The 117,549-nt window shown below is 44.7% G+C and overlaps 12 protein-coding genes and 7 long non-coding RNA genes across 26 annotated transcripts; 5 read left to right on the forward strand and 14 right to left on the reverse strand.

The window, feature by feature from the left end:
* Nucleotides 1-5,229: 5,229 nt before the first annotated feature.
* Nucleotides 5,230-6,519, reverse strand: LOC119125931. Its single transcript, XR_005098538.1, has 3 exons — nt 5,892-6,519; nt 5,740-5,806; nt 5,230-5,647 (listed from the first exon to the last, which is right to left on the reverse strand). It is a non-coding gene; the product is annotated as an uncharacterized LOC119125931 (long non-coding RNA).
* A 10,242-nt stretch (nt 6,520-16,761) lies between these two features.
* ppap2d (phosphatidic acid phosphatase type 2D) lies at nt 16,762-29,970 on the reverse strand. Its single transcript, XM_037256878.1, has 6 exons — nt 29,440-29,970; nt 20,415-20,572; nt 20,061-20,347; nt 19,930-19,987; nt 18,841-19,017; nt 16,762-18,187 (listed from the first exon to the last, which is right to left on the reverse strand). The coding sequence occupies exons 1-6, from the start codon at nt 29,627-29,629 to the stop codon at nt 18,083-18,085; spliced, it is 975 nt and encodes a 324-aa protein (XP_037112773.1). The 5' UTR covers nt 29,630-29,970; the 3' UTR covers nt 16,762-18,082.
* A 984-nt stretch (nt 29,971-30,954) lies between these two features.
* On the reverse strand, nt 30,955-33,141 carry tnfsf14 (TNF superfamily member 14). Its single transcript, XM_037256885.1, has 5 exons — nt 32,911-33,141; nt 32,437-32,470; nt 32,085-32,153; nt 31,792-31,860; nt 30,955-31,714 (listed from the first exon to the last, which is right to left on the reverse strand). The coding sequence occupies exons 1-5, from the start codon at nt 33,103-33,105 to the stop codon at nt 31,332-31,334; spliced, it is 750 nt and encodes a 249-aa protein (XP_037112780.1). The 5' UTR covers nt 33,106-33,141; the 3' UTR covers nt 30,955-31,331.
* An 891-nt stretch (nt 33,142-34,032) lies between these two features.
* Nucleotides 34,033-35,962, forward strand: LOC119125911 (transmembrane emp24 domain-containing protein 5-like). The gene is made up of 4 exons (XM_037256887.1): nt 34,033-34,352; nt 35,052-35,149; nt 35,246-35,432; nt 35,609-35,962. The coding sequence occupies exons 1-4, from the start codon at nt 34,185-34,187 to the stop codon at nt 35,807-35,809; spliced, it is 654 nt and encodes a 217-aa protein (XP_037112782.1). The 5' UTR covers nt 34,033-34,184; the 3' UTR covers nt 35,810-35,962.
* A 4,399-nt stretch (nt 35,963-40,361) lies between these two features.
* LOC119125833 (dynamin-2-like) lies at nt 40,362-57,388 on the reverse strand. Of its 6 annotated transcripts, XM_037256732.1 has the most exons (22): nt 56,897-57,388; nt 52,560-52,633; nt 52,221-52,370; nt 51,920-52,123; nt 51,744-51,842; nt 51,515-51,675; nt 51,286-51,428; nt 51,076-51,211; nt 50,740-50,807; nt 50,142-50,280; nt 48,650-48,736; nt 48,421-48,491; nt 47,732-47,783; nt 46,994-47,005; nt 46,805-46,837; nt 45,098-45,208; nt 43,425-43,534; nt 43,249-43,360; nt 43,012-43,176; nt 42,695-42,918; nt 42,316-42,582; nt 40,362-42,191 (listed from the first exon to the last, which is right to left on the reverse strand). In XM_037256732.1, the coding sequence occupies exons 1-22, from the start codon at nt 57,055-57,057 to the stop codon at nt 42,119-42,121; spliced, it is 2,652 nt and encodes an 883-aa protein (XP_037112627.1). In that variant the 5' UTR covers nt 57,058-57,388; the 3' UTR covers nt 40,362-42,118. The 6 variants fall into 6 exon arrangements, with proteins under 6 accessions (XP_037112627.1, XP_037112628.1, XP_037112629.1 ...); XM_037256733.1 differs by lacking the exon at nt 46,994-47,005; XM_037256734.1 differs by lacking the exon at nt 46,805-46,837.
* On the forward strand, nt 44,396-45,317 carry LOC119125930. The gene is made up of 2 exons (XR_005098537.1): nt 44,396-44,584; nt 44,898-45,317. It is a non-coding gene; the product is annotated as an uncharacterized LOC119125930 (long non-coding RNA).
* Nucleotides 53,515-56,359, forward strand: LOC119125935. The gene is made up of 2 exons (XR_005098541.1): nt 53,515-53,848; nt 56,165-56,359. It is a non-coding gene; the product is annotated as an uncharacterized LOC119125935 (long non-coding RNA).
* A 179-nt stretch (nt 57,389-57,567) lies between the features above and the next one.
* qtrt1 (queuine tRNA-ribosyltransferase 1) lies at nt 57,568-61,633 on the forward strand. The gene is made up of 9 exons (XM_037256832.1): nt 57,568-57,866; nt 58,101-58,169; nt 58,245-58,383; nt 58,513-58,707; nt 58,842-58,980; nt 59,057-59,132; nt 59,203-59,312; nt 59,686-59,770; nt 60,826-61,633. The coding sequence occupies exons 1-9, from the start codon at nt 57,585-57,587 to the stop codon at nt 60,976-60,978; spliced, it is 1,248 nt and encodes a 415-aa protein (XP_037112727.1). The 5' UTR covers nt 57,568-57,584; the 3' UTR covers nt 60,979-61,633.
* Nucleotides 61,634-62,520: 887 nt separating this feature from the next.
* LOC119125940 lies at nt 62,521-70,308 on the reverse strand. 2 transcript variants are annotated; one of them, XR_005098548.1, is made up of 4 exons: nt 70,182-70,308; nt 64,779-65,019; nt 64,517-64,627; nt 62,521-62,597 (listed from the first exon to the last, which is right to left on the reverse strand). It is a non-coding gene; the product is annotated as an uncharacterized LOC119125940 (long non-coding RNA). The 2 variants fall into 2 exon arrangements; XR_005098547.1 differs by having other exon boundaries at nt 64,517-65,019.
* Nucleotides 62,595-85,272, forward strand: LOC119125824 (potassium channel subfamily T member 2). 2 transcript variants are annotated; one of them, XM_037256711.1, is made up of 30 exons: nt 62,595-63,404; nt 72,311-72,390; nt 72,590-72,692; nt 72,783-72,845; nt 74,118-74,166; nt 74,520-74,579; nt 75,094-75,168; nt 75,383-75,466; nt 75,747-75,841; nt 76,434-76,614; nt 77,932-78,096; nt 78,371-78,507; nt 78,808-78,871; nt 79,002-79,110; nt 80,070-80,178; nt 80,512-80,568; nt 81,106-81,258; nt 81,325-81,578; nt 81,705-82,029; nt 82,100-82,205; nt 82,271-82,443; nt 82,827-82,898; nt 83,033-83,167; nt 83,247-83,358; nt 83,535-83,636; nt 83,724-83,807; nt 83,873-84,001; nt 84,085-84,430; nt 84,572-84,656; nt 85,129-85,272. In XM_037256711.1, exons 1-30 carry the CDS (start codon nt 63,316-63,318, stop codon nt 85,244-85,246), a joined length of 3,714 nt encoding a protein of 1,237 aa, XP_037112606.1. In that variant the 5' UTR covers nt 62,595-63,315; the 3' UTR covers nt 85,247-85,272. The 2 variants fall into 2 exon arrangements, with proteins under 2 accessions (XP_037112606.1, XP_037112607.1); XM_037256712.1 differs by having other exon boundaries at nt 83,538-83,636.
* Nucleotides 70,450-77,041, reverse strand: LOC119125933. Its single transcript, XR_005098539.1, has 10 exons — nt 76,936-77,041; nt 76,418-76,602; nt 76,146-76,259; nt 75,692-75,859; nt 75,249-75,326; nt 75,068-75,166; nt 74,080-74,160; nt 71,174-71,208; nt 70,559-70,686; nt 70,450-70,492 (listed from the first exon to the last, which is right to left on the reverse strand). It is a non-coding gene; the product is annotated as an uncharacterized LOC119125933 (long non-coding RNA).
* Nucleotides 78,412-83,141, reverse strand: LOC119125939. Its single transcript, XR_005098546.1, has 5 exons — nt 83,006-83,141; nt 82,380-82,888; nt 81,613-82,311; nt 80,041-80,238; nt 78,412-78,515 (listed from the first exon to the last, which is right to left on the reverse strand). It is a non-coding gene; the product is annotated as an uncharacterized LOC119125939 (long non-coding RNA).
* Nucleotides 83,529-86,900, reverse strand: LOC119125937. Its single transcript, XR_005098544.1, has 5 exons — nt 86,665-86,900; nt 85,305-85,434; nt 85,108-85,240; nt 83,710-83,805; nt 83,529-83,629 (listed from the first exon to the last, which is right to left on the reverse strand). It is a non-coding gene; the product is annotated as an uncharacterized LOC119125937 (long non-coding RNA).
* Nucleotides 86,901-89,089: 2,189 nt separating this feature from the next.
* Nucleotides 89,090-89,986, reverse strand: LOC119125922 (zinc-binding protein A33-like). Its single transcript, XM_037256902.1, has 2 exons — nt 89,968-89,986; nt 89,090-89,767 (listed from the first exon to the last, which is right to left on the reverse strand). The coding sequence occupies exons 1-2, from the start codon at nt 89,978-89,980 to the stop codon at nt 89,208-89,210; spliced, it is 573 nt and encodes a 190-aa protein (XP_037112797.1). The 5' UTR covers nt 89,981-89,986; the 3' UTR covers nt 89,090-89,207.
* Nucleotides 89,987-97,109: 7,123 nt separating this feature from the next.
* Nucleotides 97,110-99,992, reverse strand: trim35-12 (tripartite motif containing 35-12). The gene is made up of 6 exons (XM_037256787.1): nt 99,392-99,992; nt 99,036-99,131; nt 98,431-98,661; nt 98,290-98,312; nt 98,071-98,189; nt 97,110-97,870 (listed from the first exon to the last, which is right to left on the reverse strand). Exons 1-6 carry the CDS (start codon nt 99,935-99,937, stop codon nt 97,311-97,313), a joined length of 1,575 nt encoding a protein of 524 aa, XP_037112682.1. The 5' UTR covers nt 99,938-99,992; the 3' UTR covers nt 97,110-97,310.
* A 193-nt stretch (nt 99,993-100,185) lies between these two features.
* Nucleotides 100,186-103,717, reverse strand: gipc1 (GIPC PDZ domain containing family, member 1). The gene is made up of 7 exons (XM_037256869.1): nt 103,471-103,717; nt 102,694-103,187; nt 102,440-102,625; nt 102,155-102,335; nt 101,970-102,082; nt 101,799-101,880; nt 100,186-101,678 (listed from the first exon to the last, which is right to left on the reverse strand). The coding sequence occupies exons 2-7, from the start codon at nt 102,985-102,987 to the stop codon at nt 101,527-101,529; spliced, it is 1,008 nt and encodes a 335-aa protein (XP_037112764.1). The 5' UTR covers nt 102,988-103,187; nt 103,471-103,717; the 3' UTR covers nt 100,186-101,526.
* A 329-nt stretch (nt 103,718-104,046) lies between these two features.
* LOC119126214 (serine/threonine-protein kinase pim-1-like) lies at nt 104,047-106,587 on the reverse strand. The gene is made up of 8 exons (XM_037257349.1): nt 106,476-106,587; nt 105,483-106,220; nt 105,272-105,366; nt 105,157-105,204; nt 104,839-105,063; nt 104,602-104,779; nt 104,344-104,493; nt 104,047-104,138 (listed from the first exon to the last, which is right to left on the reverse strand). Exons 1-8 carry the CDS (start codon nt 106,528-106,530, stop codon nt 104,047-104,049), a joined length of 1,581 nt encoding a protein of 526 aa, XP_037113244.1. The 5' UTR covers nt 106,531-106,587.
* Nucleotides 106,588-107,587: 1,000 nt separating this feature from the next.
* LOC119125855 (aurora kinase B-like) lies at nt 107,588-110,454 on the reverse strand. Its single transcript, XM_037256776.1, has 7 exons — nt 109,329-110,454; nt 109,146-109,240; nt 108,941-108,988; nt 108,619-108,843; nt 108,369-108,546; nt 108,132-108,305; nt 107,588-108,053 (listed from the first exon to the last, which is right to left on the reverse strand). The coding sequence occupies exons 1-7, from the start codon at nt 110,281-110,283 to the stop codon at nt 107,962-107,964; spliced, it is 1,767 nt and encodes a 588-aa protein (XP_037112671.1). The 5' UTR covers nt 110,284-110,454; the 3' UTR covers nt 107,588-107,961.
* A 699-nt stretch (nt 110,455-111,153) lies between these two features.
* dnajb1a (DnaJ heat shock protein family (Hsp40) member B1a) lies at nt 111,154-114,734 on the reverse strand. Its single transcript, XM_037256868.1, has 3 exons — nt 114,171-114,734; nt 113,076-113,653; nt 111,154-112,970 (listed from the first exon to the last, which is right to left on the reverse strand). Exons 1-3 carry the CDS (start codon nt 114,379-114,381, stop codon nt 112,740-112,742), a joined length of 1,020 nt encoding a protein of 339 aa, XP_037112763.1. The 5' UTR covers nt 114,382-114,734; the 3' UTR covers nt 111,154-112,739.
* Between the last annotated feature and the right edge of the window lie 2,815 nt (nt 114,735-117,549).

Raw genomic sequence — 117,549 nt, forward strand, 5'->3', positions numbered from 1 at the left:
GGATTAATATCGCAATAAACATAGACTGCGCATACTGTGCTAAATGATGATGATTATACACGAGGAAGGCTGCGGCCCACGGTGTCGGCTGGGGGACTTTCTTCTGCTTTCCAAAGCTCTAATTGCACTCTGGGTATACTCATTTGCAGTAGTGAACTGGGCCTCGCTCCGTTATTTTAAAATGTACACGTGTGTTTGTTAAAGCCTGCAGCTTATTGTGAGCAGGGAGCAAAGTGTGTTGATGAGTCAGTTCACTTGCATTTGACCCCTTTTTTTTGCAACGGAAGAAGGGGGGGGTCGTTATGTTTCAAGAACCTCTCGAAACGAGATCCGTGAAAGGATTGCCGTCACTCCGTGAAGCTCTCGGTCTACCGATGCTCACAAGGAGAAGACTGAGACTGAGTCCAGATAGTTCAGACGGATGGTTATCATGTATCAAAAAGTACCTTTGACATCAGCAAGTACCGTACAAAAAAAGAAAGCATGTTTTAAAAGCCATGGATATGGAATAGTTAGACACAACACTCCTTTTGAGCTCCATGGTTACAATGCTAATGCTACGCTAATGTCCTTGCTTTCCATTATTTTTGATAGGACACTCGCCCCTGCTAACATGGCCGCCACATGCGTTGATGCATTGCCATCAATGGGAACTTTGCCACTGACAGCCACTTTGTAGTCTGCTCTAGTCTACTCTAAGTCTGATGAATAGTACGCACTTTGGTCGGTCGGCATGAATGAATTTCCGCATGGCGGCCATGTCGGAAAAAGATTCAAGATTCAAGATTCAAGAGTTTTTATTCGCCATGTTTGAGCGTGCCAAACAAGGAATTTGACTTCGGTAAAACACACCCTCTGTTCAACATATAGGTGACTAACAACACTCAGGACATGTGAATAATGGCAAAAACAGTGTAGACAAATTCAAAAGGTGTGAAGAGCAGGATGTTATTGCACAGTAATGCCTCTGAGACTCTATGAGTGGTGTGAGTTCATCAGAGCAACAGCCTGGGGGAAGAAGCTGTCTCGGTGTCTGCTGGTTTTGGCGTACCGAGCTCTATAACGCCGTCCGGAGGGGAGTAGTTCAAACAGACTGCAACCTGGGTGAGAAGGGTCTGTAGAGATGTTCCTTGCACGTTTCCTGGTCCTGGACAGGTACAAGTCTTGGATAGAAGGGAGGTTGATTCCAATGATCTTTTCTGCAGTCCTGATCGTCCGTTGCAGTCTGTGCTTGTCTTGTTTGGAGGCTGATCCAAACCAGACAGTGATGGAGGTGCAGAGGACAGACTGGATGATGGCAGTGTAGAAGGTCTTCAGAAGCTCTCGCGGCAGGTTGAACTTCTTGAGCTGTCTCAGGAAGTACAGCCTCTGCTGGGCCTTCTTCCGGACAGAGTCTATGTGGCCGGTCCATTTCAGGTCCCGAGAGATTGTGGTTCCCAGGAACTTGAAGGTGTCTGTGGAGAGAATAGTATTACTGCGGATAGTGAGGGGTAAAAGTGGTGAAGGGTCTCGCCTGAAATCCACTGTCATCTCCACGGTCTTGAGCGGGTTCAGCTCCAGATGGTTTTGGTTGCACCAGTGGACCAGCCGCTCCACCTCCTGTCTGTACGCAGTCTCATCACCGTCCTGGATCAGTCCGATGAGAGTGGTGTCGTCTGCATACTTCAGGAGCTTCACAGGAGAGTCATCTGAGGAGAAATCATTGGTGTAGAGAGAGAAGAGCAGTGGGGAGAGGACGCACCCCTGAGGGGCTCCAGTATTGGTGGTCCGGGTGTCAGATGTGATGCCCCCCAGCCTCACACGCTGTCTCCTGTTGGTCAGGAAGCTGGTGATCCACTGACAGGTGGGGGCAGGCACCGCAAGCTGGATGAGCTTCTGTTGGAGGATGTCAGGAGCGATGGTGTTGAACGCCGAGCTGAAGTCCACGAACAGGATCCTGGCGTACGTTCCTGGAGTGTCCAGGTGGTGCAGGATGTAGTGCAGTCCCATGTTGACCGCATCATCCACTGACCTGTTTGCCCGGTAGGCAAACTGGAGGGGGTCAAGCAGGGGGCCCGTGACCTCCTTCAGGTGGTTCAGCACTAACCTCTCGAAAGATTTCATGACCACAGATGTCAGTGCGACGGGTCTATAGTCATTCAAACCTGTGATGGCGGGCTTCTTGGCCACTGGAACGATGGTGGAGCTCTTGAAGCACGAGGGCACCTCAAGGTCGCAAAGTCATGCTTTGGCCTGGAATAATAGCAACCGAGATGGTAAGCCCATTGAAGGTGTCAAAATGCCCTCGAAATATGTGGAGTTACCTAACCTGAAGAAGTCCCAAGAGAGGACAATGGCGCTAGCAGCGCGGGTGGCGCAGCGATAGCCTGGATTGGGGCCGGAGGGGTAGGTGGCTGGATGCTTGCATTTGTGGCGAGGCTGCATGTGGAGATAAGGAGAGGGATGCGGCGCTTTGTCTCAAATGACTCTCGGTTGGTGGTTTGCAGTGCAGAGGTTATCACGTCGCGCTTCCAATGGAGAGTACTAAAATAAATGGGCTTTGTTAAAGACAGAAAAATGTGATTGTCCTTCTCTTTGAAGCTAAAGACACTGGCGCTTTTAGATTTCTGGAGCGCTCGCTTGTAGTCGCCAGCCATTGTGTTTAATGGAGGGTAGGATGAAGGAGTCTGCATATCCAAAATTTAAATTAATACATCTTTTTCAAGACAGGTGTACGTGTATGTCGGTACTAAGTCAATGATAGTGTCATAATTTGAAAACCGCTCATGTTGCTGCCATGTCAAAATCATATATGAAGTGCGAATCTAAATATATACAGCTCATATTTCTCTGGCAGCATCTTAAAGAAACTGCCTTTGACTTGTGTGTTTGAGTGCCCTGACTGTGTGCACGTGATGGAATTAATTTTTTACAGCATCCACAATATGCATGTAAGCTTGCAACTCGCCTGCCTCACGATTCATATAAATGAAGAGAGTGACTAATGTAAGGCTCATGTTTTATGCATGCGCCCCGTCTGCAGGTTACAGCCGCATTGTGCTGAGCATCTGTGGGCCCAGCAACGTTAAAAACAAGACGGCTACTTCTTTGAAGTACATCCGATATGAAGATTTATTTGTTTGTTTGTTTGTTCGTTCGTTCGTTCGTTTGTTTGTTGCCTTTTGCAACCAGAGTAATGATAACACGTGCTTTGTAAACTCACCGGATGCTTCATTAGCTACAGTGCACAGTCAACCATTTCAAAATGTCAATCAAAAGTAGTTTTTTTTTTTTTTTTTTTTTTTTTTATAAGGACAACAATGAAATAGCTTTTCAGTGGTTCTTCACGGTTTAAAGAATATTTGAATGGAGAGAGAAATGTTTCTTTGGTTGTGTTTTTTTTTTTTGGACGTGATAGTGTGTGTCTACCTTATGTGCCCAATAGTGTAATGTACTAACAGCAATGACGTCATGCTTCAGTTTCAGCCTAAGTGATTAGCATAACGATTATAAGAATAATGGTTGTCTTTAAATCATTTTTACATCCTTGCAAATACCACTGTTGCCACTCGTTTATTTTTTTTTTAATTTAGCTCGTGAATGCATCTTTATTTTGATGATTAACAAAATGCCCAGGACGCACTGCAGGTGATTGTGAGTGGTCACGTGATGTACATCGCCATTCCTCCTCCGTTGATGCAAGGTAACTTGTTAGCACCTCGGTTAGCTTGTTTGTGTCCTTTCTAGGCGGTACATTTTGCGCACGTAATTTTTTGTAAATATTTTAATTAAAACGCACATTACCATGTTCATTTGCTATGTAAATAATGCCGAAAACTCAAGCTTAATAGCTTAGCCACCGGGTTTGTTTCTAGAGTCGCTCAACCAGAAAGGATGGTGGTTTTTGAGAGACAAATTCAATTAAAGTGGGACTGTGAGTACATTTTGTTATATTGTCAGAAAAAAATATAAATGTTTTAGCACTAGTGTGGTCCAAAGAGCCACTACTAGTTGCTCTCATTTGTATTATAAAGATTTCTTGTTTTATGGAAGCACTAATTGCAAAGCACCTGGTGACACAGAAAATGTACTTTTTAATGGTTTCTATGCTAAATGTTTTTTTTTTTTGGAGTGCAGGCCCAGCAACCAAGTGAATTTAAACAACCACTAAGTCTCTTTTTTTATCTGCCTGTTTCAGAAATTATCTATGCAAGTTAGCCGGACTTTAATTAATTGTGGCATCAATATTCTGTCCAGACGTAAGACTACACAGCTAAAAGGTAAGTTATTTGCACAAATTAGTGTTATTTCAATGTTTTGGAAATCAAAATGGGTGCCCGGTTTATGTGGAAGCTTGTTGTAAAATGAATCATTTAAGAATGAAATCTTTTATTAAGACACCTGTGATGAGAGTTGCTTAAGAAAAGAACGTGACCTTTAGGTGACTTTTGTTTTATGTCTATTTTACGGGAGGGAATAAAACAGGGTGGATTGCTTTCAATGTGCCATGAACACTTTGGGGGAAGCTGCTCCCGCTGACTGTTCCGAAATGCGGCTGCATCATTACAAGCTGCTTGGTGGCTAATTAGCTCATGTGGAGCTATTATATGCACTCGAGCGTAGAAGTGACAGCTTTTGTTGCTGAACCCCACCAAACTCGTCCAAGAGTTACCCGCGTGGCAAAACGCCAAAGCTGTGGCCACGCGCTCAACCCTGTTTTTATTTTTATTTGTATTTCTACACAAACGTCTACCAAACTAAGCCTCCGACCTGGAAACACTCTCCAGGTCAAAGAGTCGGTTTCCCTCAAGGTCTTTGTACATGAAAGGAAATCTTAAAATAGAGAGCCATTGACAAATCAAGGCCCTGCAGATCCCAGGAGATATTGAACTAAAATTGAACTCGGTCTTTCTCCCTCGTGTGGTTGTGTAAAGTTAATGGCCGCCATACATCAGGCCATGTCAAGGTTGACACTTGTTTTAAACGTATTTATTAATTACTAAATGGTGGAAAGCCTGGAAATAATAGTGGCAATAATATCTATTAATTTGAAAAAAAAAATCTCCAAGGGCAGTTTTTGATTTGCCGTTTTCCCACAAGATTGCTTTTTATTTATACAGTTTTATTGCACTGCGTCATAAATTTGGACTCCATTCTCACATATGCAGCACAGTCTTTTTTAATATAGTTCTATATACTGTACTATTATTATATTTAGATATCGACCCCCACGCAAAAAAGGACACTGGATTTTGTGTGATTAACCTTTATTTCAACCTTCCCAAGCAGCAGAGATTACAATTGGTGGAAAAAAGTTATAGTATAAGTCGTAGTATTTATTTGAAGCGCTCATTTCCAATACATGTGAAAACCCTCAGCTCAGGGTCATAACAATGAAAGAATATATTTATTATTATTATTATTATAATTATTATTATTATTGTTATTATTATTAGTTTTCTTTTCTTGTTGTTACAATAAAGTACAGTATAATACTAGCAGTTTATGTGTCCATCACATCTTGCTGCTAAATCAGAACTATAAGGAGGCATAATAATAAAGTATTATTAATTACTAATATGTATTACTAATATATTCCTTTTGCTATTCTTATGTTCAACCAGCACAGCGTTTTCCTCTTGTCAGCCTTTGATTGCACACCAATGCTCTAAACAAACAAGCAAACAAAATGAAATGATGAATGTATAAAATGAAGATAGAATGGTTAGCATTTAAAGACCTGCAGAAAAATTGACTTACTGTCAGAGAAGAAACAAGTCCAACCTAACCCTAAGCTTAGGCAGCTTGATCAGGCTCAACGACAACCCTGCAGACACAAGCGGCAACAATAAACACCAATTTCATTCTGGGGTTTTTTGTTGTTGTTTTTTAACAAAACAAAAAGGCCTTACTGGGAGGGCTGCATTTTTCTATTGTTTCCCTCATGCTTGTCTGGTTCCCTCCTCCTGGAGGGGAATAAATTATGTCATGTGGAGGTGTCTAAATGAATCGATTAATCAACAAACATCGATTACCAAATGAATCTCATATTTTGATAATCGAGTAATCCATAATTTTCCTCGGTCAGTGAAAGTAATTTTCCTTTAAAATAAGTATTGCATTTGGCTTGTTGGGTGGCGCCCGCCTGTCAACTTGCTCTATGCTGTTTCCGCTGTCATCGCCAATAACTTTACTGAACAAATGTAGAAAAGTTTCATATTACCACTTCCTGACGCACAGGACCACGACCACGACTGCAACCACAGCCATGACCACCGCAACCGCAAAGATTATGCCTGCCACACATACAGTCGTTGTTATCAGGGGGTGGGACTCGTTTTCAACTGTGGCATTTCATGACTCAGACCAGTCCCAAACTCACCAATCTTTGAAGTATGTTTGGCGATAGGATGAGTTACATTGGGCTTGCTACTGGCTCCGGGCGCTCCTAACATACAGATCACAGTTTTGAATTGTTAGATAGGCGTAATTTTAGGCATTTCATGACTCAGACCAGTTCCAAACTCACCATTCGTCGAAGTATCACAGTAGAAATCTCTCCTAAAATGATCTTCAGTGGTCCCCTGACATACAAAAGACGGTACAATTGACCATGATAGAATCCACGGTTCAAAAAAATCACGAACATTTACAGACAAGTTTAAAACAATATGGAAATAACATAACTTACATTGCAATTGTGGTACTCTGTTGAAATGTTACTGCCGTAGTTGATGAAAATACCACTCTCATTTATACATCTTGCGAATGTTTCATAGATGTCAAAGCTGGGCGGATTCTTGCTGAAGTCGGCATGGCCAATAGTAGTCTGATAGCAAACAGATCTTCAATGGATCAGTTTCTGATTGGTAAAAAACAATAACATAAGAGATAAGTTTGAAATCCAAATACCTTGCCTTGCTTAGCGACAATTTGACCCTTTGGGCAACCTTCAAATTTGTGGAAACAGCCTTCGTTGTCTTGAATATTACGGCAAGAATCTACGAGAAGAATATTTCTGCTTAGTCATTCCCCTTAAAGCATGAACAATTGAGCCTACCTTGGTTTGCGCTGACCAAGTAAAAAAGAAACAAAAACAATGCAATCATCTTTGGCTTCATTTTTAAAGCCGTTAATGTTTTGCGGACGCGCTAGCTCTTAGTGGAAAAGTCCGTACTACTGAAGTGTCACCCCGCCTTTTTTTTTTCGTCACCTGCCCTGATCCTCTCCATACGTCATACAAGAAGTTGCATCATCCTCACGTCCGCTTCTAGCCGCGCCTATAATCACGTGCGCATAAACCTATCAAAATGAATAATTTAAAATAATTATTAGCCTCCGACCTGGAAACACTCTCCAGGTCAAAGAGTCGGTTTCCCTCAAGGTCTTTGTACATGAAAGGAAATCTTAAAATAGAGAGCCATTGACAAATCAAGGCCCTGCAGATCCCAGGAGATATTGAACTAAAATTGAACTCGGTCTTTCTCCCTCGTGTGGTTGTGTAAAGTTAATGGCCGCCATACATCAGGCCATATCAAGGTTGACACTTGTTTTAAACGTATTTATTAATTACTAAATGGTGGAAAGCCTGAAAATTATAGTGGCAATAATATCTATTAATTTGAAAAAAAAATCTCCAAGGGCAGTTTTTGATTTGCCGTTTTCCCACAAGATTGCTTTTTATTTATACAGTTTTATTGCACTGCGTCATAAATTTGGACTCCATTCTCACATATGCAGCACAGTCTTTTTTAATATAGTTCTATATACTGTACTATTATCATATTTAGATATCCATCCCCTTAGCTACACACCAAGCACATGAAAAAGCAAAATGTTTGAGCTTACCTTGGTTTGCGCTGACAGAGTAAAAAGTCAACAAAAACAATACAATCATCTTTGTTTTCATTTTTAAATCAGTAAATGATTATCTGTTATCTGTCTTTGCGCTAACTTGCTCTTAGAACGGCCCGTCCGACTGCTGGAAGTGGTGCAATAGGTTCCTGAGATTATCACGTCCGCTTCTAGCCAAGCCTATAATCACGTGATCATAAACCTATTAAAATAAATTATTTTAAATAATTATTATTTAAAATAATTATTTTAAATAATTGTTCTAAAATAAAGTTTACAAAAATCTTTGGTTTCATTTTTAAATAAATGAATGAATGTCAGATGTCTTCACGCTAGCGAGCTCTTCGAAGGGCCGACTGCAGGAAGTGGCGCAACCAGTTAATCGTCACGTACGCTTCTAGCCAAGCCTATAATGATGTGAGCATGAACCTATCAAAATAAATTATTTTAAATAATTATTATTTCCATCCATCCATTTTCTGCACCGCTTTGTCCACACGAGGGTCGCGGGCATGCTGGAGCCTATCCCAGTCGTCATTGGGCAGTAGGCAGAGGTCACCCTGAACCGGTTGCGAGCCAATCGCAGGATAATTATTATTTTAAGTAATTATTTTAAATAATTGTTCCGAACTAAAATTTCAATTATTTTAAATAATTGTTCAGAACTAAAATGTCACTAACTTTGAGATCAAGATCAACCAAACAGCATGGAGTAGCTTGTTCATCTATCCAGGCGCCCTAAGAATGCTGCAAAAGAGACTGTTTTTACTTAAGATGTTGTTTAAAAATATATTAGCCTACTTTCACTGAAGAAAAGAACTACAAGTTCACTTCAACTCAAAGTATGGGTAATTTTAGGCTTGACTGTATTTTTAATGGAACAAGAATAAACTTGGAAAACATGTAAGGATTCGGCCCCCGAGGAAAGGAGTTTGACACCCCTGTTTGTGCTGGCCACCAGGGGGTGCCCTTGCACTTGAGTCCAACTTTAAGTGTCAAGTACAGTATGTATGTTGGATGTATGTAAGCTCTATTGAACAACATGACAAATACGAGGACATGTATACAACTGTTACTAATTTGTCTTCATCTTTCCTTTTTATCATATAATGGAATTTAAGATACATTACTTCACTTAAAATATATTCCTTAAAATTCACAAAAGGCAACACAGTAGATGACTAGTAATCACAAGCAGATCAAAGCACGTTTGTATATTTTTGCAACCTAAAACAGAAGAAATCGCAAGAATTTAGCAAACTATTCCATGACAGCAGATAGTGAGGCCTCTGTTGGACACACACACACACACACACACACACACACACACTGTGTGCAACCATAATGCAGGATCCACCTTCATTGAGAGCGCATCTTCTCTGGTCCACCGACAAAACACAAACCATCGTCTGTGTCACTAGATGTGGGCCCCTCTCTATCACTCCATCCACTTGCCTCCCTCCATCACTCCATCTAGCCTCCCCCTCACCCTTCCCTCCACTTAACAACTTCACCATCCTTGAAACCCCCGTCTCTGTGAGTTTCTTAATTAAATAAAGCACATTCAGGGTAAGTAATTACAATGCGAGTGGCGATTCTTGTCCGCCCGTCACGTTGCTGCAGCACTTTGGTCGCAAGCCAAATTCAGGGCCTGGCATTTGGAAAGATTAGCCACAAAAGAAGGGAAAAAGCTTCAATGTTATGAGCCCGAGTTAAAAAAGAACAAGTGGTCGCTATTGAGAGCGTGTGAGTTGTGGAGTCAGTGGCGAGGCCAAGCCACACTGAGAATTCTGAGCAGTATTGGAACAAAAGTGCTGGCTGCACTCCGCTAAACTTCATTTGGACTCAGTCGGACTAAAACAGCAAATACAAAGAGAAAAAAATATTCACTTTTTTTTTTTTAAGAGGAAGTCAAGTCAAAACGTTTCTTTGCCATAAGTCTAAAATTGCATTTGTAGAATATGATTAAAGCAGCAAAACTCATCCATTTTTATCTATCTCAAGTGGCGGCCATTTTGCCACTTGCTGCCGACTGCAAATGACATCACAGTGCCCTAAGGATCAGCTTGTGAACGTCACATGACCAAACACAAAAAATGAGTGAGCTGTGTTTGGTCATTACCTGATTTTTGTAGTTGTTGTTGTTTTAAATTCCCTTTAAAATGTTTTTACCAATAGGAATGAAATGATTACTTTTCTATTCTAATGAGAACGTTTTCAAAACCCCTCTTCAGTCAAAGTTGAGAAGAAAAAAAAACTTCCTGACAACGAAAGCTTTTTGTAGATGCAAGCGCTGTCATCTGATTTCCTCATTTGTTTTCCTCATTTCTTTCATAAATCCTGGAAATATAATTTGGGAATTGAATTTTTATTTTTTCCGTGGCTATCCGGAGGTACATGTTGCTTGGCTCTATAAATCCACTTTCCGGCATAGCCTCATGAGAGGGATCTCTGTCAAAAAACACTCTCTGTTTGAAGTGTGGCCTCAAGTTCAACTTGTTCTGCCTATTGGCTCTTCTCCTCCTCAGGGCCTGTTTTCTCTCTCTCTCTCTTTCTCTCTCTTTTCTCATTCTTGCTTCCTCCTGAAACAACACTAGACAGTGAGAGCAAATTGAAATATTTGTCAAATTTGCTTTCTGACCCAAGTTTAGCGTCAATGAATGTTTCATGTATCAAATATCCCTACATCTATTTTCTGAACAGCGAATTGTTTAATTGATCATCGTAGAAATGAATTTATTGAACCACTTAGTGTCATCTTAAAATTAAGGTCTTAAAAAACAAGGTCATGGGTGCAAGGCAGTCACCAATTGCCCACAAAACAGCTATATTAACTTGCTTTGCATGCGCCAATGCCGTGCACAATCAATTTCAGCTTCGGCAATGTTAACGCGTGTTTGATTTTAAAGGGAATGAGGGGAGCCGCTTCAATTGGCCTTGACTCTATCGAAGCTAGCTACTTCACGACTGGCTCAAGTCTCACCACTGTATTTGGTGTAGGCTAAAGTTCGTGTGAGCGTGTCTTGTTACAGCCTCGCAGTCGTTAATAAAGGCCTGCATTGTGCAGGCAAATCCCTTCAGAAACAATTGAGATTTTTAAACTGAGACCTTCTGTTTCCTTGGCGTCTCGTGTAAATATGCTATAACACACATCGGCTCTGTACGCAGAGGAAGCCTATATTCTGGCACACGCGCACTTTTTCGCCTCTGCCGTTCATCGACTTACAATTAAAATTACGACTGACATGACGGAAGGTAGAGAGCGTCAGGGCCTCTGGAAATGGCAAGCCGATGCCGTGCTGTAAAAATGGCAGTCAGGTCGGAACGTCTATCACTGTTCTGTTTGGTTAGGGCAGCACCTTGCGTAGCTTTTCACACTCGGCTGAGTCCTGTGGTTAAATAAACAAAGCGTTATGTTTGGTTTTGCCACGGATCAGCGCAGCAATCGGGCACTCACCTGGAAAACTGGAGAGCGAAAACGGAAAACAGAACGAGAGGATCACACTACATTCAAATGCATTATGGGAGGAAAAAGTATCAGAAGCAACCGTTTTTTTTAACTGGGATACCAAAATGAGGTCATTTGTTATTCGATCCACCTGTTAAATCCCTGCTATGGCTTGCTTGGTCAGTAAGTCCGAGGCCAAGATCATGGAAGATATTGAAATTTGGCCCACTAGCATTGAAACAAAAATGGAAGCGATAAAGTCAATGATAAGCAATGATGGCCAGAATTCATTTTGAAATACAGGAATGAGCACTTTTTTAACATTAGCCCCACTATGCTTGTGAGGATAAGCGGTACAGAGAATGGATGCATAGATAGTGTTAGCGCTTGTCACTAACATCAGCTAGCTCATTTATTGTTTTTGTCTCCAGACCTCACACACACAAAACCAACAACAACCCACCAGAGCAGACATTTCCATTTTTTGTCGCTTGTGAAATTGATGATGAAAAAAATAAATTATTGCAGAAGTTTCTCTCCAGCTAATGTAGATTTAATTTAGCTAACTTGCTAGACACAGTACATAGGCAGAGTTACTTATAACCTAACCAGACAAGATTGCTATAAACCCGTTTAAGATACCCCAACACTTTTTTTGTTTTTGTTTTAAATAGTTGACTTTCAGATTGCCATCTTCCTAAACATTTCGCACACATGCCGGCTCTTGTCGAAGACAGCTGCTGGCCGTCTAGACAGACAAGAGGGTACTTCTGCACATCCACACTTGGGATTGTTTCCCTGTCACCGCCATCATTCCTCATCTTCCCCGAGTGGAGCTCGCCTTCACAGGCTTTTCCACTGCAGTCATCATCTCTCTCCACAAGCGAGAGGAAGGGAAAACATAATTACAGGACAGAGGCAACCATAACTCACCAGCACCTCAGGTTAACACTAATAACAACGGTCACCGGCAGCCGTGACATTGTTTCACAATTGCGCCAAAAGACTCTAAACAATCCGTCGTAAAAATCCACTGCGGTCCACCTGTTGCCCCTATGCCTCAGGAAAGCGACTGTTTGTTTTAAGAGAGGGATGACAAACAAATAAAAAATACTACTGCCATTCAACTTCTTCTTACTGAGTGGTATGTAGGTATGCTAAGCTAATAGGCTAGCATGAGCCTCATAGGAAGGCGATTTGTTTGTATTGATTATTTTTATGTAACATGGATGTGTGCAGGCTAGATGCATGGTGTTGTTGATTCTCTCCGTTCTATTTGAATTTCAGCCCGAGTTCAGGACCTACTTTTTGTTTCACTTCGGCTTTGCTGCATCATGTCAGCACACTTGACCTTTTGAGGGAATCGCATTACGGATAGTCAGCAGTCTTCCAAGCACGGCTGCACTGATAAGTTCAACCTGCATCACACTCCACATGTCCAAACATCGTCTTTGAAGCACTTGATTGTTGCGTCACTGTTGCCAAAGAGACACTTTGCTGTCCATGCAACCCCCTGTTGTTGTTGTTGTTTTTTTCCCCCTTTTTCCAACACTCTGTGCACTTCCGTGCCGCGTGCATTCTTCTCTCACACGCGATCGTCCTCTCATTCACAGGAAGTCCAAAACAAACATTAACGCTCCAACGCACGCTGTGTCCTCCCCTGCATAAAATACATCAGCGTCATTTTTCACACTATTAAGTTTCCGACTCTTGTGTATATAATATTGCGCTAAAAATGGCCTTTTTCATGAAACTTAATAAGTTACAAAAAATAAATAGAGGAACACAATCATTTCTGGGTTGTTCTTTTCATAAGATGTTCCAAAAGAAAATCATGTTAATTGAATTTGTTGTCGATATTGTGAACTTCCACTTATTTTCAAATTATTGAAGAAATTTGCCTTTATTTGCTGGAAAGTTATTAAATTAATAAAAAAATACCGTTTTTTTTTTCATGTATAATGCGCAAAATGTAACTCATTTATTGTCCTAAAATCTGGGGTGCGCATTATACATGGGTACATTTTTTTATTTTTTATTTTTTTTAATCCGGATCTCATACGGAGGCCGCCATTACAGATGGGCTTTCTTCTCTGCTGTTCACTTCAAACACGCTCCATACGAACACAATGCTCTCGTATCAGACGCTTGTTCGATCACCTGCTCGTTTGCTGTCACAATGTACCCTACACAAATCCGAAACATTTCTTCGCTATTGAGTTTGCTAGCGCATGCGCAGTGATACTGACCGGCAGAAGAACATCCGGTTGTTCCCAAAGATGATCTTTTTTCTGAAATAATTTTACGTTTACGGACTTAAGTAGGAGTCATAATTTGGGTGCGTATTATACATGGGTACAGGCTTTTTTCCAGCATCAACATGCCATTTTTAGTGTGCGTATTATACATGGGGGCGCATTATACATGGAAAAAAACGGTATATGTTTTCCTGACTAGTCAAAGTTTGTTCAAGTGCCTTTCTATGGGCGGCCAGTTTGTTTTAACATTAACGACGCACTATTAGAGACACGTGCGCACCGTTTTTGGCTACTCGGCTGGCTAACCTTGAAGACCCAAATCATGTGCCTCCATCTCCTCCACTGCCATTGTCGCTGACACCTCCCAGATCCTGCCTATTGTTTTTATTCACATGACGGTGTTTTTGCATTCCAGTCTACCCTCAGCAGCCTGAGGGTTACAGAACAAGCATAAACACACACACGCACACACTGCAGCAGACGTCACTCATTCTCGAGACGTGCAGTATAAATAAAATACTGGTGGATCTCCGCCAGCACGTCTTGTCTACGTTCTCCTAGATAAGCTTGTTTTATTAAAAGCTCGTCACATCAAAATGCAGCTGCGTTGCCACCATTCTGAAAGAAAAAAAAATCCAATTCATCCGTTTTCCCAGAGAGGTATTTTCAACATATTTTATCGCGGTTTGTTTTCAGAGCAACATGAAATGGATGGTCGGCGGGAAAGCACCTGAACCTTCCTCAAAGGGATGTTCCAGGTCAACCTGAACGTGTTTGGGCGCCTTTGTCTTTATCAGGTAACCTCTTGTGTAGACAATTTGATAGATAAATAAATAGTGACTTGTGCATACAATTTCTGCTCCATTTGACGTCTGGCGTACTTCATAACAAACTGAGATTATGTTGGCTGAAAAGAAACTCAAAGGCAAACATTTGCATCAAGGCTCGTGCGCGTGACAGCTTAGCACGTCAACCTCATAGTTCAGTGCAACTCAACATTCCAAATTAAATGGTCATTTGTCCGTACGTTGTTTGTTTGTGCAAGGCCTTACATTTCCTCCCAAATCGGCAACTGTTGTGGTTTTGCTAATATTAGCAGCATCAAAGAGACCGGCTCAAATGTGAGCCTTTCAAGTCTTTGAGTTGAAAAAAAGAAATGGAAAAACAAAAAGCCACAGGCCTGTGCAGCATGCATTCAGTGGAGCGATAGGATCCTGATCAGATAGCGCAATGACACTGTCCTAATCAGATAGTATTGTGTTGCAGCTATGCACACGCTGATTAACTAGCAGTATAGGGCATTTCCCGTCGCCTATGTGACGAACGTCTCACAGAAACATGAATACTTAGCTAGGATTCCACATTTGGCAGCGATCAAGGCCCAATAAAAATTAAGCATGTGCTGATTCGAGACTATCTGAAATCCATCGCAGAGACCAAGAAGACCACATTATGTCTGCCCCGGACCCCGGCTAGCTGATTCTTTTCACTGACTTGTGCCAAGCCGGGGTTCCCGCCTGCAATGCTAATGACAAGAACCAATACATTCACTGACACCGTCAGAATTATGCAAAGCAGCAAGTGAGGCAAGGGGAGCAGGCCTCGACTTGAGCATACTAAAGAGTCTCTTAATCCGGTTTAATTCTATTACGGTTTGCACTACTGCTGGATAAAAAGCTGGCGTAGCTCCCGGGTTCCTAATATTTGATTTGCCAGGAGGGTTGCTTGTGTTTTTTGTCTTGGCGTTTGACAGTGGCCACTAGACTTAAAGATTTGACTAGAAATTAGGTCAGTTAACTAGCTAGTTAGTCTGCAGTTAACTGCTATTCCATTTGTTATTTAGCTTGCTAGCTGGTTAGCAACTTCCCGGTGAATCTCAATATCAAGACATTGTGGGCAACTTTGCTTCAGAATTGTGAACAGTTTGAGGTCTTGAATTGAATCTTCATTCTTAAAGTGAGTCTGAAAAGATGTGCTTAGATGTGGAATAACCTTTATGACAAACTCCTGGAATGAACTAGCAGGAGTCCAATATCCTCCAAAACGTAGAAAGATCAACTCCATATTCTATTTTCACTTCAGCTCGCTGTTCTTTAAGTTCTCCCCATCCCCTTTTCCTTGTAGAAGGTAAACTTATTTACCTTTCATCACTTGAAAATGAGACAGACCTGAGCAAATGGAATTTGGCAGAGTTCCCAATCCTCAGTGATGCTATCATTTAAACAACTCCGACATAGGTGTCCCTCCCAGGTGAGCTACGTGCCTCCAGCAGTATCCTTATCTGCACATCAAAATGAATCAACACTTCCTGGCACAGCAGAGTCTATTTTTTGCAACCTGCTTGAGTTAATTCCAAATCTTATCAAGGAATTCCCAAAAGCAAACTATGAGGGAGCGTAGGCTGGTGTTTGTATTTTAGAAGAGCATGTGACAACGCATTCAGCCCATAAAGTGAAGTACCTTCATTTTTGCTCTTCCATCTTCACTCTTTTTTTTTTTTTTTTTTTTTTTATAAATGCCTCAAGTAGTCATATAAAATAGCCAGCCGCTCACGTGCTGCATCTCGCCACTTGTTTGAGCGTATGTTCACTCAAGCGGCCCGACACACATCACACACATACACAGGCAGATGACACACAAGCATGGGCATATTTAAATCGCTGTGGAATGAAACATGTCTCCCTAGTTACAGTATTATTAAAACAAAACAGGCCTCAAAACCATGATCACATTCCTTCCCACCCAGGAGCCCACCCCCACACATCGCCCTCACTCTTTCCCGATACCCCGCCCCATCTCGCTCTGCCAACGCTTCCCTTCCCTTCATTAGTGGACTGCGTTTCCATCTTGTATGTCTCCCAGCTTACTAAAGCTGCCCCCCCTCCCATCTGATCTGCCCTTTATTCTCCTTCCTCTGCCTGAAAGTGGATCAGAGCGAGGGATGGGGGTCGAGGGAAGTGAAAGAAAATGCCCTCAGAAGCCCCAATCTCTATCAGACTCGGCATCTCCATGGTAGCATGACCCCCTAAAAGGGTCCATCATGCTCCAGTGCACTCCAAAAGGACTGAAAGGAGAAAAGCAGGGAAGGGGAAAAAGAATGGAGGAAAAGTAGGAGCTTCCTAACACAACACAAAATTAAAACAATCAATTATACTCATTTCTTCTTGATCATATTTCCTCAAATTAACGAAGAGCGGGGAAAAGAAAAAGGCGATCGCACAGTAACATTCACCATTCATTTTATTGGTTTGGGGTTTTTTTTTCTTTTTTTCGAGTACAGTGGTTATTTGTGCCTTTCTGGCCTTCACAGACGACAATATGGGGGAACACAACAACAATAGCTTTCTATGGCTCAGTCTAGTTGTTATAACACAAATATGTCTGTACCTGATCAACATACATACATGTAAAGAAAACACCGACATGGTCACACAAATTAACACGCGTGAAATTGTGTGGTTTATAAAATGACGCAAACTATTTACATTCAATTGGAATAATTATCATTTCACGGGAGAACCAAAACACAAAACCACAAATGAGTCATCGGGCCACAATGAAAAGGAAAACTACGAGAATAAAATTTCATTCACTATGAAACTCAAGTGTACACTCGTACAAAGTTTATTCTTGTAATGTTACAAAACTTTATTCTTGTAATTATGACTGTTTTCAAATACAAGTAGTAGTAAATATTTCACTTTCAATGTGGTCTTAAACATCTGGGAAAAAAAAAAACTGATTATTCTTTTTCTTTTTTTAACTTGTCATAAAATATATAATATCGATTATAATCATTACAAGGTTCAGTTATGTACGTTCAAGTGCTCCTAAGAAAAGAGGAATTCACACAAATCAAGGTGCAGCTCAGAGGCCGAGTCTGGGGGCAAAAGTTGCAAAAATTCAGTCAACGCTCCGCCTCTGAGACGCAGTCAAAGTGGTTAGTACAGAAACAATATATATCATTTGGAGTTATTGTGATCATTAGTGGGAGGGGCAGCCTGACTCGAGCAGGTTATAGAAGTCTACGCCAGTGCTTGTTTCTCATCAGCAAGTGTTTGTCTCTTTACATGGGAGGCTTCGTGGCATCAATTCACAGCAGCCGAGTGCTATCTTGGAGAAAGACGGCTTTTTTTTTTTAGACACCAAAGTTCGGCTTGGACGGCTGACCAAGCACACTTGACCTCCGCCACAGACAAAAACAACTATCAATATTAGCAGCTTCTAATAATCCTCTGGAAAAATAGACTTTAAAAAAAAAAAAAAAAAAAAAAACTAAATCACTACGCAGTTCTCACTGGACGGGTTTGACTTTAAGTCATATGTGCTTCTTGTGTTTCACATGTGAGAGCAGGTTACATCGCTGCAGTGTGACTTTGTGTGTGTCAGTGTGTTAGATTGTTCTCCATCGACGTCAATCATCTCCTCGGAACGATTCCCTTTCTTGAACAAAAAAACCGTTCTTCTCGCAAATTCTTTGACATTCGTCGTGTCTCTCTCTCTCTCTCTCTTTCATTTGACGCTTCTCCAGAGCCATCTTATGTTAACACACAGTCTGTTGGCTGGAAAGAGGACTCTCCAAGGACGTGCTAGTGGGAGACAGGTCTGGACGGGTGCAAGGCTTAAACATGGAGGAGATGTAGAAGGCCTGCAGGCACAGATACAGCGCATGTCAGTGAACATATTAGGACCAAGTGCGCCTGTCAATCATCTGCCGTTTTTGAAACACCGCTAGAGAGATGGAGTGAGGAAGATTTAGGAAGTACACAAAATGGGTCCGAGTATTGGAACACCTCTCGTCACTTTCACTCTTTCTGAAAATACTTTCGACGAGACGTTGGAGTGAGTCTTAGGGAATGTTTATCAATTTTGTTCCCGCAAAGTTGGAAGCATGTATTTTTTCCAAAACGTCTTTAAGATTCAGAAGCAACTGAAGGGACTCGCCCAACCCCTGAACGATGAACCCGACATGCACGGGCTTGGAAGACCACAATTTATTTTCCCAAGGCAAATTCATCCAGAGCCAAGATTGGATAAAAACAAAAAGTTCATCCAAATGTGTTCACAACTATGCCTGAATTATGACTGGGAAAAAAAAAATTTGATTATGAATTAATCCTTGGTTCATGGCAAAGCGACACATCCAATTAAACCCAAATATGTTCCAAAACCTTGGCCAGACAAAAATGCTTAGAAGTGGAAAAAGTTGAGAAATGTGACGAAGTAAAAGAATGTCAAAGATCAGCGCGCACAAAACCTCAATGAATGTTGATAAACAAAACATCTATCACGTTGACATACCACCCAGTACGCAGTGAGCCCTCCTTGGATAAACCCCGTGAGGACGTCGGTCGGATGGTGGCGGTAGTCTGAGATGCGGCTCAGCCCGGTGTAGATGGCGATCATCACCAAGATGAACTGTATGAGAGGGCGCAACAGTCGAGCTCCTCGCCATGACAACCGAGCCTGCAGGTAAAACTAGGACAAGGAAGAGGACAAAATGTGACATGGGGTCACACAAAAAAACCTCAATGTTGGCTTGTTTTTCTTTTGCTACGCAAAGCGGGAAGAGAAGCTGGGCGTCAGTTCATTAATACGATCTCAACCCCGCTTCCTTCTTTTGTTCGTCTTCACCTTGTAGAAAAACTGGGTCACTTTGGAAGAACTTGAACCCATGTCTTTTCAGATTGAGCTTCTGATCTTCTTCATAACTTTCAAGGTTAACCACAGTCTTTGGAAAGACAAAGGGTAATACGCCCTAATGCTTTCTCCACTCATCTCTGAGTCATATTTTATCCCGTCACCCATCACTACTTGAAGAAGCAAGAGGAATATTTATATTTCAAGATTAATAATGATGTGCTTTTGTCTTGCTGTAACTGTCATCTCTCTCTCACAGTGCACCAATGACTGGTGGGCAGTGTAGTGAGAAAATGATGAAACGATAGAGGGAGGGGGGGGGCATGAGCGAGCGGGTGTCTTGCGCTGAAAGAAGCCTGTCGATCTCTCAGCAGGCGTATTCAGTCCTTCACTACCACCCCCTTTTTAAATGAGTCCCATAACAAGGCCGCCTCTGTCTCCATAGGCTCCTCATCTATTCATGTCCCCCGTGGAAAACAGTATTCCTCATTCTCTCCCTCCCTCCTTGTCTCTCGGCCTCACCGGCTGGAAGTGGGATGCCTTTGGAGACTCGCAGCCTTCAAACATCTTCTCCCTCATGACCAGGATCCTTGATCATATAAAACAGTCCATGTCTTGGAGTGTTTGCACATGTGTAATTAACTTGTCTGGATAAGAGATGCACACGGTGTTCCTGGCCTCGGAAGGTTTGCCTTCTAATGCCCGGGACGGAGAATGAGAGTTTGCGGAGGTAAACGAGAGGTCACTTACTGCTAGATAGAGCATGGTATACATCGCGAAGGACGCATGGCCGGAAAAAAAGGACTTCCTGAAAGACATCAAGGATTATCTCCATGAGCCAAGATGCTGCATACTGCATCCGCGATATAATGCGCACACACCTTGCCTCCTCGACCATCTTGTGGTTAGGTTGCTGGCAGGTCACCTGGGACACGTAGCTGCCCGGCGTGCAATTGATGGATGCGTAAGTGATATTGCAGACAGAGAGGAAGTTAGGTCGCAGGCGTCCCACGCTCAGCTTGGCCATATTAGTGAGCGATTGGCCCACGCAGCAACCAAACAGGAAGCTCCCCAGCTCTTTGTACAGGCACGACACATAGCCGTTGCCAACAAACGATCTTGAGCGTGCGCCTCGGAAACGGACCCGGAAACATTCGCCGAGTGCGATCTGGAAGGAGAATGAGCAAAGTGGTTAACGTGAGGCAACGAGGCTGATCGGATCGTCGGTGTCTTACCGTGAGGCCGGTGATGGCGATTCCGCCAGCGATGAGCAGGCCATCCGGGATGGCCTCCCGCGCCACGTAGGGATACGTTATGCTGGTGTCCCCGCAGAAGAAGCCTCGTCTGTACGTTTCCACCGCCTTCAGCTCGCACGCAAAGAATGGGATGGAGGCTGATGAGATGAGTCAAAAAGGCAAAGGAAAAATAAATAAATAAGCTTAATGGCTTTCTGTGGTCTCGGATCAGAGCGAGATTACGGAGCGCATGATACAGCGATAACAACGTAAAGATGGCCGCCATGAATGTGTAGCGACATGAGGAGTGTCAGTCAACCGGAGATTTACAGATTACAGGCGGATCGGGCATTCCGCGCATTTCTGCTTTCACAAAAGGAGCCGGAGAGATGAAAGATGGGTTGGAGATGGGCATGTTGAATGAGGAAAGGAAGGAAGAAGAATATATTAAAGGATGTGCTAACTGCTGAATGTCCTCACATATGGCTTCAGGTGTTTACATACCCGAGAAGCTCTTGAGCATTCACGTTTGCACTTGCTGTGATTTTCTTTTAAACTCAGTTATGATGGGTTGACCAAACAATAAGACTTTCAGCTACGAGTGTTACGATAGGGGACAGGAATGAAAGTAAGACTGCGGCGGCGTTTAAAACGTTCTGGGTTACGACAGAAGATTTTAAGACTATCTGAAACATATTTCCCGCTCCTGAGTGCGTCCTTTATTTTCATGTGCCACAATTTGAGGATGTGCGGTAGATCCTGTTGTACGTCCTGCTAAGTTGCTAATTATAGCACTTCTCGTTATCAAGTTAAAAGAGTTCAAGGTCTGGCTGAGCCACCCGACAAATAAAGCTCACAGACCGACGGTGAAAGTTCACTAGTGACCAAGTTGAGCAATGTTAGTACCTCAGATTGAAAGCCGGACTGTTCTATTGTTTTTCTTAGCTAGTATTTGGTAGAAAGTTTCAGCTTCTTGTCATTCCGCAGAGTGCAGTGAGACCACAGGACTAATCATTAACCTCTTTGCCTCTCCCTGAGTTCCTTGGCCCAAAACATTCTTCCTGCCAGGGAAGCACACAGCTCGTGACTGAACACTCACAGCCAGTTCATATCAGTCAAATGAACACCAGGTCTACAAATCCATTCTTGGTTCACTTTTTTATTCCCTAGTTAGACAAGCACACGCCTTCCTTGCTCATTCAGGACCATTGAACTGATAAGGCGAAGGTAATAATCTGCAGGTTTGAGGTTATCTCTGTGGGAAAAAAACAAGCTGGGGCCATATTTTACATCTGTGATGACGTGGCAAGTCAGATGGCTTTAAACAGTCCAACTGTCATCAAAGTCACGCTGCCCTAGCAGAAATACCAAACACAGATCGGACCAGGCTCGATGGTGTGTGTATATAAAAATGAGAGCGGCGGAAAAACTACAGGCCCTGTGACATGTCAGAGAAAGACAGGAAACATCTTGCCCTCCCCAAATAAGGAATCCCCTCATGTGCATCATGTAAATTCTGGTTTTACAACCTGCATGGACATCGTATCTGTAACACAAACAGGTTCAAGTTGCATGCAGGTGCCGGAGGTTGTGTTGACATTCCATTGACTGAAAAGACACTTCCAAAGTCCAGACCGCCTTATAAATTAAAGGGGGTATTCGGTTTACGACGTCGATCCGTTCCTATGTTTGCGATGTAAACAGAGTTTTGGTATTAGTCGGAACACTAATCAAACAATAATAAAATGAAACAGTACAGTAGGAACAGTAATAAAACCATCAAGCCATAATGAAAATGATAACAAAAATGATACAATACACGATACAGCGTAACTCAAGGACGTCGTAAACCAAGGACCGCCTGTCGTTTATTCAGAAAATCATCGAGCATCCACATGCGCTGACTTTATGTAAGCTTTCACCAAGCAACTCGGTTAAGGTTTTTTTTTAATGTGACTATTTTTAGGTTAAGCGTTGTCTCAAGGGATACATTTAAATAAAAAACACATTGTTGTATTTTTCCTGGAAAACAAACATCCTCTAAGAGGATTTCCTTGTTCCTGATCAGTGTTTATTACAGCTCGGTGGAAACCTGCAGTAGGCAACGGGCGTGCATCATAGTTGATAACAACGACTGATTGCATTTCAGAAGCTATTATTTTATAAAGAAGGTTCAAAGGTTGACAACAAGGAAGTAAAGTTGGTGGAGTTACCTCTGCCAATGAGGTGATGTTTTATTGTGTTTGTGACACAAAATGTACTTAACTGAGTTTTGGGACATGAAGGATGTGAGGTCATGCTAATCAATTTCTATACATTAACAGCCAGTCCCTTCATCCGAGCCATATTTGATAGGACAGATGGTCAATATTCTCCTGCATGGAATACACACTTTCTGTCACAGCCTAAACACTACAGTTACGGTTGGAGCATGGATCTCTTGAGGGATATTGATACATACATATGGGAAGTGCTGACCTGGGTAGCGGCTTGCCTTACAGCCCTCAGGCCTGCTATTACTGACGGTTTGTGTCCTAATGGCCCAGATGGCCAGGATCCAAACATCACTTGAGCAAAGTTTGGCCTGAAAGCTCGCACTACCCTGGTAGCTTACACAGCATTTGCACCGTCCCATACTGTTGTCACAGTCAACCTCTAGCCTTTTACAACGACTTTAAAATAGTTATCACAACAAGACCCCCAACCCTCCACAGGCCTTCACATCATGTGTCAGGCAGCTGTGAGAAAACTAAAACACCTGGCCAAATGGCGGAGGACATGGCAAAGAGGATCGGCTTACAGAGCCAGTTCAGCATCTGCTACTCGCTGGACATTCAAAGGCAGGAATGCTTTCTTTCACATAGTCAAAAGGGCCTGGACTGAAAGAAGAACAGAAGAGGGAGGGCGGGAAGAAAGTAGCGAGCGGAGGAATGAGAGCAGAAGGGATATGTGTGCCTCACCCTGAGAAAGTCTTCTGGTTCTCATTTACACATCTATGACCACAGCCCCGAATGAGCTCACTGTGAGAGAACAACAACCAATAGCAAGGGAGAAAAAAAATGGAGCCCCAGCTCAAAAACAAGTTAGTTCAACATTACAGTCAAAAGATTGACAAACGGGGGCGGGGCTAAAGTTGTATCGGAACCATGGGGCTGAACAAGAGTGATGCGGCAAAGGCAAAGAGAACACCAGACGGAGACGATTAGAGTGGTTCTGGAATGTGAGGGTCAGGGATCCGGGCTCTGCTGGGACCCGCTCTGTAAACACGACCCTACCTCAACTTGAAGAATACCCTAACCCCCCCCCCCCCCCCCAGCTTAGGACACTTAGATGCACGTCAAAGATGCAAACAAACCAAATCCACAACCATACAAACAAAGTGGCAACCAAACAAACCACAAAAACCAAAATGACAACCACAAAACCAACGTATTCAAACTACACTGGACTCCGAGAGAAAAAAAAAACACAAATTGAATATTGAAGTGTTTACTCATCATTACCACTGACCCAAATGATTTCCTATGAAGGCTTCTGCAAACATCCAGTGCATCATCCTAGATTAGCAGCACATTTAGCCTGAAGCGATGTCAAAGCTGTTTCATCACATCCAATAATATGTGATGCGCGGAGACTTTACTCTGCATTTGCCCCTTAGATAAGATAAGATAAAAAGCCTTTATTGTCATTGTATGGTGGGATACAACAAAATTGGGGAACAACTCCAAACAATAAAACAAGTCAAACAATATGTGCATATAACACAGGATACAGTACAGTAACTTGAAGTGCAGAGCAGATGAATAATTTATAATTTTTATGCATAACAGTGCAATTTCATAGGCATATGTGTTGTGTACAGTAGCAGCAATAGAATTTATGAGTTATTTGAAGTTCAGTGCAGTGATGGCCTGTGGAAAGAAACTGTTCCTGAGTCTGTTTGTTCTGGTTCTGATGGACCGGTAGCGCTTGCCTGAGGGCAGCGGGTCAAATAAGGACACACAATCAATGAATGACCTGTCAAGTCCATCGGACTTGCAGTTTGCGAATCCGCAGACCAGGCCAGTGCGGTATACCAGAACCCCTCTGGGGTGGTCCACTCTGGCCCGGCCCCCTCGCTAGCATGCCAACATTTCCCAAGTAAAATTTAAGATGTGTGCTTAGTGTCAAGTCGAGCTCTCGAATAAAAAACACAGGCGGGGTTCCTGACTTGTAAAGTGTCGTAATTTGTTATTTGCGAGTCCGATTATCCCCCGCTAACGTCATCACAAGAGGCAAAGTACGAGCTCATAAACAGCAGGCTACAGCTGGTCCCGGTGGCCTTGCACAATTATTTGCTCCTTGATGACTGCTCAAAGACGGTTCCCGTATCTAGCCCGGTCTGAGTCAGTTACTTCAAGGAAAAGAGTCTGGATTCAGAAGAGGTGGTCTTTTTTTGGCAAGTAGTGCAGGAAGAGATTAAGGGACATTCAGAGAATTGTGCAGCAGAGTAACACTTTTACAGGAAGTGAAATCATTCACACCAAGGCTGTGATTAAGACAAGCTCAATGAAAGAAGACTGCGAGAGTGTGCCCAAGACGGAGAAGGGTTTTTCTTCCTGGTCGCCCTTGGTGGGCTCAGGCAAGTTGTGGTGAGATAAGCAAGAGCCCAAAACTGCCCCTTTCTAGAATTGGCTGTTATTGGTCTGAGAGTCTAATCTGTTTTGTCTACCCTGATGGTCACACAAAGCCACAAAGTCAAACAGGAACAAAGAGTGACTGATGAGGCTAAACACTTAGCATCTGCTCCCGAACAAGATACACAAGCATCACCCAAGGTACACCTGCACAATCGAATGTTTCACTACAAGATACCAGCAACCATGGCTTCCACTTTTTATGCATATTCTCTTCCTAATTTCTCCAAAAGGAGGCCAGGCCTTAGTCACATGCACCAGGAGAGCTCTTTCCTCACCCCTTGACCCGTTACAGCTGTGCCTTTGCGGACATACTTCTTGCAGCTGCTTGTGTTCCCGCTACACTTGACCGACCCGCTTCCTGGAGGCCCGTTCGGGAGTTCAGGGCATGCGTGGTGATTTCCGAGGTATCCCCTTGTCTGATTCAGCAGGAACTGCCACTGTGGTATGTACCTTGGAAACTTTAAAGGAGCTCTGTGGTGGTTTCAGTATGGCGAAGGTAAAGTCTGACAGGCTGCAATATGAGAATGAGGCGGGGTTGTGGTTCAGACTGTAAGGGAGCTTGGTGCGGGCGGGGGGCGCTTGGCATGGAACAAATTGAGATTTATCTGCGTGTTTGGGCTTTGTGGGTTTTGGTTTTTTGGCACACCTCCAGAGGAAGTGGAAGGAACCTTCAGGTGAGATAGGACACACTGATAGAATGGTCTTGATAACACTGTTGTCTAAGGGTAAGCTTACACAACAGCAACCTTGGAAAAAGATATTTTCAAATCATATCTCCCACGTTTCCAAATGAACTGACTATGAAACCATGTCACATGTCATTAGCCAACCAGAAGTAACTTGCAGAAAAGGCACGATCGATGGAAACTCGGTGGGGGTGGTTAGGTAATCATACGTGACTCATAGTGAAACAATAGATAAAATCCTTAAGGGAAAGAACGAGTCATACTCAGGTGGACATGCCGATGCTCCTCAGCTTTTCCCTCATTACAGCTAATAGCTAACATTGGCCACTAATGGAACCTAGGAGAAGATTGCAGACGCCTCATTAAAAGTACATCTCAGGAGAACCCATTTTAGATGCCCAAGACTTTGGCCATCCCTTCATTCAAGCTAGCGTTTCCCCCGTCGACCTGATGGTAAGAGACATTTCCAAGCCAGCCTTAGTGGGCTTATGAGCGAGCTACTAAAAGGAAACGCAATGTGATTGCATTGAGGGAAGCTAATGGATGCAACAGCACGGCGCTACGTCCACTGAGGAGAGTCAGCAAAAGCTTTTCTTCCGTTGGCTAATAATTAGACTGCCACATATTTAATGGCACGCCTTTAGCCGCAGAAGTGACGCCAAGTTAAATTTGTCAACAAACAATGCTCAAATGGCAGCCGGTATGGCTGACACGCGTTCACACGTCTAGAAAATACACACACACACACACACGCAGGTGAGCGTTTAATATTCCAGGCCTCGTACGCCTTGACATGTTGTTGCGTGTTGGCCGCACACAGCCTGCCAAAACACTGGAATCCTACTTACATAAATCTAGCGGCCGTCCAACGCACGCTGACATTAAAAAAACACACACACCTCACAACTTGCATGAACTCACTTTTAAATTTGTGTTTTTATTATGGGAGGAGAAAAGTAGGAACTGGGAAAAGACGGAGCGCTTATTGACGGGACTTTTGCGCTTGTCACGTTTCATGTACAGGCAGTCATTTGAAAACGATCTGTGCGTACACCGGCCTTTTGTGACTTTAAAAACGTTGTACGAGGTCGTTCGTGGAAATGACACTTTGTCAGGAACGTCTTGTCCTGCTGGAGAAAACATCCTTTAGAAAAGTCCTTTTTGGTGAGTTATAGCGAGACAGACTGAGAAGGACTGTATGTACCTGTTAATGTTTTTTTTAAAGTTCCAAAAGGCTGCCTTTGCTAACATCTTGCTTCAAAACAATTCTAGAAGGACGAACACAGCGACTGCAGTGTTAAGGTCGGCTTTTAAAGGCTCACCTCCAACAAATCATTGCATAATTTCGGGAGTAGAGCTCCAAGTGGCTTTATTGCTCAGCCTTAAGACCACCTGCGCAAGAAGCCAAACAGCAGGGCCTGTCCTTGCACGCTCGCCTCACATGATAAACACTCGATTGTGACCTCTGGGTGGCTGGACATTTCAGGTTTAGCTGCAGGCCGCAGCGCCTTGTCAGGTCAAGAAGACCCCGCCCCCTTCCATAGTCCCACAACTACCAGGAATGCACGCACGCTAATAAACAGCCAAGGAAAAAGCATTCTGCTGAACCAGAAGCAGAATATCCATCACCAGTGTGTCAGAGAAGCGCAAAAAAACAGCCGAGCCTGCTTATTGACGCACAACCAAGAGCCAAAGAAGCGCTGCAGACAGATTAGAGTCAATTCCAAACGACACATCATCCTTTTTTTGTTAGCGCTTCATTGTGAGGTAAATACTATTTGAATTAGCCAGTTCTGCAAAAAAAAAAAAAAAAAAAGCTCGGAGCATTTCGGGATCCCTCTCAAGCTGATAACATAATGAGGACGGGATGCTCGAGGCTGAAATTCCACAGTTACAGTAGTCAATGAGCCCCTTCACGGGACGAAGAACGCCGCCAGGTCAAATCGTCTGCTGATGGCATTTTTTTTTTGTGGGCAAATTGTGTTAGTCAGAGATAAGAGGATTTGGCCAAAAGAAGGAGTCAATTCATTGCCAATAAGTCGCGCCATTCACTCCGGGATGCCCCCAGATGAGTCAAGGTCAGGCCTCTGCAGATAAGCAACGTGAGACCGGCAGGATGCGCACCAGACTGCATGCCATCCAGTTTAGGACTTGCTTTGTTGAATTCCAATCACAGGGCCAGTGCAAGTCTTCAGAATCTACATGTGTATTTAAAAAACAAAGAAAGTGGTCCCATCTTCCAATTCGTAAAGCCTTCCATCATCCTCCATGAACCAGGAAGTAGCCTGCTAGCTAACAGTTGTACAAACAATCCCAAGTAAGGCGGTCCACTCCACTTTTGTTTAGAGTTGGGCCTCGTTGAAAATCTATTGTTGTGACATTCTCCAAAAGCACCACTCCCTTAACAATACACTTTGTAATAGGCCCATAACTGTGTAACTCATCATTTGATTGTTTTTTCCACTCGTGTATCTGAAATCACAAAACCATCTGACATCCGCTTTGCTTATTTCCAGCTTGAGACGCAACATGGCTAAGGAGGATGTACAGCGAAGGCGGTAGGTGGCTTCCACTTTCATGGGATTTCCTCCATCATGTTGACTGATGCTCGCCGCTTCTTAAACACAAAAGCTTGGCTAAGCTAAGTTGCTGAGGTTAGCAACGACAAGAGCAAGGTTAAATAATAAACCCGACGTTCTTGCTAGTTTAACCGTCACACAAGACATCGGACCAGTTAGTCTGCCTGAGCAGGTTACACCTCTCCGTCACTTACTTTCTCCTCTCTTAATAAGTCATTTTAATAAACGCTCAAATTAAAATAGGTCATGTTATGGTAATAATTTTTTCTTTTACTGCTACACCACAAATCTCTGCTGCACACCTCAAAACATAACCCGCCTGTGGTTTGGTCACTATTAAATCTGTCGTGTTTTTAAAACTATATATATATAAAACCAAAATTACTCTCTGGCACAATGCTCGTCAAGCACTCATTAACACACAGGCATGAACATGTTTTGTTCGTTAACAATTGTAACTGAAAACGTGCCGCCCTTTTCTACGCTTCATTGTTGTTCACCATTGATGATGTGAATGACTGCCAATAAGCAATATAAACTTGAAAGTTTTCATTTGGAACAGCTTAATGCACTCAATATTGCAGTATTAAGTGCTATTCTAACAAACCCAACCATTGTTTTGCACCGAAAAACGAAATTACGCTGTAAAAAAAATAGTCATTACAGATATTACGCCTCGTGTTCACTTATTCCACTTTTATTGTCAGTGTGGGGCCGTGTTTGCTGTTATTCTAATGCGATCCAAGCTTCCAGCTGAGCACTGTAAATTATGTGGCTGACATTCAATGTACCCGAGCACAGCTCTGTTTTCATCCCAATTCCCACGTTCTTCTCCCGGGAACTTTAGGGTGAGGGGAGGTTACCATGGGAACTGATGAATTCCTGGGACAACTGCACTCAGCCCCATTCTTCCCACCCTCCTATCCCTCTACAGGGAACACTTTCATTTGGGCTATTTGGAAGGAGGGGAAAACAAATTCCTCGCAATTTCCCCCCCAAAGGCAACGACTGCACTTTGCATGCACTTTGCATGTGTGGCTCAAAGCAATTAATGGATGTGATTTGTTATTTGAAGCCTTACCGACACACAGGCATATTACATCCAAACCGACGAGCATCTTCCTCTTGGTGCAGATGGAGCTATCCTCCTCCTCCTTGTCGGGCTTGCTGAGAAAATGCTTCCCAGCACCGTTCTCCTTCCCCTCCCCGGCCCCGTCACTGTCAGCCAGCCGGGGCAGCGTGCTGCTCCCGTGGGCATTAAACTTTTGCATGTCCCGCTCACGCAACTCGCTCCAAAAAAAGTCGCTCAAATGCTAATGCTTACTGGTAGCAGATTAAAGTCTGGTGACAAGTGTCAGAGGTTTTTCAGTCCGTCCGCCGGTGCCAAAAATCCATGGTTTTTAAGGAAAAGTTGACCGTGAGACTCCGGGAAAGCAAGCCGCTCGTGGGTGCTTGCGCTGCGGGCATCCGGTACCCAACAGTGCCGATGGTCCCGGTGAAGAGTGCTGCAAGTGGGCGGGCAAGCACACTCCACAACTTCTCTAACCGTCCTCCCGAACCGCAATCACGTTTGTGTCAAACACACAAGAGGGAAAACTTTTTTTTCTGCGGACTAAAACTTCAAAGTAATCTTCCGGTGTGACGATTTTACTTTCATCGCTTTGATGTTGCACTTCCGGTACGGTTTTGCGTTAGCTTAACTGTAATCACTGCCCAACATTAAATCGATGTGCAATTCGGAGCTGACCCGTTCGATCGGCATCTGACCTACAACACAACATTGACTCATCCACTGTCACGATGCCAGGCCTAACAAACTGCAAGACACTTCATTAGGTACACGTACTTTCTCATGAAAAGAAATGTCAAACAGATCAAAGTCCATCGTGTACCGTGCCTCACGTCCAAAGGTCAGCTCGGATAGATTCCAGCACAATGGAAATATATGAATGTGCAAAACCTGAATGTTCCCCAATTTAATTCACCAAACAATAAGAGTATATTACATTCGGTAAATTACACCATAAAGATTTATAGGTTAGAATTAGTTCCACCACTAAAGTGGTCAGTCAACTGAGTTGTAAAATTTACAGGTCCTCTTCGTTGAGTTACTTTGTAACATTTGACAAGATGTAATCAGTTTATTTGATGTGGTGGTTTGGGGTTTGGTCCCACCACTTCGCTCATTCTCATGTTGAGGATATTTACGCGCCTCCAGCACCACCATGTGTTCACGGGTGGTAACTGCAGCAACTAACACTGGACTTGCCAATTACCTTGCCTTGCATTAAAATTCAGTAGTGTTGTAGATGTAAGTGTTAGTAGACTGTGAGAAAATAGATTTTTTTCCTGAGTAAAAAAAAATTGTTAACATGTAAACTCTACACAATTGCACTGACTAAGCAACTGGATCATTCGTCATTCCTGTCTACTTTCCATTGTCGCTGAATCTTGTCAAACTTCAACTTTCAAATGAAAAGCTTTTGCAACAATAATCCCTTAAATAATATGAAAAGCCTACTAACAATTACTCATGTCATTTTTACTAACATAAAATCAACAAATTCCCAATTTGCTTGGTATTTGTTTTTCTTTCCTGAAAACTTTCAAATATGACTGAGGCTTGCACAAACAAATGCACTCAAAACAAAACAAAAAATCTCGTCTAGTTTGAAGCATATTTATATTATACATTTCTTGCTTAGACACCCGTTTGGGATTAACAAGGGTAAACAGCACCCTCTGCTGGATATTACTGCCTACTGCACAATATCTACATTACCAATTCAAAATAAGGTAACTTGGTCATGTAGGTGTTGTTCAAAATCAAGAGTATTGATTTAATCTCTGATGGGCTGCGAATTAAAATTGCATTAAAATGCCACAAGGTGGCGTCAAATCAATATTAACAAGTCACAACATTTTGAGTGACAGCATCTGAAATGGCTATAAATAAGCTTAATTTGACATCAATTATATCATAAATGCACCAAAGATGCTCTCGTAGGCAATAACCTGCACTATTTTCGAGGTGTCGCTGACTTTGACAAACAGGGCGTCATCTTTGTGCAGATGGAAAACCCCGCCGAGGAAAGAATTGCTGATGTTGCCGTCTGAGGAGGAATGTTTCCTGGCCTGAAGGAGGACAACGGGGCCAGCGGAATGCCGGCGAGTGCGCATCTTGACGATGTGGTGGAAGACGCCGTGGCTGTGAAAGGACAATTTGCAGTAGACAAAGTAGAAACCTTCCCGACGGATCAGCAGACTCCCGTCCTTGTAGTCCATGCCGCGGAGGAGGTGGTCCGAAATGAGGCTCCAGCCTACGAAGCCTTTGCCGTGAACCACATCTTTGCCACCTGAGGGTAATTCACATCGACACTGTCCCAATATCCCACATTTAGCTAAATAAAAGAGTCGCACTTGTCAGACTCACCCATCAGGCGTGCCACTGGTTTGGAAAGAGGGAAACAAGGTTTGCAAGTATATCGAGATGCATTTTTTTCTGGTGGGGGAGGAAGAAAAAGAGGAATATTATTTACAGTGGTAAAAGAAAAAAAAGTCTACACACCCCTGTTTGAATGTAAGGTATTTGTGACTTTTAAAAAATGAAATCAAATCTCTTTTTTTAAAAAAAAAAAAAAAAAATCGAATGTAATTTGTACACTTATAATCCGTTGCACAATTGTGCACACCCTCCCATAATGTCGTAGCACTTGTTGGACTCACCGATCTGGCGTGCGAGTGGTTTGGGAGTAGGGGTATGACGAGTGGAAGTGTGAGGAAATGCACTTTTTTCTGTCGAGGGAGGAGGAAAACCAGTGACATCGTTTACAGATATAAAAAGTCTACACACCCCTGTTTAAAAAACCATATTTGTGATATGAAAACCAGACCAAGATAAATCTATAAGGAGGAAAAGAAGTCCACCATTAACGTATAACCTGTACTTCTCTATTGTTAAAATGTTGTTGCACAAGTGTGCACACCCTTTTGTAACTGTTCTGGAAGGCTTTTCCTGACATGGCTGTTATGCAGACGTTTTATATACAGCTTATGTGTTTGCTGACATTTTGCTTACCTTCAGTCAACTTGGAGAATGACATTGACGGTGCCTGCAATGCAAAGTCAAATAGATTTCCATGAGACATGTCAAACCCTTAAGAGATGCTTGTGTGAGAAAAGAAGAACGTGACCACTTCCTTTTGCCACATTCGCCTCTGTGTACAGTTTGTCTTTTGCCATTGACGAGCAACCTCAAGACCCTGACAGGAAATGCTCACTCTTTTTAATCTTTTATGTTCACTCGTTATAATATAACTGGCCATGACACCAAACCAACTGAACATTGTAACCTTTCAAGAGTTGGAATCAGGTGGAGTAACTCGAGTCAAAATGGCTGCCACTCCACAAGATATTATTTACAAATTTAATGTCAATCATTTGGAATAAAAATTAATGTCGTTAAAAAGAAATTTAATACATGGTCACAGTGAAAATAGAATGTAATTTTTCTTAAATTAAAATCTAAATCCTAACAAAAAAAAATACTTACCCCTACTAACTGATTTGAATGCAGGTAGAAGATGAGCAGCGCTTCCACGACGAGCCCGGTCAGAGCCACACTCACCAGCACAAAAAGGAGCGTCTGGGCCAGGCTGCTGCACCGCCGGTTCCGGCCCGCTCGGGGCGGTAGCGGAGGGGCGCCGGTTTGGCTGTCCACAAAGTACACAGACGGTCGGTGCCTCATGTCTATGCAGGAGCAAAACTGAGTCGAATAGTTCGATGGTTGAGAGGTGAGAAAATGAGTAGATGGGTGGGCTTCTTTGTGGTTACCCCAGTAACGCGTACAATGTAGCGGCAGTACTTTAGGTTTGATTACGTACAAGGTGACAACTTGATAGCTGCAGACAGTTACTGAATTGAATGTTCAAACTATTTTTAAGGTTATAGTGGTGACCCGTGTCAGTTATATTTGTAACTTTTAAATACTATGCGTTTGCATTTCATCTTTAAGAACTGTTTTCTTTCACACATTTGCTCGGCTACGTTAACAGGGGTGTCAAACTCACTTTTGTGGTAGGCCGCATTGAATTCATCGTTTCCTTTGGAGGACCATCATGACTGTCAATGCCTTGTATTACATACAGTAAACTAGTTTTGAAATCTGAGACGAGTAAAAATTATTCAAATATTTTAAAAAGATGAATGGTAATAAAAATTGCTAGTAATTGATCTATTTTTCAAAAGCGAACACAATTTGTAATTTTATTATTCACACATGAAGTCAATTTGTCCTCGCTGGCCTCATAAAATGATGTGGTGGGCCGTGTTTGACCCCAAGCCTTGAGTTTGACACCAATGTGCATATGTTTGAATTGAGAAAACCCTAATTTGAAACACTAATCATATGTTGAAACTCTGACCTTAGTTTGAAAAACAAACCCGTGATTTGAAACATCAATCATAGTTTGAAACCCAACTTTTCAACTGGAGAAAGATTTTGAAAATATTTATTTTCATCTTAATCTGGCATTTGAACAGGCTTGTGTCAACTTTTTCTAACCACCTTCTTTATCCGGTTAGCTTCCATTGTGTCATGTAGCGAGGTGTCATTGTTTGATTTAACGTTTCCAAGCTTATCAGTTTCCTCTAATACTCGTGCGGGCATCCAGACAATCTGGTGCTGCCGGCTGGCAGACGCTCATCAATTAGCCGCAGGCCAACAAACTCGAAAGACTGGAGCCGAGCCGAGCCGGCCGAGCAGGTTCTGACAGGAGCCGCTTTGCTGGCAACTCTCGTCCCTGCGCTCACACAGCGATTGGGACCATGGCGTGTTGGTTGGCTTTGGCGGCCTATCTGGCCGCATACGTGGCCCAGGTTTTGTCTTTCGAGTCCAGTCGAGACATGGAATTTACCTTCTTGTTACCGGCGGGCAGCAAGGAGTGCTTCTTTCAACCCGTAGGCAAGGACAACATGCTCGAGTTTGAATACCAAGTACAGTACCTCGTCTTACTTGTCGTAACTTTATGTGAGCTTTACTTCAATTAGTCAAAGAATACTTGAATAGATGCTGTGTGGACAAAAGTAATGGGACAGTGTGGTCTTGGTTGAGCCGCTGTGATTTCAGGGTGTGATTTTAGAGGGGGGCGGGACAAAGAAATTACAATAATAAAATGAAGTATTGCATTTTAATGATCATTATGATGCAGTAGTAACATTCAAATGAAACGTTTTCACATTTCATTAGTCGCTGAAAATAAACGTCACGTGAAGTCAAACTTTCTTGACCTTGCCACAGGAAAAGTGTTTGGGAAAGTTTGATTTCAAAAGTCAGTCGATTTGTTGCTCAACTTAAATGTTTTGTATTGTTGCTGTAGAAAGGCGTGGTTGTTTGGACTACACTTCCGTCAGCTTCCCTCACTTTTAATTACCATGTGTTTTTAGTATCTTTGTATGGGGCATTGTTGAAAGGAAGAGTAGGGGTTTTACAGGTGCTCTGGAAAGCGAGCCAAGCCACGTCATGCCCATCATCAGTGGTACTTGAGGATCGAAAAACAAGTTGAGCTACACTTGGAACAACATTGATGCCACTTAATGACTACGGAATGCATTTTCTGGATGAATGAATTCTTTCAGCAAGAATGTCCTACAAAAATCCATATTTTAATGTTCATGCATGCGTGCATCTTTCAGGTAATTGGCCAGCCAAATATGGATGTGATCTTCACTATGTTCTCACCCAGTGGCCGCCGATTGTTTGAGGACAACAGAAAAAGTCGCGGCCTCCACAAGTACCTTTGTCTGTTTGTCTGTCTGTACGTTTGTATGTATGTATGTATGTACGTATGTATGAATTGTCTGTCACAATGACACTTTTTTTTTTGTAGGCTGCAGGACACTGATGAAGGCGATTACCAGCTGTGCTTCGACAACGTTTTCAGCAAGATGAAGGAGAAGCTGTTGTTCTTCACGTTGCTCATCAGCGATCCCAATGACATGGACGAAGACGACGAAGAGCTTCTGAAGGAGATCGCTGACACTGAAACTATGGAATACAGGCTGCAAGACTTCAAGGTGACAAACACACTTGGAAAGAGAAAGCTTTGGCACACTGGAAAACTGCACAACAATGTACAAGTCGCAGTAGAACGTTATCAAATGTACTTCAAGTTATTTCATTTTTACATGCTAGAACTTGGTTGACCACTAGAGAGAGATGGCGTAAGTCATGACGTTGTGGTGTCCCACAGACCCGTATCGACGTCTTACACCAGAAAATCCAGAGGGGCCGCGTGATCCAGCTCATGCTCAGGACCTTCGACACCAGGGACCAGCGCCTGCAGGACAACAATCTGTGGAGAGTCAGCTTCTGGTCCTTCTTCTGTGTGGTGGTGATCATGGTTGTGGGCGTCTCTCAGGTGCGCGCGCTTGAGTCGCTCTTCCCTAGCTAGAACGCCCCCCGCGGCCAGTGGGCAGCTTCGGCACAGTCTAACGTTTGTACACTCGCGCCTTCACTTACAAGGTGAATTGGTTCTCCTCGCTGCTTGTATCTTAAATCCATCTTTGATTATTTCAAAAAGTAAACCAATTCAATGAATTCATCATCCACTTTTTTGTCTCAGATTCACCTTCCTACACCAATATACGAGCACAAAACTCAAGATAAGCAGAGCAGAAAATGGATGAATAGTAATCTTTTGAGAAAAGTCACAATTGTAGGAAAATGAGAAAAATTAAACCAAAGGACCATAAGAAGTTGTAATACTGTGTATTAAGTCTACACACCCCTGTTTAATTGCCACATTTTTGTGATTGATTTTTTTTTTTTGATTTAATTTTTGTTTATTTGACAGGGACAGTGTATACACAGGGGCTATTATTCATCTGTAATCCCTGAGGCAAGGTGTGCGAAGTGTCTTGCCCAAGGTTCGAGCTGCCGACCCTCCTGTTTCTGAACAACCCAGTATTAGTGAGCAGAAGGGAACAAATAAAGTTAACAGTGACACAAGATTTGAGTTTATCAAACATCACCTGACTCGGACAGGGTTGGGTTTGATCTGGCAACCCTCTGGATTGAGCCACTGCCACCACAAAATTAAAATGATCGCATTTTTCTTCAGTATTAGTGAAGAAAAGTTACTGTTAAAAGTAAGTTTGAAACTTGTGTCACTTGGAACGGGCCATACACATCAAACAATACAACTCCCCCCCCCCCCCCCCCCATTATATATAATAATAATTGGCTCGGGTAATTAACACATTTCTTTCTATAATACAACACCTACACCGGTCGTGAACGGGAAGTTGCGTCACTGACTCGTTCGTGAACGGGAAATTTGTGTTGGCTCGTGAGTGAACGATTCGTTCAAAGGAACAAATCCTTTCTGTGAACGAGAGTGAACGAATCACTTCCTAAAGTGATTCGTTCTTTTTCCAGTTCATATGACTTCAACCAGTAGGTGCCGGTAATGTCCATTGAAGCTGGTGCCACCTCGCCGTAAAACAAAACGAAGAAGAAAATGACGTAACTTCCTCTTCACGATCGAGTCGTGATTTGCATTTCCCGTTCACTGATCTGTGAGTGAACGAGTGAGTGATTTGCATTTCCAGTTCATCGCGAGAACGGATCAGTTAGGGAATGAGTCCTGACTTTCTTGTTCGCGGACGAGTCAACGAGTGAACTGCCTTCCCGTGCATCAACGGATCAGTCAGTGAAAGTAGTGTTGGCTCGTGAGTGAACGATTCGTTCAAAAGAAATCTTTTTAGTGAACGAGAGTGAATGAATTACTTCCAACTGAACGGATCTGTGAGTGAACGAGTCAGTGATTTCTATTTCCCGTTCATTGCGAGAACGGATCAGTGAGGGAACTAGTCAATGAGTGAACTGCCTTACCGTGCATCAACGGATTAGTCAGAGAACGTGTTGCGGCTCCTTGCGTGAACAATTCAGTGAATGACCGTGAGCCAGAATGTACATAAACGATTTGCCAAGGAAAGAAAGAACCACACACTGAAACACAATTTCTTTTGTGCTCGTTTTCTCCAAGCTAACGACTAACTTTATTGCATGAAAGGGTGCGCTGTTATGCAACAGCGGGGAGATTATGCGTCTCTTTGGGTAATCTTTATTTTATAACACTTATAGTAGTTTTTAAATAACGTGTATGCATATACACGCCTAAATAGTGTTATCCAATATATCTACTGCAATTTCACATTAGATTGCTGGTTTGAAATTTACTTTTATTTTCGGTTTTTTATTTATTATTTTAATAAACATGTTAAAACTTGTCTGGTGTTTTATTCCTTGTTTTTATTTTTTTGGGCATTAAAACAAAAATCTGACATTTGGTTAACTGCTTTATATGACAATATGTATGTGTTTTACGTTGTATAATATGTGTTGGTGTCACCCAAAATAAAGAGCAAGTAGTCAAATACACATTCTTGACACGTACAAAAAAAATGCATAGTTAAATGGTGGTGTACCTAATGGAGTGTCCGTGTGACGGCACAGCTCAACCAGCCAATCAGGAGGTGGGGGTGAGGGCGGGATGTGGCACTTTTCACTTTCAGTTAAGCTTTGGCCATGATTCTTCCCTAATGAAGTGGCCTGTTATTAGGTACACATGAAAATGGCGGTGTACCTAATGGAGTGTCTGTGTGACGTCACAGATCAAACAGCCAATCAGAAAGTGGGGGTGAGGGCGGGTGTGGCACTTTTCGCATTCAGTTAAGCTTTGGCCATGATTTTTCCCTAATGAAGTAGCCTGTTATTAGGTACACCTGAAAATGGCGGTGTCCCTAATGGAGTGTCTGTGTGACGTCACAGGTCAAACAGCCAATCAGAAAGTGGGGGTGAGGGCGGGTGTGGCACTTTTCACTTTCAGTTAAGCTTTGGCCATGATTTTTCCCTAATGAACTGGCCAGATATTAGGTACACCTGAAAATGGCGGTGTACCTAATGGAGTGTCTGTGACGTCACAGGTCAAACAGCCAATCAGAAAGTGGGGGTGAGGGCGGGTGTGGCACTTTTCACTTTCAGTTAAGCTTTGGCCATGATTTTTCCCTAATGAACTGGCCAGATATTAGGTACACCTGAAAATGGCTGTGTACCTAATGGAGTGTCCGAGTGATGTCCCAGATCAACCAGCCAATCAGAAAGTGGGGGTGAGGGCGGGTGTGGCACTTTTCACTTAAACCAGGGGTGTCGACCTCCAGTCCTCGAGGGGCCGCGTTCCAATATGTTTTCCAAATTACCCTCGTTAAGTGCACCTGCGTGAAAAGTTTTAGCCACTTTCACGTTCTGCAGGAGCTAAAACTTTTCACGCAGGTGCACTTAACGAGGGAATCTTGGAAAACATGTTGGAACGCGGCCCCGAGGACTAGAGCTTGACACCTGTGACCTTTGACCATGATATTTCCCTAATACAGTGGCCTGTTATTAGGTACACCTAAAAATGGCGGTGTACCTAATGGCGTGTCCGAGTGATGTCACAGATCAACCAGCCAATCAGAAAGTGGGGGTGAGGGCGGGTGTGGCACTTTTCACTTAAACCAGGGGTGTCGACCTCCAGTCCTCGAGGGGCCGCGTTCCAATATGTTTTCCAAATTACCCTCGTTAAGTGCACCTGCGTGAAAGGTTTTAGCCACCTTCACGTTCTGCAGGAGCTAAAACTTTTCACGCAGGTGCACTTAACGAGGGAATCTTGGAAAACATGTTGGAACGCGGCCCCGAGGACTAGAACTTGACACCTGTGACCTTTGACCATGATATTTCCCTAATAAAGTGGCCTGTTATTAGGTACACCTGAAAATGGCGGTGTACCTAATGGCGTGTCCGAGTGATGTCACAGATCAACCAGCCAATCAGAAAGTGGGGGTGAGGGCGGGTGTGGCACTTTTCACTTAAACCAGGGGTGTCGACCTCCAGTCCTCGAGGGGCCGCGTTCCAATATGTTTTCCAAATTACCCTCGTTAAGTGCACCTGCGTGAAAAGTTTTAGCCACCTTCACGTTCTGCAGGAGCTAAAACTTTTCACGCAGGTGCACTTAACGAGGGAATCTTGGAAAACATGTTGGAACGCGGCCCCGAGGACAAGAACTTGACACCTGTGACCTTTGACCATGATATTTCCCTAATAAAGTGGCCTGTTATTAGGTACACCTAATGGCGTGTCCGAGTGATGTCACAGATCAACCAGCCAATCAGAAAGTGGGGGTGAGGGCGGGTGTGGCACTTTTCACTTAAACCAGGGGTGTCGACCTCCAGTCCTCGAGGGGCCGCGTTCCAATATGTTTTCCAAATTACCCTCGTTAAGTGCACCTGCGTGAAAAGTTTTAGCCACCTTCACGTTCTGCAGGAGCTAAAACTTTTCACGCAGGTGCACTTAACGAGGAAATCTTGGAAAACATGTTGGAACGCGGCCCCGAGGACTAGAGCTTGACACCTGTGACCTTTGACCATGATATTTCCCTAATAAAGTGGCCTGTTATTAGATACACTTCAAAATGGCGGTGTACCTAATGGCGTGTCCGAGTGACGTCACAGAGCAAATAGCCAATCAGGAGGTGGGGGTGAGGGCGGGTGTGGCACTTTTCACTTTCAGTTCAGCTTTGGCCATGATTTTTCCCTAATGTAATGGCCTGTTATTAGGTACACCTGAAAATGGCAGTGTACCTTATGGAATGTCCATGTGACGTCACAGATCAACCAGCCAATCAGGAGGTGGGGGTGAGGGTGGGTGTGGCACTTTTCACTTTCAGTTCAGCTTTGACCATGATTTTTCCCTAATGAAGTGGCCTGTTATTAGGTACACCTGAAAACGGCGGTGTGTGGAGTGTCCGTGAACGTCCCAAGATGAGTGATTTCTGCAGTATTTATGTAAAGAAGGGAACTAAGTGAATAGTTAAAAAATCTGGTATTTGAACAGGGATGTACTTCCTTTTACATTCACTAGATTACTGCAGTCGATGTAGGCATTCACAAGACGAAAATAAAAAGTTCTGTTGTATTATTTATTGGCAATATATGTTTTATTGGCACCATTGGAACAGTTATTTATTTGTAGCATCCTTTTTCATTTTGGCCCAAGGACTGTCAAGGTCACCACTGATTCCGTCGTGGAGCGGGACGCCTGTTTTGACAACAATCAGCCAATGTTAATCTCTCACACATTACATCATCTTGATTAATAGATGGACAGACAGACAGCTAGACAAACAGGCGGACAGAGACAGAAAGTCAGACACAGACACACACAAACACACAAGCAGACACACAGACAGCTAGATGGACAGACACATACACAGACAGTCTAGATAAGTTTTTGATGAAAACCATTTGACTTACTCTGGTATTGTTTTACTTTTGGTCCTGATGGTGGCACTTTAAGCGCCATGTACATTGTTTCTTTTAGGTGGTACTTTGTGTAAAAAGGTTTAAGGAGTGGTTGGTGACAAGCAAATCCATTCTTGACATCACTTAAGGCCAGTTTTTGTCATTTAAAAGAGAGGTTCCATGGACAAACTATGCCTTTAAAACACAAAAACAACCACCACCACCATTGAACACAAGAAGCCCCACAATTGATGATCATCTCATTCAATAAAGGCAAGCAGGGCTTCCCAAACGCTTCCGTTTAAGCGGCTCGACAATTCAATTGTGAAGTACAAAAACTGTTGTTTCATGTGTTCTTCAGTCAGCTTCCTTGAGTTCTTTATTAGTAGTTTATTATGTACAGTATATGCTAATACACAATGGAAGGACTCAAACAGGTTTGGGAAACCCCGAATTAAAGCAAGCAAGCAAACAAACAAACAATCAAGGCTCCTCATCCACAGACAACCAAAACAGGACAGGTTATAAATAAAAGTTAGTCACATGACACACAGGCAGCCGTTAATGCTTCCCGCTCTCCTGTTTGAAATCTAAAGCATGTTGACTCAATCAGCTATACATGTGCTACCTCCCGCTCTGTCTATTTACAAGAATTTGAATGCATAGAAGCGGCTACAGAGTCAAAAAGCACGATGGATGGCGGGGAGGAAGTGCGTGCACACGGCCGCTCAGGGACCGAAAGCTACATTCAGCCGACGTTTTACTCTTGGTAGGAAAAAAAGACAGACATACTTCTTTAGAATTGTAGTGAATTGGTTAAGGCGGTTTGGCTACTTGCTCTGCATGTGTGTCCATGTTATTGAACGCAATGTTTGTTTAAATATACGACTGTCAAGTGTCACGTGATTGGTACAAAGGTTTGGGGGCATTGTAGTACAGTAGTGCTTGAGATACAGGTTCAATTTGTTCCATGACCACTGGTGATTCAAATAGTGGAATTATAAAACAGTGGAATTATAAAACAAACAAAAAACTGATAGAAATCTCTTTTTTGGAAGAATTGTTTGTCAATTGAGTTCACTGCAAAGTCAGGTCACTCATATCTCAAAGCAGTGCTGTAAGGCAGAAAGTGTAAAATACTAACCATGGTGACTTTCTAATTTCCTCACCATTCATTGTCATTCTTTATTTAAATTCAACAATAGAAAGTCGTGTTGTGAAAGTTAACGCATTCCTTTCAAAAGTTGTCTGAACAGATTGAGCTCATTGATTGGTTGAGCAGGTAGTTAAAGGGACTCATGAGCAACAGGCAGGATGAGACTGAAAATGCATCCTACGCATAGATCATAAATCACCTCCCCGCCCCATCACAAAAACACAGACCCACAGAAGAGAATTAGGGTGGGTTCAGCCCACGGGGTCTAGTCTAGCAGGGAAGGCTCGGCAGGGCGGATAATGGTGGGCCGGTGAGAGGGAGCACCAGGGGGTCTTCGACTGCAGTGTGGAGAGAAGATAGAGAACACGCAGTGAAACCAAAACATCCCGACAGAGACAGAAGTCAGAGAGACAGAAAGGGAGCGAGACAGAATTTGGGCGGGGCATGTTACGTTCATCATACCTGGGAACGCCGGGTGGGATACGTGCTGGCCGAGAGGGGATCAGCGGGGGTGCGCTGAAGGGGTCCTGGAGGCTGTTGAAGGCTGCAGACGCCGGGCCGGGGCGAGAGGGGATGGGAGGGGCGCCAAAGCCGGATGATGGATTGAGCGGAGCGGCGCCGAAAACCGGGGAAGGGTTCACGGGTGGTCCGGGCGTCGGACCCCGGACGGCTGGCGGGCGGCCAGGGGGCAGGGCTGCCGACGGGGGCGGCCTGTGCTGAGCGGTTGGGCTGGGAGGAGAACGCTCATTGGTTGTAATTACATTCATGTCAATTTAAATTCCATTAATTTAATTCACAGCCATCAGTAACAAGCCAGTTGCTGCACAGTGCAGCGTCTCACCTGGCTTCTTGTATCCAGGTGTTATTTACAGGCGGTGGCACCGGGGTGGTGATTGTGCTGGTGGTGATGTCACCAATGATGTGCAACGCCTCCTTGAGGGCGTGGTACATGCGCAGCATTTCGTCCCTACGCTGCGCCTGGTCGGCCGACTCCTCCATGAGGCTGTTCTGGTCGGCCGACGAGTAGAGGTAAGCCAGCAGCTCCGAGTGGATGAATTCTTTCGCCTGCGGGAGAAGCAATCAACAGAATGCGTCAACATCATCCTAATACTGGCACACACAACTCGGGATGTACAAAATTGAGCTTCCTCAACGCACACTGTTGATCATGAGGTGCATGATGGTCTTGGGCACCAGGTCCCGGATGGACTTGTTGATGATGCCTATGTAGGAATCCACCAGGTTGCGGATGGTTTCCACCTGGCGCTCCAGCTGAGGGTCCATGGAGAACGTGTCCGCCGGCACCGCCTCCTCGTTCTCCGTCTGGGGAGGCATCTCTTTAGCAAGACTTCCAATTGTGGATGTTTCTTTGTCATGTTATTGAATTGCTCTGACCTGGTCCTTCTCCGGGTAAACTCCGGCCCTGAGGAAGGAGGCTTTCCAGCTGTCCACATCCTCCTGAGAGTCGCAGGCCAACTCGATTTGCCGTAAATCCTTGTACACATTCCTGCGCACACAAACGCAATATTAGCACGACTCCAAAAAAGGTGCCGATAAAAGTGCAAGCGGACCTCTGTTCTGTGTTGAAGATTGCAAAGATGTGCTTGGTGGACATGAAGCCTTTCTCCACGTCTCTGAGCTTCAGATTATCCAAGGGCAGCATGTACTTCTTCTCTTTTTCCTGACAAGGGGAGCAAAGAGGGAACATCAAACATTAGAATCCATTCATTTGAATTTGACAGAGGAAAAACGATACTGCCGGATTTTCTCAAATGGACGCCGTGTCTTTTACTGAAGGGGAGAAAAATATATAACAGGTGGTGCCACTGACAAGTATTGAGGCATAGGGTGGACTTTAAAGGGTGGAATTTAGCGCCATCTAGTGGTGAACTAAAAGAATGCAACATCCGTTTGAAGCGGGTACATTGTAGTTGTTACACGATGTAGTCACCGATAGAGAAAATTTGCGACCGTGTGATTGTCTCCTTCGGGTATTCGTAGCAAGAAAAAAGGCCATGAGACATGTCAGCGTCCTGTATGGAATATAATTAGCGATCATTTGACCTATGATTATATTTTTCAAAAAACTGTTTATGTGATAGAACATACTTTTTTAATTATTTTATTTTGCGTAATAGACCATCAAATTGGTGTAAAAAGGAGGATCAGGGAATGCGGTGGGTGGGGGAGGAGGAAAAAGAGCGTGAAGGAGCAGCATGGAGGGGGAGGATGCGGTGCCAGTTTTCACTGGTGAGGAGAAACATCTGGAAGCATTTATATCTGCAAAGGGTGGCGTGAGCCCAATCGTTACGTCACCCAACACGACACACACAAAGTGTAAAACAAAACAAAAAACGTATACGTGCATGATACACGTTGGCCGAATGTAGACAAACTGACCCTGACAACGATTTTGGACCCACAGTCCAAACAGTAAGGCCACACGCCAGCGCGTACACACACACACGCACACTATGGCAACCCCCACGCCCCCCGTAACCCAGTACGATTTCCTGCAAATTCCAAAGTCAGATCCCGGCTGGAACACTTCAGCCCGCCTGCCACGTCAGTTTGCCTCCACCATCCTCCCCACTCGCGTCGCCTCTCTCTCTCTTTCTCTCTCTCTCTCTGTCTTGGTGGCGGCCAGCGTTAGAAAGTGCAACGTGTTCAGCCGGGGTCTACTTCTTTTAGTTTACTGGATGGGAACGAGGCCTCTGCGAAGAACAAAGTGGTGAGTGGCGCTTTTACAGCCTTGTTTTTTCATGACCCTACTTCGACGTGATGCTGCATTTGATATAAAATGTATGATTTATGAAGTGAAGTAAGGGCCTTTAGTGCATGGACTTGAATGCAAAATGACAAGCTTATGTGGTGACCGTGCACGTCCTCAAAAGTCTCAAAGCAGAGGTAATTTCATGCACGCACTGTAGCCATTAAAAAAAAAAAAATGTAAATCGACTTTTGAAGACGTGAAAAGGAGTGTGAGCTGGAACATGTATGTGACCCTCGAGGTAATGTTTAATCTCTGTGTACTCTGTCCCAAGTAACGAGCGACCGACGGCCACGCTGACCTCGGGGTCCTTCCCCCCCATCGGAGGCCTCCGCACCCCCCCGCCTGCCCAGTGTTCAGACTACCTGTTCATCCGGCTTCAGCTGAACAGTAGTCTGCACATTGGTTAGGCTGGGCCGGGACACACGCACGCACGGTTAGCCGACCAGCGGGATGAAGGCAAACGACGCTCACCTCCTCGTCTTTATACCAGGACAGGGATTCTGCGGTGAGGACGAACCAGAACTCCTTGGAGCCTCCCTTCATTATACTAATGTGGAGGGTCAACCAGCCTTTCCTGATCACCTGATCAAAAGATGGCAGGGTGGGAAGAAGTTGTTAGAATCGCGTAAAACAGCTTTATCAATTGTCAAAATGACCCGATGACATTGTGAATAAAAACTTACCAACTTACCTTAGTTGTTTTCAATCCTAAATGAAACACAGTCACCTCTTTATATGACAACTATGTTATGATTTAGGGAGAATGGATGTGACATACGAGATGGTTTTCATGGGTTACGTCATGCAAAACGATGACTGCAATCAGCACCATTAGTCCGTCGTGATGCCACAGAAAAGGCCCCAAACAGAAGCAGATGTTGCTCAGGCGGATCAAGAGGCGACTCAAGTGTGTGAGTGTCAGCTTTTACACAAGAGGGCGGCGTGTTAGCGGCGTTCATTTTGGCTTAGAGAAGGAGGAGCAGAGTGTAGATTTTATTCACTGAACTAAAATCACAGATGAAGCTGGAGAAGAGATCACGTGACTTCCGATTAGTTGAAGTGTGAATGGATGCAATTAAAAAAAAAAAAGGTGTCTGACTACTTGGAAGAAAAAGTAAGTTGCTAGCTTGTAGACGCCAACGTAAACACGGACGGGAAAGCGCGGCACATTAAGAGTTCCTTCCAGCGGCAAGCCTGCCTTGCCAGCAAAAATAACTTTCTCAGAACTTCCAAATTGTTTCTCGGCAGGAGCCGCTGAAGGATGCGGCGACGCAAATGAGAAGCGAAGGGGGGGCATCGCTGCTCAGATGCTTTTGTTTATACACAGTTAGTTGATGGGAGATGGAAGTTGAGACTAAATATCAATATTTTGGTACAATGTTAATAATTAGTGTCATATTTGAGTATTTCATTCAACTATTTTTCTGGAAATGTGAGGGACTTTGTATTAAATGATCATTCGCAGCATATACACGACTACCATATATTGTTGCGTTATCGTTTTTGCTAGCATTCATATTGTCATCATACATTTAAACTGTGCCCTACTCCTTTTCAGACCGGCAGTTCATTCCGTTTCAGGAGGTGATGTATGAATTTTTCATGTGGTGAGTTTTTTTGGACTGTATGATTGCAATAAAAAAAGCTCAATCAATTTGTTAGTGTTGTTTTTCTTATTGTTTTCAAACTCCAAATAAACATTTTGAAACAAACTATTCTGATATATTGCACAATTTTTCTTCTGAAAGTCCCACCTATGGTCAAATGTTAAGTTCAGGAGTGTTTTTTTATACTAAGTGAATATGACATTGTTAATTTATTTTCGATTATTTGTTAAGTTGACATGCATGGATGAGTCACGACAAAAGTATGTTGTTGATTGGACGCCCCGACCACCCCCAATAAAATCCTGGATGAGACCAAGACGCAGACTTTCGGGTCCGCCGAGTACGAGGTGGCAGCAGAGGCGAGAGCCTGAAGACAACGAGAACCGGCGTCATCTCTGAACGGTGGCGGCACGCACCAGGTGTGCATCATTTGGCTTTCAATGTTAGTGGTGTGGAGAGAATGGCAGACAATTATTGTCTTGTTATCAAAAAATTCACAGTGATTGCACAGGCAGTTCCAAATTACTGGTAACTGCACAGCACTGGGAGGACTGCAATCAGTCTTCTGTACCTTCTCCTCCAGGAGCTCGCCAAAAGCGCCCAGCTGTAGAGGGGTGGTGCAACAACTCAGTAGGGCGAGAGCAATGATTTTCGCTCGTCTCCCGAGTTTGACCTGGATGCGGCCGCCCTGGTTCTGCTGCCCGGCCTTACCTCTGCTGCCTTGCCTGGCAAGGTGTGAATTATATCAGCAGGTACTTACCAGAATTTCACCCTGTGGTAATAGGGAAGGGGAATTAAAGGAAAAAAGGGTGGAAGGGGGGGTAGCATAAAACCAGTCAGAAGAAGTGAGGAAGCAGGCAAGGGTGCAAAGGAGGAGAGGAAGAGGAAGTAGAAATTGGAGGGGAGAAGGAGAGAAGGATGGAGGAAAGGAGACAAGGGAGAGACAGAGCCAGAGAGTTACATGCAATTAGAAATGACTTCAGCTCAACCAAAATTTGGTTATCGTTTATAGCGCAGGTGACATGCGCCAGCTTCATGCACGCTCTCAATTTTGATACATAAGACAGCGCATAGTTAAATGGAGCCAAGTTATTGCAGCATAACAACAAAAGTTACACTTAGGGCCTTAAATGCTTCATAGCAGTTGAAGAACATGCTCATACACTCACATGCAAACGTAGTTGCAAGGTTTCTTTTAAAAAAAGAAAAAAGTGAGGGGCTGCAGCAAAGCACGAAGACGGGGTCCGGGGGGGGGGGGGCTGACTTGATGTCAACCTTTTAGTTTAACAACTGTGGTTTTAAGTCACACAAATGTGCACATATTAGTCCGCACACACAAGGTTGCTCTGATTAGCAGCTACGTAGGTCACGGCAGATGAAAAGCCGCGGCCGAAACCGGCGCTACAGACAATAAATAGGCTTGCGAATGGGACGCATCCATCAGGAGAGATTAAATTTGACAATGGTGAAAAGGCCAGCGGCGGCTGGTGGAACGTACCTGGTTGGGAACGGCTCGTTTCTTGTTGACTGCTGTGTTCCTCTGCTGCGCACTGTCGTCACACAAAGACGAGACCATCAGCACAGACGACGAGACAAAGAGCTTCTAAAGTACACATTGAAGTAACTCCCATATTGTTTGGCGAACGCTCCAAATCATGAGAAGAAATCTCTCTCACACACACGCACGCACGCACCATACACACAGGCCTACATCCCACCTGTTGTTGCCGAACCCTGGGGGGCTACCATCATCAAGCCTTCTGTAGTCAAGACTGAAAGTGATGTCATAAGAACCGTTAAAGAGCTCCAGTCGAGCTCTGCCGTGTTACACGGAAGAATCTACTCGCCATGCAGGCGCGAGGCACCGAACGCACACTCCGACTCTCTTCGTCAGGTGCCACAAAATGCACACACACTCACAGCGAGCAGACGGGCTACCGTCACACCGAGCATGTGCAGGCACGGATGCATTGCAGCTTCCAAGCAGCTTAGTATTTGCAACTTTTTGAATGCAAAAGTTGACAGATTTGACGTATGGTTTGATTATGATTACGGGGCATCTTTTTTTTTGAAGTAGGACGAGCATTTAATAAGGAACGCAATGTCTGTACTGAGCCACTGAAAACAAGCTGTAGGTAAGGCGGGGAGGGGAGGGGTAGGGTGGAGGGAAAAGCTGGATGTCCATACTTAGCAAAGCCAATGAAGTCCTCGTGGTTGGTGTTGATGTAGGACAGCTCAATGTCAATCAGTAGCAGAACCTTCATTTGAAGCAGAAAATCACAATTAGGACAGCGAGGTCACAATTAAACATGATGACGAGAGACGCGCTGTCAATTTGTCACGGTGAACGCATGAGACATGTCCTAAAACTATTCCGACTCAGCATCAATTTCAGAGCGCTCATCACCCAGCTCACCTGATCTTTGCTCTTTCCTTCCCTTTCTCGGATGTGAGTGGTCACAATCCTCTCGGTCTCCTCTCGCAGCCTCGGGTAGGAATTGAGCTGAAAAACAAGACAGCTGATGCAGTGCTTGACCCACAAAAAAACCCACTGGTGTAGACATGCGAGTTTAAACCTAGCACCACTTACCAATCGAAAGAGGACAGGTGTGAGAAGTGAGAATAATAAAGATGAGAACAAAGAAAAGGGAAGGAGACAGTCAAGTGCCATTTCAGGGCCACGCGTTTTAGAAAACACACACAGTATATAGCAGCCATCTCTTCGAACAAAGACATACGACTTTTACCATCAGCCAGACGAAACGATTACGTTTCGAAAAATTGGAGCTTGAGATACCCAAAAAGAGATTTTCCATTTCAAAATAGTCATATCTGGCTGAGGGCATGCGTGTGAAAAGCTGGATGAGAAGGGAAAGTGACAGAATGTGGGGGGGGGGGGGGGGAAAAGCACAGGTGGGATGTCATGGAGGGTTCTCCTCCGTCCACAAGGGGGCAGGGGAGCACGGTTGCTATGGCAACTCGGCTCACAGCGCCTTCAGGGCCCATTACAGTCATATCCAGTCCTCCCCAGATCCCTCCAAGTCCATCTGAATGTCAGTCTGCCAATGCGGCTCAGTGGGGAAGCGTAGCCGGGCGGGCCAGTTTGAAATTTGGACATGGAGGCAAATGGGAGCAAGCAATGCGGAGGCGGTGTGAAAACGACATTTCGATGATCTACAGACGACTTCATGGAAGTGGGAAATTTTAAGTTGCGTTTAAAATCTTGACGAAACGGGGACACAAATGGCTGCAGGGGAGGTAAAGGTGGGAAGCGGACTTCAATGAAGGGGATGGCTTCTATTTCCATGCCAGTCACCCAGCGGGCGTGTCCCACGGTTACCTTCACGGCACACTTCATGGCCAGGTCGGTGAGCTCGGACACCACCAGGTCCACGCATTTGAGGCTGGGCTCTTTGAGTTTGAGGATCAGCTTTTTGACAATCGCCTCGAAAGCCAGGTCGGGGGTGAAGAGCCCCGTTCTGGGGTGGGGGGTTGGCGCAAGGTTAGAAGGGTGTAATTTGTTGTGTGTCAGATGGAGAAAGAGGAAGGGGGAAAAAAAGAGACAGGGAAGGAAAAAACAGGATCTGCATTCAGTTAGTCGATTCTAGTTGTCGACGAGAAAGGAAAAAAAAAAAGGCAAGCGGCGGACAAGCCAAAGGTTTTCCCACTTTTTGGACCGACGCCAACAGAAGGGCCGAATTAACAGTTCCAGAGCATGACTTTTTCTGAGCTGTACGACCTGCGGCTTGTCCAGGAAAGAACCCAGATGCTCAGACAGGCCCTGAAACATCCGGGAACCTGACCACACGTCACCCGTCACAACACTCCACAACACGACAGCGCCGCTTGGACGCAGAGCGGCCCGCGCTCGCCCTGCCGTCTCGGGAGATGCTGGACGGGCGCAGTACCTTGTTGGTGCACTGCCTGACTGTGTTGATGAGCTCCTGAATGACCAGATCGATACATTTGAGACAGGGTGTTTTCAGCTTAACGATCTGCTTTTTCACGATGACCTCGAACGCCAGGTCTGGAGTGAACAGCCCCGTTCTGAGGATGGATAGAGAGACAGGACACAAGCGGACGCAGACACACGGGACAGTTAACACGTGTGGACCTTTGACCGACATGCACACGAATGGTTGAGCAGACCAAAAAAAAAAATAATGACTGACATCTGAGAGCTAATAAAACACGGACATTGACAACAGATCATGTAATGATGAAAAAAAGCCCTCAAACACAAACTGGATGATGAAGATGAAATTAAGATACGGCGTGACTAATGTCGACAAAACGGAACACAAAACAAGAACGGAATTCCTCAGCGCAGAAAAGCAGCTGGCAGACTTGCAGTGAGAAGACGATTTCAATACAGCAAGTGTAATTCTCGAGAACCGGAAATTCATCCCTGCTTGATTTAAAAACCACGGATGACAGACACTAAGTGTTAAAATCGAGCAAATGAACGTAAACGGCGAGAACGGTCAACTGTTGCGCTCCACTTGCCTGACGCCATGAACGTTCTTGATTGCGTGACTGATTTCCCGACGCAGCTCCTTTTCATCAAAGACAATCTGTGAAGATTAGGAACAAAGATAAATACAGTAACTGGTCCAAAGTGCATCAACGTACAAAAGTAATGGGTCACCTGGCTTTGAACGACAACATTAGCAAGTAAGGCTTTCTACAGGATTTTAGATTGTTTGACATTACTGAAAAACAACATTTAAAAAAACACTGACACAAATGGAGGAACAAAGAGAGTTATCGGGTATTACGCAACATGTCTCACAAGTCATTTGTGCATTGGGTCTCTCAATGTTTATGTGCAACACGACTGACCTTGACCAGCTCAAACGGGAAGCGTTCATGGAAGAGGCGGTTGATCTTGGCGCCGCCTGACAGTTCGTTGGTGTCCACCTGATCTCCGGAGCCTTCGATGCACTTCTCAAAGTCCACACCAAACTGCTGCACCATCCTGTGGAGCAGAAGGAGGAAGAGGACTAAGAATTGTCTTGCGGGCGGCGTGTTGTACGTTTGAAGTGCACTCACTGCAACAAAGCCTTGGTCTTGCGTGTAGGGTCATCTGGACGGAAGTTCTTGTACTCTTCCACCTCCTTTTCCAAGGACAGCATCTGACTCTGTAGCTTGCTGCGCAGACCAGGAAGTGTGTCCCTAATGTGATTGGTCAATTGCTGCAGGCGGGAAACGGTGGGGGACTTTGTTTAAGCACACACCAAGCGTGACTTTTTTTTATTTTAATGGAGATGCGGAAGCAAACCTGATTGAGAGCCTTTTGAAGATGCGGTGTGCCCATTCGCTCCGCTATGTGTCTATAAGAAGGGTGGGACAGGAAGAACTTCCTCTCTGCCGCCAGAGCAGCACGAATGTCCTTCTTACCGTCAATGTCTTTCTGACTACGGTTCACCACACCGATGTAGCCTGAGCGGACACACACGACTCACTTTAGAACCAACAACCGCCAATGTGCTCCCCTTCAAAGTCCTTACCTCTTCGCAGGGGCAAAAGTTTATTTTCAAGGATATCTTTTGCATCCGTCCCTTCGTCCATCAGGTCCAGTTTTGTGATGACGCCGATGGTGCGCAAACCTGCCAGCCATTTCACGTAATTTACAAAACTGACGTGCAGACGCAAACCAAGAACAATTCCTACACAACACGCTTACCTTGCGGGTCCACCTCCTTGGCGATCTTGAGGGCGTCCGAGTTGGCCAAGTCGGTGTTGGCGGGCGTGACGGCCAGGATCAGACAGCTGTCCTTGGTGATGAACTGCAGGAGCATGTCTCTGATTTGATGCTCGATGTCTATCGGCTGGTCTCCCACGGCAACTTTGGTCATTCCCGGAAGGTCGATCAGTGTCAGGTTCAAAACTGTCAGGAGGGCAAAGATTTTTTGAGGATAAGATAAACTATGATCAGAGTCCATGGGTGAAAAGTAAAAAGCATGCATGTGATTTCAGTTTATTACCATGTGGCGAGAAGACCCTCAAGTTGATTGGGATATTGGAGATGCCTTTGTTAGAGCCCGTTATCCTGTCGGTCTCCGCTTCGATTTCCGCACGTACCTCGTCAAAGTCCACAAACTTCTTGGACTTGCAGTGCAGGAACTCGGCATATTCTACGCACGGAGGTTGGAGGACGGGGAAAGGACAAAAGGGAGACGAGGGAATATTAAATTAAGGCGGCGTGATGGCAGATGACAGAGCCTAGCCTCCGGCACGGCGGCACAGAGGAGCCACATTGCATCCCGGCGATGATGCAGACCTGAGGTTGCCGGAATAAAAAACATACAGCGCGACGCACTCACCTGCTTTATTGTTGACCAGTTGCAAGATGAGAGGTCTGCGTGTAACGATGCCAGATCCTCGCGGAAGAAAGTCCCTTGGGTGACACACAGAGAGACGGGGCGAGTTCAACAAAACAGCCGACGTGAAAACATGTTGGGTAAGAGAGCCGGCAGACAAAAGAACAAGGCCATTTTATCTGCAGCGCTCTCACAGCACGACGTCACTCTTGGTGAAGGGTGACAGGCTCGGGGGTGGATTTCACACCTTGCGCCCGATGTGACAAAGTCATTTTGTCTCATCATTAAAGACCGAGGCGAAGCATTTATGCTCGCTCAGCTCACTCCCACTGCTGTGAGGAAAATCAAATACCCGAGAGTTCCGCACATTGTACCGGTGAGGAATTCGACATTTCAGCTCGTGTTTAATTTGCAAACCTCGAGACTCATGACAGACTGTGATTTTATAACAATAGGCTCGACACTCAAGAGATTCAATATCAACATCCATTAAACTGAGCGTTCTTTTTAAGATGTTTTCAAAAATGCTCTTCCGTTGGATTCTAGGCGAGCACACTTAAGTGTAGTACACTTAAACCATACTCAAGCCAAAGTCACACACACACACACACACAAAGTTCCTGACATCACTCACGAGGACACACCACTATAAGACGCACAACACACCAATGGTGGCTTAATTATACTTTATGAAACCAGTTATCTTCTTTTTGTATTCATTCATTGTTTTTCTACTTAGCAATACTGTGATGTTTCCCTTGCTTATAAATAGATGTATATAAAGTACATGATGTTTTAAAGCGCTATTAGCCTTTATGGCTCTTGAGCGTGAACAACGGTAGCCATTGTTGAAGTTTAAGGAACAAGCGGGGTTAATGGCTTCAAAGAAGCTTTTGTGCGAAGCCACCCTGTGTCAATACAAGTGCTTTCAGCCACAGTAATGCCTCCTCGGCGACAATCGATGACGGCAACTCAAACGAACAAAAGCTGTCAGTGCAACATGGCGTGCGAATGGGTGAGAACACCTATAGGCTGGATGATTACGGCTCGTGACGACTACTGTTTAACAGCGAAGCCAACGTCACCCCCCCCCCCCTCCTCTCAGCGTTCAACATCTGGGGGTAATAAGCCGCTCCCGCCCTGGGACGTTTTCCTTATGTCTGCTGGATCGCACGCTCTGGCGGACCATGGCGGCGCTTGCTGACTTCATCGTGGAAGCGGTGAGTCAGCGCCAGGGCTAGAAGAAAAGTCCTGTGGTCTGTGTAAAAGGGCAGCAGGACGCAACGGGGACGGTTCGAGATGACTCTTACATCAGCACAAAGCCGCCAGTGCTGTGTCATGCGCATAATGAGGAACATGATTTGTGGGAGCAGCAGACGGTGGGGAATTGTGGAAATGGTGAACCAGAGAGAGAAAGCGATGCTGTTGAAACTAACGGACGCGAACTCGAGCGAGAGCGCAGCGGTCTGCCACAAAAAAAAGAGCGACTCAATGGTGGTTCAGTTAAGCATCGCCATCAGCGAGCGAGCAAATGGATCAAACTGTTGAAACGTTCCACGGGGCATCCATAAAAGAGCCATTGGCTGAATTGTCTTCACAAAGAGAGGTGCTTTCATAGCGACGGCCTATTGAAAGGGATGGCAAAAGAACCGGATTCCATTATTGATGGGCTGTAAATGATAGACGAGGCTGAGCAGATTGTGTATCGTTTCATACATTATGGATGGGTCGGGCCGAGCGTCGGCGTGCGAATCTCTCTCTGGAGAAAGATGGAGAGGAGGATAGTGAGAGAAGATGGCGGCCCTCTTGCATCATACTCTCTTGGGGTGGGTAAATGTCATTATCTTTGTAAAGACAGACGGCTACAGTTGTCTTGATAGCTGAGTGGACTAATAGCTTTATAATGGCACTACAGCAACGCAGCAGCATCTCATTCACAACATCCGAGATAAGGCCGATAGCAGCAAATACGACGGCTGGTGGTGTTGAGATAAGTTGCCCTTCCTCCACCGTGGGACAAGTAGAATCATCATCAAGGAAGAAGGCATCCAAACAAATCAGAAGTGAACCAGCTTCCCAGAAAGGGCAATGTTTGACGTCAAATGGTTTAGTGTACTTTGAACCTCATTAAATGAATCATTGGCGAAGACAAGCTCGAGCGGACGCTGAAAAGGTGCTTTAGAATGTATTGTATTTATTATATGTGTCAGGGTTCATATTGGCCTAGAGAAGGAAACTCAAGATGACATCTCGTCCTTGTTAACAAAGAGCAGCATTCACAAATCCACAAGGCGGAAGAGATTTGATTATCTCGTGTCTGGCTAAGCATCCAATGTGCTCTGCTCACCTGTGACACACTCGCCGGGAACGTGGGCCCAGATCCCATCAACGCATCAGCGCCAGCCAACTCAATAGAACCCGAGCAGACTGGGTTAAATACTAAAAGCCCCCCCCCCCCCCCCCCCCACTGAAGCAATCTGTTCTTGTGTAAAAGAATAGCTATGATATGTTGACAAATTCATAGAATAGCAGTAATCCTTTGAAGCTTTTGATGCTTTGTTGATTTTTGACTATGTGTAAAGCCTAAGGATGACATTAGGCGAGGTGTGACATTCTTGGCCCCTTATCTTTCAACAATCAAAATATGCATTACAGGAAAATCAGTTGGCAGTTACGTTATCTTTGTCTTGTTTTAATGTGTTAAAAATGAATGACGGATGAAAAGCCTGCAAAAATACATAAATCAAGCAGCCTATTTTCACCAATTTTAAAACCACCCATATTGGCTGATTAAATTAGCCGGCTGATTTATCAGTCGGGTCCTAATTCTTAGCGCTTGATTAACAAAGACGACAAACCGTGTTGATTCACTAATGGATTGCAAGGACTGTTGGCAGAGGGTAAATAAATTGGTGGAAACAATTTAGGTAGCGTTGACGGTTTTGTTCCCCATGGAACATTTGTGGAGGCACTAAACGCCCAAATTAGAATTTGAAGAGATGGAATTGAAAGTTTTATTGGAAATCAAACAAACATTACTGTGTTAGAAATGCATTGCTCCGATAATTTTAGTGACGCAGGCAACCGTATAAAACCTGCCCATCATTTAAACTTATGACAGACAGCACACCTGGAAAACAGCTGTGGGAGAAGCCAGCATCAGACAATTTGTGTGCTGAATGATGAATGGAGAAAGGGAAGGATACATTTATTTTTCACCAGCCTCAACAAGGGAAAACCCATGGCAGCTATACTGTATTTGGATCCCTCAACTGTGAGTCACCACACAAGAACACACCCATTCTTACAGAATTCCTTGGACACCTTGCCTCCATGTGCACCTTGCACCTTTGTCACATCATTACTGAGCGGGTTGCATAAAGACTGTAAAAGTCACGAGCACATTTTCAAAGGTTGCCAGCGGGCACTGAAACGGAGGTCTCTGACTGTCAGTCAGTATCTGATAAGTGTCAAATGTCTCACTATACAAAAAAACAGAAACAGACCAGCCTGCATGTGCATTCAAATCGGCGAGCATGTTACGACAGGCTCTCTCACCCAATGTCTATCTAATTCCGAACTCTGTTTTTGTGTCTTCCATAACGCAGGTTTGGCTTCAACCGCAGTGAAAACCTGCTCAACAAGCAGGTCGAGAGCAAGCTTGTTTATTAGTCTTTTACCTGCAGGCAGTTCTTATTCACTGCAGAGGTGGGAGAGGCCAGGACGAACTCCAATGAGAATGGACAGCGATTGTGGTCTCTGAAATGCCCAAAAAGCAATAAAAGCGGAAGATGCACAAGGAAGTTGTGTCTAGCCGCTGTCTCCATTTTTAGAGCAGAAATGTTGAAAGAGAGCTATTGTACAAGGCAATTGCAGTAAGTGCTGCTGAAATACTACACATTCTGCAAAGGAAAGGCAGCTCGATATTAAATTGACTCAAGAGAGAACAAAGTATGCTGCTATGACTCAGTATAAAACACACAAACAGATATGAAAGCGTCAATGGTACGGGTGTGGCAATTAATTAAATTGATCGCAACATCACAGTTGCGAATATACGGAAGACATTAGACCTTGCTTTCTGGATGAAACAGCATTCAGGCGGAGTCAAGAGGAAAATATACATCGATATTATCAATGTTGATATTTTGAAGTTGCTGAATGGGCACTCTTTCACCAAAAAGGTTTACGACAGCCTGTAGGAGTTAGCATGAAATATTAGCTTCACTGTATGGGACGTGCCTTTATTGGGTACGTTTAAGCACCGAACGGACCAGCAAACCGCTCAATCACCTCGATTCAACACCAACAAGTAATTATTTACACCAAGGTGAGTTTACCTGCCCACGAAATTCTCCAAAACGGAGCTTTTCCCGGCACTCTGCCCTCCGACCACGGCAATCTGCGGAAGGTCCAAATTGCAACTTTGCCCGATGGAGCTGAAGGCGTCCTGAAGCTTGTTGATGAGGGGAATGAGGTCTTCCATGCCCCGGTTCCCCATGGCTTCGTTGGCTCAGAAGAGCTCCTCCGCACAACGCAAAAAAGCGGAGGCTAAAGTTAGCCGCGTCGACTAGCTCGACTCCGTTAGCTATAAGGTGCTCACCGGAATACGGTGTCAATTCTACTTCAAAGACCTTAGAATTTTACTTCCCTTGAGTGTTTAATAAACAAACATTTGTGCTCTTCCCGGTGTGTAAATCACACGGCTAATATCTTGCCTTTTCCGGAGGACATTGCCAAAACGTTCAATAAATCGAAGTGAACGGAGAACTCGAAAAACAAAACTTCCACTACTACACAAACATTATCCGGTCAGCGGAAACTACATCCGATCTTCACCGGCATGTTAAGCCCCGCCTCTTTCATGCCAACGTTTGATCTCTATTGGCTATTGTTTTCTGCCCCTTCTTCGTAGACCCTTTTGATTGGATATCTTAAAATCTCAAAGGCCCTCTCCGGAATCTCATTTCCGGTTGGTGAACACGTATGCCACTCAAACTACTTCCCTGTCACGTGACTCACACCAACATGGCCGCCACCGGTCCTTGCGTGGAAACACAGCCGTGCACGAACATGTCTTTAAAGAAAGCGCTCGCCATCGCGTCTCCCCTCACTTTACACATCGTCGCCGAGTGTCCGGTGACAAAAGCGAGAGCGTGCGACTTGAAGCTGCCGCACTGCGTCGTTAGCACGCCGGTTTTCATGCCGGTCGGCACTCAGGGGACCATGAAGGGAATCACCTCGGATCAACTGGATGCTCTCGGATGTCAGATATGTCTCGGGAACACGTACCACCTGGGGATGAGGCCGGTACGGAATCTCTAGATAGCATGCAAAGATGTAGCCTTATTGAGCCAAGGCACATATTTGAAAAAATGTCAAGGCACACCAGTCATCAAAAAGTGGTTGCACGGGTTAATTGTGCCTTATGCCATCTAGTGGAAGAGCATTTAACTGTTCTTCCTGTCATAGATGACATGTTTTCAACAGCGTACCAATTAAAGTGTTCTCCCCCCCTCCCCTTTATTTGTTCTGCTTCTAAAGGGACCGGATTTGATCGAAAAGGCCAATGGTTTGCATGGATTCATGAACTGGAAAAGGAATCTGTTGACGGTAACTTTTTAAGGTGATATTCTATCTTGCAGTACGAGACCAATTTAAAATAAGATTCTTTCCACTGCTTTGAAGGACAGCGGAGGCTTCCAGATGGTATCTCTTGTGGAGCTCTCCGAGGTGACCGAAGAAGGGGTCACGTTCAAGTCACCCTATGACGGAGAAACCATCCTCCTCAGTCCGGAAAAGTCCATCGCCATACAGAACACCCTAGGTCAGTGATTCCTGTCAATTATAGGGGCCCAAGGCAAACCCACTGGTGGGTTCCTCCACATCAATGTACTGCAAAGATTTCTTTTTTTTTTAAGATTCTTGAATAGCCCAAATCGCCAAATTCGTCCAGGTTCAGACATCATGATGCAGCTGGACGACGTAGTGAGCAGCACAGTGACGGGGCCGCGTGTGGAGGAGGCCATGCACAGATCTATTCGCTGGCTGGATCGCTGCATCACAGCCAATAAGAATCCGCACAAGCAAAACCTTTTCGCCATCATCCAGGGCGGGCTGAACGCCGGGCTTCGCAAAACCTGTCTCGATGGTACTCGGTCTCATTCTGTTGTTAGGCGCCGATCTTGAACCCATCTATGCATTTTGTGTTGAATGTCATTCAGTGGCGTACCTAATGAAGTGTCTAAGTGAATATTTACCGAACCGTCCCTGCGTGTCTCATAGAAATGACTAAACGTGACGTTCCCGGCTTTGCAATCGGGGGCTTAAGTGGAGGGGAAGAGAAGGATGACTTTTGGCGGATGGTGACGCTCAGCACTGACCACCTACCTCGAGAAAAACCTCGCTACCTGATGGGCGTTGGGTAAGTACAGAGGAGGACTGAAGTTGACGCTTCACAGTGTGCTCAAGGTTGAACTGACCTGCAATCCGTGCCGCAGATACGCCGTGGACTTGGTGGTGTGCGTCGCTCTGGGTTGCGACATGTTCGACTGCGTCTTTCCCACACGGACAGCGGTAAGATCCTCCTTCCAATGTGGCTCGACTTTGAAAGGAGTTAAATTCAGTCACGCCTGTCGTTCCTCAGAGGTTCGGCTCGGCGCTGGTACCCTGGGGATCCCTGCAGGTCAAGCACAAGCAGTATGCCAAGGACTTCAAGCCCATTGATCCTGACTGCCAGTGTCCCACCTGCAAAAGGTTGGCCAGACTTGTAAAGGGATAGAACTACATCTGTAAATTTTCATTAACAATATCAGTTGCCCAGGTCAACATATTAAAAACCTCTCAGCATGAAAGGCATAACTGCACAATTATTTTTGCCAAAGCAGATTTTATTGATACAGTATATCGTTTTGGGTCTTATTAAAAGCTGCTGCGTACTTCTACAAACAAACCTCAGAGGAAGCCTTACAAAAACAAACCAAAAAAAAAAACTCGCAGTTGTGTTGCATTATATTTAAATGATGTTAGTACAACCCTCAGAGGACTTTTATAAAGGCTGAAATGGGGAAAAAAAAATTCCAAAGATATAATTCAACTTATATGCAAAGGCACGCTTGTTCTGTTTCAGACACAGCCGGGCGTACCTGCATGCTCTGTTTAAGAGCGACACAGCAGCCATGCATCACATCACCATCCACAACATCGCCTACCAGGTAACTATAGCGACCGCGTATCTTCAGGACACATTTAATGCCAGAAAACACAAAGGGAAATAACACAGTGCAACATTATGTCACACGTTTCCGGCAAAAAGAAGCCACTAAAGTCACACACAGGAAATGAAAATGAAAACAAGTGCATGAAACAGCCGACAACACCGACCCTAACGCCTGATGCTAGGCCACACCCCTTAAAGGCCCAAAACACTCATACAGATCATGTGACTTTCTGCTTAATTACACTTTATGAAAAATGTTTTTTTCACATTTTCTTTTTTTTTATATTGACAATACAATGTCCTTTTTAAAAAAACATGGAATAACAATTGTTTTTCTTGGGGGGGTGCTGCAATGATGACTTGTCATCAACTGGAGATAAAATCAAGTAATCAAATGCCCCTCTTTTGTTCTGAGCTCAGTGAGAGATTCCCTGTGACAGACAGAGCGTGATATATGACTCATCCTTCAAACTGTGCAAAACGACAATAACACAACAGTGAGGAGTGTCCCCTTGTGACACGCGTCCCGCGGCATCACACACACACTCACGCTGTAGCTGTCTACTTATACAACACATCACTATTCAAAAGAGGGCCTCCCTATCCCATTTGAGCCGCACAAACCGGGAGACATGGCGATTCATCGATGAACCCCGCTCTGCCAAGGGGTGAAGGATGAGCCTTTTTAGCACTGTTACAAATATTACAGAATAGCGCCAAATAACAGCGCTAACCAACAGCATTTACGGTGGTCATTGTTAGCTTGCCGTGGAGATGTTTACACACTGATGACTCTAAAATTGCAAGGAAAGAAGAGGCCGACTGTCCTTTTTAAGCATTGAACTCCTGAAAATAAAAATAAATAAATATATAGTAAAAAAAAATAAAGCCTTCTGGCCAGGTCGGATTGAGCTTTTTTTTTTTTCGATTTAAAAATTACATTGTACTACATCATGAAGTCGATTCAAATCCAATTAACAATGTCAGATTGGAATGTAATTTTAATTTAATATGGCATAATTCCACATGTTTTTTTTTTCTTCCCTGCAGCTCAACCTGATGCGTTCCGTGCGGCAGAGTATCGTGCAAGGCCGCTTCCCAGACTTTATACGAGCCTTCATGCGCCGTATGTTCCCGTCCCCTGACCAGTACCCCAGCTGGGCTGTGGATGCTCTGGCCTCCGTCAACATCACTTTAGAGTAACACCTCAGAGACAATCCTTTTTTTTATAGATGCAGCTAATCGATCACGCAGATGAACAGCGACAGATCGTTTCTTAAACAGATGATTGTTTTTTATTCGTTGGTTACATTTGTATTACCCTGTTTTGTGGGTGCGTGGGCGTTTTTAGGGGGGGGGGGGGGGGGTGCGGCTTTAGATCACCGAGATGGAGCTTTTATTATGTGGCAAGGCAAACAACCTGCAGCCTTTGCAAATTGTCCTCAGAGTAGACATTATGATAATACGCCACTGAATAAGGTTTAAATGAGGTTTGGAAAGAGAAAAAAACAAAAAAAACAAAGCGTGTCTCACGGGATGCGCACCATTTTTTTTATTTTTTTTGGGGTGCTGTCGCCATGGTTACGCGGTGAGGCCCACCCACCTGAAAGGAGAAATGGTTTTTTCGCCTCGCCTGTCTTGCTCTTTGCACGTATGGGTGTGTTAAAAGGAGGTGTGTTCATTTGTCATCGCAAGCACGAATGTGATGAGCGCGTGCACTTTGCTGTACATCGCGACAAGACGAGCCAAGTGGGTGCTCGTCGTTACATCCAGCAGAGGGCAAAATATCTGCATACACACAAGAAACCAATGGAGCATTAATAGCAATTGGTCATGGCTGATAAATAATGCTCACTTGGAGATGACTAATGGACGCTGGTCCTCTTAAGATAATACTTGCATGCTCCTGTGAAGCGAGGGCACATGCGTACTGATTTTTAACACCTGTTCTTATAGAAGGACAAAACCCGGGCCTTAAGATGGATATCTTGGGATATTGATTCACACTTCATTTTCATAATAATTCTCAAATTTGGCCCAGTGTGTACCCCTTTCTGAATAATCTCCCAAGCGAAGCAGTGACAGCTCTGCACTCCAGCATAAAGTGATTCCGCAAACTAAAAGCACATATTGCGCCCCCCCCCCCCTTCCAAATACGCCCATATTCTCTCCTCACTGCGTCTATGCGATTATGATATCTTAATTAATCGCAGGATTATATTTACAGTATGGGTGTTAGCTGTTTATTTTGGAATATGCCTGGTGAAAAAGAGGAAGGGAAGTAGGGGGGGGTTTAGTTGCCAAGCCGTGCAGAATCGTATTATCGGGCCCCAGAAAAGTGTTTAAGGCTTTCACTGCGTTAATTGGACGCGTTGTCATGTATCGGGGAGGGGGGGAGGGGGGTTGTTTCAGAAAAGCAACATGACAAACATGCTCATTAAAGAGCAGTATTGGAACTTTCAAGTGCACCAACAACTCAGTGGTAGGCAGTTGTGATGGACACTTGAAGGGGTTGCGTGGATTCCCGTTGCCTTATTCTGTTATTCTCCTAATGAGGCTAAGGTGTTGATGGAGGATGGCGTTTAATTGATATATATATCGTATTACTTTAAAAAAAAATAAAAAATAATTACACCAGTCGCTTCATTTGGTAGACCTGCACAACCTAAATAAGATCTTATATAATGACATCTGCCTCGACTAAAATTGATTATTATGGAGAAGTGGGTATAATATTAGAATTACCTCATTGTGATGGACTGCAAACTGCAACAACAAAAATGATGGGCCATTAGGAATCCATCTTGTGCCTCTCACTGCGCCTGTGGAAAAACAATCAGGAAAAAAGGAGTCAATCATTTGTTGCAACAAAAAAAAAAATCAAACCAATAACAATTATTGCTAAGGCCATAAAGAAAAGCGCACAACAAATGAGTGACACCTCATGAGTTGCACCTTCGGTCTTTGGTTGTTTTTCCTCGGGCATGGTGCTTTTTGAATATCAAATTAGAGGCACAGCATGGTGCTATAGAAAGCTATTTTACCCCCACAAATTCATTTTATCATTACTACTTTCAAGTCATAATGACCATTCTTGAACAAATATGACAGAATGCGTAGGTGTTCCTAATAAAGTGGCCAGGCTGGTCGTGTACTACGCTCACGCGCACGCACACCCAAGTGGTGGCATCGCTAATCCCCAGTGGCTGGTCGTACACTTGCAGCGAGCGCGTCGATGCATGTGGAGCTCAGGCGGGGAGGATGCTGCGGACGAGCGACGCAAGCAACCAGTTGCTCTTCAGCTGCCAAAGTGGATTCGCAGACGCAACCTGTTGCCTCGGCGCGGGGGCAAGTGCAGCCGAATTGTAATTAGGAAGCCGAGTCGATCAGAAAGCACCATGTCGCCGATGGTGATGCTATTATAAGGACTACGAGGAGGAGCGGAGATTTTGGGGTGGTGGTTCCCCCTCCTCCGTACGGAGGTTTTTGCGCTGATCCGCGCGCGCGCCGCGTCTCTCGGTGCAGCTCCGAGGTAGAAGGATGGTCGAACTGGAGAAGGAGGTGCTCCCGTTGCCCCCGCGGTACCGGTTCCGAGACCTGTTGCTCGGGGACTGGCAGACCGACGACAGGTAAAGTCGTGCGGCCGACGGGGTTGCTTGTTTTTACGCACGCACGGCGCAGCGCACTTTTATTGCGCGAATAAAAACGGGTGCAAACGTGGGAGCGTCATCTGCGTGCAGTTGGCGTTTTCTGGGATTTGTTCGCAGCTAGTGTCTGTGGAGTGATGCTGCAACAGGTCCACTAGTTAGCGTATGCGCACATGCACAAGCTGTTCTATGAGAGGCCAAAAACGACATAAAAGCACTTCTTACTAACTTCATCTTTTTTCGGGGGCAAGTGCATGCGTGATACAACCCCCCCCAAAACAATCTCTTTCTCAAACCTTGTAGGGGTGGAATATGGCACAAAAGATCAAGATGTTGCGTGCACCTTTTTCTCGTCTCCCGCTGTCATAATAGCAGAGATTCATAGTGGACCATCTGCCACCTGGGCAGGCAATTTCAAGTGGCTGCTCCCAGTAACTGGCAATTAACCTTTGCTTACACTCCATTTGCAGGCCGACAGATTTGACGTGCTATATGGTGCTTAATATGGATATTTCATTAGGACGTTTAATGGGAAAACCTCAACCTGTATTTGACACGGAGTCTGAAGATCACTCGCGGGCTTGTCAGAGCTCGAGTGGCTGTTTTTAACTACAAAGTTGGCTTGCAATGACCCTGGCGTAGTTACGTAAATATTTATAAACGATTCCCAAATAACTGAGAGACTATAATGGCACATTTGAACCTTGAGCACCAGCTTGAGGCTCAGCCACGCATAAACGTCAGCTACTACCATCTGCTAGTGTCACCTCGCGCTGATAACGCGGCGAGTCAACGAGACGTTTATCACATCATGTTTTGCATAAGCCCTTATGGAAAAGCAAACTCAACCATGTGACCACAAGGAATTGATTAGTGAGATGTCAAATTGAGAGCAGGCCCGATTTGTACAAATGCTTAAGGAAGGACATCTAATCGACCCACCGACCTCACTACCTACCCTAGCTAGCTATACCTACTTACCTAGCTGTGATGTCGGAGTTTCTTGTTCTTGTACAATTTGAATGATTATTTTAGACTGCTTCTCTAACATCGTCGTCAATAAGAAGTTATGTGACTAAACATTTTATACATACCTGTGAGAAAAAAATTGAGACGTAGCTACGCAGGCCTCAAGGTAGTCTTGCAATCTTCTCTGTACAACAATTGAAGACAACCACTTGATTCATCCTCACCCATTGGTTCCACTGGATAATTCAGATTTTTTTTTTTTCTTTTAGCCCAGAGGAAATCATGCTGGCGCAGTTTCAAACACAAGCTTTTGAGATGATTTTAGTTGAGGTCAGCACTAGTCAGTCACTTTTTGTGCCTGAGAGCGCTTTTCTCTTGTTCACTTACCGCGAGTAATTTGTCTGCGAATTGGTGATGGAGGTCTCAAATTTCAGAGTGCAGCATGGCCTCCAGTCACCTGATTACACGAAGCTTTGGCACGGGGAGCACGGCAGTTACAGTCCAGCAATCTCACTTGAGACATTTCTCCGGGGAATGTAAACAAAAGGAGGGATGCTTTGGGATTGCTTTGGCCGAGAAGTGTGTATGTCTGCGGCTGTGTTGGTCTCACAGATGTTGCTGCAATACCCTGCAAACACAGAAAGATCAAGTCAATAAGGACAAGCTCTTAAGTATACAGCCTGTGTTTGCTTGATGATCGCAAGAGGGAGGATGGGGAGGATTGCTAGTAAAGTTCATAACTTAACTCGACAATTTTTCAGCAACCTGAGTGACGCTGCAAACATGGTGGACGTTTTGGTGGTTCCACAATGGCAAACGATTTTTTTTTTTTTTGGTCAATTGTCATCGTAATTTCAAAGTGTTTAGGGCATTTGTGACTAAAATTTCCTGGGCAAAGAGAACCCACCTGACTGTAGAGCTCCACAAGGCTTTGTCACCTGCATAATTTAACAAGCAAACTAAGAAGGCGTAAAGTTTAGTTTTAAAGTCCACTTAATTTATAACACTTAATTTATTCCCAAATTGTTTGAGGAAATAACAGTCCGCTGGCTATTATTTGTACTATGCAAATGAGATGAGTACACCTTTTATTCACGCTTCATTGCGAGCGTTTGTGATCATCTAAAAGCTGTCACAGACAAACGGGAAAACGGCGAGGGTAAGATGGCGATCTCCGTGGCGAGAGGATCATTAGCTGCAATAAAACGGCCGGATTAAAAAGCGGGGCCGAGTTGAGATTGATAGTGACAGAGGTCTTAATTACCGGCGCATCACACGGCGTTTTGCTGCCACGCTGCATTAATGGCGGAATAACCCTTTAACCAGAAAGCAAACAAAGTCGGCGCCTCAAAGCACCACGTGGGGCCACCGACCGCAACCCTGCCGCATGAACACATTGTCGCTTTTAAACCCCTTTAACCTCTTGACTCACGCCCCATCCCTCGAGATCTGATTCAAGAGTCTTGAATTGAAGTATCATTCAAAAGCGTTCCTGTAATCTGCTGAAATGCAACCCAAGGCCCTCGGCTGACATAATTTTGCCACACAAAAGACGCTGGTTTTCAAGATAGTATCAATAGAGTTGATTTACTTTGCTACTTTTACTACACAGTGAATATTTTATTTGAGGCTGTGAAGTTTTACTCTGAATCATTTTTTGTTGCCTGCGTGATTTATAACATTGACTTTGGGAAGATCAGTTGGGGGGGGGCAAACACAGTGGCTGTATTTATTGGCCAGTTGGTATGGGAGGGGAAAAAAATGTCATTTTGTATAGGGGATAAAGAGAGACGCCTTTTTGTTGTGTGAAAGGGAGTTTACTGCGAGGTTCCTGCCAAGTTGAACAATTGATTTTGCAAATAAATATTTTTTTGTTGTGTGTCCAGGTGTTTCTTTTGTTTATTTTAAAGCCACATCTCTCATCAAATGTACTATTTTTATATCCTCTGGCAGTGAGTCAGTGGGTGTCCTTTTTTGAGACGATGCCAGATGACTCGACACTTTGTTGCAGGACCATGGCAAGATTTTTTTAAATGGAAACCGGTGACTCGTATCAGTGTTATTCGTGTTTATTCGCATCCCTGGACTTGTTAGCTACAAACAGGCCGCCTGTTCGATGATGCCCTTTACTTGTTCCAGCAGTTCAATTCAAAAAGTGTTAGTGAAATAGAGGGAAATTATTTTATTCTTAACTAAAACTATTGGTTTGGCTTTTCTCAACCAGACTTTTTTTTTTTAGCATGCTCATAAAGATAAACAGTGGTGCACCAAACAAAACATTACAGATACATTGCTGCACAGCTGGAGCTCTCTGGAATTACCAACAAGCTTTTTGTCCTCAAAACAACGTCGCTTTGGTATCTCCTCACGCGTCATCTCAGTCTACTCCACCCCACCACGTCACTGATGGTTCATATTTATGGCTTTAAAGGTACAAGCGCGCCTTTCTGGGTATTTAGCGTATGAGATGTGGAGAATTGAGGGGTGTAGTTGTGAAATTGTAGGCTGGGGAAAAAACGGGTAACAGGAATGACGCGCACATGGTCGATGGTCGCCTGCGGCCTGGGGAGCGGAGATGCCTAATAAGACCAATATGCCAACATGACGTGCGTCCCTTCGGGTTAATTAAAAATAAAGTATAATTGATATTGGCAAAGGTGAAAAGCGTTCAATGTGCTAAGTCCTAATGAGACATCTTTTGAGGAACATGGCTGTTTCCTGGCTAGGTTTGCAAGGAAAAGCTCCTTCTAATAGTCGGTCTACAGCTACTGAATATTTTTTAGAATCAATTGTTCTACAGTTAAAAATAATTGGGACAATTGCTTCTGTAAACTTTTGTTTCCTCATTGTTAAATGCGGGAGAGTTAATTTTATCAACAGCAAAACTTAAAAGTTCGCAATTTAGTTATTTCGATTCTTGACTTAAAATTTTGAATTTACTGCATTTATTTATTTATTGTTTGATTCTTTTTAACACAGCATAGCAGCTTGTGTACAAATGTACTTATTAGATGTTTGCGCTGTTAGCATGTTTACAAAAGCCATTAAAAGTGCACCAGCGTTTGTGTCTAAATGAGTCGCAATGGAACCTTTTCCCTCAGAATACAATTTCAACACTTGCAAGGGTTTAATCGTAATGTCTTCCACCACCCTCCATTAACCAGGAAGTAGTCTGCTAGCAACTGTTTTTGCGAAAGGGCTTTGGGTTCCCTATTTGCCGTCGGCGTCACGATGGGACTACTCAGCCACCGTCGCAATACAACAAACGCTGAATTTTGGAAACAGTCCTCCCGCTTTTAAGACTTTTGTAGATTCAGACAGCACTGCAGGCGCAGGTACAACCGGCGTTAACGGTCGACCGCTGTAATTCCAGTCCCGGCTGGTGTCGGATGGTGCCGCAGGGCCTCCCCCGGCTCGCGAGGCGGATCACTAACACGCGTGGTCGCCGATCACGCCTGCCTCATTCCCAAACCGTGTTAGAGTCTCCTACTGCAGCGGCCATTCCTCTCACGTTTCATTCTTTTTTTTTTTACTGCACTGATTTAAGATAAGACAGACGGACGCTTCACGCAGTGTTGATATGATGGCAATTTCTGCTCTCATCTACGGAAAATGTAACGTGAGGAGACGGTGGGGGGACAGATTGGCGCTTGGGTTTTAATGGAGTTATTCATAGTGAGTGATATATTGTTTCATTCATTGTGCGATGATTCCTCTCTTCTGAGACAAAGTGTTTCTAACGAGCGGTGGGTTGCGAACGCTCTATTCAGCCAGGGGGGTGAGGCAAGGCTGACGTCAGGGAGCAAAAGGCCCGAGCGCGGATGATGTATGGAAGTACATGGAGATAAAGTTTATTTTTTGTTCCACAAGGCAGATTTAAAGGGCGAGAGGCGGGATCCACCCTGGATTGGTTTGCAGGGCCAAAATAGACAAACTACCATTCACACTCACATTCACACTTTTGTCTTGCCTGACTTGTTATCTTGTAGCATTGTGTTAGGACAGCAGGTGCGCTGTGAATTAACCTGCATTACAAACAAGAAACGTCCTTTGGGGTTTATTTATTACCCAGACAATATGGCATCTGCTGTTCTCTTGATGCATTTTGGAGATTGGAAGAGTTTGAAATGTTGGAAGAGTGGTTAGCAACTTGTTAGCAACTTAGCGTGTTGGAGTCACAGTCTAGACCAGCAAGTCTATTTGTAATGCGCAATTCATATTAAAGTGCTTTAAAAACGTCAAAGAATACATTAAGTCAATAAAAAGTTAACAGTAAAAGTTATTACAATAAAGGAACATTTTAAAGACAACGTGGAGTTAAAACAGGAGAATAAAATATTTAAGATGAAGCTAGTAAAAAAAAAAGATTATTAAATCAATACAAATGCTGCAATAAAATAAATCATGTGTTATGCGCTATTTTAAATGAACTGACAGTTTGAAAGTTTTCAGAAAGTTGCCTCCGCAGGTAATGAGCCTAATAAAATGCTGCTTTGCTTTGTTTTGGTTCAACTTTGGAGAGCACACAAAGGAGCTGTTCTGGATGCTAGCTAGGGACTTTGTAAATCTTGTGTGTATTTTTTCTAAGAGCAGTAAAATGTTTAAAATATGTCCTTTGAATAACATGAGTGGATACTTTTGTCTATGTTGTACTCTTGGGCTTTCCCTGTTTGGATATTACTAATAGCAAGTAATAAAATAATTTATCAGTACAAATACCATCCGAATCAAGCAGATTTTTTTTTTTTTAAATCCCCGGATGCAAGTACCGATGTCACCTGTGGAGCGTTTTAAGATTTCAGGCATTATTAAGCGATTATGAAAGTCTGCTTGTTTCACTGAAGTGTTCAAATCAATCTCCTGCTAGCGACATGCGGAATTAATAAGATTTTCCTCCCTCTTCACGGGGACCCGACGTCGAGCCCCACTCAAGGGTGAAAATGTTTCTTTGTATTGAGGCCTAATTTTCCTTTGTTATCCCACATCCTGCCGTATGTGGGTCAGCGGCAAGGTGTTGTGTCAATCATTTCAACAACGTCAGAACAAGAGTGCATCTTGACTCTTGTGCAATTATTGGAGCAATTTACTTGCCTCTTGTCCTTATTTTTGAGCCTCCATGATATTATTGTCTTTTTCTTTTTTTTAACGGTGTTCTCCTCTCTAGAGATGACAGAGTACAGGACGCAGCGTAATAAACTTCCCGCTACTTTATGGCTGTCAGCAGTTTTCCGTGGCGCGCTTCAAATGAATGCGCATATTTCTTGTAACAAATGAAAACGGCGTCACCAAGAGTGAATTAGCAGTCATGTGTTTCCTTTTGTGCCGTCTCCTTTTAGAGGTGAGCTTGTCATCAGTCTTTCTGCTTGTCCTTCTTCGATCTTGGAAATAAAGCATCGGTCGCTGTTCGCGCTTGCCAAAAAGAAAAGAAAAGGCGTCTCGCATCCAAATTTATTGATGCATTTAATTGATTTCTGTGTTTTGAAATACGTCCAGGGGTTTACGGCCTATCAATTTGAAAGTTAAAGAAGGAGGTTTCCATCCATTTTTGTTTAGTAGATTACACAAAAAAATCTGACGGTATTGATTGGTTAGATTTTTTTGTTGGCGTCCCTGCTTTATCGTATTTTTATTTATTTGAATTTTTGTTTTAGTATACTTACGAAATTATATATACTTAAACCACAGTTGCCAATATGCTGGATTTTTACCTACTGTGTAAAGCTATGGAACCTAACCCACTCGATATAAATTTTATTCCGTGAACAAATCAATCAGGATGCGAGTACTGACCTTGTCACACGTACGGCCGCCGTTCCCGGCTTGAGGTTGACATTGGCCACGGACTGCGAAACCTCTTTCGTCTTCCCGTCATGCGATTAGAAGGCCGGTGCTGTGTCATGATTGGCGTGCCAGCGTGGCTTGGAAGCAGCATGGAGAGCCTGAGAGTTTCAAAGTGTCCTCCTCGTCGAAGCCACAGTCTCCCACGGTGTGTCTGTATATTCACGACATAGTAGTTTCACTGGCACAGTTGACAACTCTTTCACGTGCGTAACCTTAGCCACAAGCTTGTTGTCAGTCAGCATCATATCAGATATGGCTCACTTGAAAGTAGAAAGACATAACAAATTGATTCAGGACTCAAATCAGAAATTGCTTTGGAGACCCACCGTGAGTAACTACAGCATTTTCCTATGCCGAAATGCCATGTCGAGCCACTGTTGTTGTTTCCCGGCTGCTGTTTTTACTTTGCGGAGACAGTCTCGGTCGCACGCTGAGATGGAATCCATTTGATAAACTTGGATGGACAGGATGAAGAGAGGGCATGGTTGGAAAAGGCCAATCTGAGACAAACATTGACAGAGGCCACACTGGCATATTTTGGACTCACTACCCAGAAAGAGCACTGATGCAAGACAAAACTTTTGAGACAAACATTAATGAACAATTAATTTTTTTGGAAGACTTCCTTCAGTGTGCAGTGGACTTTTTTTTTTTCTTTAACATTTACAGGGCGGACACAAGGCCATTGTAATGCTATGTTTTTCCACCTGAATCCCTCCAAGCCTTATCGGGCTTTCGTACTGCTCATGTTCATTTGAGGGAAAAAGACTGCAGCTTACAGAAAGACACATGATCCTCTTCCCATGGGACATTTACAAGCGCTCCGCTGACATCATTTGAATAAGCTTTAGGGATTTTTGGTGAATGGCGGGGCCTCCATGCATAGAACAGAGGTTGCGTCGTAAGACTCAAAGGGTATATAAATGGATTTGCATGTTTACCTCAGTTGGTGGTCTTTGGGAAGGGACTGGCAGCGCTGAACCAAACAATCTGCAGTCTGTATTTGCTGGTAGTTTGCAATATTGTTTACTATTATTATTTTTCTGATATGTTTTATTCATATTTTTGGTGCAGGTGAGTTTCTGAGGTACTTTCATTTCTATTGAACACCTTTTTAAAACCAGGTAGACAATGTTTCGGCCAGGAAACTGCTGATAACGGATCACTTTGTCATGACGTCGATATCGATCGTTTGATTGCTCTGCGCATCGATTAGTTCAGACTCGCTACCGCACGAATCCTTCTGAATACGTTAGAACATAGTCTGTATGCAATTATCCCCCGTGTTTTCTCCCATCTAATGTTGGGGCGAAGCATCAACAGGTTTGCACCCCATGGCTGAGCGCCCTTCACAAGTATGTTTGCTCACATCTGCGAGGGAAGCGGGAGGCGAGCCGTCCTTGCGTTACCGTGGCAACTAGAGGGAAGCTTGCACCTCCCTCGCCCTACAAGTGTGTGTATGTGTGTGTGTAAGGGTCACAGTGGAACCCCCGCGCTGGCCAATGACGTTACGACAGTTGAGGCCCGGTCTGGAGTCCGCCCCCCCACCTGAGTCATTCCACTCCCAAAGGGCGGATGAAAGGAGACTGAGTGGTCAAACAGGAAATACGGTCACCTCCAGTCCGACTGCTCCCATGCTGGACAATCCGGCAGGGCCTCTTTGTTGTTTTCCATCACGTCTCTGCATGAGTGCTGTAATAATCCTAATAATCCTAATAACCCACGCGCGTGCAGGCGGGTATTTGTGCGCACGTGTCGCTCTCGCCAGAAGGGTGCCGGCATAGAAAAGGGGCGGGAAACAAAAAAAGCAGCAATTATGGACTCCCATGTCGAGCAGTCATATCAGAGGGAAGTCATTTGTTGCTCTATATTCAATCAGCGCGACTAACGAGAGCGACAGAGGATGACCGGGCTCTAGCGGAGCGCCATTTCCTCCGAAAAGCCATTAAAAGTGTTTTTTCGAATACTTGATTTGCTTAAATAATTATCACCCCTTTTCATCTGCAATATGATTTTGTCGTTCGCAGTGGGGCTTGCAGTCTCTTGACTTTTTTTTTGGTCTCCCTTCTGTGCTTCAGGGTACAGGTGGAGTTCTACGTGAATGAGAACACGTTCAAGGAGCGCCTCAAGCTGTTCTTCATCAAAAACCAAAGATCCAGTGAGTTGCCAACACCCCCCACCATTACAGCTTTTGAACACTTGCCTCAATTTACCTTTTGGTTTTGCACGATTGACTTCAAGCAGTCTGAACAACAAATTTAAATATATGTATTATTTTTCACGTGGTCTAAAATATATTTCCTCACCATCATGATCTCAATCAAATCTAAAGGATCCCCGCAATCTTTCTATTGCAGGTTTGCGAGTGCGAATGTTTAACTTTGCGCTCAAAGTGCTGAGCTGCCTCCTCTACATTGTCAGAGTGTTGCTGGACAATCCCCAAGAGTGGAGGCCCGACTGGTGAGAAGAACACAACCCAGCGTCGTTGTGCACATTCAAGTGGATTCTAGACAGGAACTGACTTTTTTTTTTTGGTCCTCATCCCCGTAGCATGAGTGGCGCCAACTGTACCAAACAAAACACATCCTCTCGCCAATGGAGCGAATTTGACTGGTAAGCATGCGGCGCGTCTTTAAATCAGGAGTGATGACCTCCCTTGGCCTGGGCCCTTAACGGTCAGGAGCGTTATACAACGCGATCAATACGACTTCGCCTTAACTGATGCGATTCACAAGCTGATATTGAACATTCCAGATCCACGTTCATTTATCACAATCCGGCCGTATGGATTAGTTGTCAGTATAATATGTATCTAGTGCCCGTGCAGCCTAATCAACAGCGATCTAGTGGAGATAAAGCATGTAATATACAGCAGCGGGAGGGGGGTGTGGCAAAACAGGAAGTGGTGGATCACGGGCCCCTTGGAAAACCATGCCGTGGTTCCAGCCCTGGGACCGATTGATCTAATTGGTGGTCGGTGACGCTGGCTAAGCTCCGGCAACAAATGAGTCAGGAGGCTGACAGGGCGAGCTCGGGGAAGGGCTGCTGTCGCCTACTGCTTCAGGCGGCCGACTCGGAGGAGTCGAATCAAGCAGGCAAGCAGCCATGATAGGCCCCAGGGTGTCTTTGGAAAGGGAGGGGGGGGGGGGGACTTTTTTCTCACAATAAGGCTGTAAATTTCTAGTTGACTGTGTGAATATCACTTTTCGCCTACAATATGAGAACATGGGCTGTTGATGGTGCTGCTACAAGTTTCTTGTCCATTTTAGCAGCCACTCATGACCATGCTCTTGTTGGGGGGGGGGGGGGGGGGGGGGGGGGAAGGTGAAAGCTTAGGGAAATTTGTTTTTATTTAAATTAGCTATCATTTGCGTTTGTTGACAGTATCAAGTCTATTTGCATAAACTGTAAAAAAATAATAATGCAGTCTAATTGGTAGAACGTTCACAAAAATGTTTGTAATTTTATTTTCTTGGGTGAGTCACTGACAGGTTTTGTGCGGGCACAGCGACACTCCTGTTGTTGGAAAATAGCCCAATTATGAGCATAATAGACACGCACACGCACGCGCAGGCACTTCCATTAAGTAAGAAACAGCTTGGACAGCAGCATAAATGACCTGTGTAGAGTTTACCACTTTAACAAGGACGGTAATGCAACATTTGGAGCACGGCTGCTAATTGCTGCCTGTTATATCCATTACGACATATTTTATTCATTAGCATGGTATTGTCGATAATGTGACGGCGCCCCAAGCGCAGTATTTCATGTCGTCTGGATTTGACAATGAATTCCAATTTTTTTGGTTCAATTTCCTACAAAATTGCCGCGTCTGTATCGGTTGTACCTTTGCTCCTTCTCCTGTCATGTCCTTCCACTGTGCAGGAAGCTGATCATCTGGGTGGAAAGACCTCTACCCCTGTGGGCCCTGCAGGTCAGATAGAATAGATCATGTATGTTGTAAACATGCCCCCACAAGGACCCCATATACATTTTGCATGTGAGCTTTTATCCTCATTTCGCTTGCATACATCTAATGAGATGCGAATAATGGCGCGCTAATGGACAGAAGACATAAAAGTGGACACAATGACGGCACATGGCTGCTCACATCGGCTACTTTCTCTCAGTAGCTCAATCATCAGCACGCCCACTGATGCCACCCACGCGCTCCTCTTACATCTCCGCCATGCCTAATTTCTCTCCCTCTTCTCAGACAGTCTCGACCGTCTGATCTCTCGCTCTCTCTTTAATGCCAGTCTTTCCTCTCTCTCTCTCCCGTTGCAGGTGCTTGTGGCTTTTATCAGCTTTTCAGAAACGATGCTGCTGGTGTATCTTAGCTACAAGGTGAGTTGCTGAGAGAAGACTTTTTAGGAAAAAAATGGTGTCACCAAAAATGTTAAAGCTGCCCAATACGAAGTTAGAAACCAACACGTGTGTACCCCACCTTAATATTGATGCATGAGACGAACTTTAGGGTGAGCCCCCGTGTTGCTACCGCAGGGCGTCCATCCATCCAGATGTGCCCGTGCCTTTCATGTACTTGGCACTATAAGCCCATGAAGGGCCCCATGTGCGCTTTAAAGCCAACCGGGTCCTGTGGACACATGATGTGCGGACGTCCACCTACGCTCTTTGGAGACGGGGGTCACATTTAAAAAAGAAAAAAAAAGTTAACCGCAGACAGATCAGACCGAAGAAATGTTTTTCTCCTTAAATGGCACTCGTGCGACTTGTATAACCCGTCATTTTATTTCATGTCCCCTTTCGCTAAATGGGCCTGTTACGTGGTAATCCCGCCCGCGGGGGTCGCCATGACAATGGAGTTCCCTGACCTCTTGTGTGTGCTTTGCGTTTCCAGGGCAACGTCTGGGAGCAAGTACTACGTGTCCCCTTCATTCTGGAGATGATCAGCGCCGTCCCCTTCATGATCACTGTGAGTGGAAAAACATGCACCAGTGAGCACCGAAAGCACTCTCAAACAGCCCCCCCCATTCTGGAAAACACATTTATTACCTGCTGCTACAGTATACGGCACTTATGGCTTACACAGTCGGCTTTCGCTTCCCCGCGAGAGATGATTGCGTATGCATTCTGTTGGAGAAGCACAAGTGATGTGCTCTCTGCCTCTCTTTTTCCCCCCCACATAGGTGATTCTGCCCTCCTTCAGAAATCTCTTCATTCCTGTTTTCCTAAATTGCTGGCTGGCAAAACATGCTTTGGAGAACATGATAGTGAGTCGAGCACATCCAGTCATCATCAAACTACAGAACTGTGAGACAGATATGCTAACCATTAGTCCCGTGCTGCTGGTAATTGCATTTTTTTTTCCTTAAGGGGAAAAAGAGGACGTTGATTTGTGCTAAGTGGATGACCTGGCGATGAATTGGGTTAAAGCCACTATTTAAGGAAACATTCTTTCTCACACGCCCGATCTGTTTAAAACCTGAGCGGAGCACCTTGAGGCCACGTTTCCTTTTCCACGCCTCATCTTGCGTCTCACTCTCTCTGCAGAACGATCTCCACAGGGCCATCCAGCGGACACACTCGGCCATGTTCAACCAAGTGGTGATACTCATCAGTACGTTGGTGTGTCTCATGTTCACATGGTGGGTACCCCGTACGGACTGCAAAATGAAATGGACAGGAAGTGATTTCACAGCAGAGATGGAGGGGGTGACAGGTGGGGTGAAAGGAAAGAGAGCAAAAGAAATGGTGTGCTGAAACGTGCAGCAACAGACATGGAGGGAGAATGAAAACGGGGAATAAAACAAAGCAGAGATAATTGGTGACTGCGAGTATGAGATAGTGACGTGACATAACAACGGGTGATTGTTGCAAAGCAACAAAGGCTGAGCGCATCTTGAAAGATCAACTACAGAGCCGATAAGGAATCTCAAAGCGGACCCTTACCTTTTTCTTAATCTTGGCAACAGGCTCTGATCTCACACACTTAAGACTTTAAAAATATGCACAGTTTCGCACAGTAGCTCTGGAGTGCATCCAACCGCCTACCAAGCAAACGCACTGTTAAAAAATTCAAACACTTCATTAGCTACACCTGCAAAAGCCAAAAAATCGGCATATTAAATTCTCATTTGACCGCATTTAAAGGTGGTGTCAACGAAAATAATGCTGAGTTTGTATTGACACTAGCATTCAACAACATCATGTGTTTGTCTTACCTGTTCACCAAAACAGCATCTGCGGCATTCAGCATCTGGAGCGGGCCGGCAACAACCTGACCTTGTTCGATTCACTCTACTTCTGCGTGGTCACCTTCTCCACGGTGGGCTTCGGGGACGTCACCCCTCAGATCTGGCCCTCGCAGCTGCTAGTGGTCATCATGATCTTTGTGGCGCTTATTGTGCTTCCCATACAGGTGCGAGAGAAAGAAAAAGCTTATGAAGAAATGTTATTGTAATGTAATGTAATGTTATTCCAGGTGGTCGACTTGAAATTGCATAATAGCCATTTTAAAATGACGCCCTCAATAGAAAGACTGAATTGCACACTTAGCCTAGTAAACCCGCTTCAACGAAGGTTACATTGAGACGAGCTCAAGCAGACGTGCGGCGGTGACTCACTTCATCCATCCTACGTTGATTTGCAAGGCTATTTTTATTCCGACAACTCACTCACTCACTTCCTCGAATCCAATGCACAGACACCTGCACGGAACACGCATTTTTCTTTGGAACACCTTGACGAATATGTGAGTTCCAGCCTATCCAAACAACTCGCAATCATAGTGCATCTCCCAGCAGGTCAAAAATGGAGGTGAAGAGGGCGAGCTACGTTAGCATCACAAACATGGCCGCCTTGTCATGTCCATTTTTTTTTTCTATTCAGCCTCCCTCTGCTCTTCCATAAATACCACATGACATTTAGATTTGGGCCCCCCAGCCCGTGTGTATGCGTGCAGTGTGTCCTGCCATGACCTACACAGGGAAGCCTCAAACCACATAATCAGGTTTTAGCTTTTTTTTTTTTTTTTTTTTTACTGCCTACATTGTCCTTCACAACTCAAACACGCACTCTCTCTTCCTCAAACCTTCACCAGGCATTGTTGTGCTACGGCAAATACCGAAAGTTAGATTGACGCGACCGTCACGTCTTTTTTCATTTTTGTTTTCTCCTGTAAACAAATGACAAAAGTGTCATCGCATGAAGCTGTCTGTTGCCAAGGATTCACGTAGCTTTTCGTACGGCGCCGACAATGTCTCAGCGCAAAATCAATGCCGTTTATCTGCACCACTAGCGACAGTAAAACAGCCTCCGAGCAAATTGTGGCATGCATGGATCTGTTGACACGTGTGCAACATGTACAACTGTGATACACAACACGGGCACGGCATGAGAACCTCATGACTCAAACCCAATTTTAGAGATAATCCTGTCTTTAAAGAAAATGTTGGTGGATGACTTGAGTTAGGCATAAAAGTGTCTTTTTAATGAGGATGTGTCATGGAAGTCTGTTGCCATATTTCGTAGAAAAATGACATTAACTACTAACTACATGATTACTTTATTTGAATAAATGAATGTGAAGTTGCGACTGATATTGCCATCGGAATATATCTCGAAATTTATTCCCGAATCAGTCAGACACGCCAGAGAGCACATGACCTGTTTTTCCATGTTCTACTTTAACCTGATGTCCATCTGGCCAATGTGTCTGATGTCCTCCCGCTAACAGTTTGAGCAGCTGGCCTTCCTGTGGATGGAGCGGCAAAAGTCGGGCGGAAACTACAGCCGCTACCGAGCGCAGACGGAGAAGCACGTGGTGCTGTGTGTCAGCTGCCTCAAGATAGACCTTCTCATGGATTTCCTCAACGAGTTCTTTGCTCACCCTCGACTGCAGGTGGACTGCCAATAGCTTCACGCGGCGCAATTTATTCGTAATCCTCTCCCGGCTGAGGTTAACACAAAGGCAGTTGGTGGAAAACGGGTGCGCCTGTTAACTTGTTGACATCAAAGATGGTTGTCACAGCTTTTGGTCAGGCGAATTAGCCGGAACTAAATATAACAAAATATTAGCGAGGACAAATATTTCAGAAAATAGACGGACAGTTTGTTCAATTAGGTTGAGATTTTCTGGGGTGCTGACAAAGATCAACATGTGTGTGTGTGTTCAGGATTACTACGTCGTGATCCTGTGCCCGGCAGAAATGGATGTCCAGGTTCGAAGAGTACTTCATGTTCCACTGTGGGCCCAGAGAGTCATCTACCTGCAGGGCTCTGCTCTCAAAGACCAAGACCTGATGAGGGCCAAGTGAGTCACTGCAACAATACAGGAAAAAAAAAAAAAAAAAAAGGCAAATGTTCATTTTGTCACTTTTTAACATTCTCCATTGCCACATGAAATAAGTGCGGCAGGCGGTCCGATGAAAGATGCTTATTGTTAACAACGCACCTGCTTCATTCACCTCAGGGTGGTTTTTGTTTCCTGTTCGTCTTCAAAGATCTGCTGTTTGTTTTCTGCTTTTGTCAAGTCCCAGAGTAAACTAACAAAAGCCTCGCTTGGTGTCTTCCCCTCGATTCTCTCCTCCTCGCTCTCACTAACCGCCCGCAGGATGGATGACGCCGAGGCCTGCTTCATCCTCAGTAACCGTTTTGAAGTGGACCGTATCGCTGCTGTACGTTAGTTACACTTGGCTCTTCTAACCCCCGTTATTGCTTTTTCAAAATGCCCATCGAGAGGTCTCGGTATTGGCCAAAAGTTGTCACAATCTCAATTTCACTGCCGCCTGTCTCAAATTTGACCAGGATCATCAAACCATCCTGCGGGCCTGGGCGGTGAAAGACTTTGCTCCCAACTGTCCGCTGTACGTGCAGATCCTCAAGCCAGAGAACAAGTTCCATGTCAAGTTTGCAGGTGGGTACAAAAGAGGAGGTGGGATAGTGACCACATACTGACCTCACAGCTAATCTAAGTTTGTTTTTATGGCTATTCTACGCAGAGTCCATTTTGTGACCAATTATGTTTCCTTACAATAGAATTTGAATGAAAAAGAAAGAAAATCCCAAATCCTGCAGCAGAGGGATTTAAGAAAACGTTTGTTGGACTCAATGGTTGATCCATCCAGTGCTTGTTTACAGATTCATGACACGTCGCAGCCTTATGATGCCCAGCCCCGGCCAGTCAACACAATTAAGAATTACACCGCAGTGGCGGCAGCGAGTACGTGCTGTGTGCTGATTGGCTCATTACAATCATAGAGGAAAAAAAAGTTGGAATTGGGAACATTTTGTCTTTTGTAATGTCTTTTCTGTTGATCAGCACACAATGGAAGGTTTGGTAATTGCTGTGGAAATGCCAGAAACGTATTTCTACCTTCTACTCAAGCTTGTTTTGTGGGTTTTAGATTGAGAATAATTATTACTGACTGGTTTGACAAACAGGACATCATAATGAATAAGCCAGATTTTGTTTTTCTCCCCGCCCAAGATGATTGAACACACTTGGGTGATAAGTGGACCAATGACCGTTTTAAGGTCAAATAAAAACTCTGAATGAACGCAGGGGGACTCTTGCTGCTAATCGAAGGGATTAAATCAAATCCCCTTTACCTTGAGACCTTCTCCCTCTCGAGGTGAGGTCAAATCAAGGTGACTGACACCGCCCGATCTGTTTGAGAATGTCAACCTCGAACCTGACATTTACAGTTCAGAGAGGAAATACCTGAGTAACCCTTTACTGGATTTCAATACAATTTAATGACTTCAGTTCAGATATTTGAAAAGCGCATCGTGATGGGCTGTTGCGTGTCATGTGACATTCTCAATCACACACAAATGCACTGACCGTGTTCCCGCTGTCCTCTTTGTCCGCAGATCATGTGGTGTGTGAGGAAGAGTTCAAGTATGCCATGCTGGCTTTGAACTGCGTGTGCCCCGGTACTTCGACACTCATTACTCTGTTGATCCACTCCTCCAGAGGACAGTGAGTTCTCTTCTTCTGATTCTTTTTTTCCAACAGCCAGCCATTCTCGTAAAATAACACCTGGTGAAATAGGAGGACACTCGATCAAAAAGAATGTTGACATTTTATTGAAACTGTCAATGTTTATTTCCCTTTGAGAGTTTGTTGCAAAGTATCAAAATATTAGAAACAGCTCTCGGTAGGCTACACAGAGCTGCAAAGTCCAATAATGCAATTATTGTGCTGAATCTCAGGAGATTGCGCAAGTGCACCTGTGTTGAAATGATCGGCTCCATTCACTCATTTTAGATTAAATTTTTCTTGGTGTTTTTTTTTTTTTTTTTTTTTTTTTAGAACGGCACCCCAGGAGGCCTTTAAGCAACGTGGAGGAGCCTTTCAAGCACTGAACAGGTAAGACTGCTCCTACATTACATTTACCTCTCTGAAAGAATCTTTCTCCTCAGATGACGCAAAACGGCGATCCCTAATTTTGTGTACGCATGCATTTGAGGATTTTTGGCATCGCTGCACGTCCAGACTGTAATGAATTGAGTTCATCAATTTTCCGCCAACTGCAGTCGCTTAAAGACTTGGTTGAGAAGGCTTTTTTTTTTTTTTTGTCACAGGCCACCCACATTCACACTGCCCCCACAGCCTTGCTTCCTGTTATCACCTCAGTGGCCTTAACATCTAAAGCCCCTGAGAACACGGCTGTCCACTTAGCGTGTTCTACACGTACGTGGGCTCTGTTGTTCCGACAGGCTGCCGATCTTTCCCCGTGTACAGATTGAAGTATTGATCACAGTGTTCTGACAGAGACGTTAATTCTCCAGGCTTGAGTGGAAAATCCTTCCGACCACAGTCGCCGCGCTGGAAGCTTTGCGTTTAACTCTTAAAAAGGTCAATCTCAGACGGCGCGGCCAATCGATCCTCTTCTTTGTTTCGCAGGGAAGGCGGGGCCTGCGCTGCCGACCAGTGGCATCGAACCTACCGCCGCTGCTCGGCCAATGAGGTGCATCACATTCGGTTGGAAGAGAGTAAATTCTTCGGGGAATACCAGGGCAAGAGTTTCACATTTGCCTCCTTTCATGCTCACAAAAAGTAAGTGACAATCAAAGTCCCCCCGAATGGATGAAGTTGAGAGCCGAACTGTCTCCGTGGCAACAGGTACGGAGTGTGTCTGATCGGAGTACGCAGGCTGGACACCAGCAACATCCTGCTGAACCCCGGACCCTGTCATATCATGGGAGCCTCTGACATTTGCTTCTACATCAACATCTCCAAAGAGGAGAACTCGGCATTTGTCCGTGGCCAGAGGGAGCCGTCGTGGGGCAGCGTGGGGAGCAATGCCAGGGGGGTTCACCAGAGCATTTACCACGGACTCACCCGCCTGCCGGTGCACAGCATTATCGCCAGCATGGGTAAGTGAGCCAGGCTTGGTTTACATTTACTCACTTGGCTTCTGTCGATGGGTTCCGTTGACACGCAGAGGAATTATTCGCTTCACCACACCTTGATTCATTGCTGTGTCTTTCTGTCGTTTTCAGGCACGGTAGCCATCGACCTTCAGGATTCCAGCGACAGCAGCCCGGAAGGTCCAGACCCAGGCAGCGCGGGTCCCGGCAGCGGGAGAGGAAGCCGAAGCAGCTCCAGGACGGAGATGAGCGGGGCCAACACGTTGGCCTTACCCGCCCTGAGTGACTCCGCTGAAGAGAGGCGGCACAGCATTGCGCCCGTCTTGGAGTTGGTGGACGGCGTGAGCAGCCCTGCTTTTGACCTGCTGGGAGACCAGTCGGAGGACGAGGGAGGGGAGGAGAGCAAGGACGACAGCGACAAAGACGAGAGCGCCCACTGGTGGGGTCGACACTGCGAGTGAGTATTTGAAATGGGCAGTTTGGGCCGGTTACGGTTGTTCAAGGTTGACTGTGTCTGTGCGGGCCAGGTGGGTGAAGGGCTACCCGCTCAACTCGCCGTACATCGGTAGTTCTCCTGCTCTTTGCCACCTTCTACAAGAAAAGATGCCTTTTTGCTGCCTACGCATGGACAAGGTAAGCACTTGAAACAGATGACCGTCCCTTCGACATTGACTGACAGCATGCTCGTTCTCCAACAGGCTTGTCACCATATCCCATTCGAAGATGCCCGCTCCTACGGCTTCAAAAACAAATTGATCATCGTGTCAGCAGAGAGCGCGGGGAACGGCCTTTACAATTTCATCGTACCTCTTCGGGCCTACTATCGACCCAGAAAGGAGCTGAATCCCATCGTACTGCTTCTGGAGAGCATGTGAGATGGTCTTCTTGGTTTGGGCTTTTTGGTGTGGCTGGATTTTAAGCGAAGAGGATTTGTAATGCTCCTCAGAAAGGCTGCTATGAGCATAACGGCCATACTATAAATCGTAGTTGCGCAGGGTGGTAAAACGTGGTCTTCTCCGGTAGGGGAGAAGAATAAGCGAGCTATTTTTGGCCACAGTAAACATGATTTGTGAAAGGCTTTCAGGTCACAATGCTACATTTGTGGCTAGTAGCGTACAAAAATAGCTGGGCTAAAAGGCTATAAAACCATGAGCCGCTCCAGAGTAGCACTGTGCCAGATTCATTTAAATTGGCAAGCGGGAGTGTTTGCATCGCTTAAGGAACACTGACACGTTTTTGTTTTGATTGGTCTAGACCCGAGGCTGACTTCCTGGAGGCGATCTGTTGGTTCCCAATGGTTTTCTACACAGTGGGCTCTATGGACAAGTAAGGCACATCAAAAGTCTCATCAGATTTTAGAATTTAGGATCAGTTTAGGTCAAATTATTTAGACAAATGGTGCCACACTTTGCCTAGCAGATTTTCCATCTCACCTGTATTATTATTTACTCTCCCAAAAGTTTAGACAGCCTATTGCGGTGTGGAGTGACGTTTGCAGACACCATGGTGGTGGTTGACAAGGAGAGCTCCATGATCGCCGAGGAAGACTACATGGCTGACGCAAAGACCATCGTCAACGTCCAAACCCTCTTCAGGTCTGATTTGTCCACCCGGTACCTCTTCAATGTCCGAAAAAAATTCCGACTGTTGCCATCTCTGTCTGTATGGATCCAGACTGTTCCCAGCGCTGAGTATTATCACTGAGCTCACACACCCGGCCAACATGCGCTTCATGCAATTCAAAGTCAAAGACCACTATTCTCAAGCGCTGTCCAAGCTGGAAAAGGTAAATGTGACCGACATGTAAGGATTATAATATTTCTGCACATACGCGCCAAATGTGCATCGTTATCATGCAGATGCAAATCAAGAAAATTGCTACGCTGTTTCTTTCGTCTCGTCAAGATTAAGCAGAAAAAGTGTTTGCTTGCGTTTGTGTGTGTGGGCGCACGTTACCTGCAGAAGGAAAGGGAGAGAGGATCCAACCTGGTATTTATGTTCCGCCTGCCCTTTGCAGCAGGCAAAGTCTTCAGCGTTAGCATGCTAGACACACTCCTCTACCAGGTAAAAAGAAAATATTCAATGTCTCACTAACTCATTGTCAAAAAAAGACTTCAATCCAACTTTTTAACGCTACCTCACTTTGGACAGTCCTTCGTCAAGGATTACATGATCTCCATCACCAGGTTGCTGCTGGGCCTCGACTCCATGCCCGGTTCAGGGTTCCTCTGCGCTGTAAGAGAGCAACGCCGGCCGGTCACAAATGGATCAGACAAAGACCGCAATGTTCTGTCTCGTAGATGAAAATCACAGAGGATGACTTGTGGATACGGACGTACGGCAGGCTCTACCAGAAGCTGTGCTCCTCCACAGGGGACATTCCTATTGGCATCTACAGAACAGAAGCTCACAAGCTTCCGGTTTCAGAGGTCAGCTGCTATTCTGACGCAATCCGTCATATCACGCAAAAAGCACGGACCATCCTTGAACTGAGTGTGTCATGAAATATCAGTCGCAGGTATCCATCACAGTGGAAGACTACGAGGACACCAGAGAACCCAGGGAGCCCCTGCTGTCCCGAAGTGGCGCTCATCGCAACTCTACCTCCTCAGAGCCCTTCTCGACCTCGTCCCACTCCTCGGACCACCCGCTGCTCCGCAGGAAGAGCATGCAGTGGGCGCGGCGCCTGAGCAGGAAGGGGGGCCGGAGCTCAGGCGGGGCCAAGGGCGGCGCTGGCAGCGCGGCCGAAAGGATCAGCCAGCAGAGATTGACACTCTTCCGGCGATCGGAGAGGCAGGAACTCAATGCCCTCGTGAGGACCAGGATGAAGCATTTGGGTCTTTCTCCCACTGGCTTCAGTAAGTCCGCAGCACTTTAAGTAGCGCTGCTTGTAAATACTCCATTTGTTACTTCGCCTTTATTTAGTGTGCGAGTGGATTTCCCCACTACCAGTGTCCACTTCATTCCCCACTTCACCTGCTTCTTTGTTCCTATTTCAGATGGCATGACGGACCAAGGCAACAGACTGTCGTACATCCTTATCAACCCCTCTCCAGACACCAGACTGGAGCTCCACGATGTTGTGTGAGTACACTAATGACGGTGGTGATCCTGCATTAGGTGGGGAAGTCCCCCAATAGCTAGTGTAGTCCAACGGCCAAATGCGAGAAAGGGCTTCGGGACCTTCACAAAGACAAGCTTGTCAAATCATGGACTGGTCATTATGCAATCAGGGCCAGAAATGAAAAAATATTACATTTTTTAGAAATAAGCTGCAGCTAACAAAAGATTTACTTAGCTATTCAATTTTACACTTGATGGGTGAGCGTATGCTGGAGAGACAGCATTTTGGATGCTAAAATAAAGGCTGGGTTTTTTTTTTTTGGTGTTGTTTAAAATAACTTTTCAAGTTTTCAAGGGCAACAGTGGCCTCTACTGTTTTCCGTGTTAATTACACTTCTTCCCTCCCTACTGATATTCAAAATGAGTGAATTGCATGTAGTGTACTGTAGTATTATCCGGGCAAGATCCTTACCTGTCTGTTTCCCATCCATAGGTACCTCATCAGACCAGACCCCCTCTCACTGGTACCCAATCAAGGGAGCGGCAGGAAGTGCAGCGCCGGACTGGCAGAGAGCCACAAGTTCGACCCCCAAGACAGCACCCACCTGTGAGACATGAATGAACAAAAATAACAAAACAAAAAAAAAAATGATACACTGAAGAACTCACTCTTGAGAGAAGCGAGAGCGATGCACCCAGATGGGCGTCAAATCTCTAGCTTAGCCACGGCGGATGTTCGTGCAGCTCGTCTTAGAACGCCGCGGACGTTTCAGTCTTGCACCTTCCAAATTTTCAAAGACTTCGGGACACAGAAGTGCATTTAATGTGAAAGGAAAAACTATGTATTTATTTCTACGTATGTGCATGTTTTTGTACTGCAGCATATGCCACTACATGGACAAAAGTATTGGGACAGCATATCCGTGGATGGATTAATCACGCATACCTTCATGGGCTCATAGAAAATGAACAGTTATGGGGATGGAATGTGTGCCCCAATACTTACTTACGTCCATGTAGTGTAGACCTTTTCATAATGTTTGTAAACAAAATTCACAAGGGTTCTGGTAGCAGAAAGTGACTTGACTACCACTGACCGGATTTGAAAACAATGATAAAATCTTGTTCTGTTTGACATCATGGTGAAAAGGTCGATATTTGCAAGCATGTGTGCGTGTAGGAGAGTGAAAACTGCCGATTTAACCCAGAATCAGCTGCCAACTGAAAGTGAAGGGACTTTTTTTTTGTGTGTGTGTTTTCGTCACATTAAGTGGTGTTGGGTTTTATTAGCGGTGTACTCACATTGAGTTTTCCTTCTCTTTTTTGTATCCCCCCTCCCATTGTGAAATCATAAAAGTGAGCCCCGCAAATGCTCACATTTGGTTTTGCACTGTTTCGATACAATATGTTCACAAAGGGTCTGCTGGCTCTTTACACGTCCGAACCTCTGAATGTGCCATTTCCCCACTCAATGAATGGTGCAGCTATGTGGTTGCTGTAGCTTTGGTGCCATTCTAAAACGAACATGTACATATTAAAGTTGGTCAACTTGTCTTTCTTTAGTTTGCTTCTGTGCATTCCATTTCTGTCAAGTTGTCTTGGAGAGTTTTAGTCAGTTTATAATCACATATAGCCTAAATAGAAAGAATTGACAGATGACTTTAAAACTTTGACAGATGAAACTGAATTCTCTTTTTTTTTTCTTAAAGTTCTGCAAAGAGGAGGGTGGTGGAGGTACATTTTTAAGTATTAATTTAAAAATGTAGTTTCAACTTAGAATGCAGTAAAGGTCTGGTGCGGAAAAACTGGAAGTAAAATATTTATGGCCAGACGTAAACTACAGTGAGCATATGAGTAAGATGTTGGTCAACCAATGACGTCGGCCATTAATGAGCCAATGGTGATGTCGTACACTCACGAAGAAAGGCGGGACTCAACAAAACCACTTAATATTATCACATTTAAGTGAACATTCACAAGAAAATGTCATTATTTTATAAATAATCCCTAAAACGTGAAATTCACTTACCCCTTTTGTGAGGTTGAGCGTTTATTAGCAACTGTTGTTAAGCTAGCAGACGAACATTTTACGCTAGCTTGGCACATCAGTTGGCACCTGTTTTAAACGTCACGTGGTTTATCAAGCTGTGCAACATTAAAATTCGTTAAATTTCATTACTTGAACACACACTTCAACTGAGTGGGGTGGAAGAAATACATTTTACCAGTTTTATCAAGCTTTTGGGCACATCAGGAGCCGCTCATTCTTCTTCGTGATTTCCATATTCCGTATCATGCGCGGCGTTCTGCTGTGTCCAAACAAGCTAGCGCCATCTATTGTTGATTTCTTTTTAATGTAAATGAATGAAATGAATGACTTCAGCATTTTATTTATTTGGAATTAACAAATAACCAACATTGCTGATGCAAAGGGTCATACTCTTTAGACAGAGGAATTACTTATATAAATTACAAAACTACATACAAGAACTGTTGTACAATAGTTTAATTGAATATTATTTGCTGGACTCAAGTGCAAGGGAACCCCCTGGTTGGCCAGCCACAACAGCTAACTCATTTCGTGCCATTAAAAATACAGTCGCGACTAAAATTGTCCATACTTTGAGTTGAAGTTAAATTGTAGTTATTTTCTTCAGTGAAAGTAGTCTAATATATTTTTAAACAACATCTTAAGTGAACACAGTCTCTTGTGCAGCATTCTTAAGGCGCCTGGATGGATGAAGAACAAGCCACTCCACGCTGTTTGCTTGATCTTGATCTCAAAGTTAGTGACATTTTAGTTCCGAACAATTATTTAAAATAATTGAAATTTTAGTTCAGAATATCCATCCATCCATTTTTTTATACCGCTTGACCCCACGGGGGTCGCGGGCGTGCTGGAGCCTATCCCAGCAGTCATCGGGCAGTCGGCAGGGCAACTGATTGTTGTTCAGAACAATTATTTAAAATAATTATTTTAAATGATTTATTTTGAGGCGGCTCGGTGGCGCACTGGGTAGCACGTCCGCCTCACAGTTAGGAGGGTGCGGGTTCGATTCCACCTCCGGCCCTCCCTGTGTGGAGTTTGCATGTTCTCCCCGGGCCCGCGTGGGTTTTCTCCGGGCACTCCGGTTTCCTCCCACATCCCAAAAACGTGCTTGGTAGGCCGATTGAAGACTCCAAATTGTCCCTAGGTGTGAGTGCGAGTGCAAATGGTTGTTTGTCTCTGTGTGCCCTGCGATTGGCTGGCAACCGGTTCAGGGTGTCCCCCGCCTGCTGCCCGATGACGGCTGGGATGGGCTCCAGCACTCCCGCGACCCCCGTGGGGACTAAGCGGTTCAGAAAATGGATGGATGGATGGATTTATTTTGATAGGTTTATGCGCACGTGATTATAGGCGCGGCTAGAAGCGGACGTGATGATGATGCAACTTCTTGCAATTAACCCCGTATGACGTATGGAGAGGATTAGGGCCAGTGAAGAAAAAAAAAAAACAGGGGTGACATCGTGATGTGCATTCCAGTTCTTTTAGGTGAACTGAATCCTTAGAATCAGTTCACCCAAAAGATTCGTTCAAACAAATCGTTCAATGAATCCCCCCAATCCTACCCCCCCACTCACACACACACTGATACGTTTTTGTTTTTACATCCAGTGGAAACAACCCATACACATCAAACAATACAACCACACAACTCCGCCAAATTATTATATATATAATAATAATTGGCTCGGGTAATTAACACATTTCTTTCTATAATACAACACTTACACCAGTGCCGGCTCTACGCAGGGGCAAGAGGGGGCAACGCCCCCTCAAACAGATGTCCTGCCCCCTCGAATCAAACTTTTAGAAGTGAAAAATCCGCTGATAGAAACACACGTTAATCAGCCCCCTCTCTTCTCTCAGTGTCCTCACACAGCCTGCTGTCAGGACTCCGCGCCCCTCCGTAAACATCCAATCACTGTGAGTATGCAAATGAGGCAAGACGCAGCCAGAGAGTGTCAAGTTACAGTCAGCGCGGTAGGAGTTGGAAGAAGCAGTAAAAACTCCACCAAACTCGTCGTAATGACCCGTGATATAACTAATGATTAACGACAACTCAAATAATAGTTAATATAACATTCATATTATATGTCCCCCCCCTGAGAGATTTCCACCTTATTGTGGTCAGGGGGTTTGCGTGCCTCAGTGACCCTAAGAGCAATACCAGCAGAAGCTTTAATCTTCAGGTGGGACACCGAAGCTGGACAGGTCTTAGTGTAGAGGCCTGACAGAGTGCAATCCACTTCTCCAGGTTGAGATCTGGACACACAGCTAACAACTGCCGTGAAGAAAACACTAACAGTGTTAAAAATGTGTAAAAAAAAAAAAAAAAAAAAAAAAAACATGCCCCCTTCACATTTCTGACTGCCCCCTCTTATGTGCATTCCTAGAACCGGCCCTGCCTCAAAGTATTGGAACAGCAAGATTACCTCCAAAAACCTTGGGATTGCTCTTGCTAGCTATTCCAATACGTTTGGAGGCAACTGTATACCTCCAGGTGGTAACATGGTGTTGACTTGGTTCCTTCACCATGTGGCGCTGTTCCACACCGCTACGGTAGCAGGGCAGATTTTGAGCGGGTTGGGGTTATTCCCGTTGATATTTGCCCCAGGGCAGAAGAACGGATACATTTTGTCTGTGAAGAAGTCGGTGAATGTGTAGATGGTTGTCATGCTGACCGGATTGGAGAAGATCACCTCGCCGGCGTCGTAGTCCAGCTGCACCCTGACCCTGTTTAACTCGTCCTCCATGCGCAAGGTGGTGCTGGGCCTGGTCATGGCCAAGTACGCGCCCTCGTAGTGTGAGATCATCCAAAAACCGCCCTCGGGGCAGCCGGAGATGCGGCCTTTCCTGTCGATGGACTCCTTGACCACCCCGAGCATCCAGTCTTCCTTGTCTCCCACCTCCACCTCCCAGGCGTGGCGGCCCGCCGTGAAGCCTTCGGAGCCCAACACGAAGACAAAGTGGCCGAACCGCTCCGGGTTGTCTGGGAGCTGCTGGAGGGAGCCGCTGTTAGCCACGCAAGTGAGGTCCTTGGAGATGGACAACCACGAATACGCCGTGTTGGGATCCAGGGTGATGGGTGCTAAAAGAAAAAATGAGCATCATATTCAAACATATGTAAAAATGTGGCTAATTTACTAATTATCTCCGCACAGATTGCCCACCCATTTTTCTCCCACGCTCTGCTTCTGCAAGTTGAATCAAACAAGCTCCACCCCCGGTTGTCATGGTAACAAGAAAATAGCCCTGCTCTACATAAATAAAGCATTGCAATGTGCTTACTGTACTGAACCATGGCCACCATCTTATGTGGGGTGGGGTGGGGGGCCAGCTTCACGCAGGTAAAAACCATAGCAGCACAAACCAGCACAAACGAAGCACAAACGAAACAGACTATTTAGCTTAAATTTTGCGTGGGGTGGGGGGCCAGCTTCACGCAGGTTGGCCACCGTGGGTTTTCTCCGGGCACTCCGGTTTCCTCCCACATCCCAAAAACATGCTTGGTAGGCCGATTGAAGACTCCAAATTGTCCCTAAGTGTAAGTGCGAGTGCAAATGGTTGTTTGTCTCTGTGTGCCCTGCGATTGGCTGGCAACCGGTTCAGGGTGTTCCCAGCCTACTGCCCCATGACGGCTGGGATAGGCTCCAGCACGCCCGCGACTCCCGTGGGGACTAAGCGGTTCAGAAAATCGATGGATGGATGGATTATTATTTTGATAGGTTTATGCTCACGTCCGATTGGCTAGAAGCGTATGTCACGATTCACTAAATTGTTGCATCACTTGCGGTCACCGGGCTCCTTCCTCCACACTCAGCCGAATACGCCAGGGTTTCACGGTTCTCCCTGGTCTGTCTGCCCGTGTTCTGACCCTTCTAAGAGCGAGCTCGCGCGAAGACGTCTGAGAATCAACTGATTTAAAAATGACACCCAAGAGGATTACACTGTTTTTGTTGCTTTTTTACTTTGCAAACCAAGGTAGGCTCAAACATTTAAATTTTTCATATGTTTGTTGTGTGTTGTGGCTTTACGCTCTGATACACTGTTGTAGTGTTGTCACTAACCGTGGGTTGCTTATTGGTTGTCTCAACAATAACACACGGAGGCAAGGATGCAGTACGAGCCGATCTTTACTGCCCATGCTGGTAGCATTGACAGCGACGTTGTCAATGTGGATAGCGAGACGAGTCGATAGTGACAGTGATGGAGAAGTTTTTGAAGAGAAGAAATGCTGACACTGTACTCAGCACACACTGGTGTGCCATGAGAGATGTTCAGCTGTGCCGTGGGATTGTCCAATATTAATAAAGGAGCGCATTGTAAACAGGATCGCCGAACCACTGGTCAGTTCGCGCAAGGCCTGGTTAGCCACTTGCTAATCGTGCATGTGTGGAGAATCGGAGAATCTTGAGATTTCATATTGTGTCGGTCTGATTGTATTGCATCGGCACATATTCAGTTTATGCGTGTGTTGCTGTGTGCTTTTGCTAACAGTGACGGACACTATGAAGGTTGCGGTGACGGACACTATGAAGGTTGTGGTGCGTTTGAGGTCAATGGAAATCAGAGCATGCTGTTCAACGGGAGAACCTGGATGGGTTATTTTTCACATACATAAAATAAACAATCAAGTCGAGACACCTCGACTGTGATAGCCACTCAGCTGCTGTCAGAACAGCAGAGCGTCTTTAAAAGTGACTTTGTTCTTATTGTTGCAATATTTATAGACCTAGTCTAAAACAGTAAACAAAATCACGTTGATTCTTTTATTTTAATCACAATCACTTTAAATAGTTTATTTCTTACACCGTCTAAAACCTTTTTAAAGAAAACTAACTTTTATTTAAAAAAAGGAATACAATTTAAAGAATATTTAGTATTTATTTCTATTAAATTATTCGACTTTACGTCTTTCGTTGTAATATAACTGATTTTAATATAGGAGCTTAACAGATTTTTGTTGGCGGTGTGCCGCGAGATTTCTTCCAATGAAAAGGTGTGCCGTGAATGAAAAAAGGTTGGGAAACACTGCTTTAAGGCACATGTGTCAAACTCAAGGCCCGGGGGCCAGATACGGCCCGCCACATCATTTTATGTGGCCCGCGAAGACAAATTGTGCATCAAATTCGTGTCATTACTAGAATTGCAAATTGTCTTCCCTTTTAATATCTTTTTTTTTTAATATTTGACCAGTTTTTACTCGTCTGATTTGAAAACGAGTTATTTGTTAGTTTGTTTTGTAGCTTTTACTGTATATAATATGAGGTGCTCATACATTTATTTGGGTTGACAGTCATAATGGCCCTCCGAAAGGAGCTATGACTACAATGCGGCCCGTGGAAATAATGAGTTTGACTCCCCTGCTTTAAGGGGAATGACTAAATATTCTTCTCGTAGATTCTGTGCAGGATGAAGTGTCTTGCCGTAAAATTCAAGGCAACGAAGGCTGTTTCCACAAATTTGATAAACGTTGCCCAGGGGGTCAAATTGTCGTTAAGCAAGACAAGGTATTTGGATTTCAAACTTATCTCTTATCTTATTGTTGTTTTTATTTACCGATCTGAAACTGATCTTGATCTTCAATGTTCTGTTTGCTAACAGACTACTATTGGCCATGCCGACTTCAGCAAGAATCCGCCCAGCTTTGACATCTATGAAACATTCGCAAGATGTATAAATGAGAGTGGTATTTTCATCAACTACGGCAGTAACATTTCAACAGAGTACCACAATTGTAATGTAAGTTATGTTATTTCCATATTGTTTTAAACTTGTCTGTAAATTTATGTGATTTTTTTTTTTGAACCATGGATTCTATCATGGTCAATTGTACCGTCTTTTGTATTTCAGGGGATGCCTGAAGATAGCACAGATTTCTATTGTACTCATGATACTTCAACGAATGGTGAGTTTGGAACTGGTCTGAGTCATGAAATGCCTAGAATTACACCTATCTAACAATTCAAAACTGTGATCTGTATGTTAGGAGCGCCCGGAACCAGTAGCAAGCCCAATGTAACTCATCCTATCGCCAATCATACTTCAAAGATTGGTGAGTTTGGGACTGGTCTGAGTCATGAAATGCCACAGTTGAAAACAAGTCCCACCGCTGATAACGATGACTGTATGTGTGGCAGGCATAATCTTTGCGGTTGCGGTGGTCATGGCTGTGGTTGCAGTCGTGGTCGTGCTCCTGCGCGTCAGGAAGCGTGTGAGGTAATATGAAACTTTTCTACATTTGTTCAGTAAAGTTATTGGCGATGACAGCGGAAACAGCACAGAGCAAGTTGACAGGCCGGCGCCACCCAACAAGCCATATGCAATACTTATTTTAAAGGAAAATTACTTTGGCTGACCGAGGAAAAGTATGGATTACTCGATTATCAAAATATGAGATTCATTTGATAATTGATGTTTGTTGATTAATCGATTTATTTTGACACCTCCACATGACACTCATAATTGATTCCCCTCCAGGAAAAAGAAAAGAAAAAGATGCTGCCCAAGTAAGGCTTTTTTGTTTTGTTTAAAAAAAATGTATGAAATTATAGAGGAAAATTATGGATTACTCAATTATCAAATATGATTATCAAAATATGAGAGTCATTTGATAATCGATGTTTGTTGATTAAGCGATTCATCATCGATCCCTCAGGGCTGTGTGCTCTGCTGCCACGCACCACTGCCGACCAGCCCACCATCGATCTCATCTCCGAGGATGACGAGGCTGCTGTGGTGAATGGTCTTTGTTGCTTCGCTGGTCTTCAAAAAACACTCGGTGGACGATGGTTGGCCCAGAGAAGGAACACTCCAGTGACACACAGCTGATTGGGAAAAGATTTTATTCAACCGATGTCAGAGTGATGTCTCTCCAAAAATTCGAGTGGCCCCAAAAGCAAAGATGTTAGAAGCCCCCTTTTTTCCTTCTCTTTCTCTGCGAGGCCCCACATCTAAAAGGGCATGAACAAGGGTCTTCCTGGTCACGAACAAATGGCCCTTCCATATTCTAAGCTCCTACACATTACTAAAACTAAAGCTTCTCTGTACCGCAAAAATAGCTTATGGTAGTCTCACTGCTGCTAGTTTATCACCTAAAGGCAACATACAAAGACGCATAGAATCCAAATTTTACTACACTGCCTACAGAGAGGAGGTCTGAGGTTGGCAGCCTGGTGCTCAGAGAATAACCTTGCCTTGAATACCAGCAAAAAAATGATCATCGATTTCAGGAAGAACAACACTGACATAGCCCCCCTACACATCAACGGCGAGCGCTTGGAAAGCGTCCACACCCTTCAAGTATCTCGCCGTCCTCATCTCAGACAACACCTCCTGGTCAGAGAACATCACCTCCATCACCAAGAAGGCACAGCAGCGGCTACAGTTCTTGAGTTCTCAGGAAGCACAACCTCAACTCCAACCTGCTGCTGAACTTCTACCGCTCATCCATTGAGAGTTTGCTGACATATTGCATCACAGTATGGTTTGTCTGCAGAGAGTTGTCAAGGCAGCACAGAAGATCGTCGGCTGCCCACTCCCCTCCCTGACGGACATTTACACCTCCTGCTGTCTCAGCAGAGCTAAGGCTGTTAGGGTTTGCAGAATATCTTCATCGTATGATTATGTTGGAATGTAACCTGTAATAATTTACCTAGCTTGTCCTGTCTTACCAAAAGTAGTAGACCAAAGTGCTAAGATATTTTCACCTGATTGACTAGCTGCAGAGGAAGCAATCAAAGTTGCTTTGTTTCCACAAAGTCGTAAAAGGCCCCCTGCTATGCTTTGATCAGCAGGGGAGCGTCTTCACCCCATCCTGGGTTCTCACACCCTCACTTTCAACCCCACTGTGTTTCTTCTCAATAAATATGCACCTGATGAGGCCTGACTTCAGACTTCATTCGACCATCGCTGTAAGCACAGCGACGAGTGAACTCTCCGCCTGCAGGTGTCTGAAACGACTAACTTGTCTCCAGTGTGGTTCTTGCAAAATAAGTTAGAGTGAACACTACCCTAACAAAGGCAATCTCAGGAGACTTCTCCCATACTGGCTCTGTCCTGTTTGACCTGTTGCCCTCGGGGAGGCGTTACAGAAATATCAGGACAAGGACAACCAGACTTAAAACCAGCTTCTTTCCAAGAGCCATAAATGGTCTCAATACGAACGTGCGATAAGCCTGATCTCTTTGGACTACATTCTTCTACATGCAATATATTTATGCTTGGTCACCATAATTGTGCAATTGCATAGCCATTGTATTCCTTTGTTCAGACAAGCGTTGTGGGTCTTACCTTAGCAAACTAACAACAACCATAACCTAACCATAACTGTGATAACTGTGCAGTTGTCACTTTGCAACCTTGTTTACATTGTATTCAGGGTTTTCCAAACTATCTTGATCGTATGATTATGTTGGAATGTAACCTGTAATAAATAACCTAGCTCGATTAGTTTTATGCTTATGTTGGAATGTAACCTGTAATAAATAACCTAGCTTGTCCCATCCTACACAACGTCGTAAAACACCCCCTGCTATGTTTTGACTACAGGTCAAGGGCTTTCCTCTCCATCCAGTCCACTGTCACCCCCACCCTGTTTCTCTTAATAAAAATGCTCTTGCAAGAGGCCAGAATCAGACCTCATTCGATCATCGCTGTACGCACAGCGAGGAATGGTTCTCCATTTGCAAATGCTTAAAAAGGGCATACTGAACTAAATTCCTGGGAGTCCACATCACAGATGACCTCACCTGGACTGTGAACACCACAACACTGGTCAAGAGGGCACAGAAGCGCTTGTACTTCCTGCGGAGGATGAGGAGAGCCCACCTGCCCCCACCCATCATGAGGACGTTCTACCGAAGCACCATAGAGAGCATTCTGACAAGCTGTCTCTCGGTGTGGTGTGGAGGTTGCAGCGCCTCCGAGTGGAAGAACCTGAGGAGAGTGGTGAGGACAGCAGAGAGGATCATCGGGGCTCCTCTTCCCTCCATTCAGGACTTGTCATCCCAGCGCTGCGTGTCCCGAGCCCGTAATATTATCAGTGACCCATCACACCCCCACCATGGACTGTTCTCCCTGCTGCCCTCTGGGAAGAGGTTTCGCAGCATCCGCTGCAGGTCCACCAGGTTCTGCAATAGTTTTTTCCCTGCTGTCGTCAGGCTGTTGAACATTCAAACGTAGCATTCCTCTGCACACTTGTAAATACTGCTTTTGTCTCCTGCACTGTTTACATACTTTATCACTGCTGCACTTTGTACTTTATAATTATCTTATTTCATATTTTTATATAGAATGTCACTTTTTTAACCAGCCGAAATACCTCTACATTGTTGAAAGCCGTATGCAACGAAATTTCGTTTTGTACACACCGAGTGTCGACAAAATGACAATAAAGTTCTGTCTAAGTCTAAGTCTGTCTCCCGTGTGGTTCTTGCAAAAATAAGTTAGTGAGCACCACTCTAACAGTCTCAGAAAATTTGAATATTGTGATGAAGTTCTTTATTTTCTGACATGCATTAAGCTGTAAGCCATAATCAGCAATATTAAAATAATAAAAGGCTTGCAATATTTCAGTTGATTTGTAATGAGTCCAGAATGTATGACATTTTTGGTTTTTGTAATTGCATTTCAGAAAATAAAGAACTTTATCACAATATTCAAATTTTCTGAGACCGGTTAACATCTATCTTATTTTCCTTACTTTATTTGTTTCTATATACTTTGTTTTATTTTGCACTGTTGGGCAGTTCCAATCTTGTTATACTATGTATAATGAAAAATAAAAGGCATTCTGATTCTGATGATTTTTGACACCTCCACATGAGACTCATAATTTAGTCCCTTCCGGGAAAAGGAAACCAGAAGGGAAACAATAGGGAAACGCCGCCCCTCCAGTAAGGCCGCTTGTGTCTGCAGGGTTGTCGTTGAGGCTGCCCAAGCTCGTCCAAGCTTAGGTTGGACTTGTTTCTTCTCTGCCAGTAAGTAAATTCTTCTGCAGGTCTTTAAATGCTAACCATTCTATCTATCAATAAATGCTCCTCAGGCGACACTTCTGTGAAGCTCCTGAAGTATGCGGATGACACCACTCTCATCGGACTGATCCTGGACGGAGACAAGACTGCGTACAGACAGGAGGTGGAGCGACTGGTCCACTGGTGCAGCCAAAACCACCTGGAGCTGAACCCGCTCAAGACCGTGGAGATGACAGTGGACCAGGAGAGACCCTTCACCACTTCCACCCCTCCCCTTCAAGTTCCTAGGATCACAATCTCTCGTGACCTAAAATGGACCGGCCACATAGACTGTGTCCGGAAGAAGGCCCAGCAGCAGCTGTACTTTCTGAGACAGCTCAGGAAGTGTGTGTGTGTTGGGGGTTGCTCTCCCTAGTGGTAGAGGAATCAGTTCTATAAATGACAAAACTACGTACATGAGCTGTTGTACGATAGTTTAATTGAATATTATTTTCTGGTCATTAAGGTGATACTGAGAGAGGGAAGTAGAATCTCCTCAAAGTATTGGAACAGCAAGATTACCTCCAAAAACCTTGGGATTGCCCATGCTAGCTATTCCAATACGTTTGGAGGCAACTGTATACCTCCAGGTGGTAACATGGTGTTGACTTGCTTCCTTCACCATGTGGCGCTGTTCCACACCGCTACGGTAGCAGGGCAGATTTTGAGCGGGTTGGGGTTATTCCCGTTGATATTTGCCCCAGGGCAGAAGAACGGATACATTTTGTCTGCGAAGAAGTCGGTGAATGTGTAGATGGTTGTCATGCTGACCGGATTGGAGAAGATCACCTCGCCGGCGTCGTAGTCCAGCTGCACCCTGACCCTGTTTAACTCGTCCTCCACACGCAAGGTGGTGCTGGGCCTGGTCATGGCCAAGTACTCGCCCTCGTAGTGTGAGATCATCCAAAAACCGCCCTCGGGGCAGCCGGAGATGCGGCCTTTCCTGTCGATGGACTCCTTGACCACCCCGAGCATCCAGTCTTCCTTGTCTCCCACCTCCACCTCCCAGGCGTGGCGGCCCGCCGTGAAGCCTTCGGAGCCCAACACGAAGACAAAGTGGCCGAACCGCTCCGGGTTGTCTGGGAGCTGCTGGAGGGAGCCGCTGTTAGCCACGCAAGTGAGGTCCTTGGAGATGGACAACCACGAATACGCCGTGTTGGGATCCAGGGTGATGGGTGCTAAAAGAAAAAATGAGCATCATATTCAAACATATGTAAAAATGTGGCTAATTTACTAATTATCTCCGCACAGATTGCCCACCCATTTTTCTCCCACGCTCTGCTTCTGCAAGTTGAATCAAACAAGCTCCACCCCCGGTTGTCATGGTAACGAGAAAATAGCCCTGCTCTACATAAATAAAGCATTGCAATGTGCTTACTGTACTGAACCATGGCCACCATCTTCGCCCAAATGTGGTACTTGAGGGAACTGACGTGCTTTGCCACGTTGAGAAGCGCTCCAGGCACTTTTCCCGGATCCTTCACTTGAATCTCTGCCCTTTGAACCATCCGAAAAAAAATAACATTCAAATCTTCTAACACACACACAATCGAGTTAAAGTGGTTACGACATCGTCATGAATATAAACACGCCTTACCTTTTCTTCGTGTTGGGATAGTTCTAGAATGAAAAGTGAAAAAACATTCAAGTATGAATCTATTTCTAACATTCTTTTAATGACAGTATCCCTTTATTTGTCCGCTCGGCTTGCAGATGAATCGGCAAAACGTAAAGTCACCTGCAGGAAGCGCGCGTCGGCGGACGCGATCTCATTCTCCACGGCGATGACAGCGTGCGAGAAGGTAAGGATGTCTCTGGTGATGCTGTCGGCCTTCTTCTTCACCAGCTCTCGCTTCTCCTCCGCCTCCTGCTGCACGACGGCCAGCCGTGTTGTTTCCTCCTTTTGTAGGAAGTCACGCAGCTGCTGAAACTCCTCTTTGATATGCTGCTCAGTGGCCTGAGTTTGGTTCTGAAACAAATACAAACGAGTCAACAACATAGATTACGACTCCAAATTGTACACAAGGGGTGCATGTCAGGTTCAGTAAACTTTAACTAGTGGCTCAAAAGCTCCCTCTAGTGGCGTGTGATTGAATCATTGTCTCAGTAGAGTTCAGTTGTATTTAACTTTGAACTACATTAAATTGTTTAAGAATGTTTTCTTTTTTTTTCCATTTTGTGCAATTTTAATTGAATCATTTTGTCATTACTTTTTAAATGTTGCCCACACTTTCTTTTTCAATAAAACAAAAAGATGCATCAAAAAACAGTTGTCTATTATTCACCTACAAAAACATCTTTCATCACGTTGGATTGTTTTCAAAGCATTCTGTTTGTTGATACCTTGATGTGCACAGTTGTGTCATCACACTCCTGCTTGGCCTCATACAGGCGCCGCAGGTTCTTCTTTAGGGGGATCAGATCCTTCTTCAGCTCTTCCTGAGGGCGACACCATGACATGTCAAAGAATAGACAGGTGTAAGGGTGATGACACATTTCATAGTCTTGCATTTGAACCATATGAAATATAAAACAAGCAAAAAAAAAAAAAAAAATTATAGTTGCTCAAGCATAACAATGCCGAATTAAACATACAAAACACATTGATAGTGATGAATCATAACGGGCCAAATGAAATCCCCAAAATATGAAAACACAGCCAAAGACACAAGAAAATCTGTCGCTAGCACCAGACCTACCTTACAATCGTGCGCACCTTCTTCCAGAGGACACACTCTGTGACCGTGGTGTTTCTTGGAGGTGTGGCACACGCAGCAGAGGACCTCAAAGTCATCCAGGCAGAAGAGCTTGAGGACTTCTCCATGGGAATCACACCTCACCACCTGCTGCTGCTGCTCCTCGTCCCAGTGGCCGTTCAGTCCTGTAGCCCCCGCGCTGTCCGCCCGGCGCCGCTGCTCCACCAGAAAGGTGTCAGCCACGTTCCTGAGGGCCAAGCTGACGGTGGGCTCGGTCAGCGAGCATTTCCTGCGACAGATAGGGCACTCACGGCGGGCCTTCTTCTTGTTCCAAAACTGCTGCAGGCAAGCCCGGCAGAAGCTGTGGCTGCACTTGAGCACCACGGGCTCCTTGAAGATCTCACAGCACACCGGGCACGACAGCTCCTCTTCCAGCACGGAACTCGAGCGCGACGACACGGCCCTCGGTCGCAGGGCCGTGTTCGCCTTGGAGGTCTGCAGGAAGGAAAGCTTCCCGGGCTGGGAGGAAGCGCGTGGGCGTGACGCCATGGCTTAGATAATGCGATCCTCAAACTGCCAAGAGTGGACTAGGCTGGGTTTACGGCAACAGGGGCTTTTGAACTACAGGGACTCGAAAAACAGGTTTGGGAAAAGCCCTCATTGGCTACTTTATTTTTTTACGTGGAAACAGCAACACATGGTCATGTGATGCACAGTGTCAACCTGAGCAGAAAAAAACCTAATTGTGTCCAAAATGGTGAGAAAGAAACTGAAGCAAAAACACCAACCATGTGATCTTGATTAGAACTGCATTATAATTAGCCATGAAGAGTGCCATACAAAGTCACGTTTGCTGCAGTCAGTGTTTAGTAACATCATCTCCAAAGTGTGAATAACAAAATGGCTTCAGAATTCTGCCCACACACAAGAGCATGTTTTTCCCCCAAACATGCAAGAAGACGCATAACAGGAAGTCGTTCCTAGTAGACCTTCCTCCTATATGAACTCATATTGAAAAGAAAAAAGTGTTTTTATAACTTAAATTCCTTTACTTCCACAGCGCTGTCATGTTTATCACTTTATATAAAAACACTAGCCATAAAAAAAAAAACAGCAAAGCAACTAAACTGCATCTCTGAACCTAAACAAGTAACCTAACACTGCTTTATTTATTTTTTTTACAATATAAGTGTCATCAAAAGTAATATCGCAGTCACCACAATAGAAGGTGCGACTCAAACACTACTGCCTGGCAAGCTACACTTAATATTATGACCTTTTTGACAGCCCACTTCTCCTTTGGAAGTCAAATACAGCAAAGTTGATGAATAAAAATTAAAACATGCTTGTCAAAAAAAAAATAAAGCAAGTAGAGAGGCTCGGAACAAACAACACTGCCAATACAACAGAGGCTCTGTTGTCTCGGGCCACCGAACACCATCGATTTGTGTGTGTGTGGAAGGGGAGGGGCAACCAATATATGGCCCACCATGCAAGTTGACACACATACAAACTAAATAGGAAACATTACCAAAACAAATTGAACATTTAAGACATGCGTGGCCCTTGAGGGACTGAAATGGCAGCTTGATAGGGAAAAGATTTCTCAACCCTGCAGTAGTCAGTGTGCGGCATGCGCGTTCGCGAGGCTCGTCTTCATGCTTACACACGCATATTCCTTCACACCTGCCGAGGAATGCTAGGGCCACACTCAAAAAAAATAAGAATTGCACTACCAGATTTATGTGAAAATCATACACACATAAGTTGCATGCAAAAACCAGACGAATCTTTAAATTACTGTGATTTTTGCGACGCTGGAACGGATTAGTGGCATTTCCATTCATTTCAATGGGGAAAGATGATTTGAGATGTATCAGAGAAAATACATTTGAACTTTCCAGGGTGGCCCCGACACCCCTTTACAGATGGGAACCACAGGAAGACGAGCTAAAATAAAAATAAATGCACTTGATTTCCGCCTCTTTGTCACAAAAGTCTCTACCAAAGACAAAAATGGCAAACAGCAGGAGTTAAACAGTATAGTGAATAAAAACAAACCATTTGTGTTGAGTTCCCAAGTAGTGACCACACACACACACAAGTCCGTCAGGCTCCGTCGGCAAGTCATGTGACGTTCACACCCGTCCGACTTTAGCGTCGCCGATAGCGCCCCACACGTCGAAGACAAACTCATCCGGGAAGGCGAAGTCTCCCAACGTCTCGTCGAGAGCCTCGGCAAACTCGTCTGGGTTCTTTTTGTCCTTTCCCAGCTCCACCATGGTGGCCGCTGGAGGGAAAAGTTTCAAATTAGGCTTCCAAAATTCAATATAAATTAACAGGAGAATTAGCTTACAAAAATGTCTCTTAAATGTTAGCAAGACTTGACTATAGCCTACAGTGGACGTACCCAGCTCGCTATCTCTGATGCCCATGTAGCTCTCCAGGAGGTCGTCTACCTTCTCAATGGCTTTTTCCTCAAATGCCGAGGGCTGAAGAAGGCGTGACAAACCAAAACATTACACACTCAAAATACACAATTGAGAAAATGTCAACTCGTCAGAGTTCACTGCAAGCTCACCACTTCCTCTACGGTAGCGGGACCCTTAGAACGCAACCGTAAGGTTCCCCTGCCGGTGCCTAGCTGGACCCCGGATGATGACCTGGAGCCTCCAGATCGCTGGCTGATCATATCTGCACATAGCAAACACTCAGTCACACACACACAGTACACAGACGGGAAGATAAAATCCACGTCAGCTCTACCGAAGGCTTTGAGCGGCTCCACCAGCTTGATGGTGAAGTCCTTGCCCTTGGGCAGCTCCTTGAGCATCTTGGCAACCTCGTAATGCCGACAGCCAATCAGGCGATGGCCGTTGATGGACTCGATCATGTCGCCCACGTTGATCACCTGGATCTGATGGATGATGCTACCTTCGCGGATTCTCTGCAGGAGATGTGCGGGGAGGCGTGGATATAAAAAAAAAAAATTTGGAATCTTCTATTTTTTTCCACTTCACTGGAGAGAACTTTTCAAGAAAAGGGCCTCACCTTGATGAAAGCATAACCGGCTCCATTATCAGTGATGGTCAAGCCAAGTGCATCCTCCCCTTTGTACACTTCAATTTCTTTCTTTTGGCCTTTAATGTGGGCAAAGATGAAGTCCTCTAACCCAATCTGGCCTCCCAACAATTTGTCCATATCCACCTTGTGAGTGTTCAATGTGCAGAACATCACCTGCAGAGGAAAAGGAAAATGCTTATGTTGCTCAGGTCTTGATATGAAAGGTCCACGTGGCGACTCACCTCCGCCGGAGGGATCCCGAAGGCTTCGCCGATCTTGGCGTAGAGCTCCCGCACGTTGCTGAAGCCCTCGATGCGTCCGGTGGGGCTGCCGTGGGCCAGCTGGGTGTGGAAGATGAGGCGCGGCCGCATGCTGCTTGGCGGCGGGGGCAAACCCTCCGAGGCAGCGCCTTCTCCCAAGCCCACCACTCCGCTTCCGTTCAAACCGTCCACGTTGAGACCGGCGCGGATGGGCTCCGCTTCCTCATTTTCCACCAGGGGGGACGCCTTCTTTCTTCTTCCCAGACCCAGAGGCATAGTCTTTCTGGGAGGGGGGGTTGTTGAGACAGTGGTGGTCCTATGAGCAGGTGAGTTGGATTTGTAGATGACAGTGAGACTGTGGTGCTTCAGACGAGCTCGAGAGCTGTCTTAAAGCGCCAGGGTGTGGACACACAAATCCACACATCAGAGAAGTGGAATAGAAGTCCAGGAGGGGTTCCGCGGGGGGTCGTCCGCTGCTAAACAACAAAAAAGAATGGAAGAGGCGATGAGTGTTCTTTTGCTACATAAGCGAACCCAAACAAAGCACATCTGTAGATGCTTTCAAATCCATGCATTTCCATAAAATGTTTTTTCTCACCTGTCATGTCACAGCTAGCACGCTAACGGAAATCGGAAAGCCCAACACGCCCATTTAAACACAAACATGAATTACAACTGACGCCCTTATTAAAATTCTCAATTTAATAGTGACTTGTGAACAGAGTGTGGTTAAAACAGGACGGGCCAGTCAAGTCTTACCCGACCAGGAGTTTTGTCGTTAGCTAGTCCACTAACAGCAAGTCCTGAGGTGAAGTTGTCAACAAAATAAGATCCACAAATGAAATCGTAAGAGTTGGACCACCCAGCTGACAGTTGCGGTTGTTCTCGATGGGGTTTAAAAGCGAGGGGGGATGAAAGGCGCCGGGTGTGTACTGCTTGCGTGCTGGTATGCAGCTGCGGATGGTTAGCTTTAGCTTTCCAGCCCGGTTAGGGGTGGAGCAATGATGCATCCACGTTCACTTGGAAAAATGAAACGCATTAAGGGTAGAGCCATGACGCTTTCACGTCTACTCGGAAACATGACTATCCACATTCCGGACTGTTATTCAAAATATTTTTACATGGATCACTACAGTTCAAACGTTTAATGATACGTGTAGTTATGCCAGCATAAATACTTGAATGCACCAAGTTTGTCCTCTTTCTTGGCTTCCGGAGACATCTTGTTTTTATGTAAAAAATATTTTCTTTTAAAAAGTCCACACTTTGTTCATAGTTGCCTGCACAAGTCTTGCAACACAGGCTAAAGTCTTTATATTTCATTTTGGTGTGGAATCAGAGTAGCCACGGATGCCACTGCATCTGCTCCAATGTGGCTCGCTGCTCCATGTCTGATGTTAAGCAAATCCATAGGAAGTCTTTGCAATCTGCGGGGAACAAAATAGGTTGTTAGTTGCAGTGATGGAGAAAAAAATAGAGAAAAAAATCAACTTTATAGACCTTTTCACAACGTTTGGAAACAATCAGACCACCCCTGAAGTGTAAATTAAAATCACTGATCTGTCCCCAGTTTGAAACAAATTCCAATTAAACATTTAAAGGTCTACTAAGCGCTTCAGGGATAACTTTTACCTTGAGATAGTACTCGGTTCAACGTGAGGCCCTTAAAGAGGAACATGAGTGTATCAAAACGTTCGGTTCCGTCCAGTAATTCGAAGAGCAGCGCGCCTAGCTGCCAAACGGTGGCCGGGCCGGCCTTGTACGGCCGCTTAAAAACGTATTCTGGAGGGGCGTACCGTAAGGTTCCTGTAAGTAAACACAGAATATTTCGGGCTATGTTTCTTAAAATAATCCTTGGTGATGATTTTTTTTTTTCCCATTCGGCTTTACCGGCATATTCTCGATAAGGTTCTTCGTTCACGAAGCAGCTGCAGCCGAAGTCTATGAGGCGTACTCGAGGGAGACTGAAAGTGGCCTCCAGCAAGATGTTCCTCTGCTTCAGATCTCGATGGAAAACGTTGACGGCGTGCATTTTGAGTGCAGCGTCCACAAGCTGCTTCATGATGTTCTGACAAACGTAAAAGAGTTTTATTAGCCACTTAAAGAAAAATTGTCAAATTTGTTTACCTTTGCTTCATACTCCTCCAACGGCCCAAGTTTGTATTTGGTCCTGAACGTGAAGAGGTCCACGGAAGGTACCGGCCTCTCCATGACCAGAACCAGCTCTTTTTCTAGGTCATACGTGTCCAACAGCAGGACGACTGCGGAGGAGCCGTCAGCGTTTTTTAACGAGGATGCTTGCAGCATGAGCCATGCTTCTAAGGGCACCTTCTGGACTTTTCCGTTGATGTACTACAAATGAAGAAATATTGACTGTCAGGATTTTTACATAGGTTTGCTTCTGTTTGAATTTTTAAGCGTGTTGGGCAAGGCTGGCACACTCACCAAAAAGACGCTCTCCACTTTTTCGATGGGGATGTATTTGATGGCCACCTACGTGATAGAGTCAAATCGTTATTACAGGGAACGATGGTAGGGGGGTTCGTAAAAGCGCACTTACTGGGAAATAGTCGCTTTTTCTGAATCCGGCGTATACCGATCCGAAGCCTCCTTCCCCGAGCTTTTCTAGCTGCTGATACTTCTGCACAAACAATGCTGCAAAGACAAAGATCAGGTTTACTTTGCTTACCTCAGAGCAGACAAATTGATTTTTTTTTGGGAGGAATTCAAATGCAGTACTGGATTGTGACTTTGCAAAGTTCTGAACTTACTTCGGGTGGTGTCGGCCGGTTGTAAGGCGGGCGGGCAGCAAGGACAAGCCGGGAGGGTGGCGGACTTCTGGGCGACATTCTTCACGGGTTGCCTGGTTTGTTTTTGGACTTCGGCTTTCACGCTGGACTTCCTCTTGGTGGTCAACTTGGCCAGCAGAGCTTTGACGGACACGTCGGCGACTTCTACCTGAGGCTTTTTGGCGACGACGGCCACTTCGGGTTTTGCGCTGTATTTGCTGTTTAGGACTTTAGCCAGCAGGGCCTTGACGGACAACTCGGTGGTGGGTTCCTTGGCGAGGACATCCGCTTTAACGTTGGACTTGCGTCTCGGCCTTTTAGCGGGCAACCCTTTGGCTGAGACCTCGATGATGTCCAGTCCTTGCGCCTTGGTGAGTGACTCAGGTTTTATTACTGCTTTTCGTTTACTAGTCCTTTTGACCTGAAGAACATTCCCCGGAACCTCAGCGACTTCCGGTCTCTGTTCCTTGGGTTGGATGTCTTGTTTTGGGGTTGTCTGCCACTTGGTCCTCTTGACCGGCACCACCTTCTGGGAAGTCTGATCTATGGTCTCCGGTATAGTTTGCGCCAGCTCCTGTCCCGGCTGCTTGGTTTCGCCAACGATTGGAATGGTGCCACAGAATCTCCTCATGGGCATCGCTCCGTTTCTGATGGCCTTAGTGTCAGGTTTCAACAGCACGCAGCCTTCCATAAAGGGGGTGAAGTCTCGGGCCTCTGTAACTAAGAGATATCAAATTGTAAGTAAGGACAACATATTTCCATATTTTTATTTTAAAATCGAAATGTTTAACATTTTGAAACAAGTTGCAGTTTTTTTGCACCGTGATCATTTGCATGCCTATAAGCCACATGCTACTATTTGGGAATATTATATTACAAAATTATTTTATGTTCCGGCATGATCCTAAACATATGATGAAACCTATTTCTCCAAAGCAAGTTTAAAGATTAGCCCTTCCGTTGCTTGTAACTCACCAGGGTGGATGTTAGTGGGCAGAAATGGAAACGGGTGAAACTTGTCGACGTTCATGTTGCTGCTGTTGCCTGCAGAACGGGCCCGTCGTAATGTTTATTTCTTGAGTGTAAACATGGATCCCTTTGCACATAATGCAGAGACTGTGTTTTAGAGGCTTGCGCGTGCTACAGCTGAGTCATAAAGGGGCTGCGATCACAAACACGTCAAAGGCGCGGACTCGCCGGCGGGACTCGAATAAGGGCCCGACGGGCGTGACACAGGCTGGCGACTTAAACCGGCGCCGAGCACGACCTTCAGAAATCAATCCACTTTGGACAAAGACATGAAGCGCCGTCACCTTTTCTCATCGTGATGCGCTTGTGAGCTTTGCGAAAGCCGTTATTGACGTTCCAATCAAAGTGCTCAAGTATGCGAGGTTTGCTTTATCAGAGGCAACTGTGCTGTTATTACAAAAAGTCAATACGAGGCACGATTGGGCTGTGCCGGACTACGCTGGACAGTGGACAATTCATTAGGTACAGCTGAAGCAAGAAATTGTTGGTAGCAACACAAATCGTGTCCAAGCATTTCATATTTGTTACAAATGCATATATAATCCGTTGCAGCCACCACCCTAATTTTTTTTTATTTTTCAGTGAAAGTAGCGCACTATATTTTGTACTTTATCAAATATGATAAATAATGCAAGAAAGAAAATAACTCCCATGTAATGTTGTACCTTCATACAAACGTGGCAAATAAAATAGAATGGTAAGAATTAAGCAGTTTGAGCCTCATGATTTAGTGCAGGGGTTGTCAACCAGTGATCCGCGTTCCTCTAGTGGTCCGTGCTGGTATTGCAGGTGGTCCGCGAAATTGAAAATAATTGTAACATTTTAATAATTTTAAAATATAAAAGTGATGTATTATTTAGACCTCAGCAGCTAATTTTGTGAATCATTTATCCATCCAAATGATGTCAAATGTATGAACCCTTTGGAATTTCTTAAATTTCTAAAAAAATAAATACTATTTAAATCACAAGGATGTGCAGAGTCCCTAAATAATTACCACGCGTGAAATGATGATTTCAACATTTTATTGAAAATAAACATTTGGTGGGCATGGAAGAAGTGCTTGCATTTAACACGTAATTTATCTTTTTTTGGCAGCAATAAGCAGATGTGCACAACAATCAAAATACATTTTTGGACCATTCCTCTTTATACGCTGTGAAGATCGCAAATACAACCGGGAAAATTTGTTTCCTCATAGGGGGTCTGGGCTTTAACTCGAAGTGGCCATGGAGAAAGTATCTCTTTTCCATGTCAACATATTTTCTTTTGAGAAAAAACCCAATGATCTCTGTCACGTGCAGTAAAAATACAGAAAGAAAACTGCTCCAATGATCATTAAAAGGATTTGTTTGGAATGCAGAGTGTTTGACTACACATCAAAATATATGATTGACACACTCAACAGTTTACAATGAGTTGATGGGAAGCATCAAATGAGCCATGGATGCTGGTGGACCTGCACCAGGGTGGCGCGCTGCTCTGGATCACACTGCAAGCACATTTGCAAAAAATCTCTGCAATCTGATTGGAGAGAAAGATGGCAAATACTTGTGAGTTTTAGGTCACGTTATGTATCTGACTTTTTTTTTCATGTAATACCTTGAGAAAGAACTCGATTGAGTTGGAGCATCTGGGAGATGAAGAGGAGTGTGTCAAACTGTTTGCTTCCAGCTAATAACTCAAAGAGCATGGCCCCAAGGTGCCACACTGTGGTTGGGCCCGCCCTGTAGGACCCCCTCAGGACAAATTCCGGAGGAGCATAGGAGAGCGTCCCTAAAATAAAACAGCACAAATTGCACCAATGGTTGCTATAAATTGCCGAGTGAGCTGACTCACCGGTGTAGTCGTGATAAGGCTCCTCAGTTACGAAGCAGCTGCAGCCAAAGTCGATGATCCGCACTCGGGGGACGCCGTAGGTGGCCTCCAGGAGGATGTTTCCTGGTTTGAGATCCCGATGGAAGACGTTGACGGCGTGCATTTTGATGGCGGCGTCCACCAGCTGCCTCATGATGTTCTGACAAAGTCATTTGTGATTGGTGCAAATTACTCACACAGATATAAAGATGATGAAGGATCCTATCCAAACCTTGGCTTCATTCTCCTTGAGGTGTCCTAGCCGACACCTGGTAATGTACGTGAAGAGGTCAACGGATCGCGCCGGCTTCTCCATGACTAGCACCAGCTCTTCGTCTAAGTCGAACTTGTCCAGCAGAGACACGACGGCCGATTGCCCGTCGCCGTTTTTGATGCACGACGCCTGCAGCATGAGTAGCGCCTCCAGGGGGACGTCGTGTTTCCTCCCTTTTATGTTCTATCGGAGAGAAGACAATAGTAGAAGAAGCAAAGTAGAAACCTAGCTCGGAAATATCCACAAAAAATAAAAAGGCCTCGATTGAGGTTCTTCTCACCAGGCCGAGGATCTTAACTTCATGTTTGGGGATGTGTTTGATGGCCACCTAGAGGACACAGTCTTTAGTGCTTACGACAAAACAAAAAACCAGGAGTATATAGCTAGCTATGTTAGCTTAGCTATGACATTAGCATTTTGTTAAAGTAGCTAACAGCAGCATTATTTTATGAAAATGTAGTGAAGTGTTGATACAGACTACTTACAGGAAACAAATCAGTTTTCCGGTAACCAGCGTAGACAGATCCGAAGCCTCCTTCGCCAATCTTATCGAGTTGCTGATACTTGTGAGCTAACGAGGCTGCGCAGAGAAACAAAAAGCATGATCAAGCAGAAGCTGGTCAAGGCCTCCCATGTAACTTGCAGACGAACAGTCTGTTGGGGTTTACCTTGACAGGTGGTGGGCAAAAGTCTTTTCTCGGCATGTTGCACCATGGACATCTGGGTAGCTTTGAGCCATTGACTCCTTGTTAGGGTCTCTGGTTTTGTACTGTTTTTTTGTTTGGGTCCTTGAGACTTTAGGATATCGGTAACTGTGATCTGCTGCTTATTTTGAAGGGTTCTCAGTTTTGTGTCGGCCCTCCGTTTGGTTGCGGTGACAGTAGTCATGGTCTCCGTTATACCGTCTTGTCTCCATCTAAGGATATCTGGGTTGCCTTTACTACCTCGATTACACATTCGTGTTTCCAGTCGGGTCTTATCTTCTGCATTTCTAGTCTTCATTTTAGTGTTACTTTTTATTTTCCTTATCAGGATGTCTGGTTTGGTTTTACATCTGTGCTTCCTCATGAGGGTCTGTGGTTTGGATTTACCTCGGTGCTTCCTCATATGAGTCTGTGGTCTGGGTCCAGCCTTAGGTTTGGACCCGTTTGCTGGTACAATCTTTACAGACACCTTGGTGGTTTCAAACCTCTGCTTCTTCACAAGGGTCTCAGATTTTACGCCAGCTTTCCGCTTGGTCCCCTTAGTGGGTCTGACCTTCATCGAAACCCTGGCGGTCGTGATCCTTCGATTCCTTAGTAGCCTTTCTGGTTTGGGTGTAGTCTTTTTGGCCACTTTAGCCCTGACAGGAACTTTTGTAACTTTGACCCTCTGACACTCTTTGAGTGTCTGCAGTTTGGTGCCGGTCTTGGGTTTGGTCCTCTTAGCCAGTGAAGCCTTGACGGATACCTTGGTGGCTTTGACACCAGTTATTATTCTCATATGCTTGGTCCTTTTGGCTGGCACACTTTCATCAGATGCTACCTCTCTGAAGCCTCCAGCATCTGGGAGGTGGTCATGATGTCTCTTTGTAGGTAGTCCTCTGTTACCAAAGACCATACCTTCAGAGTCTCTCACCACCATACAATCTTCCAAACATGAGCAACATTCTCTGGTGCCTGCAACTGGTAGAAGAAACTCAACATCAACTTGCTTGTGCAGTTTTGGTCAATTTAAATGAAATTTTAAAAAGGAGGATTTGTTGTCTACAATATTGCCAATCGTCATTAAAATGTTAAAGATGGTGTCTTCATGTCTATCACATACATTTATAATACTGCACATAAAACATACATTTTAAAACTTGAGATACATCATGAAGGCTGTGAGTCATTTGTCTCAAGTGCATGATAGTTATTTGGAAAAAGTGACTGAATATCAAATCAATTACAATAAATTGCTATTTATTTTAACTTGGTTAATTCCGCAAATGTATACACTTATATTACACCCACCAGGCTGGAGGTCGACATCCATCTTGTTTCTAAAAGCTTCGCACTGCCAGTGGATGAAAAAAATAAAATATATATATTTTTTAATAGTTTACTCCAACTTGCATTTAATCAGAAACAAGATTACATTTAAATGAGAACATGATTTACGTCAGTAATGTGGTCATAAATCTCAAGGTTACGTTCCTTTTAGTCACCGACACGTCAAAGCGAACTGCTCTCGGTGGAGGTGACGTCAGCAAGGAGCTCACACGCTTATGGCCGCGTTTAAAAACCACCAAAGGATATTAATTGGAGTGTCACACTACCTGTAAGGCCTCACTCGAGTTGTTTTATATCAATTTACAATTTTTAGGGAACGCTTCCTACGCAAATTGTGAGACTTAACAACATGCAAGTGATTTAAGTATCCTGCATGTTTCCACTTGTACACTAGATGGCGCCAGAGACACCGAAAACCCGGCAGGAAGGCCACCGACCTTGTAATAATTAATATGCACTGTAACATTACGTCATAACATGTTTTATTTGCATTTTTGCAGTCATCTGGTCAATGAAGTATCAATTCACATATCGCAGAGGCATATAGTCAGTGTGAATACAATAAAATCCATGTAAAACTCCTTAAGTTTATAGTGCAAAATTAAGAAAATGCATCACAATTTAACCAGTTGTTGCATGGTCATGTCGATGGCGACAATGCAAATCCACACAGTCGTTAAGTTTAAATCAAACCACTTGAATTCCATAAGAAAATCTGCTTGTTTAACCTATAGAAGCCTTTTTGTAAATACATGAAGTTAGAAAGGACAAAGTATTGTAAAACAGAAATGTTCTGCTTGTATTTTTTTGTTATTTTGTTACAGGGCCCTAATTTAAACAAGGGTGTGTAAACTATATCCACTTCATATGATGTAAACAAAACAAAGGCAATGATGCCATTAAAAGGATTCAAGCTAAACAGATATTACGCATCTCAACGCGTGTAATATTTGTGTGACTGAGGGAAAACCTGCCGCCTTTTTCTTTAAATGCGACGTGCAAAAACTCAAAACTCGAGAAGTATTTTAAAGTTGCTTTCAACGTTCACACAACACTACATGACAATCATTTGGCACATCAACTAAAATGTTTTCCCCAAATTCATACAAAAAGTGTACTAGCGCGCTACTTCACTGGCATTGTTAATTGCGGGACTAACGCACCAGGAGTGGCACGACTGAGGTAACCGACTTCGTAAACAGTTTGCATGAGGTCAGCAATGATGAAACGGAGCTCACAGTGCTACGTCAGCGGTACGGTTCATTTACGTGGAGCTAGCACCTCAGGCAGCGGAAGTAAATGTGGTGCAGATGGTGGAAGGGGGCGGACCTTTTTGAAAAATACAGTTAAGGTGCTTTCTGAAATGAAGTCTACAAGGGCGGCACTGAAAAGAAATTACAAGGAAAACGCCACATAAATATATAAAGAATTTAAAGTGAGTTCTTTGGAGAGAAAATGTCATAATATTACGAGAATTAATGTCATTTGGATGTGTGAATAAATTGACAATGAAATTTCACTTAACATCATAAAATGTAATGTTGTGCTTTTACACTCATGCACACTGGCTGACTTAAAAAAAAAAAAAAAAAAGACTTTACTCGTAATATTTTGACATCAAATTAAGAATGCATTTTCCTATAGATTTTGTTTTGCTTAGCAAAATTACGCCATTTGTCCTGGAATATTCCGACTTCATCCTGTCTTACTGTTGTCAGGGCAACCTGAATCGTCCATTCCTTCGTTACTGATTTTCACTTTGCCAACTTTTAAGTGTTCGTCTGTTCTACTAGAAGACGTAAGAGAGAAAAAGCTCCAAACTGAGGCAGTGCCTTTTCATAATTAAAAAAATAATTTAAAAAATGTCCTTGAATGAGGATAAATACTAAAATCACTTCTCTGGTCTTACGACATTTTTGAAGTTTTGTTTGTCTTCACCAAGCAAACTGAAGTCAACGCAAAGCAGCCCTGAGTCATGTACAGAGCAGGTACGTTTGAAAAGTAAACAGCACCCTGAAGAACAGTTTGGAGTCTTCCATGCGACCATCACGGCGGGAGGACCTGCCTGAGCGTGTCGCGTGTGTTTTGCCCCAGCTTCTCAGGGAACTTGACGCAGAAGTCCAGGATCATGTCGCCTCGCTTGTCGGGCCACTTGGACAGCGGCAATCCCTCGCCAACGATGCGCTTCTTGGTGCCCGGCTTCACCACGTCTCGTGATGTCACCGTGATGGTGCGGCCGTCCAGAGTCGGCGCGCTGACTGTGCACCCACACAACGCCTGAAAAAAATATAAGCAGACACTCCAAGTTGTATTATTGACAATATTGTGGGGAAAAAAAACTTAAGTGGTGCACGTGTACCTAAGTTTGGCAAAGTTACTTACATCTCTGAGTGATATCTTGGCAGGGTAAATAATGTCAGAGCCCTCCCTCCTGAACACGGGGTGAGGCTTGTCTTTAACAACAAACACCACGTCGGCGGGAATGTTAGTGGGGGTCTCGTCACCCTCGCGGGGGAAAGTGATCTTGGTTCCCTCTTTCCAGCCCCGCTTGATGTCCACCGACAGAATCTTGTCCTCGCTGCGTATGGTACGCCCGTCAGGGTTCAGTCTCTTGCGGCAGATCTTCATTTTCTTGGTGCAGCCGGCGAAGACCTCCTCCAGGCTCACCTTTAGCTCGTGCACCACCGGTGGATCCTTCTGCTTCTCACGGGGGACGCGAGGGCCGCCCAAGTGGGACTTGAAGGGCCGCTGGAAGCCACCCATCCCACCCATCCCGAAGGCGGCAAAGGGGTCGGCGGTGTCCACCATGTCTTCACAGCCGTTATGCGAAAAGTAGTGGTCAAAAGGGTTGCGGCCGCCAAAAAACTCGGCGAACATGGCATGGGGGTCGCCATGGAAGGTGTAGTTGTAGGTGGAGCCGCTGTGGCCTCCGCCGCCACTTCCGGCTGGGCCCTTCAGCCCTAAACCAGAAGAGAAGAGTCATTGGAATCAGTGTTTCCCAACCATTACTGATCAATTTGCTAACATTTAAAGCGCCCCCCCCATTAAGTTCAGATGTTCTAGCAGGCTTTTCCTGACATGAATGTAATCACACCATACAGCAAAATGGAATGGGGCTTTTATTTTATGCACAAATTTTCAATTACAACAAAGATAATGATGCATACGTGGGTTTTAAATAAAAATGGCGGACTTTGCATTCATTCATTAAATTGAGGTGAGAGCGCATGCAAATTAGCGACGTAGTGATGACGTCACTATTTGTCACGTTAGCAATTCTCACTGACAAGTGGGAGTGAACTCTGCAAAAATTCACGAAGAAATTAGTTTTTTTTGCACCGTTGCATCTAGTTTCGCAACAAACGTCAGTGGGGTTCTGTCGCTTTCTAGAAAGTTCTCAAGCTGCAACGGTGACACATTTATGGCCACTTTAGGAGCAATTATTGGAAGAATGGGATATAGAAACTGGTCACTTACCTTCTTCACCATATCGGTCATAAATATCTTTCTTCTTGGCGTCGCTGAGGACGTCGTAGGCTTCTGCTATCTCTTTAAATTTGTCCTCAGCGCCGGCAGACTTGTTCTTGTCGGGGTGATAGCGGAGGGCCTGCTTTCTGTACGCCTTCTTGATTTCGTCTTCTGACGCACCCTTGGCTATTCCCAGCACCTTGTAGTAGTCTTTACCCATCGCAACCAGCGGTCACTTCTTCACCTAGTTGTCCAGAAAAAAAATATCCCAGGTGGAGCCGCCGCCACCACTCACTTCTCGCTAGCTTTCTAGCTAGCGACAGGTAAAGGGTTAGCCTGGCCCGGCTCACTTCGGTACGTAGACGAATTTGCGCTTCGCGGCAAAGACGAAGAATCAAGTGTCACCCAGATGGAACGAGGAGACGTCAGACCTGCGTGTGTCCCGAGTCATCGATGTCTCGACTGCCGGGGCTGCCGAAGCAGCCAGCCAACAGCGAGGAAGAAACTTCTGGAAGAAGCTGGCGCTTCTGACGTGTGTGCGTGCGCGTGTGCGCAGTGAGATGATTCACTCCTTGTTACTTCCGGTTTTGCGCGAAAACCAGGAAGTAGTCTAAAGTCGTCTTCTAGGGGCGATGGCTGATAGTATTGTGCATAGTGATGTGCATTACTGTTCTTTTAAGTGAACTGAATATTTAGAATCAGTTCTCTCAAAAGATTCGTTCAAAAGACCAAATCCTGTCAGTGAACGGGAGTGAACGAATCACCTCCCAAATTGATTCGTTCTTTTTTCAGTTCATATGACTTCAACCAGTAAGTGTCGGTAATGTGCATTGAAGCTGGTGCCACCTCGCCGTAAAACAAAACGAAGAAGAAAATGACGTAACTTCCCGTTCACGAACGAGACGTGAATTGCATTTCCCGTTCACCAACGGAACGGATCCTTCCTGGCGTCAACTATGTAAACCAGAATGTCGATTTACGATTTGCCAAGGAAAGAAAGAACCACTCACTGAAACATCACTTCTTTTATGCACGTTTTCTCCAGGCTAACGGCTAACTTTATTGCATGAAGGGATGCGCCGTTATGCAACAACGGGGAGATTATGCTTCTTTTTGGGTAATCTTGATTTTATAACACTTATAGTAGTTTTAAAATAACGTGTATGCATATATACGCCTAAATATTGTTTCCAATATATCTACTGCAATTTCACATTAGATTGCTGGTTTGAAATTTACTTTCATTATTATTATTATTGTTGTTGTTGTTGTTGTTATTATTTTAATAAACATTAAAACCTGTTAAAACTTGTCTGGTGTTTTATTCCTTTTTTTAATTTTTTTGGGCATGAAAACAAAAATCTGACATTTGGGTTAACTGCATTATCTGACAATATGTATATGTGTTTTACGTTGTGTAATATGTGTTGGTGTCCCCCAAAATAAAGAGCAAGTAGTCAAATACACATTCTTGACACGTACAAAAAATGCATAAAGTTATTAGGTACACCTGAAAATGGTGGTGTACCTAATGGCGTGTCCGTGTGACGTCACAGCTCAACCAGCCAATCGGGAGGTGGGGGTGAGGGCGGGTGTGGTACTTTTCACTTTCAGTTCAGCTTTGGCAATGATTTTTCCCTAATGAAGTGGCCTGTTATTAGGTGCACCTGAAAATGGCGGCGTACCTAAAGGAGTGTCCGTGTGACGTCACAGATCAAACAGCCAATCAGAAAGTGGGGGTGAGGGCGGGTGTGGCACTTTTCACTTTTAGTTAAGCTTTGGCCATGATTTTTCCCTTATGAAGTGGCCTGTTATTAGGTACACCTGAAAATGGCGGTGTACCTAATATAAAATATTAAACCAGGGGTGTCGACCTCCAGTCCTCGAGGGGCCGCGTTCCAATATGTTTTCCTAGTTACCCTCGTTAAAACACCTGCGTGAAAAGATTTTGGTCATTTTCACGTTCTGCAGGAGCTAAAACTTTTCACGCAGGTGCACTTAACGAGGGAATCACACGGACACTCTATTAGGTACACCGCCATTTTCAAGTGTACCTAATAACAGGCCACTTTATTAGGGAAATATCATGGTCAAAGGTCACAGGTGTCAAGCTCTAGTCCTCGGGGCCGCGTTCCAACATGTTTTCCAAGATTCCCTCGTTAAGTGCACCTGCGTGAAAAGTTTTAGCTCCTGCAGAATGGGAAGGTGGCTAAAACTTTTCACGCAGGTGCACTTAACGAGGGTAATTTGGAAAACATATTGGAACGCGGCCCCACGAGGACTGGAGGTCGACACCCCTGGTTTAAGTGAAAAGTGCCACACCCGCCCTCACCCCCACTTTCTGATTGGCTGGTTGATCTGTGACATCACTCGGACACTCCATTAGGTACACCGCCATTTTCAGGTGTACCTAATAACAGGCCACTTTATTAGGGAAATATCATGGTCAAAGGTCACAGGTGTCAAGCTCTAGTCCTCGGGGCCGCGTTCCAACATGTTTTCCAAGATTCCCTCGTTAAGTGCACCTGCGTGAAAAGTTTTAGCTCCTGCAGAACGTGAAGGTGGCTAAAACTTTTCACGCAGGTGCACTTAACGAGGGTAATTTGGAAAACATATTGGAACGCGGCCCCTCGAGGACTGGAGGTCGACACCCCTGGTTTAAGTGAAAAGTGCCACACCCGCCCTCACCCCCACTTTCTGATTGGCTGGTTGATCTGTGACATCACTCGGACACTCCATTAGGTACACCGCCATTTTCAGGTGTACCTAATAACAGGCCACTTTATTAGGGAAATATCATGGTCAAAGGTCACAGGTGTCAAGCTCTAGTCCTCGGGGCCGCGTTCCAACATGTTTTCCAAGATTCCCTCGTTAAGTGCACCTGCGTGAAAAGTTTTAGCTCCTGCAGAACGTGAAGGTGGCTAAAACTTTTCACGCAGGTGCACTTAACGAGGGTAATTTGGAAAACATATTGGAACGCGGCCCCTCGAGGACTGGAGGTCGACACCCCTGGTTTACGTGAAAAGTGCCACACCCGCCCTCACCCCCACTTTCTGATTGGCTGGTTGATCTGTGACATCACTCGGACACTCCATTAGGTACACCGCCATTTTCAGGTGTACCTAATAACAGGCCACTTTATTAGGGAAATATCATGGTCAAAGGTCACAGGTGTCAAGCTCTAGTCCTCGGGGCCGCGTTCCAACATGTTTTCCAAGATTCCCTCGTTAAGTGCACCTGCGTGAAAAGTTTTAGCTCCTTCAGAACGTGAAATTGGCTAAAACTTTTCACGCAGGTGCACTTAACGAGGGTAATTTGGAAAACATATTGGAACGCGGCCCCTCGAGGACTGGAGGTCGACACCCCTGGTTTAAGTGATAAGTGCCAC

Source organism: Syngnathus acus, chromosome 8 (genome assembly GCF_901709675.1).
Source record: "Syngnathus acus chromosome 8, fSynAcu1.2, whole genome shotgun sequence".
Classification (NCBI taxonomy): domain Eukaryota; kingdom Metazoa; phylum Chordata; class Actinopteri; order Syngnathiformes; family Syngnathidae; genus Syngnathus; species Syngnathus acus.

Coding starts and splice junctions, on each gene's coding strand:
- ppap2d (XM_037256878.1), bottom strand. CDS start 29,629: ATGCAAAAGTTTAATGCCCACGGGAGCAGCACGCTGCCCCGGCTGGCT. Junction 20,348..20,414: donor TCGCCATCACCGGCCTCACG/GTAAGACACCGA, acceptor TTCTCCTTCCAG/ATCGCACTCGGCGAATGTTT. Junction 19,018..19,929: donor ATACCATGCTCTATCTAGCA/GTAAGTGACCTC, acceptor TCCTTGTCCTAG/TTTTACCTGCAGGCTCGGTT.
- LOC119125855 (XM_037256776.1), bottom strand. CDS start 110,283: ATGGTGGTGAGAGACTCTGAAGGTATGGTCTTTGGTAACAGAGGACTA. Junction 108,306..108,368: donor GCCTTATCACGACTACACCG/GTGAGTCAGCTC, acceptor GTTTTATTTTAG/GGACGCTCTCCTATGCTCCT. Junction 108,054..108,131: donor CAATCGAGTTCTTTCTCAAG/GTATTACATGAA, acceptor CTCTCCAATCAG/ATTGCAGAGATTTTTTGCAA.
- qtrt1 (XM_037256832.1), top strand. CDS start 57,585: ATGGCCGCCACCGGTCCTTGCGTGGAAACACAGCCGTGCACGAACATG. Junction 58,170..58,244: donor GGAAAAGGAATCTGTTGACG/GTAACTTTTTAA, acceptor ACTGCTTTGAAG/GACAGCGGAGGCTTCCAGAT. Junction 59,771..60,825: donor TCCACAACATCGCCTACCAG/GTAACTATAGCG, acceptor TCTTCCCTGCAG/CTCAACCTGATGCGTTCCGT.
- dnajb1a (XM_037256868.1), bottom strand. CDS start 114,381: ATGGGTAAAGACTACTACAAGGTGCTGGGAATAGCCAAGGGTGCGTCA. Junction 113,654..114,170: donor TGACCGATATGGTGAAGAAG/GTAAGTGACCAG, acceptor CTTCTGGTTTAG/GGCTGAAGGGCCCAGCCGGA. Junction 112,971..113,075: donor CCAAGATATCACTCAGAGAT/GTAAGTAACTTT, acceptor TATTTTTTTCAG/GCGTTGTGTGGGTGCACAGT.
- LOC119126214 (XM_037257349.1), bottom strand. CDS start 106,530: ATGAACGTCGACAAGTTTCACCCGTTTCCATTTCTGCCCACTAACATC. Junction 105,367..105,482: donor ACCGGCCGACACCACCCGAA/GTAAGTTCAGAA, acceptor TTGTCTTTGCAG/CATTGTTTGTGCAGAAGTAT. Junction 104,494..104,601: donor ACCTTATCGAGAATATGCCG/GTAAAGCCGAAT, acceptor ACGCCCCTCCAG/AATACGTTTTTAAGCGGCCG.
- trim35-12 (XM_037256787.1), bottom strand. CDS start 99,937: ATGGCGTCACGCCCACGCGCTTCCTCCCAGCCCGGGAAGCTTTCCTTC. Junction 98,190..98,289: donor TATCCCAACACGAAGAAAAG/GTAAGGCGTGTT, acceptor GATGGTTCAAAG/GGCAGAGATTCAAGTGAAGG. Junction 97,871..98,070: donor GGTGGCCATGGTTCAGTACA/GTAAGCACATTG, acceptor TTTTTCTTTTAG/CACCCATCACCCTGGATCCC.
- tnfsf14 (XM_037256885.1), bottom strand. CDS start 33,105: ATGAGGCACCGACCGTCTGTGTACTTTGTGGACAGCCAAACCGGCGCC. Junction 32,154..32,436: donor ATTCTCCAAGTTGACTGAAG/GTAAGCAAAATG, acceptor CTCCCTCGACAG/AAAAAAGTGCATTTCCTCAC. Junction 31,715..31,791: donor ACCAGTGGCACGCCTGATGG/GTGAGTCTGACA, acceptor AATTACCCTCAG/GTGGCAAAGATGTGGTTCAC.
- gipc1 (XM_037256869.1), bottom strand. CDS start 102,987: ATGCCTCTGGGTCTGGGAAGAAGAAAGAAGGCGTCCCCCCTGGTGGAA. Junction 102,083..102,154: donor GGAGCCGCTCAAAGCCTTCG/GTAGAGCTGACG, acceptor TGCTATGTGCAG/ATATGATCAGCCAGCGATCT. Junction 101,679..101,798: donor CATCAGAGATAGCGAGCTGG/GTACGTCCACTG, acceptor TTTTCCCTCCAG/CGGCCACCATGGTGGAGCTG.
- LOC119125833 (XM_037256732.1), bottom strand. CDS start 57,057: ATGGGGAACCGGGGCATGGAAGACCTCATTCCCCTCATCAACAAGCTT. Junction 50,281..50,739: donor AAGAACGTTCATGGCGTCAG/GCAAGTGGAGCG, acceptor ATCCATCCTCAG/AACGGGGCTGTTCACTCCAG. Junction 43,177..43,248: donor TTTACCCGGAGAAGGACCAG/GTCAGAGCAATT, acceptor ATGCCTCCCCAG/ACGGAGAACGAGGAGGCGGT.
- LOC119125911 (XM_037256887.1), top strand. CDS start 34,185: ATGGCGTGTTGGTTGGCTTTGGCGGCCTATCTGGCCGCATACGTGGCC. Junction 34,353..35,051: donor TGCTCGAGTTTGAATACCAA/GTACAGTACCTC, acceptor TGCATCTTTCAG/GTAATTGGCCAGCCAAATAT. Junction 35,433..35,608: donor ACAGGCTGCAAGACTTCAAG/GTGACAAACACA, acceptor GGTGTCCCACAG/ACCCGTATCGACGTCTTACA.
- LOC119125824 (XM_037256711.1), top strand. CDS start 63,316: ATGGTCGAACTGGAGAAGGAGGTGCTCCCGTTGCCCCCGCGGTACCGG. Junction 63,405..72,310: donor GACTGGCAGACCGACGACAG/GTAAAGTCGTGC, acceptor TCTGTGCTTCAG/GGTACAGGTGGAGTTCTACG. Junction 83,808..83,872: donor GTTCAGGGTTCCTCTGCGCT/GTAAGAGAGCAA, acceptor TCTGTCTCGTAG/ATGAAAATCACAGAGGATGA.